Below are 112776 nucleotides of genomic sequence, written 5' to 3' on the forward strand. Positions count from 1 at the left end.
CTCCTGCCTCTGTCTCTGTTTCTGCCTTTGCCTCCGCCTCCTCCTGTCAAAGCTCCACCAACATCCGGCTCCGAAGCGGACGCACGGAGGGAGGGAGGGACGAAGGGCCGCCGGCCCCCTCCCTCCCTCCCATTCTTCCCCTCCGCTGGCGCACTCTCCCAGACCCACACCCACTCCGGCGCCACCGTCCCGACACTTCCGCCCATCCGCACGACCACTTCCGGTTTCTTGCCAGAAACAAACATGGCCACCCCCGGGAGCGCCGAGCCAACACTTCCGTTTCGTGCCCTCCCCTGTTCCCCATCCTTTCCCATTATCTTCCGGTTCCTCTCCCGCGGGGTCCTGGTGTGGAGAGGAACTGGTTGTGAGTGCGTCAAGAATTCTGAAAAAGGAATGGCGAAGTGTCTTTTGCATTTAATTGAGGAAAAATTAAATATTAATATTTTTAAAGAAAAAAAGTTAGGAAATAGAGGTTCGTCGGCCGATCAACAAGCACATATTTGTTAGCGTCAGAGTGTTCCGAGCTCCCGGTCTGGACTCAGAAGAACCTGAGTTCAAATGCTACCTCCGCTGTGTGACCCTGGACAAGTCACTTCCCCGTTTGCCTCAGTTTTCAGTGGAACCAGAACAATGAATGTTTAGTGATGAATGAAAGAACCAAAGGAAACACTTAGCATTGCGTCGCCATCATCATGAAGGGAACTCCCACTGGGAGCACTCCCTCTCTCCCTTGCTACCTGCCCCCTCCTCCTCCAGCCTGACCCTTGATGGGGACCGCCTGCATCTTCCCAGAGGCGGGCATCAATAGCGCGGCCTAAACGCCTGCTGCAAAGCTACCGGGGCTCCTGAGGAGCCTCTACCCGAAAAGGGGCGGGGCAAACCCAGGGAATCCCCTCAGTTTCCCCTCTTGTTAAATGAAAGAGCGGGCTGACTTCGGACGCCCAGCCTCTCGCCAGCTGCGTCTCGCAGTAAGGATAAGAATTCTATTAGAAATACAGTTGGCCGGGAGGTGCGGCAGTAAGAGCACCGGAAACCTGCCCACCCCAACCTCAGACACTTAACAGCGGGGTGACCCTGGGCAAGTCACGTTAAAGGCGGAGGAGGGCCCCCAGGCGGAACCCCAGGAGGGGCCGCGCGTTTCCGGGGGGAGCCGCGTGGCAGCGCTCACTTCCGGTTGCCCCGGAAGTGGATCTGCTGGGCCTCGGTGGCCCGTGAGCGGCGGCGTTGGCGGCGGAAGTGAACGCGGGGTGGGGGGCGGGGCTCTCCGAGCGCCCCTCCCGGCCGCCGGCACCCTGTCCCTGCGCAGCTTTCCCAGCGGCCTGGCACAGAGACCCTCGGACGCCCGCGGGCGGCGCCTGGGGTTGCACTGCGTCCCGGACTGCTTTAGGAACTGCTGGAGGAGCGGAGGAGCCCGCCCGGGCCTGCCGTGGCCGCATTCCTTCCCATGGGAAGACCTGGGTTCAAATCCCGGCCGTGCGACCCTGGGCTAGTCACTTGTCCGCCTCGGTCCCCTTATTTCCCCCTTCTCCCGACTCGTGAACGTGACCCTTAGAATGGCCACAGCCTCTAAAAACTCGAGAGTCCCCGAGCTAGAACCCTCACTATAGACTTCCCAACCTAGAATTCTCCCTGTGGACTTCTCGAGCTAGAACCCTCCCTATGAACTTCTCGAGCTAGAACCCTCCCTATGGACTTCTCAAGCTAGAACCCTCCCTATGGACTTCCCGAGCTAGAACTCTCCCTATGGACGTCCCGAGCTAGAACCCTCCCTATGGACGTCCCGAGCTAGAACTCTCCCTATGGATTTCCCAAGCTGAAGTAATCGGATCCTTTGGTCCCCTGATAAAACACTGGACCAGGGCTGTTAAGAATGTAATTCTTAAAGTCTTGTACATCAAATCTAAAGGGCTTTAAATTGAAAAGGCCTGGGGAGGGACAAAATTGTGTGTGGGGACAATATACGCTCAGATTGGCTAAGGTGCCAGGAAAAGATAATGCGGAATGTTGGGAGGGATGTGGGAAAACTGGGACACTGACGCATTGTTGGTGGAGTTGTGAATGGAACCAACCATTCTGGAGAGCAATCTGGAATTATGCCCAAAAAGTTATCAAACTTTGACCCAGCAGTGCTACTACTGGGCTTATACCCCAAAGAGATCTTAAAGAAGGGAAAGGGACCCACATGTGCAAGAATGTTTGTGGCAGCCCTGTTTGTAGTGGCCAGAAACTGGGAACTGAGTGGATGCCCATCAGCTGGAGAATGGCTGAATAAATTGTGGTATATGAATGTTATGGAATATTACTGTTCTGTAAGAAATGACCAGCAGGAGGATTTCAGAAAGGCCTGGAGAGACTTACACGAACTGATGCTGAGTGAAATGCATCTTTCCCAAGCTGGACCCCTAAGCTAGAACTTTGAGATGGAGCATCTCCCAAGCTAGAACACCCCACAGGCCCCCTCCCAGGCTGAGCCCCTAAGTTAGAAACTCCCAGATCGAGCTCCTCCCAAGCTAGAACATCTTCTCAGATAGACCTGCCCCACTCTCCCTCTCTGTCTGTGGGGATGACCATCTCAGGGCCCAGTTCTCAGGGTGTTTGAGAGCTCTAGCCTCAAGATGGTCCCCAAAGGACCCACATTTTCCCTCCCCCATCTTCCTCCACAATAAACTAGGACCAGAAACATCAAACTAGACAAAGAGGGATTAGGTCCTGTTTTGGACCCTCTCTGGGCAGGTCATTTCTCAGGGACAGCTGACTAGACCTATAAGCCTGAGGGCAGGGATTTGTTTTTATTTCACTCTTTTGCCCCATGAATTTCCAGCAAAACCTAAGGTGTCTAATGGGTACATTTTTTTTGGAGGAAATCAGGATTGAGTGACTTGCCTAGGGTCACACAGCCAGTAAAGGTCTGGGGCCAAATCAGAGGTCCTGACAGGGCCAGCCCCAACCCCTGCGCCACCCAGCTGCCCCAGTGAGAAAATTCTGCTTGATCGACGGTCATTTTTCCCATAGTGCTCTCCTACCTCCAACATACTCATCCCACCATGTCCAGGGAACGCCATGGAGGCCACTTCCAGACTCGTGTTTCTTCTTGACACAAAGGAGGTGCTCGGTAAATGTTGCCGACCCAAGAAGCTGGGGAGCTGCTCCGAGGGGAGCCAGGTACCCCCCACGAGAGGACACTGTCCAAATTCTCTGAAAGCATCCGGCGGCGTCTGGAATCCATGCGAACCCAAGGCGGCCCAAAGATGCTGCCAGCAACGGGGGAAAGGGAAGAGATCGCTTCTGGCCAGAGGGAGCCCAGCATGGCCTGGACAGGCCCTTGGACAAGGGCAAATGGTCAGATTTAAAAAAAAAAATAGGAGAAAAGGGAACTCACAAATTAATCGTCAATGAACAAACGTTTGTGCAGTGCCTGCTGTGTGCCTGCTCGTATTTACGAAGCAATTTATATCTAGGACCTGATCTGAACTTTGTCATCGTCTTTATTTGCAGCCGGTAAATGTCCGAGGCAGGCGTAGAAATGGGGTCTTCTGAAACAGTCCTTGCCCTCCAGAGTTTACATTCTTCTTTGGGGACACCCCATTGGGATCAATAGTAATGAATCAATTCACGTGCCAAGTGGGCAGCTAGATGGCACAACGGGTAGGGCATCAGGCTTGGAGTCAGAGGGCCCAAGTTCACAGGTGGCCTCAGAAGCTAGCTGTGTGACCCTGGACAAATCATTCAATCCTATTTACCTCAGTTTCCTCATCTGTAAAATGAGCTGGAGAAAAAAGTGGCCAACCATCTCAGACCTTTGCCAGGAAGACCCCAAGTTGGGGTCACAGAGTCAGATGCAACTGGACAACAAAATATGCCAAGTAGCTGCCAAGCCCCGAATACAGGAATAGTGAATCCCCAGCCTCAAAGAGCTCGAGCTGTGCTGGAGAAAGAGAACGCGTTGGAGAGACGACCAAGACCGCAGCCCTCCCTCCTCCTTAAAAGTGAGTCGAGTGGTCATTCCTTAGTTTTGTCATCTGTGAAATGGGTAGAGTCCCACTTGCCCAGCTCTTACACTGAGTGATTCATTGGCTTAGTAAACATTTGTTTTGTGAGAATTGAATGAGATGCTGTGGAGGCGGCTGTGAAGATCAAATGAGATGGTGACTATAATAGTTTATAAACTGTGAAGCGGTGTACGAGTTGAAGGTCGGGCTATTTCTTTCAGATGTTGGGCCTGCGGAGGGATGTGAACAGAGCTCGGGCTGGGCCAGGTGAGCAGGCAGGGACTGAGGCAGCAGTCCCGAGTGGAAGCCTTCTGAGGGCAGGCCTTGACGCTTGGACGGGGCTGGGTTCTAACTGGCAGCAGCCTTTGAGACTAACATGGAGACGGGTGGAGCTGAGGGCTTCAGGAGGGCGTCCTCTCTAGCCCCGGGCCTTCCTCAGAGTTTGGGGCAGCGGGTCGGCAGGAGAATCTGAGAGGTTTGAGGTGGTACCTAAGAGTTGTCTTAATTTGCATTTCTCTGGTCAATAGTGATTTAGAGCATTTTTTCATATGTCTAGAAATGGCTTGAATTTCTCCATCTGAAAATTGTTCATATCCTTTGACCACTTATCTCTTGGAGAATGGTTTGTATTTTTATAAATTTGAGTCAGATCTCTCTATATTTTAGAAACGAGATCTTTATCAGAAACACGCTGTTAAAATATTAAATTTAAACGTTAATATCAAAATTGTCCATTTTTCATTTCATAATGTCCTCTAGTTCTTCTCTGGCCTTCTTCCTAGATCTGAGAATTAGACTATCCCTTGTTTTCTTGATTTGCTGATAGTGTCACCCTTTATGTCTAAATCATGAACCCATTTCTCCCTTACCTTGATATAGGATGTGAGATATTGGCCAATGCTTCGTTTCTGCCATAGTCTTTTCTAGTTTTTTCAGCAATTTTTGTCAAATAGTGAGTTCTTATCCCAGAAGCTGGAATCTTTGGGGATCCCATTCTTTAGATTCTCTGCCTTATTGGGTGGTTGTGAGGAAAGTCCCTTCTAAACTTTAAACCTTTTTTTTAAAGAGCTTCCCCCTGCTAATTACATGTAAAGACAATTTTTAACATTTGTTTCTTTAAAATTTGAATTCCACATTTTCTCTGCCCCTTACCTCCTTCCTCCCTAAGATGGTGACCAATTTGATCTGGGTCGTATATGTGTAGTCATGGAAACCATTTCTGTATCAGCCATGTTTAAGTGAAGGGCTCAGTCTGAAGGTTGCGACTCCCTCAGAGGGAGCATCTTCTCATCAGTCCGTTCCCCAGGAGAGATGCCCATCATCACCCCCTCATCTTGTTTGGTACCAGCCCTGCTCGCCTCCCCTTCCCTTTCAGTCCTCTCTCCCCAGTGGGACTCTGCCCCTGGAGAAGCAGCTAAACAGAGCCCCCAGCTTGGATCTGGCCCCCCGGGAGAGATTCCCATGGGCCCTGGGGCCCCTTCCCTCCCCCACGCACAGAGGAGGGCCTTGAGGAGGAGAGTGAATGGAAAGCAGTCCCTCTCCCAGACAGCCCCACAGCAAGCCATCTGGAGGGCAGGAGGTAGGAGGACCGACTGGGGGAGCTCTCACTGGTGCCTCCTGGTGGGGATCCCTGACTCAGCCCCCCACTTGGCTAGCAAGTCTTGTAAGCTCTTTGGCCCTGGCAGTCAGGGCTTCCCAGTAGTCCCGAGCCTATCTCCCCAACACCACCAGGATGGAGCAGCAGAGCCTCCTGGGGAGGAGGAGCCCAAAGGCTGCTGCCCAGCCCCTGTCCAGGTGCTATCGTTGGCCGTGAGGGACAAGGCCCTGCTGCTGCTCTGCCACCTGAAGAAGTTTGTGCACACCGGCACAAGCCACTCCTGTGCACAGAATGTGGCAAGAGCCACAGCCCTGAGGAGAGCCCATGTCCTGGCCCACCAGGAGGCCGGCCCTTCCCCTACCCCCAGTGGGACAAAGGTACCCCGCAGAGATTTATGGGAGCACCAGGTGGTGCCCTCGGGTGCCCACCCTTTCACTTGTGACCAGTGTGGGAAGCCCTTCACCCAATGGCCTTCCTTACGTCTCCACAGCAAGATGCACCAAGTGCCCGCAGCCCCTGCCCCATCTGCGGGTGCCCCTGGCTCCTTGCAGAACCCCCTGCGCCTCCATGCTCAAGAAGTCCTTTCTGTGCCCCCACTGGGGCGTGGCCTTCCGCCCTCGGAGCAGCCTGCGGGGCCATCTGCACCTTCTCACCCGCCAGCACCCGCCGGCTGCCCGCACTGCCTGCCGGCAGCCCTCTCCCGGCACCCCTCTCCCGGCACCCGGAGCCGCGGCGCCATCGCGTCTGTCACACGGGGAAGCCCATCCCTGCCCGGTGTGCCGCAAAGCCCTGCGCGCCCCCGGCTGAGAGCGCTCCGGCCCCCAGTGCGCCCTGGACCACCAAGCCGCGGCGCTTGGCCCATAACCTTTCCGCTGGCCCGCCTGTGGCTGCGGAAGCACCAGCTCGGCCAGCAGACGGAGAACCCCACCAGGCTAGGCCCCCGGGGCACCGCTGCAGCCAGTGGAGGAGCCGCCGGTCACCCCCGAGCCCCTCCCAGCGGCGCTCACTGAGGTCACCATTTCAGAGAGGGAGGCGAGTACAGGGTGATTGGGCCAGAGCCCGGCGGGGCCCTGCCTGGTCCTCGTTCAGAAGTGGGATGGGGTCAGTGCGTGGCTGAGGTGGTGGAGATAGGCCCCTGACGCCCCCCTCCCAGCCGACCCCCCTGCAGAATCCGTCCCAGAAGGAAGATCCCGGCCAGCCCTGGGAAAGCTGCCGGGGTCATGGCCGCCATCTGCTCAGAGGCCTTTCTCTGGCTGTCAGCTGGGCCGCGGAGCCCCGGGCCAGAGGCTGCCCATCAGGAAGGGGGGTCACGTGGTGTCCTCGCGCAATAAGCCAGCAGCAGGCACGCCCCTGGCCACGCAGAACACGGACTGAACAGCAGCCCTGAGGGAAATGGAGGGAGGAGAGCCCCTGTGGCCCTGGACAGGTCACTGACCACACTTTCCTCAGCAGCAGGATGGGGACAGTGACCTACTAGGAGCAAGTGGGGGGGCGGCTGACAAGCGCTGTCTCAATCTGAGCTGCTGCTCTTCCTGGGACCCTGGGAAGGGGCCGGGTAATCTCGGCTGGTGTTTGTCCGAAGGCTAATCTTACATTCGCTGTCACTTACTGCAAGTAGCCCTGGGTGAAATTGTTCCCATTCTCCAAATGAGTAAGCGGAGGCTCCCAGTCAGAGCTTAGGGGACTGGATCAGAGGCCAAGGGGAGGGTCAGAGATTTTGCGCTTTACCAGGCACAGAGAATATGCGCTGGGGTCTCCCGGAGCCGCAGTGGAGGGCGCAGCACCTGCCGGGGCTCGCCTTGGGCCTGGCCCTTCCTTGTGTAGGAGATTTAAAACTAGAAGGCGCAGTCCTTCCTTCCGAGGAATTTCGAATCCATTGGACAAAACAGCACAAGGAAACGGGCGCGTTTGGCAGAGGGGAAGCGGCCGGAAGGCCGACGAGATCGGTGCCCACTGGGCACCGACGCACTCAGTCAGGGCGCAGACACCGGCACCCGCTCTGGCTTCCGGCCACGCACTCCGGTGCCTTTCTTGGTGCTCCTGCTCAGAGGAAGGAAGGAAACGTAGAGGAGGAGGGTGGATTCCAACCCTGACACCCGGCCTTGGAAACGGAACCAGGCTTCTGAGCCGATCTCATCCAAGCTCCTCGGTGCCCAGAGAAGGAAGAACTAAAGTGGGGGGGAGCATCCGCCGGCCAATAGCAGCCTCTGGCCGGGCTCCCCTTCACTAACGGAAGAGACAATGGTCAGGGAAGCAACGGAGCCTTTGGATTGTTGACACCGGTGCAGTTCATCAAGAGGAAGAGCATCCGTTCCCTTCTCCCTCCACGGCGTTTTGTAGTCTACAAAAATCCAAACTCAAAGGAGAGCAAAATGATTCAGTTTAAGATTTGTTGGGTTTTGAACAAAGTCATCATAAGGTTGTATTTTGTGTTGGACACAAAATGTCGCACTGTGGGACCCAAATTACAACGCACAAAATACTTACTGGAGCGCACAGAGCCCTTACTTGAAGTCACAAGAGCTGGCTTTGCATCGCGGCTCTCCATCAGACAAAGAGCACGCGGGACACGTTGGCTTCTAAGGCCCCTCCCAGCCCAAATGTTCTGTGTTAATGGCTGGCAATCATTCAGTGATGTGAGATCTACCTAGGGCTTTATATCCACTATCTCATTTGCTGAGGAGCAGCTTGCCATCAGAAAGCCATGCTTTCCAGTCCTGCTGATGCCGCGGGATAAGCTGCATGACCATGGTCAGGTCATTACTTAGTGTCCTTGGCAAAAAGCTACTAAATAATAATAATAATAATAATTTTTAAAAAGCTATTTAGAAGATCTCTATTGGGATCTAATGTAAAGTTTTTGTAATAGTCTATTTTATATTTGATCTATCAAATAATTTTTTCTTTCATTTAATAAAGACCAGTTTTATTTTTTTAAAAAATTGTTGATGGAAAACCCAAAAAAGGTTCCCAAACAAACTGAGATCCAGAACAAAATAAAGAACCTTGTCCCACAGGTAGCATTCGTATTCTCATACTCATTTCACAGAGCAATGACCTAAAGCTCAAAAAATTCTAAGATTATTGGGTTTTTAGAATTGAAAAGGACCTACCTTTAAAATCATTTAGATTTTCCTAATGTGGTTGAGCGCCCTCAGAGATTTCTGAGACCCTTTCAATGGATCTGTGAGAAAAAACCTTTTCACATTCAAATTTTCAGTACAATAAATATCAGCAGGTAAAACCCACATAAAATCTTAGGGAGGGGGAATCCTTAGTTTTTAAGTTTATAAAGGGATCTTGAGACTGAAAAGTTTGAGAACCGCTGCACACTAGTTCAATCTCAATTAAGAGAGAAGGAAGTTCAGGATCTCCAAGAAAGTAACTTATCCAGGGTCCCACAACTATTGAGTCATGAAATTACACAAGATTGGACAGTTGGAAGGGGTGTTTATGGCCATTTAGTTTAGCCTTTCCCCAAAAGGATTCCTTAGCGTAATATAGTTATCAAGGGATTATCTAATATTTACTTAAAGACCTTATCAAGGGGAAGCTAAGCACTTCTCAATGCACCCCATTCTGGTTTTTTGGACTGGACTACATTTTTTCGAGGCTTTCCTAACACTAAATCCAACTTAAATTTGTTTCTTTGCCAGCCAATTGTCTGTCTGTCCATCTGTCTCTCTCTCTGTCTCTCTCTCTCTCTCTCTCTCTGTCTCTCCCTTTGTCTCTGTCTCTCTCCTCTCTCTCTCTGTCTCTCTCTTTCTCTCTCTCCTCTCTCTCTCTGTCTCCCTCTCTGTCTCTGTCTCTCTCTTTGTCTCTGTCTCTCTCTTTCTCTCTCTGTCTCTCTCCTCTCTCTCTCTGTCTCCTCTCTGTCTCTCTGTCTCTCTGTCTCTGTCTCTCTCTCTTGTTCTGCCCCCCAGGTCTAAATAGAACCAGCCTAATTTTGTCTCCTCCTCGTGATGGTTTTTCAAATACTTAACAGTTGTTGTGTCCTCTCTGACTCATTTCTTTAGGGCAGCATTTCCATTTCCATTTCCTTCAACCCATCCTTATGTAACAGACTTCTCCGTCCTGCCAATTTGTCAGTGTTTTTCTTTAACTCTGGTTCCCAGAACTGGACACTATTCCAAATGAGTTTAGAAGAAAGGAAAGAACAGAGGGACTATCACCTTCATGTTCGTGCAAGTTGTGTCTCTCCACGCAGCCCAGGATCATGTTAGTTTCCTTGGCAACTCCATCCCATTAGTGACTTTTGTGATTTTGCAGGCTGCCAAAACTCCCAAGCTCTTTGCGTCTAACCATGTCTACCTCCCATTGATCTGGGCCCCACTGTAAGACTTTACAAATTCACCCTGATAATGTCACCTGATTAGATTGATCCTGGCTGTAAATCTCTCTGGGGATCCTGATTATCATTTATTTTTTTACGGTTTTGTGTCATACGCAAGCATCTGATGGTAGCTTTATCTTCATTTAAGTCAGTGATAAAAACATTAAACAATACAGGGCCAAGCATAGATCCCTGGGACACGATTCCCTCTGCTGATTCTCTTGCTGTCTTACTCAAATTCCTTCATCTCTAGCTTTCCATTCTGTTTTCTGCAGTTGTTTCCAGCTTTTATGTGCCTGAATATAGTGTAGCTTTTGATTATAGCATCGCTTGTTTTACAACATATTTTTGGTCACATTTATGAGTTTACTTGCCTAATTGAACCATTTCACTATTGACATTCTCAGTATAAAACCCCAGAAGAAAAATATATTGCAGTTAATTGGAAGAATGGCTCCTGCATCTTCAAGAACAAAGTAAAAGTGAGTGAAGTTGATCTCATTATGTACCCAAAGACAGCAGTATTTTGCTGGACAATGTGTTATCTTGCCTCTCAGTACTATCTATGAATATAAAACAAAAGGATTGTCATGAATATATCTCTAGCTTTCATTAATATCTATTGAAAAGTATGAAGAAAAAGAAAGAAATTCTACCCAAAACTTCATCAGATCCTCCAAACCAAGTCAATTATCCTTTGTATAGAGTGGCTACAATGCAAGTGGGCAAAAGAAAGGTAGGTCGAAAATATGTTGGAAAAGATGATTCTATAAGTTATGATATATGAATGTTATGGAATATTATTGTTCTGTAAGAAATGATCAGAAGGATGATTTTAGAGAGTCCAGGAGAGACTCACACTAACTGATGCTAAGTGAAATGAGCAGAAGCAGGAGATCATTATACACGTCAACAAGACTATATGATGATCAGTTCTGATGCACGTGGCTCTCTTCAACAATGAGATGATTCAAACTAGTTCCAATGATCTTGTGATGAAGAGAGCCATCTACACTAGAGAGAGGACTGTGGGAACTGAGTGTGGAATACAACATAACATTCTCACTCTTTCCATTGATGTTCACTTGCATTTTGTTTTCTTACTCATTTACTTTTCCTTTTTGATCTGATTTTTCTTGTTCAGCAAGAGAATTGTATAAATATGTTTACATACATTGGATTTTAATATGTATAATATACATGTTAAATATAAATAATATATAATGGATTGCTTACCATCTAGGGGAGGGGGTGGGGGGAAGGAGGGGAAAATATGAAACACAAGGCTGTGCAAGGATCAGTGCTGAAAAATTATCCGTGCATATGTTTTGAAAATAAAAAACTTTAAAAAAGAAAAAAAAGAAAAGATGATTCTAGAATAAGAAATGAAAAAAGTCAAAGGCTTGTTGACTATTGGCAAGCATCATATCTCTGTATCATGAATACTTTTGTAAGTCAGGAATGTTAAGAAAAATTTCACATATAATTGGGCAATATTTGACAAAATGAATTTTTAAAAAAATTTAAATATGTCAGGAGACAGAGGATATGGAAAAAGCATAAAAAAAATGCTGAATTAATGCTAAGTCTAGAATATAGTCATGTGGAACTCATTCGAGAACCAGCGGTTTGTGTGCCACTAAAAGAATGACGAAGTCATAGCAAAAGAACTGGACTGAATCAGAAGTATAAATATGAGGCCTGGCCTGATTATAGACGTTTCATCCTGACCTATTCAGATCACCTGTTCTAAATGAAAATCAGAAGAGGATAAAAGAAAAGACATTGAAGCAAATTCCCTATGTTTCCTTATAGGAGTTGAATAACGATTAAAAAGTTATCACCTCAATTAGGAGATAAAGAATCCAAAAAGTGCCTTATCCTGAAAATACTTGATGTTGCCAACCACAGACCTATGTTGGTAAATAAAAATTCATTTGGAAAACTATGGAGAAAAAAGAATGGAAGATTAAGAATTCTGTTGCTTCATAAAATGGAAAGAAAAAATAAGTCTGTAGAAAAGTTGGCATGAGACCCAAGCAGCCAGATCTTTGCAAGAGTATTTATAGACAGAAATGAGGACAAGAGACAAAAAATAGAATATATCTCTTTCAGCATTTCCATAAAATTGTTTAATTGATGACGGGAAAACTGCATATTTGGACGCTAACACTTTATTCTCCAATGTGCCACATGAGCAAGGGACATAGCTGACCATGTACACGCAGAAGGGATCTGTGTTTGCAGCAGTACGGTTTTGAAAACTTCAAAGGACTGATTTTCAAGACACTGGAAAGAGGGGAAGATATTAAACAATAAAGAAGAGTCATACATGGTGTTGCCAGAAAGGACGGTCGAGACACCGTTGATAGTCCTACTTTTTATCTTTATAAAATTCTGAAGAATGATCTGTATATCACAATGATCCTTGATGAAAATGGGAGAAGGGAATAAGCAGTCTTTCCCAATAGTTTTCTACAGTATGCTTCGAAGGCCAGCACTCTGTAGCCTTGTAAGAAAGGTTTATTTGAATTGAATCTTTACAAAAATGTGAAAGTGGAATGAATACAAGATTTCCTGGTATTAACTATTGATTACAAAACCAACAAAGCAAAATGAAACTTCACTGGATCTCTTTCAATAATTGTCTCCCATGCATATATTAATCCCCCCCCCCCAATGAATCCCTCCCTTTGTTTTCACCTCCACCCATCCCTCCCTCCTAATTTCTTTGTAGATTTTGGAGGGTGCTATAACCTTCCTAGTATCCATATAATGTTGCCTATTTAACCCCTTCCCAATATGAGTAGGTTTTCAGAACTATGAGCTCTCCTCCCACTTTAATGCCTTTGGGTCTATTCTTTTTCTGCACCTGATTTGCATAACAAAATGCTATTTTTATCTTTTTTTTTTAGGCAATTTTGTTTAGAGTCAGATCATACTCAACTCTGCCCCAATCTTTCTTTTGAGGTACCCAATTGCTGATGCCAATCTTAAATAAATGCTATGCATTTCATGTAAAAATCATAAACAATTTGTCCATGTTAAGTTCCTTGAAATTCATCTTTGATAACGATTCTTTTTGGTTAAATTTTCGATTGAGTTTAGGTTGATTGATTAGGTCCTAAAAATCTGCAAGTTTGTTAAGTCTCCATTTTTTTCCATTCAGTATTATGAATAATTTTGCTGGATATGATATTTTTGGCTGCAGGCCTAGTTCTTTCAATTGCCAGTATATATGATTCCAGGACCTGTGATCTTTTATTGTAACTGTTGATAAGTCCTGTAAAATTCTAACTGTAGCTCAAGCCTATTTGAATTGTTTTTGTTTTTGTTGTTGTTGTTGTTGTTGTTCCTTGCAAAATTTTCTCTTTGATCTAGGGGTTTCAAAATTTGTCAATAATATTCCTATGTGTTTCCCACAAAGTATCTCTTTGAGGTGGTGATTGGTGGTTTTTTTTTGTTCATTTCTACTTTCCCCTCATGTTCTATCACTGCAGGACAATTTTCTTGGATTATTTCTTGCATCATTATATCAAGGTTCTTTTTTGGTCACAGCTTTCAGGTAGTCCAATCATTATATTTTCTCTTTTTGATCTTGTTGTTTATCTTATGATACATTTCACATTCTGATCTGTTTTTTCATTCTTTAGATTCTGTTTTGTTATTTCTTGGTCTCTTTTAGCTTCACTGGCTTACCCTTGCCTGATTTTAATTTTCAAAATGTTATTTTCATCCTTAAGACTCCCTTTCTTGTTGGTTAACCTTTTTTTTTTCATAATTTCCTTGTCTTTCTGGGATTTTTTAAAAAAAATTTTCCTCTCATTTGATCTTTAAATTCTTTTTTGAGTTCTTCTATAAATTCTTTCTGGGCAGGGAGCCATTTAACATTACTGTTTGAGGTAAAAGACGCTTTTTAAAAATTTCACTGTCTCCTTTATAGATGAATCCCAGACTTCCCTATTCTACTGTAAGTTTTTATGGTCAGGGTTTTTCTTTGTTGGTTCATTTTTATTTAAAGGAGAAGTATTAGTGTAAACACCTCTAATGGTGGGATGGTGGGTGGTATCTCTAGCTTCACTTCAAGTCTCCCCTCTGATCTGGAACCCCAAACCAAGAGCTCCCCCCTCCTGCAAATGTCTGCAGCCAGCAGCGTCCCTGCCTCCCTATTTCTGCACTCCCGGTGTGCTGGTTCCTTCTCCCTCAGAGCCGAGGTTCCCTCAGTCTTCCCAGACTCAGACCCTTGACTCCCTATGCTGTCAAACCAACTAGCCTCAGAGGTCCCCACTTGATGTTTCTGCAGAGCTAGCTGGAAGGTCTCTGTACCTCCCACCCCAGCCTGGGGTCTTTATTGGGGTCTCCCAGTTGTGTCCCAAGTATTCTTTGTTTTTCATCTATCTATGTTCCCTCTGAGGTTCAAATTTGTTATTTAAAAGGGGAAATCTGGAGAGCTTGAAATTTATCAACCTACCCCTCCATCTTCCCAGAATTCTCCCCAATTCCAAAGTTCTTAGGAGAGACCTTAAAGAGTATCCTTGTATTCCTTTATTTGACCGTCTTTGTGAGCCTTGGGTGAATTCTCCATAAAATAATCTCTTTGGTAGGCATAAATTTTATATATGATGTATATGTAAATATATATGTATGTATATAAAATCCCCCAATACTAGAGCTTCCTCAATGGATATACAAAATACAAACTATTTTGGACTAACAACACACAGTAGTCCCAACCGAAGATTGAATAGATTTCCTTAGTTCATCAAGATGCATATTGATGGGAGCTGGGGAGGGGGGAGACGCCTCCGAACCTCAAGTCCAGGGAGCCAAGAACACGACGTTCCGACGAGCCCCAAGTGCGGGATGGGAGAGAAGGAGGAGTACCTAGTGGTATAGGGGACAGAATGCCAAACCTGGGATCAGGAAGATCTGAGTTCAGATGTGATCTCAGACAGACACGGATTAGCTGTGTGATCCTGGACAAGTTACTTAACCCGGTTCGCCTCATCTGTAAAATGATCTAGAGAAGGAAACGGCAAACCATTCCAGGAACAATGACACAAAAAAATCCCCAAATGGATCATGAAGAGTCTGAATAACAATATGTGTGTATACACATATATGTACATGTAGATAAATATATATATATGTGTGTGTGTGTGTGTGTGTGTGTGTGTGTGTGTGTATGGAGCTCGAGATGAGTGTATATGAGGTGGCAAACAGTAAGCAACACGGCTTATTGAACCGAGATCAAGAGAGTAGGTTAGAATGCCTCTGGGAAGTTGGTCAGCACATGCTCAAAGACACACAAAAATGAGCTGACTTTGGAGCTCTATTTCAGGAAAAGCGTGGCCATGTTCACTCACTACCAGCCCTCCTCATTAACCTCACTGCCTTCACACAAACATTTTCCTGGCCCTGTCAAGGATACTTTGGGCTCTTCTCCTTTTTCTAGGATCAGATTAATTGGTCCATTTTTAACGGAGGGGTCCTGCCAGTCTAGTCCGGCCATCCTCGTATGTCCCAGAGCCAAAGGGTCCCTTCAATATTCCGGTGATGCTGTGTAGCTGCAAGTCCTAGAAAGCCACAGTCTCCTAAAAATACAAATGCTGGATCACCCAAATGTTGGCGTAAGTGGGCCGTAGCTTATTTCCCGCAATGACAAACACAGAAAACATACATTTTCCCCAGCAAATGCCCACTCAGAAAAGAAGATGAATTGTGTACAAGGGATAACAGTCAATGTGAGCCACAGAAACTTAGAGAAAGGAGGGAGGGAGGAGGAAAGGAAGAAGAAGGAGGCCTCCAGCTCATTGGTCAGCAAAAGACTGTTGAGTGGGCTGGGGGCCCCGGACTTTGTCCAATCTGATTCCCCTCCTTTACAGCTGAAGCTTAGAGGCCAAGAGGGGAAGTCATTCACTTGTCCCCAGGTCACACGGACCCCAAAATGGGAACCCAGATTCTTTGCCAGTTCAGCACCCTTTCCTCAAGTCTGCGCTGGACTTTCCAGACCGCCACCAAACTTTCTAGTATTTTATGGGAAGTAAGGTCTCAGCTCAGCTGGCAGAAGCCCCACGGACCATGAGCCTTGCAAGCCTGGCTGCCCCACCTTCCCCTGGCTTGGGGAGCTCATCTCCAGACTGAGGTTGAGGTAGCAGGGGCTGGGTCAGCCAGGGTGGACACAGTCGGTCTCCCCTCCTCTCTTTCATTCCCCCTCTTCTTTTATTCCCCCTCTTCTTTCATTCCCCCTCCTCTTTCATTCCCCCCCTCTTCTTTCATTCTCTTCTTCTCTTTCATTCCCCCTCCTCTTTCATTCCCCCTCCTCTTTCATTCCCCCTCCTCTTTCATTCCCCCTTCTTCTTTTATTCCCCCTCCTCTTTCATTCCCCCTCCTCTTTCATTCCCCCTCCTCTTTCATTCCCCCTCCTCTTTCATTCCCTTGTGCCCACTCGTCGCCCTCAGTCCTATCATCTGCCCTCCCCAGATGGCACGTGCCTCTGGGCCAGACCCCAGCACCAGGAGGGACAGAAGGGAACTTTTGATTCCTCTGGACCTGCTCTTTGTCCCTCAGTCCTCAGGCTCAGGACTAATATTTACTCTTCCACCCTCTACCTACGGCAAACAGGAAGCGGGAGAGGGAGGGTGGAGGGAGAACAAGGACTGGACAGCCGTCCCAGGAAAAAAGAGACGCCTCCGAACTTCAAGTCCAGGGGGCCAAGAACACGACGTTCCGACAAGCCCTAAGTGCGGGGAGCTGGTGGGCGAAGGACCCGGGATGGGGGGACTCTCCCAGCGGGAGCCAGCTGACTCCGGGGCTCTCTAGCCCATTCTCCTTTATTTGTGTTTATTCCCCTCCAATATGGGCAGTGTCTTTTTTTCTTAAGAAGCGCAAACTATTATTGATCATGTTATAGAATGTTCCAAGTCATCAACAACAAGCAAAATGCAGTAAAAATCAATCATCGGTTGGGCCCCAAATCCAAGATGTTGGCAATGACTTGGAACTGGAAGAGTCATGTTGGCGTGTGGAAATACGGCCGTGAATATGTGTTTGGGGCGGGAGGTGGGCAGTTTGGGCGCTGATCATCATGGTCTCCACCAGCCTCTGAGGGAACCCCCCAATATTATGGGACTCAACCTTCTGGTTATCAATAGGAATTTTTATGGTTGCCCTTAGTTTTTTAAGCATCTTGCAAGCTCGCCCAATACCTGCCTTTCTTCCCCCAGATAATCAAAGCCAACCAGAGTGGACAGTTCTGAGCCTGTCACGTGGGGCCAGTTCTTGGGAGGCTTTCCTGGGCTTCCGTTTCCTCCTCCTCTTCCTCTGACTCAGCCCCTGTGGTCCCCCACCTCTCAACGTAGCCGGGGGCAGTCATTCCTTGGGTGCCAAGAATGCCCATTTCCCTGATCCGAGCCCCCTGGCTCTTACTGTTGTCCCCTTTATACCATCACTTTGTACAAATCCTCCCATGTTTCCTATTTAGTAACTTTTCCCCCTTTTTTTCTGCTGAGGCAATTGGGGTCAAGTGACTTGCCCAGAGTCACACAGTTAAGTGTCTGAGGTCAGATTTGAACTCGGGTCCTCCTGACTTCAAGGCTTTGCGCCAGCTAGCTGCCCCATTTTTTTCTTTTTATGGCCCTTTCCAGTTTTTTATCTCTAGGTCTGAAGTCAGGAGGCAGATTCAAATCTGTATTCATCATCCCCATCAATGAGCATTTAAGTGCTCACTGTTTGCTGGGCACTGGGAATAAAAACCAAAACCAGAAAAGGCCCTACCTGTATAACCCTTAACCCTTTGGGGCCTTCCAGTGTGTAAGACCAGGGCGCAATTAGCTTATCTCCAGGGTCCTTTCCAGCCCCAGTCCCCGGGCTCTTTGATCCCTGAGAGCGAGGCAGGAGAGGCCCTAATCTCCAGCCTTTTAGATACAGGAGCCGGCACCTAAGCCAGAGACCCCGGCCCCCGGGAGCCGACCTCGGCGGGCGGAGGAAAGCCGGGGCCAGATGGCAGTGCCAGGGCGACGTGCCCCCGAGCACGTCCCTCATGGGCTTTTCCTGGCCAAGACCAGAAGCCAAAAGTGGGGGCGGGCAGGAGCTGCGCCTGTCCTTCCAGCCCTGACCCGCTGACCCCGTCTTTCGGATTTCTTCATGTTGGTTCAATATTAACCCGGAGGGGCCACATCGGCCTGCCCGGGATCCCTCCATGCACAGCTCCTCCACCAGCACCAGGATGGGTATTCTGGGCCTGACCCCACAGAGCTGCCTGGCCCTGGGATTCCTGCTCTCTGTCGCCCACTGTGAACATGGTAAGGACCAAGACGATGACCCCGGGATGGGGGAACGGGGTCAGGAACATCAGGGAAAGGTGACAGCCCTCAGGGAGAGGACCCTCGGTAAACAGGTCCCGAGGACGGGTGGTTCCCTCGGAGGGAGAGAGAAAGGAAAGTGGGCAAGGGCGGGTTGGGCGGCTGTGACGGAAGGGGACAGGCAGTTTGTCTTCGTGGCCCCCAGAGCTGTGGGACAGAGTGGGGAGCAGGAGGAGGAGCCCCCGTTCTTTGGCCCGGGCTCTTCCCGGGATCTGATCCTAGCTCTGTGCCTTCCTTGTCCGGGTAAAAGCCAGAGGAGTGGGCGGGGACCCTCCGTCCGGCCTTGGACCTTTGTGGGGGCCCTCCCGACAGGGGGGCTTGAGCCTGGGCCCCTCTCCCCCGGCCCTGCCCTGTTAGGGGCCGCAGGCTCACCCCCTCCTCACCTCCCATCCAGTGTTCCTGGACCAGCGGCGGGCGCTGGCTGTGCTCCAGAGGGTCCGGCGGGCCAACAGGGGCCTCCTGGAAGAAATGCGACCCGGAAACCTGGAGCGCGAGTGCTTGGAGGAGCAGTGCAGCTACGAAGAGGCCTTCGAGGCCCTGGAGTCGACCACAGCCACGGTAAGAAGGGGCCGGGGGCCGTGGGGAGTGCCCGGCGGGCGGGGCCCGGAGACTGGGTGGGGGCAGCGGCTGCAGGCGGCCCAGCCCTTCACCTCCGGCCTTCTCCTTACAGGCTGCCTTCTGGTCCAAGTACCAGCGTGAGTAAAGTGGTCGGGCTGGGAGGGGGGCGCCGAGCCTGGGGCCTTCCCACTGGGACCTTTCACCTCTCCTTTATCTCCCCGGGAGAACCTGGGCCAGCCCCGCCCGAGGTCCCAGCCCCGGGGCCAGCGGGTGACCTCCCCAAGCCCCCCGGCCGCCAGCCCCTCCGCCCTTGCTCCCATGGATGCTTCCGGCTTTTTCCTAGTTTGTCAGTCTGTGAGGACGACCTCAAGAGCCATTTTTGACGCCTGCCTGGAAGGTGAGAAGAAATAGAACACCCTTGTGCCATGAGGGGGTGGGCCAGGGGATGAAGTCAGCTCCGGAGTGGGCAGGGCCGGGCCGGGGGCCGGGGCTGTGAGAGGGGCCGGGGCTGTGAGAGGGGCCGGGGCTGTGAGAGGGGCGGGGGCCGGGGCTGTGAGAGGGGCTGGGGCTGTGAGAGGGGCCGGGGGCGGGCCGGGGGCCAGGGCTGTGAGAGGGGCCGGGGGCCGGGGCTGTGAGAGGGGCTGGGGCTGTGAGAGGGGCCGGGGCCGGGCCGGGGGCCGGGGCTGTGAGAGGGGCCGGGGCCGGGGGCCGGGGCTGTGAGAGGGGCTGGGGCCGGGCCGGGGGCCAGGGCTGGGCCATGAGAGGGGCTGGACCGTGCTGGGGACCCAGGGCTGGGCTGGCAGGGGCAGGGCTGTGCCCGGGGCCTAGCATTGTGCCAGCTGGACAGCAGGGAGAGCCAAACCCAAGGCCTGGGGCTGTGCCAGGAGCAAGCGACGGGAGAACCGGGCCAGTAAGGTGGGGCCGTGACCCGAGGCTGAGACGGCAGCCCGGGTGTCCCAGTGGGCAGAGCTTCGGCTCAGAGCCAGGGAGACCTGACTTGCGATGCAGCCGTGTGACTCTGGGCGAGCCGGGTCTCCCCCTCTGTAAGACGGGGGTGCTGTGGCCCCTGCCTCCCAGGTTGTTGGGAGCATCCAGGAGGTCCCAGGGTGCGGCGTCTCCAACGGCGCGTGACAAATGCCAGGGGGTGAATTTGGGGCAGGGCCGCGGGGTGCCGGGGGGCCCCAAGAGGGCCTGGTGGGGGCAGGGCAGACTGAGAACGAGGCTCAGGGACGCTGATTTGGGCCTGGTCCTTGGCAGGAAATTGTGCAGAGGGTCTAGGGTCAAACTACCGGGGAAACATCTCGGTCACCAAGTCTGGGATCCCGTGCCAGCTGTGGAGGAGTCGCTACCCGCACAGGCCGGAGTGAGTGTCTCCTGCCCGCTGCCCATTCCCTCCAGGCCCTCCCCCAGTCCCCCGGCCCAGCCCCCGCCTCTCTCTGGGCCCTCTCTGTTTAGCGCCTTCTTGTTTCAGCTTCAACTCCTCCACGCACCCTGACCTCCAGGAGGACTTCTGCCGGAACCCCGACGGCAACCCCAGCGGCCCCTGGTGCTACACCAGCGACCCCACCGTGCGCCGGGAGGAGTGCAGCGTGCCCGTCTGTGGTGAGCCCGGGGGGCCGAGGGGAAGGGGTGGGAGCAAGAAGGGGGGAGCAGGTGGAGACTCTGACCCCTGCCCAGCTCGGGTGCTCCCCAGGCGGGCACGGGCTCAGGGGGCGTCTCTGGCTTGCCTCCCGTTGCTCCAGGAAAGGACAGCTTCACGGTGCCTCTGACCCCCAGGAGCCCCAAGGCGGGGGGCCCGAGCGCGTCCCAGCCTTGCGTCCCCGGCGAAGGCCGCTCCTACCGAGGCCAGCTGGCGGTCAGCGCATCCGGGGCCCCCTGCCTGCCCTGGGCCTCGGAGCAGCTGAAGCCCCTCCTCAAGGAGGTCAGCATCGACCCCGCCGTGGCCCTGGAGGAGAACTACTGCCGAAACCCCGACGCCGACGAGGAGGGCCTCTGGTGCTTCGTGGCCGGGCCCCCCGTGGGCCAGGAGTACTGCCCCGTCAGCTACTGCGGTGAGTGGGGGGCAAGGGGGCCCGAGGCCATGGCCCCCCTGGGCTGGGACGTGGGGGGGAGGGGGAAGGCTCAGAATGAGGCTGAGGGGGGCCTTACAGGGTCCCAGAAGGGGCTGGGGAACGCCGTTGCCGGGTAGTGAGCGGCCCAGCCAGGCCCGCTCCCTCCAGCTCTCACGCTTCTCGGATCGCCATGTCGCTGCCCATCCCGGGCTTCCCTTGGGCCGGCTGGGTGGGGGCTTGGCTAGTGCCCGCTCCTCCAGCAATAACCGCTGGGCAGCAAGGTCTGAGCCCTGCGGGAAACCCAAGTCAGGAAGCCTGGAGGGCTGGGGGGGCTCATGGTCTCCCCGCACTGTCTGTCCTGCCCCCCAGACAGCCCCGTGGATGAGGTGGACGGAGACCTGGAGCCAGAACCGGAGACCATCATGGGCCGGAGCAGCGCTCAGGAGTACCAGGTGTTCTTCAATGAGAAGACCTTTGGTTCCGGAGAAGCAGGTGAGACGGAGCAGCCAGAGTGGGCCGGGCACGGGGTGGGCCCAGGTAGAGGGGGCCGGTGGGCAGAGGGGGCCGGCTGCCTCACACACCAGGGCCCCCTCGGGCTTTGCAGACTGTGGGCTCCGGCCCCTGTTTGAGAAGAAGGAGCTGAAGGACAACAGCGAGCAGGAGCTGCTGGACTCTTACATGGGCGGGCGCATCGTGCACGGGGATGACGCTGAGCTGGGCACCGCTCCCTGGTAAGGCGGGCGCCCGGAGGCCCCACGCCCATGGACCCTTCCCCCACGACTCCCCAACTCTTGGGCCCCGCCGGGCTCCCGCGAGCTGCCGGGGGCAGCAGGAATGTTCCGCCAGGGTCCCGGCAGCCCTGGATTGCTGTCCTTGCCCCCCAGCCTCCATCTCCCACCCCGGTCTGCTTGCTTTCTGGGGCTCCTCTTTGGGGAAATTAGATTTCCCTTCCACAAATTCTACGGCCTTTGCAAATCCTCCCCGGGACCTTCCAAGAACAGCCTAAGCGAGCCCTCCTGCAGAGGAGGCCCTGCTGGACCCAGAGCACTCGGCCCACTGGCTAACATGCAGTAGGTGCTCAATAAATGCTGAGTCGGAGACTGAAGACCTGCCAGGAGCCGGAGCAGCTCTGCGTCTTGGCTCCCCATCGCGCCGTGATCTTCATTGTGACTGAGCCCCTCCTGGGCCCTTAACGCCGACTGCCCGGGCTCTGCCAGGCCGTGGCCCCGGGGCTCAGCCTTCTCTGTCTCTGCCCTAAATCTCCGTGTCTCTTCTCTGCCGCAACATGTCTCTGTCTCTAGCTTTGTCTCTGAATCTGTCTCTCTCTGTGTCTGACTGTCTGTCTCTTCTCTTTTCTGCCCTGACATGTCTCTTTCTCTGTCTTTATCTCTGAATCTGTGTCGCTCTTTCTCTCTGTGTCTGTTTCTGTCTTCTCTGCCCCAGCATCTTTGTCTCTGTCTCTGAATCTGTTTCTTTGTCTCTTTCTCTCTCTCCTCTGCCCCTTCTTGGCTCTCTGTCTCTGACCCATCTCTCCCCCTCCCCACCTTCTCCCTTGCTTGGAACGTGACCTCTCCGGCTCCCTTGACCCTCCTGGCCCTTGGCCCCCCAGGCCCGTCTCCCCCCTCCCCGCTCCCCCTCAGCTCCTGTCTGCAGCCCCTGCCCACGCCCTGGACTTTTCCCTGCTCACTCTTGTAGACTTGAGAACTATTCAGTCCAAACCTCTCATTTGACAGATGTGGAAACTGAGGCCCACAGAAAGGACTGGCTTAGCGGCACAGAAATTATTTTTTTAAATCTAGATCCTTAATTTATTCTTGATTTAAGCACTTTTTTTTCAACGTTGAGCCCCAAATTCCCTCCCTCCCTCCCGCCTCCTCCCCCTCCACTCTGAGATCACACGAGGGTAAGCCACGATTAGAACCCAGATCCAGGCTCCCTTCCGCCCCCATGGGTCATCATAGCCGCCTCTGGGGCGCCCACAGCTGGGGACACCCCGGGAGTGGCCCCGTGGCTCTGGCCCCGGGAAGGGGGCGTGGGCTGGTGGTCGCTGGGTCCCTGCGTGGGGCGCCCTGGCTGCTGAGGGGCTTAGATGGGCGCTGGTGCTTCCAGGGAGGATCCCCGGGGTGGGGAGTGACCGGCGGCCCTCTCCAGGCAGGTGATGCTTTTCCGGAAGACGCCGCAGGAGCTGCTGTGCGGGGCCAGCCTCCTGAGTGACCGCTGGGTCCTCACCGCCGCCCACTGCCTCTACTACCCGCCCTGGGACAAGAACTTCACGGTGGACGACCTGCTAGTGCGCATCGGGAAGCACCAGCGCTCCAAGTATGGGGGGCGGGGATCAGGCTTGAGGGGGGGGTGGCCTTCCTGGTGGGGGGGGCCCCTGGCGGGGGGCGGACCCGAGTCTGCGAGAGCTGGGTTCAGACATCTCCTCCCCTGCTTCCCAGTCGTGCTTGTGAGCTGCTTGGCCGTTCTGAGGCCGGTTCTCAACTGTGAAATGGGGCAATAACACTGGTGCTGTTCCCCCAAAGTCTGGTAGAGAGCGGGGTTACACTATTGCTCCAGAGACGCCGGGGACTGTCCCTCCGGGGAGGGCTTGGAGCTCCAGGGTCTCTCACAGCCCCAAGTCTGGGATCCCTGACCAGCCACGGCCTCCGGCCTTCCCGATCTCCCACAATTCCACCCTGCGCCCGCGTGGTCCCTCCCGGGTCCGTAAGATCTCCCGAGGGCCCAGCGGTCCTTGGGGGTGACGGGCAGCAAGCTGAGACGCCCTTTAAAATCGAGTCCACACTTAAAAGTCAAAGAGAAGTTCGTTTGGGACGGCGCCCTGACTTCTGGGGGGCATCGTCCCTGCCGACAAAGCGGTTGGGTCAGCACAAGCGGCCGCCCTCGGCCCGTCCCCTCGGGGGCCCGGGTGTCTCTGCCCGCGGAGTCCGCCCCCCTTCCCCACCGGCCCTTGGAGGTTCCAGCTCCCACTTTGGGGGAGCCGGGCCCGGAAAGAGGCTCTAAGAAGCCCCTTCCCCCGCCCCGGGGCTCTGCCCAGGTACGAGCGGTCCATGGAGAAGATCTCCAAGCTGGAGAAGATCATCATCCACCCCAAGTACAACTGGAGAGACAACCTGGACCGCGACATCGCGCTGCTCAAGCTCAAGCAGCCCATCGCCTTCTCCGACTACATCCGCCCCGTCTGCTTGCCGTCCAAGGACGTCGTGCAGAAGTACAGCCGGGACTGGAGGAGAGACGGGCCGGGGGGAGACGCGGCGGGGGTGGGGGGGAGGGGAGGAGGGAGCGGGACGAGGCGACCAGAACAGGGGCAGCCGCCCGGCCGGAGACGGCCGGGCTCCACCTTCCCGCTCCCCCTCAGGCTCTTCCTGTCCGGGCACAAAGGGAGGGTGACGGGCTGGGGCAACCTGCGGGAGACGTGGACTTCGTCCAGAGACACCCTGCCCACCGTCATGCAGAAGATCAACCTCCCCCTGGTGGACCAGGCCACTTGCCGCGCCTCCACCCGCATCAAAATCACCGACAACATGTTCTGTGCCGGCAAGTCTGGGGGCGGGGAGGGCCGGAGGGGAAGCCCGAGGGCCGCCGGTCGGGTGGAGGGGGAGGGGGGACGTGGCCGCTGCCCAGGCCCGGCCGGGTGGGCGTCCGGGGGGAGGCGGAGGAGGCGAGGGTCCGGTTTCTGAGGCGAGCGACTCTCGTAGGCTACAAACCCGATGAGGAGAAGCGGGGAGATGCTTGCGAAGGGGACAGCGGGGGGCCCTTTGTCATGAAGGTGAGTGTCCCGGTCCCGCGCGGGCCCACAACTAGGCCAGTGTGCCCGGAGTTTTGGCCCAGGCTCCTAGCATTTAGGAGGAGCTGAGGGCATCATTAGGGTTGTGCTCGACCCCCCTTCCTCCGGGCCTCGGGGGCCACAGCCACCCCGTGTGCCTCCTCCCGGGATGGGGCGGGGCTGGCGGTGGAAAGAGGCGGCGGGCGGGCAGACGGAGCCGTCCCGGGACCTCCCAAACCCTGTCTTCTCCAAGAGTCCCTTCGACAACCGCTGGTACCAAATGGGCATCGTGTCGTGGGGCGAAGGCTGCGACCGGGACGGCAAATACGGCTTCTACACTCACGTTTTCCGTCTGAAGAAGTGGATTCAGAAAACCGTCGATCGTTTTGGACTTTAGGGAGCCGGGCCCTGCCCCTGAGCCAGGAGCATGAACTGGAGAGGCCCCCCTGCAAAAGAAGGCGGGAGGGGCGTCCCCTCCCCACCAAAGGAAGGCGGGAGGCTTTGGTTTGTTTTTTATTTCTAAAATATCTATTTCTCAATAAAAGTCTTTCCTTCTATGAGCGTGGGCTCCTCCCCCGCGGCACCTCCTGGGTCCACGAGGCCCCCAGAGGGGCTGCCCCGACGTGGGGAGTCTTCCAGGGGACCAAACTGAACCCACTCGGGAAAGGCGATCTCCACAGAAGGCGGGGCTCGGGGCTCCTGGCCCCGCTCGCGGTCTGGGGGAGGCTAGAATTAGGCTTTTCAAAAATTCGGGAAAACGCCGGCGCTCCGGGCAGAGGAGTGAAAACGAGGACCCGAGCGGGCGGCCCCCCCAAGAGCTGCTCCGAGGACCCCATTGAAGGGACCCTGGCGGGAGGAGGGCCAGGCTTGAAGAAGAGAGGGGGGGGGGTGAGGAGGGGGGCGAAAGGGACGGGGAAGGGGAGAAAAGAGGGAGATCAGCTCTGAGCTCCAGTCCGTCCTAAGCCAGGAAGACTCTCCAAGGAAACTTCCCCAACCCTTGCTCTTTTTTTTTTTTAAAATAATATTTTATTTTATTTTATTTAATAATAACATAATTGACAGAATCCATGCCAGGGTAATTTCCCAACCCTTGCTCTTGCCGGGATAGTGGAGGCCGCTGGGACTGGCCTCCCAGGGCCTCGACTCCTCTGCGAGCTGGTCCCAGGCGCCGCTGCCTGGGGGCCTTTTCCCCAGCTGGGGGAAGCCCGGTCCTCCCTTCCTTCCCCGTCACCGCCCCTCCCCTCCCCACTCCGTACACCTGGTACCTGAGGAGCATCTGAACTCGCCCTCTGCATCCCGGCATGACTTTACTTACTCCGCCCGCCTAGCGCCTGTTTATGAAGCTGGAACTGGAGCCCGGTTTGTTTTTTAAAGGACAGTTAAGGGATGTGGCCTTGAAGGCCGCCAGAAAGGGCAGGAGGGCCTTCCCACAGCGCCCCTCGGGCCAACTGTTGGCAATTGGGCTCCGAGCCGGGGCTGAGCTCTACGGGTGAAGGAGTGAATGAAAAAAAGGCCAGATAAGGGCGTGTAGGGCTTGGTACCAGCTCCCCCGGTCTCTCTGGGGGCTCGGCCTTGTGCCAATGGCCATTTCTGCAAAACCGGTGTCTCAGTGGCGTCTGACTCCGCGCGGCCCCCTGGGGATTTCTTGCAGAGATCCAGGCGCGTGGCCATTCCCTTCTCCGGCTCATTTTGTAGATGAGGAAACCCCAGGGCCACCCAGGCAGGAAGGGTCCGAGGCTGGACTTGAGCTCGTGGAGTCTGGCGGACTCCAGGCTCGGTGCTCCATCCAGGGCCTCCCAGCTGCCCCTGGACCTGAGGCACAGCCGCCATGCCGGGCTGGCTAGTAAATGACAGGGGCCGAATCTGACCCAGGGGTCCCTGGAGTCCTCCCTGGAGTCCTTCCGCTTTACCAGCTTCAGCAGAAATGCTGCACTGCACACACACCCTCACACACACGCACACACACACATGCTCGCACATGCACATGCACACGCTCACACACACACACACACTCGCACACACACATACACATGCTCGCACATGCACACGCACACACACACCACCGTTTCTCTCTGAGTTTTGTGAATCGTGACTTTCCGTGCCCCGCTCCCCCCAGGCCCCAACCCGTTCTTCACCCGCGGGGGTCACAAAGTCCCGGGGGAGCAGCGGATTAAATTCCCCCGTTCACAAGGAGTTGCTGCTGAACTTTACTGGGACCCTCTAGCACCGAGATGTTTTAGCTCCCGAACCTTCAGACGAGGGTTTGGTGGCCGTGGCAGCTGGGCGGCTCAGTGGGTGGTGCTGGGCCTGGCGGTTAGGAAGACCTGGATCCCAGTGTGACGTTGGACACCTCCGAGCTGCTGGCTCTGGATGAGCCATTCCCCACCCGCCTGCCTCAGTTTCTTTAACCGAAATGGGTCCCGCAGCACCTGCTCCCAGAACTGCCGAGAAAGCCCAGGGCGCGGCGGGCACTTGCCCTCCCTCTCTAGACCAAATCTATAGTTTTGTTAAAGCTAAAAACTGTGCCGAGCCTTTTGGAGCTCCTGGATCTAACGACTGGAGAAAGCGAGCCGAGGGCCGGTGGCCGGGCGGGAGGAGCCGCCGTGGTGGGGCGAAGGCCGGGGGGCTCTCAGGCCCTCCCCCCGCGGCCCTCCTCACAGCAGGAGCGATGTCCAGGAGCTCGGGCTGTGCCACACGCACGCTGACTGAAGGAAGCCCCTGGGAGGGCCTGGAGCTCTCCTGGAAGAGGGAATCAGAGCCTCGGGGACTGGGAGCAACGGGCAAAGCTGCAGCCAGGCAAACTGAGGTTTATGATGTAAGAAAGCTTCTAGACAATCAGAGGGAGAAACGGCTAGCATCTGCACGGTGCCCTCTCTGGGCCAGTCCTGCGTCCAGCGCTTAACGATCCCCTCTCAGGAGCCTGGGCAAGCAGGTGTTGTTACCCCCACTTTACAGAGGAGAACACGGAGGCACAGAGCTCAGGGTCTGAGACGGCTCAAGCCCCGGGCTGCCTGACTCTACATTGTGCCCCATTGCCTCCCGAGCGCACGGGCCCGAGGTGCTGGTTCTGCTCTGATGCTTCCACTATAGCAGCCCCGTGTCCTAAGCCACCCGACAACTCCTGGGCCATCCCTGACGACATCATCTGGCCTGCTGACTCCCCATTCACTCCTCCTCGGGGTGTCAGCGTGCTGCGCGCTGGATCCAGGACATCTGGCCGTGTGCTGCTGGCAAGCCACTGTACCCCGTTTGCCTCAGTTTCCCCACCTGTCACATGAGCTGGAAGCCACACACCAGCATTTCCACAACTTCCCAGCCCCTGCCAAGGCCGGTGGGCTGAAAGGGAAGGGTCAGGAATGGGTGGGGGGCTCTTCCACACCTCCCCTGGCCCCTCCTCCTTCTCACAGGTCTTGGAGCTGGAGGAGTCCTTGGGCCCAAACAAAGGCCAAGCTTCCCAGTTCACAAGTAAAGAACTGGAGGCCCCTCAGCGCCTTGGCTCGGCCACGGTTCTAACGGTTGCCAGTCTCGAGGGAGGGTCAGGTCATCGGCCGCGGGGCCGTCGCTCTTCCCGTGCTGCCTTCCAGGCGTCATCACGGGAAATCCCCTCTAACATAAAAGTCCAGCTCGAGACACCAGAGGGAACCGGAATCTAGCAGCAGTCCGGTTTGGAGTGCAAGCCAGAGGTGAGCATGGGAGCCCCTCACCAGAACACAAGGGGCTGGCTGACCCCCACTCCTTTCCCCCACAACGGTGGGGCAGCAGGAAGGTTCCCGCTGAACGAGGGGAGCCGAGTGCAGGGAGGGGACGGGGAACACCCCCGGAACACATGGCCAGCAACCTCCATACGACAAAGAGAAGCTAGGACCCAGCAAGGGGCAACAGTTGGAAGGTCCAATGTGGGGACTCATGCCAGAGCACACATCCCGCTCTGGTTCAAACGCCAGGACCAGGTCTGCAGTCCCATTTATTATGACTTAGGAAAGAACGGAGAAGGTCCCATTGCCACCTGCCCCACTGAGCCACAGCCATCCTCAAGCCACAGGGCTCCTGGGCGGTGACTGGCCAAGGTGACCGAGGGCCTGAGACCCCCAAGAAGCAGCCACCCAAGCTGCACAGGCCCGCGTGCCCTGGGTCACACCTCAAGGATCCTCAGGCCGATGGGGTGCCTCCATCACGGGAGAGGCTCCTCTCAATTCGCAGCAAAGGGCGAGCCGTGCCTGGAACTCCGACAAGCTCCATCAGTGCAGAGCCTGAGAAGGTGCCCCTTGCAGAAGGGGCTGGCGGGCACCTCCGGGAGAGTCGGGTGGATGGGCCGCGGGTCCTCTGTCCGGAAGCTCCAGCCGCCTCTGGCTGCCCAGGCACCGGGAGCTCTACCTTCCCAACTCTGGGGTCGGTTCTCCGTAGCCGGTTAGAGTTAATGCAAACTTTATTTACAAAAGACACTTAAATTAGCTTTATCATGCCATGCGTCCATACAGAATAGCCCGACCCTTTAGGGTTACAGAGGAGAGCTCACAACTCAAAGGAAAACCACTAAAGAGTTTCTAATAGTCAAGAGCTAGGAAATATTAAGTCAACTTTACAAATAATAGCAATTAAAAAAAGATGAGAACACAGTCTGAGCAAGGGAGGCTGTTTACAGGTCTGTACACTAAACTAATACACAGACAGTCTTCTAGGGGCAGGATGCTCACGGAGAGAAGCAGAGTATGTACAGGGACTTGTGCCACGGTGACTCCGTCCTCCCCCACAGCCCACGGTGTCGGAGGGCGCGCCGGTCGGTGGCCTCCGACTACGAAGACTTCTAGCTGAGCAAACTGAGCGGGGAGCGTGTGGGGGCTTCATTTGCGACTGCTTTTTATTCTCTCCAGTCTTTTTTTCAAGTCATCAATGTTAGCAGCTGTGGAAGAGGAGGAGGAGGAGGAGGTGGTGGCGGCCGAGTGCATCTGGTTGGAGTCCAGGTCCAGGTGGTGGTGCTGTTCCCGGGACTCCCGGATCTGAGAGAGCTTACTGTGGAGCATGTCCGTGGAGGAGACCACGGCGGGCACCGAGGGCTTGGAGAGCAGGGTCAGCGCGGGCCTGTCATCCTGCTGACGGGACAAGATCGTACTCTCAGGGGCTGCTCCAGCCCGGTCGGGCGCCCCCTCCCAGGCCAGGACAAAGGCCCTTCTTACCTTAGTGTTCTCTAGACCGCAGCGCTGCCGCAGGATCTTCAGCCGCTCCAGGTACACGGAGGGGCCGACTTCCTCTCCGTTCGTATTTCCCATTGAGGATACCGTGCTGGTGGGAGTGGGGACGCATGACACCTCCATCTGGGGAGAAATCCCTAAGAGGGAGCAAAGCCTCCAGTCAGGCAGCAAGATCTATCTGGAGGCCGGCTGGGGCAAGCAGCTCTGGGATCCCCCTCCTGCCCGACCCCCTCTCCCTCATCCCCCTCCCTGGTTATCCAGCCCCCCAGGGCACAGCTCAGAGAGTCAAAAGCCCCTCTTTTCAGGAGGAACTTATTTCTAAAAAGGGCAGCCTAGATCGGACACCCCAGCAATAAGACCTTCGCATCAACACAGACCAGTCTGTCCTAAGAACATAGGAACTATGGCTTCTCAGAATTTGGAGCAAACTGTGGGAAGCCTCGGTCTTTCAGGATTGGGACAGAACCGTGGCTATTTGGAGGAGTGGAGGACTTAGAGAGGAATTTGCCTGAAAATTTATAAAAGGCACCCAAAGGCCCAAGGAGAAGGTGCTTTTGGGAAAGAAGCTAGAATGCTCCATGATGATCTGAAAAAGAGGCAGAAAATGCCCAGGGGGCTACACTATTTGATGGGCAGCCCTACTTCTGAAAGGGGCAGGCCATTCCAAGTTCTCTCTTCTAAGAGGAAGCTAAGAAACAAAGCTTTGAGGGCGTGGCAGAGAAACTCGGGCCTGCCAGTCCCATATTATGTTATGGGGATCCTGATGCTAACATTTAAAACAGATGGGGGCAGGGAGAGGAGGAGGGGAACCTCAAAGTGCCCCCTGGCACCATTCTGGGCGAGTCCTGAGGGGGGTCAATGGACAGTGAGGTGAACACTGCAATTGATGGAATTCCATTTCATCAATTATTCAATTAAATTCAAAAAGTATGCCCAACCCTCTGCAGGGGGGGGAGGGGGAGAGCGGGAGAGCGGGACTCAGGTGTGTGCCAAACTGAATGACTAACTCCATAGCCCGACGTTTGCCAGTAGTGGGGATGAGAGATCGGGCCCCGGCTAGTTTAGGGAACCCAGCCAAGTTGCTTTGCTGGACAAACCCCTCCACCCTCAAATTTTAGCCTTTCATTCAATTATCAGTCTTTTCTGCCTGACTCCTACAAGCAACGAATCCCACGTTTGTCTCCTTTCTGGAAAAGCCGAAACACGACCGGTGTCTACAACTCCCGGGCTGGGGAGGAACTTCTACCTGTTGAAGAGGGGATGCGTCCTTTGCCCTCCCTCTCCATTTCTATCACCCGGAGGCCTCGTTCTACGTAGCTCTGAAAGAACTGAGAGGAGTTTTTCAGGAAGGGCTCGATGTCGGCATCTGAGTATTTCTTCTTGTATTCATACAATTCTGCTAGGCCCTGATGAATTAAAAGGGGAGCGAAAGCAGAAGAGGATCCCGAGTTAGCAGCAGAACAGAGACTTAGGGTTGTTTTCCACAAAGAAGATTCCCATCTGGACCACCTTCTTTTCTCTTACCTCCTTAGTGTTCTCTTTGGAGCCAATCTTTTTAAAGATTTCAGCTAAGAAGTCATTCACTTTGGCCTTCGACGCTTTTTCATCCTAAAGAAACAAAGTTAAGACCAAGGTTCCCAATGGCCCTCTGGTTTTGCATGTAAACTGAAAGGGGCCAGATCCGTATTGGGTGCAGGGATGCGAATAAGCCCATTTTTCTAAAACACAATAATAATCAGCTTATTTATTTGGTCTCGATGTCTGGGTAAGAAATCTCTCTTGAGGTCTAAGAAAAACACTCGTATGCAGCCGTGGTCCACACATACGAAGCAGAGATGTGATCACAGCAGAAACTTGGGCAATACCAAGTCCCATAGAAGGGATCCACTAACGCTGGTGGGGCAATCAAGTGTAGCTAGTGCAACCAGTCTTAGAGATGGGAGGCAGATGATGCCGGCTGGGCCAAACCACCTCCACAGACTCCTCCTTTTGGAAGGAATCAATCTGAGTCCCGGGACACCAGTGCGCACTCCCCTTCACTTTTCCTCCCTCCCCTACCCCCTTCCCCCTGCAACGGCTCTGCTTCCAGTCTGGTGGTCAAAACCACAGTCCACTAAAACCTTTATGGACACGCAGCCTGGGAACTTCCCTTGCAGGCCCTGCCTCCTCAGCAGTTACAAACCGGGTGACTCAGAAAGGAAAAGTTCTAAATATCAGGGTCCTTGGCCACGGCTGGGTGGCCTCTAGCACCGTTGAATGGTTAGGCATCGAAAACCAGTGTGGTTTTATTAATGACCGGCCAGCTGAAATGCCCCAGATGTGTTTTGTGTCCTTAGGATGTGAGCTCCCTGACGAGCGGGGCTGACTTACTCTTTTTGTAGCCCCAGTGCTTAGTACACAGCCCCCCAATCAGAACCATCATCTCTCTGGCTCTGTCACTCACTATCCGAGACGCTCCTTTTTCGGTTTCCTTATCGGACTTGCTTCCCATTTGGTCCAGACTGTGCTTCATCATCCTGCACAAGTGAGCTTCCAGTTCAGACTCATTTTTGTTGTCAATCATTGTGAGGTGGTCCAGGATCTGGGGGAGACAAGCAGGGTCCCACTAGTAGTGATGCCATTCCCAGGCTCTTTTCTGGGCTGATCTGCAGGTATACTAGGGATCTCTTTGGCTCACCTTGGGCCCCTTTAGCTTGCAGAGGGTATGCAGCAGAGTTTTTAGGGTCCGAATGGGGAATTCACTCTTACATTGCTTCAGTTTCTCCTTAGGGAAAACTTTCATGAAGATGTGGATATCCAGGAGAATCCTGTCCAGATTAATGCTGTTGATAGTATCGGGGAGAAGCCGAACCATTCTCCAGAGACACTGTTAGAAACAAAGGGGAAAAATGAAACCAACAAAAATCAAAACTCGAAGGAAACAGAGGTTCAGAGAAGCATAATGACTTGACCAAAGCCACAAAGAGTGCGAGTCTGAGCCGAGAAAGACCCAAGTCCCTGTAGCTGGGCTGCTAATAACGTGCCTTGGAGCTGGTTCAAGCCAGTGAGGTCACAAGACCTCCACCTGAACCCCTCAGACTAGAAACCAGGCCCAGATGTGGACATGTTCTAGAGGGCATCCAGCCTGTCAGAATTCAGGGCTAGGCCTGGCTCCAGAAAGTCTCTTGCTAATAGAATCATCTCCTTCAGACAAGAATTCATGTCAAATATTTAACAGACATTCAAACTTGAAGCTACAGCCAAATTCTACCAATGTAAAAAGAAAGCAGGAAAGTACTGAGCATGCAGAGCCTTCTCTAAAGTGGGCACCGCATCACGGCCTTTCTATCAGCCGGGCATGGCTTGGCGCATCCTCCATTTGGGGAGTTGGGGACTCGTGCCAGAGTGGACATACAGGCAGACACGGTCATTGAGGGGATGGCTCTGTTGACGTGTTTTTGGTCTACATATATTTCCATTATGAGACAAGGCTTAAGGGATGCAGAGGCCAGAGGGTGTACTGAAGACAAGTGTGTAAGAGCTCTTTTGGTAGCTTAGCATGCCTGAATCAGGATGGGGAAGAGATATCTCCACTCTGTGGAGAAAGATTTCTTATTTTCTTTTCACTCATGAGGGAGTATAGCAGATACTATAATGCAAACAATCTCAGGCACTTCCTAAACGTGTGACTGTGGACAAATGACTTTAATCATCTCCTGCCTCAGTTTCTCCAACTGTAAAGTAGGGATTTTCAAAGCATCTACCTCCCAGGGCTGTTGTGAGGACCCAACAACATCTGTAAGAAGTGCTCAGCACTGTGTGGAGCACTCCGTGAGGATGGACTACATCGATGTGTGCTCCCTCCTTCCTCCCTCCACCCCAATGTCTCTTTACACCTCGCCAAACGGAAAGCATTTTTGAATAGAACCAGCCTGAATCTGGACTTCACCTTCATGACAAGCTCAGAGAACTTGGGAGAACCGGCTGTTGCTAGAAGGCTGTCCTGGAGCAGAACGAGCAGTGCACTAAGGAGAAGAAGAACAGCAGCATTAAAAAAACCAAAAGATAACAACCTGAAATTCAGATGAAGCAAGTCGGCTGCTGAGAGCTGGCTACCTCCTGCCGGGCCCTCTCTGCCAAGCTCAGAGTGATAAGCCTGCTGAGCTCGCTACGAGCACACCACCTGTACCTGAAGAGAATAAAGGCCGCGGATCTCCGCCTGGTCGGCAGGACCTTCTTGGGCCAATGGTTTCTCCCCTTTTTTCCCCAGCCTCTAGGCCGTCCAAGAGCCTATCCAGGATGCCAGAGAAGGCAAGAACAATCCTCCCAGTGCGTGCCCCTCTCCCGCCCAGGCTCTCCCAATACCAGTTGGAACTTGAAGGGTCGCTGCATGGAGGATCAGCAGGCCCCATGGCTGATCCCCAAGCCCTCTGACCTCCCCATTAACCCTGCAGTCCGGCAGGACTGTCACCTCAGGACCTCTGGGCTTGCCAACAACTGCTTTTTATGTAGTGTCTCCCCGATTAGTGCAAGGGCTCCTGGAGAGCAGGAGCAGTCTATGCTTGGCACAGAGTAGGGTCTTAATAAGTGCTGTTTCTTTTTTGTTCCCTAGTAAATTTATTTATTTTTAATACATATTACTTTATGAGTCCTGATAAGTCATCCATACTGTCCCCTACAAAGCAAGGAAGGACCGCGAGTCAGATGGCCCCTGTGCACTTGGTTTGTCACCAGACTGCTACTGAGTGCAGCCCACATCACCCGATGCCGTGGCCACACCAACGTGCAACTCATCACTCTCGCGGGCAGGGACTATGGCTTCGACTCAAATACACAACAGGAGGCAGAGATCAGAGCAAAAGGGAAAAACCATGGGAGTGAGGAAACAAAAAAGAAGTGAACAGATTTGCACGTAAGTGTTGTTTCACTCATCAAAGAACTGGCTCGACCAACACACCTTGGGTAGAATAAACTCATTCTGAGACTCCCACCATGGGTCCCTGCCACAAGAAGCATGAATGGAAATGCTTCCAACTGAGCCCTCTGTCCAGTTCTAAAGCAGCTGGGTATGTATGAAATGACTGATGGAGCTTTCATGAGCAATCAGCAAAAATGAATATGTAATTACTAATGACCCATTACTTTTGTCAGCAGGAGGAGGAATTTGTTGGGCCAACCCCCGCAGAACCAGTGGCCTCCTTTCCATGTAGAGGTCTCTATCCTAGGACTAGGCCTTCTGGGGAAGAATTTGTTTCAGGTTAGGCATGGAGGGTCAAGTTGTACCTTAGGATATTGGTCTGGTCTGACTTCTCTAGCACCTTCACTACCAAGAGATTGACAGAACGGAAGACCTGTTGTCCTTCCTCAAGATCTTCAATCCGAGAGTCCAGCATTAAGGTAATGAGCCCGTGCATCAGGTCCTTCAGGACGCCAGTGGAGGCTTCTCGAGCGAGGTTTTCCATCTGAAAGAGCTAGCATTCACAACAGGAGGAATGTTCAGACTTCTGCCCCTAGCAGTGTAGAGAAGCAGAGGCTGATGGAAAGAGTTCAAAGATTAGAGACAAGTCAAGTATCTGACAAATCATTGCCTGGACACATCCCCATGAGCACAACCCTCCTGGGTATGGAAAATCCATTAGTTTTCCAGAAGCCTTCCTAATAACCAGAATTACGGTACAGATCCCCTATGGCAAACAGCGCTCTCTAAATGTGCCTCATTCTCCCAAATTCCATGGGATACAATGGGAGAACCTTTATGCCTTGACCAAAGAGAGGAGAAGAAATGGAAGAGGACAGAGCTTTTTGCCAGAGTTCAAGTCTTACTGAAATCATGTTTCCAATGATGCAGCTATATAACTTGATGATCTCATCCTTATCGAGTTTCTCGTCCGCCATGTGCGTGTTGTAGATGAGTCGTAACTGCATGAAGGTGGCAATCAGGAACTGGTCGATGTGACCTGACATAGCTTCGGATTTGTCTTCTTGTCTCAGGACCTCATCAATCTAAAGACAAAATCCCAAGATGTGCTGTTCCAATTATATTCTTCTAAGATGAAAGATGAAACTCTGAATGGACTATCTGGCACTGATTAAGACGGTGCCTCCTGCAGATCTGGGGTTCATGTGAAAACTAGCCAAGGTAGACACACGAAGACGCGCACCTTCTGGGTTTTCTCCATTGGCCAAGTCTAGGATTTTCTTTAAAACCAGGTTCTATACAAACAATACTGTTACTTTCACTGAACTATCTGCTACTGCGAAACAAAAAGTTGTATAAAATCCACACTGTCCCCTACAAAGCAAGGAAGGACCACGAGTCAGATGGCCCCTGTGCACTTGGTTTGTCACCAGACTGCTACTGAGTGCAGCCCACATCACCTGATGCCGTGGCCACACCAACGTGCAACTCATCACTCTCGCGGGCAGAGACTATGACTCTGACTCAAATACATGACGGGCGCCTCTTACCTGCGTTAGGGCCTGCACGCTGGTGTTGATGTCACCACTGGCAACTTGGGAGATGATGAAGTTGATTGTGGATGCCGTGTTACTATGCATGTCATCAAAATGGGGAGAAACAGCCCGAATCCTAGGAGGCAGCAGGGAAAAGGTTATAAGTTCAATCATCTACCCCAGGCACCGATGGTAAGAGGGAAAATGTCACTTTCTGTAAGCCTAAGCCTTCTTAACTGAAAACTTAGTATGCAGGTCAAATCAGCAATGACCAGATAATGTCTCATGTTGCTTAGCCTCCACCCCCTACCCTACTGAGGGTGATCTAAAGGAGAATCTTCTGAAGGGAAGAGTTTGGACTTACTTGGGTTCAGGGATAAGGACTGGCTCAAAAATATCATCCAATTTGTGCTGAACCAGGGCTGGCATCTCACATCGGACGGTACCATTATCATTTTCTATTTCATCTAGGTCTAGCTGGAATTCACGAGGCACCGTGTGGGTCGCCTCCGAGTGTCCACTTAAGCTGCGAGCTTGGCTAAAAGGAAGAAAAAAGGAGTTTATTGCACAACTGTAGGATTATCTCATCAAGCGGCATGAGCAGGTCTCCACCAGGGGCCAAAAAGCTTCCAAGCAAATGTTTAACTTCTGGTTTCACTCAACCCCCCTGATTGGCTTGAGTCCTTGTTCAGGGCTTTTAACCATTAAATGTCCTGACTCACAGATATTCTGTAAGGGGAGCTATTAGTTAATTTATACTTGAAGATTAATACAATTTTACTTGGAGAAAAACCAAGACTGAGTCTATATACACAAATGGCACCACAAACTGGCTCAGAGCCTACCTCTTTGCGACTAAAAGTCAAAGAGATCGCTTTCCCCTCCCCTTCATGTCGCCACCAAATTCACTGGTATTAAGGATCTCTCCATTACGAGAATCAGTTCAGGCAGTGTTCAGAATATAGCTCCCAGAGATGAAGTTTTTCTCAAGGGAATATTTTGTGGAATGAAAGCCAGCTCATTTGAACTATGGATGTTAACACTATAGAACTGACAGGAGTTAACATTATCCTTGTGGCGTGACTCCTGGCAGTGTACCCCATGTGTTCTCAGTCACTGAGCCAGTTCCGGGCTGTGTGCTTATTAGCTATCACCCCCAGAGTCCATTATTGAGTGTAAAACACAAAAGAAGAATGGGCTAATAATTTGATGCTTCTAGCACTGAATTGCCACATTTATCAGCGGTCAGGCTACTGGTGCCTGTGAGCAGAAAGAGGACTCTGATCTATCTATACTTATGGCAGACACCCCCACCACCCTGTTCATCAACTCTAAGCCAGTCATCCTACAGAGGGGATGAATCCAAGTCAGAAGTTACAAAGATATAAGAGCCCTGCTAACAAGGAGTTAGCAGGCAGTACTTACATCCTGTAAGTGCGATACATAATTCTGTCCACGGAGAAGCAGTGAAAGAAGGCACAATACCATTTAGAAGAGGTTTTGAGACAAAGACAAAGACAATGAAGACGGAAGGATCAAACATTGTTACATAATATATGTCCGGACACTCTGTCATGCAAGACAATGGTTACAAGAACTCCAGATCCCGTTATGGGACAAGCTGTGAGTATAAGGGCAGAGACCACAAAGAAGATCTCAGATGGGCACTTCCTGATACATACTTGAGTCGGGATGACATGTCCTCAGCTGGCCCCTTGCGTAACATGTTGGCATTGGAGTTCAAGTTTTGAGTTCGCTGAGGTCTCTCTTCTACCTGTTTTATTGGGGCAGCCGCCGGTCTCTTTGCTGACCGCTTAATCCTCTCCTCGAGCATACTCATGTCCTTTTCAGAAAGCTGTGTAACACATCAGAATTGAATTCAAAGCATCTTTACCCTTTGTGAGTTTAGAATACTGATGTATTCTCCCTATTAAATTTTAAAAACCATAGATCAAAAACCAGAGGAAACAGAAATAACACCCACATCTAGAGACAGTTTGTGCTTTATGTCAATCTGCATTAGGCAAATTCCTCTGTGAGGCTGTGTTGGCCTGCAGCCAGACTTTGGCTCCTGGTCCAGCTGGGGGCCCGCAGAGCCTCAACAGGGGTAGGGCCACGTGCAGCCCTGCAAGGGTAAGAGGAGATCCACGGAAATGAGAAGGGTCGTATATGTAGATTAAAAACTAGTATGGTGTTAAAGCAGAGAAAGCTGAAGTCTCTTTAATCACAATCAACAACTACTTAGTTAGTGTCGTGACAGAAGAGAATAGCTCCAAGAAAAAAAGACCACTCACATTTCCGATGAGTTTGAACACCTGATCCCCATGTACATTGTAGACCGTCACAATGGTGTTGAGGGCGGCATTGCGAACAGTATTGTCGCGATCGCCAATGTGGATAGCCATCTCCTTTAAGGCTTTTCCTGGGGTTGGCTGACACACATTCATGCCATAGGATTCTACCAGACAACCCAGCTCTTCCAGGCACTCTAAGGAGACCAAAGAGAAAAACCCAATGAGTCATCTTCAAGTCATTCATATCCCAGAAAGATTGACGCGACCAAGAGATACTTGGTACACACTTGGCTTAGCTTTGCTAGACAGCTTCTCTTTTGGGACATGCTGAACCCTCCACCTTCTCTAGCCCTGCTGGCCTTTCCCCTATAAGACCCGTGGGACTTCAGGGAAGAAGGCTGTGGGGCAGCTGGCCCCAGGACACTGAAGATGGTCCCCAGGGGGTTACTGAGCAATTCTTGTACCTTTTGACCCCACAGGTTCATGAAGGTGCAATTCACCTACAGTTTCTTAGTTTAAGTTAAAAGGTGTGTGACCTTGCTGTGGGTAACTTTAATTAGGATCAACAACCAGAATATTCTTGTGACCTGCTTTTTATCCTCGGTGCTCGATACACAGCAGGCACATCTACTCAGTAGTTACTGTACAAATGTTGCTTGCTCAGTCAATTAGAGAACTCAACGATCTCTTGCCCCAAACTAAGTCACATACTCTACCTGCTCGCTGCTTGGAATTCTTGGACTTGGTTCCTTCCATGATAAAAGGGAACATTTTGCTGGCTGGGTAGACAAGGCACATCCGGTTTAGGATGGCACGAACATCTTTGCGAATAACATCTTTTGGCTCCCCAACCTGATTAACAAGAAAAATCCAATAAAGCAAAATATTTTGTGTGTCTTTTTCATGTTTCTTCATAAAGGAAAAAAAAGGTTGTCATTGTGTAACCAATCTAAGAGTAAAAGGGAAAAAAGAATAATCCCTCCCGGAAAAGGGCTCAATTTTTCTGAGAAAGAATGCCAGAATTACCTTAAGGATGAGATAGGGGATGAAGGAAGAGGCCTCATTCTCAGTCAGGTGATACTCTTCATCACTCAGCAGAGTAAAGAGTAATTTCAGATATTCCAGGGCTTTCATGAGGACACTTGTATTGGTATCAAAGAACCTCAGGGTAAGCCATTTCAGGATAAGATCCAGGCAACTAATAACACCTTCTTTTTCACTTTCCAAGTGCTTGAAGACAAGAAAAAAGTACAACTCCAATTGTATAAAAGATACACTTCCATTGAACAAATATCTACTACTTAATCATACTATAGCTTAATAATGTAAACAATGGGCATTTGATTTTCGGCTTTGTCCTTCCCAATTTATAACATAATTATCAACAAAAACAAATACTCTGAGTACACAAAATGAATTAAATATGTTAAAAGGCCACAGATTTTAAGAAAATGGAATCAAATCAATGAAGAGACAACCAAAAATGCTTCTGCTCTATACCCTCAAAATCCCCCTGAAATTCTGCTCCTTTTATGAGAATGTACAAGACCTAGGATTCAAACCCAGGGATTTCCAAATTCCATCCCCCAAAAAGATCAAAAAACTACTCTATCTCTTCACACTTCTCTTCTTCCACATATATTACAATGTTCCATTCCTCTGAAAGGGTCCTATCCCTTTGTTTCATTATGGCACAGATGAGACCCGGGCTTCTCAGAGGCAATCCCAGCACCAGGCCCTGAAACGTGACCATGCTAGAGAGGATTTTGAGTATGGTCCAATTTGTTCCCCAAGGACAAATGCAATTGCCACTGAGATTATATTCATTGCTTGTTGCTTTTGCTACAGAAACACATGAAACAAAGATCTAAAATAATCTACATTTTTCCTCTTTTGCCCCCTTTTATTTCTACAGTGATGGTGGCAGAATGGTGGCAAAAAGTACAAGGCAGGAGGTATGTTTTAGAAGTCAGTTTTTTAGACTGTTTGTGAATATCAACTTAGCTGATGGCCCCTTAAAGATGAGATCCTTGCCTGAAAACCACATCATGGAGCATCTTGAATACTAGGTGGAGAGAGCTGTTTAGACTTCGTTAAAATAAAACAACAATAGAGGTTTTTAACAGAGGAATGACATAATGAAAGGGGTGTCCTGGGACTACTACCTACGTAGGGCGATTCACATGGACACAAGTGATGATGCAGAAGGAATCCATAAATCACTGCTAAGGTTTATGAAAATCTTGGGCAAGAATCTGAAGACCTTAGGGTTTCTCCTCAAAAGGCACAGAATTCACACAAGAAATTCATACAACAAATAAACAGCGGATGAAAACAGTTTATGAGAAAGAGTTTTGAATTTTTAGAATAAGGCTTAAATTAAAGCAGAATGAAAGGCTGGGGGCCTTTGGATGGAGTATGTCCAATAATGACAGGCAAAAATATATCTGTCTTGAGTCTTGCAGTCTACCTGGGTCACTGCAAAGTTAAATGGCCTGTTCAGGTTATTATCAAGCTAATGGGACTGGCTTAAAAAAGCTCTTCTGTAATCACCGACCAGATTTATACCTACTACACCACAATACTCTTCATCATCCCTCCCCCCACTCCCCCTAAGGCAATTGGGGTTAAGTGATTTGCCCAGAGTCACATAGCTAGGAAATGTTATGGGTCTAAGACCAGATTTGAACTCAGGTTCTCCTGTCTTCAGGGTTGGTGCTCTATCCACTGTACCACCTCCCCTCATACCACAATACTCTTTAAAATGCTGATGAATTGGAAAAAAGTGAAACCTTAGTCTGGAACTCAAACCATCAACTTTACAAGTGAATATGGATGAGGCTTATCTAGAAAGCATAAAGTTGTCCACAGAAAAGGAGTTGGGGATACCGACCCAGGGAAGCTCATGGGACCTGTATCACCGAGACCTTGTGAGATGAGACTTGCTACAGGAACATATCTCTGGATAAGTACTTTCTCCAAAAAAATAATAAGGGTAAAATGTTGGTGGAAGAGGGAAGTAGGGAAAAGTTTATACTGATAAAAGGTACTCAAGTCAGAAAATCCAGAAATGAAAGTAGGGCAGTATCGTAGAGAAGATGGACTGAAGATGAGAAGAAACAGAGAGAAATAATATCAACAATGCCATGAAAGGCAATAGCATCTGAAAATGCATAGATGGCAATTCTTCTGAGACTGGGCAGGTCTTCTTATTTCATGTTGCTGTTTTGATGTTTGTTTTTTGTGTACACTTGATCAATATAAGACCAAATCCCAGCTGGGAATAACTTCTTTCCTTAATCTGGACTCTAAATGTTCAGTCTCTCCACAAAACAAGCATATTTACATTCTATTCCAAACTTACATCAACCATAACAGCCAGAGCTTTGTTGTGATGCTGAAAGTCTGAGTGAAACATCTCATCTTGTAACCATCTGGCCACACAGCTGGACATTTGCAACTTTAACTGCTCAATATACTCGTCTCGGGGAGTGGTGAAATTCCATTTCAGCACCTACAAGGGGTCACAGATAACACAGGAGAACGGCTCAGCTGAAAAACCCAATGTTTGTGCAAAGTAATTACAGAGAGAACGATTGCTTATGTTGTGGCATCCCGGGTGGTCAAAACCCTAGATGGCAAAGGTTAACAAGATCTGCATTCATAGGATGAATTTACAGGTATATAAGGAAAAAAGTCAGACAAGCATTTAACTCTGTTTAGCCTAAACAATCTTATCTTTCTTCCTTCATGTCTCAGTCAAATGTTGTCACCCTCCTCCCCCACAAAGCCTTCGCCAATCCATTGTTTTTAAGGGTTTTCTTGGTCCTTAAAATGACCTTGAACACAAACATCTGAACATATATTATATTCTCCCAAACTCCAGCAGAATGTCAGCTGAAGGGCAGCATCAGTCTTGCTTTTGCCTCTTTATCACTAATGCCTAGCTTGCTTTTCATATATTAGGGACTTATAAAAGACTTATTTATTTTTTTACTTACTCATTTTGAGTCAATTGGGGTTAAGTGACTTGCCAAGAATCACACAGCTAGGATGTGCTAAATATCTGAGGCTAGATTTGAATTTGGGCCCTCCTGAATTCAGTTCAGTTCAGTATTCACTATACCAACTAGCTGCACCAAAATGTTTGCCGAATGAACTTGCGAGAACCTTCAGGTGCAGATATAAGGAAGAATCCTAGTCAAGCCTCAATTATTGATGTTCAGACATAAGTTTAGCCCACCACATATGCAGTATATAAATCAAGCCTAATAATCATGGAAGTTCAAAAGGGATTTTGATGAAATAAATCATTTTGTGCCAACAAGGAATCAAGGAATCTTTCCTATTTTATAGAGCCTATCTATAAGAAGCTCAATGAAGAGTTCTCTGATGAAATGAGATACATGGGAGATCTCTTCTATAAGTCTTTTGTAAGAACTATGGCTTCTTGAAAGAGCTTTGCATTGGCTCCTATAACACAGTAAGATTTAGTTCTGAAATAAGGCAGCACAAAACACAGCAGAGATTCCAGACCATACTTAGGATTTACCTTTAACGCCTTTTCATCCCTCATCCTTTGCTCCTTTCCATTCGGTACAACAATGAAAATAGGACCAGATTTATCATCGTCTTCCTTTAAGCTAGCTTTACTTGGCATCTTCTTTCCTTGTACACTCTGGAAACATGGTAGGGAGAATGATAAGCAAAGGAAACACAGAAAGACACATGATCATCAACCCTGCAAACCAAGACTCTCCTCGGGGAAGGAATGGGGCTGTCCAAGCAAAGTGCAGATTCATCACACTGACCCAAGGTAGCATTCCAGAGCTTTGTTCCACAGGAAAGAGAAACAGACGACAGAATCTCATAGGGAATATCCCACACCCTCTTGGTGTGTGCTCCGGTAACAACCAAACAATGTCCCTCCACCACAGCTGATCGAGGATCCCCCACCAGAACCATACCCGTGCTTATGGCCTTTTCCTGGGTACCTGTGTGACTGGCTGTTTCTTGCTCAGGCTAGTATTGCAGTCAGAAAAACTATCATTATCATTAGACAGCTGCAATAAGCCAAAAAATATTTGTGTTCAGACAAATCAAAGTAATGAGCTACATGAAGTTCTCAACATTATTTGTGCTAAAAGAACTCTTAAAAGAGGCCACATTTCATCTTCCTTTGGTCAAAAAGCTTTAATCTATCCTTCAGCAGGGAACAATTCAATTATTACCCTTTTGTAGCTTGCTGTCACAGAATGTGAAAATGATGAAAATATTTACATAGCACCTACTATATGCCAGGCAGAGTACTAAGTGCTTTGCAATTATTATTTCATTTCAACCTCACAACTCTGAGAGGTTGATGTTATAATATCTCCATTTTACAGTAAAAGAAACTTGAGGCAGACAGAGATTATGTGATGTGCCCAGGCTCATAGTAAGTCTGGGAAGCCAAATTTGAACTTAGGTCTTCTTGACTTCAAGCCCAGTGTTCCATCTAACTGCCTTCTGACTCACTTGAATATAAAGTGTGAAATGTGAAATATGACCTAATACTTAGTATTTTGAACTATACAATTATAGAATTATAGAATACAAGTTAGAAAATGTTTATATTAGCAAAAGGAATGTATGGAGCAGTTAATGTAAGCTCATGCAGACTAAATTTAAATGTGCAATATTAATACAATAAATATTACTCAATTTAAGTAGCTCAAAAGTTTCTAGTCCAAATACTTTCTAGCTAAAACACATTTTACATGGTAAAAACCAGCCTGGGCCCATTTGTAAGACACTATCAAAAAAGTAAATAAATTCACTCCCTCCCCACAAAGAAAAAGAAATTTGGATGAGAGAGGAGAGGAAGAGGAAGCAATAGCTAGCATAAAAAAGGGTCTCATCCTCCCAGCTTAATTTAGGGAATTAATTAAGCAGACTCACTAGATCCTGAACATGGCAAAAGAAGAAAAGAGCGATAGGATAAACAGCAGAGGGCAGACCTGCTGCCCTGGCAGGTATAATGAATTTGCTGAGTATCCACTTAGCTTCTGGGGTCTTAGCTCCCCCTATGAGCTCCCATATTTAATACCATCTCCCCGCTCCCTTTCTATTCTGAATAATCTCATATTTGGGGTCTGTAATCCCCATCACTACTGCTGAACTTCTCTTTTTTCCTTTTATTGTACGGTCTATAAGATGTGTTTGGTCATTTTAAATTCTGAATTTAACACCAAATAAAATGTGCATTTCCATGGACAGAACATACAGAAAAACAGAATCGCACATTAAAACCTAAGTCTATCACAGACAGTTTGCTTTTCCATTTAAGCATACAGTGAAATGCACATGTTAATTTAAAGCTGTGCTGCTTGTCTGGTTCTTCTGTGCAGTTTAAAAATGTTTCATTGAGCTTCATTTCTCTTTTTCTCCCCTACTGCCAGATAAAACTCGATTGCTACTCTTTTTTCTTTTTCAATAGGAGAATGGAAGGGTAGGAAAAAGAAAAGAATGGTATGACTCTGTGTTGGAAAAAACAGGTCTACTATAGAGCTTTTAAATAGAATTAAATGGGAATAGTAATAACATCTAGAAAACTGGATCTGTCCCCAAAGGCAGCCTCTATCACTTCAGTTTTTAAAAATCTCCCAGGATGACTTTTATTTACAAATACTTTACATGTAGATACATATAAAGAGCAATGCTAACAATGTTGCTTCAGGCTCACATATTTATAAACAAACCTTGCTACCCCCAACACTTCCATCCCTTCTGAAATCAAATGGATAAAAGTTATTCCAAAATAAAGACTTCTCTAACCTTGGCTTTTGAAACTCCTCCACCTCTGGTTTTTTTAGGGTCAGGCTTGGACTCCACAGAGCTGGACATGGAATCTTCCACAGGTGCTTTTTAGGTGGAATAAAGAAGTTATTTCAATTTATTTTCAAAAAATGACTACAAATTCATCGTTAATCACTAGCATAACTGACAAAACTTACTTTGAAACTACTTGCATGGACACAATAAATAAATTTTAAAGCATAATCTCTTCAATCCCTCTTAAATATTTGGGCTATTCATTCCTACTCATCCTCCCCCCCCCCCCATTTTAATTTTAAATTTAATATTTTTGTTTACATTTAAAATAACTTTTTTACACATTTCTTTTCAAGATTTTTTTTTGAGTTCAAGGTTTTCTCCCTTATCTTCACCCACAATTAAGAAATCACATGTGAAGTTATGCAAAACATTTCTATAAAAGTCAAGTTGTAAAAACAGATCTCCCACCCTAATGAAAATAAAAACCACAGAAAAAATTGAGTTAAAAAGAGTAAGAGAGAGAGAAATAGAGAATGATTCAATCTGTATTCAGACACAGTCAGTTCCTTCTCTGGATATGGATAGGATTCCTCATCATAAGTCCTTCAGAGTAGTCATGGATAATTACAGTACTGAGAATAACAAAGTCATTTGCAGCTGGTAATCCCAGAACATTGCTATTACTTTGTATACAGTACGTTTCACTTTGTTCATGGAAAATTTTTTCTCAGTTTCCCTTTTACATGGTCAGTTTGTTTTTCTGTCCTGAATCTGCTTTTTTCACTTTGCATTATTTCATAAACATCTTTCCTGAACTTCTTTATATTCCTTATACCTTTTGACTTTAATTATAATGCTTCTCTTAAAATCTTAGCATGCATAGTTTTATTTTTCTTCCCTTCTGCTAAGTCTCAAGGTCCATTACCAACAATTGAATCTTTGAATCAAAGAATAAAATTACTTTTGTAACAGCCAGTTTGTTTTCCAAACTATCATACCAAGTTGTAATCCTGTCAGCCGCAAACATGCAAAATTGTTTCTTTTTGACTCTGAGCACTGAGTTTCACTGCTTTTTATTGTTTTTGTCAATTTGAATGGTGGGAGGTGGCAGTTTAAAGTCTGTCTCTTTGATCATTTGGAAGGTTGAATTTTTTCCAAATGATCTATAAATCTTCTGCAAAACGTTCCTATCTTTTGACTATTGTTCATTAGTCTTTATAATTTCTTAATAGTTTCATATTCTGTATATCTGCCTTTTTTTAATCTGTCATATTTGCCAGCAACACGTAACTTTGATGGTACATTTCAATGAACATTTCAATACAATTTCAATGAACAGAAATTATTTTAGTGTAATCAGGAATCTATCTTGGAATTCTCCCCTCCAAAAATAATACCTTCCCTATAACTGAAATAAGCATATTGTTATATTTTCTTTCTTTCCATTTTTTTTTTGAAGGGGTAAATCCCATCAGTCTGCTGGAATTCACTGAGAGATGTAATAGATCATGTTCAAAGCTGTCACTCAAGTAGACCATATAGTGTGATATACAAGTCTAAATCCCATTTTGGTCAAATAGCCTATTCTTTCTTGTAACACATCTGTCACATATCAAACCTTTTCTCTAGTTTTAATTTCCCATACACTTATCCACCATTCATAATTTGTATGTATTTCCACTGGCAGTATCAGATCTAGATCCCACTGACACTAGTTTTGGTCTAGAATCAGATAGATTTGATAACTACACTCTATTTTTTAAGTATAAGCTCTTCCTTAATATAATCCTTAATGTTCTTGCCACTTTTCTCATATAATTTTTATCAGATTTTCCCATTGTATAAAGAAATTATTTGTCTACTAATTCTTTTCATTTTTATTATATTGATTAGTCCTAATCATGGACTCTGAATATCACTCAAGTTATTTAGGCTTTATTTTAGTCAATACAGTTTTCCTGTTATTCTCTTACAAGTTATAGCTATATCAAGAAAGATTAATAACCGTATTTGATTTTGTTTTTTTTTTTTTTTTTGCAAATGGGGTTCTTTTTTATGTAATCTTGATTTTTAGTACTACAAAAAAGAAATAATTTGTGGGTTAGTCTTACATGTTGTGATCTTGCTAACTAATTTTTTGAGAAAGATGGATTAATTATCAAATTAACTATAAAGATTCCAGATTTAGAACAAGAAGAAAATTAATTTTGACCTCTTCAATTTCAAATAATCTGATTTCCTTTTCCTGTCATTAGACTTGCTGCAATTTCCAACATGGTATCAGAGAGAAGTGGTCAAAGATTCACAAATTTAGAGAAGGAAAAAATAAAATTTTAATACTTTTATTTTATAATGGAAGAAATTAAAGGTCAGAAGGGTTTAAGTACCTTATTCAAGGTCACATTGTAAGCAACAGACCTGGGCTTCAAATGGGCCAGAATCTTAACTCTCAAATCCACCTCATGGTCACTGTTCAATGCCAGGGAAAGTCCACATGCTTGTTTTGATTTTTTAGTTAAACTATTTCTAATACCTCTTTATTGCACATTATGTGGGCTCTTGTCTTCAGATATATTTTGTTGTGTGGAAAAACCCTCTATTTCTATTCCTTTTAGTGTTTTTTGAAAAACACTACTAGGTTGTGATTCTCCTAGTCTTCTCTTAGTCATGAATGATCATTTTTCTTTCTTTTCATATTTCCCCCCCTTATTCTGAACTTAAAGACAAAATAAAACGAGCATTTTTATATATAAAGTAGAATGGAAAAGAGGACTGTATGTGAAACTAAAACTATTATGTATCATCTAACTTTTGAAGCCATTTTGCTATGAATAAAGCTTTTTTAATATAAAATTTTATTTCATAATTTTCAATCCACAATCATTTAAAAATCAGCATATATAACTTTTTAAAGAGTTATCTGTCATCTATTAAGAACAACAAGTTCATTTTCTTTAGGAAAAGTACTGGCTAGTGTTCTATCGTTTATTGAACTTATGAATAAACTGTACCTTGTTTTTGAAATGTCTGAAAAAATGTATCAGTGAATATCTGATGCATGGTATGTACAAGGCTTGTACATGTATGTGTATGTACAGGGTGGTGGAATGGAAGGCAGAGTAGAAGATTAACTGGTAGTCTGTTTTATTCCTGCTTGATTATCAGTAACTTTTTACTATCTAAATTTAGGTAATTTTTGGTTTTGTAAATAACTTTTTTACTCTAAGAAATTATCATCTATTATTTTTAAAATGTAGTTGTGTCTAATGTTCCCTGCTTATGATATTTTTACTTTCTTTTTGTGATCACTACAATCTCACCTTTTCCATTTGTAATTGCGTTCTCTCTCCTTTTTTTTTTTTTTTTTTTTTTTTTGATTAAATTTGCTAATAGTTTGTCAATTTTACTGGTGTTTTCAAAGAACTAGATCCTGGTTTTACTTATCAATTCAATTTTCTTTCATTTTTCTAAAAAGTTAAGAGCATAAATTAGTAAAATAATCTTAAAAAAAAAACAACCTGGTTGGAAAATGGGGAAAGTGGGAGACGGGAGACTTAGGCATAGGCCTGAGCAAGCCTGATCTAGGCCAGTGTCTGGGAAGGAGATGAGCTGGAGGAAATTCTAAACAATTGTGGAGATTGAAAGCAGACAATAGAAATCCACAAGAAGCCCTGCAGGAGGGGCTTGAGATGGCAGCCCAAGTTCCAAGCTGTAGGACTCCTGGGCAGCAGAACAGCATTTCATAGATAGAAAGTCAGGTCATTTTTTTTTTTTTTGGGGGGGGGGGGGAGGGAAGATGGAGGGCGGGAAGGAGTGCTAGAAGGGTGGGAGAGAAAGAACATTTATATCTTGCTGAGATCTAGGTAGACCTGGCTCCCATGTAGTCTTCCTACACTGCTACCTTACAGGAAGTCTCATTTTAAAAAAAGGTATAAACTAGAAATATTACTTTGCTGAAGAGAAAAATAGCAGCTTCATTATACCAACATGATAAGAAAACTTCTTATTCTAAACCAATGGTTAATAGCAGGTTTTTTATAGCTTCCCTGATCACGACAACTCCTTGGTTCTACAGACAAAAAATAGAGATGGTACCTTCTTCACAACAACAATCATTCTCTTTTTATTTTATCTTCACTTGTGTGAATATCTGTTCTTTCCATCCATAAAATGGACTCTCCATGTGGGTAAGGAGTTTTTATTTTTGTCTCTAAGAACTGTTTTGTCAGTGCCTTAAAGATTTTAATATGTAGAAATAACTTGTTCATGTAAAAACAACTGCAACAAAAATAGTGCTATTTTAAGTTAACTGTGCCCAGGGATATTCTGATGTTTAGCTCAATCCCAATAAGACTGCAATTGTAGCAGTAACAGCTTCTGGTTAGAGCCATGTTTTTGCAGCCCAGAATTCAAAGTCCTTAAGTCCACTTACTAAGCTAGGCTGTATACCCTGTTGTTCTAAAGTGAGTAAAAGAAGGAAACTCACGTGGACAAATGGTCAAGATGACCCGTATTCAGAGACAGCGCAGAAAGACCTAAAAAGACTTGGGCATAGGTGGCTAAGATGTATGGAATGGAACAAGTCACTGCCAAACCAATCTAGGCCCCAGTTTCTCTCTTTCTGATGTAAAACGGGCAGATCTGGACAAAATAGTCCCAAAGGTCTCCTCCAGTTCTAAGTCTCTCTGTCAATTTACAGGGGGTTGGGGTGCAGGTGACTGGTGGATGTAGGCTTGAAAATATAATGAATCGCTACTGTCTGTGGCTATATGACATACAGTAGTTCAAGCTGGGCACTGTGCTTTTATCTGAAGAATGTGGCCAAGTAGGACAGAGACAAAACTGAAGCATCTCTGTTCTTAAGAAGTTTACATTCTAATAGGAGAGACAATTCATGGACAAAACTGATGCAAAACCAACACAAGATAATGGGACAGGAGAGGGAGCCACCAGAAGATGGGCTTGAGTCACAGTTGGCGACATCAGGGAGGTGGGAGAGCAGCCCATCATTGGAGGTGATGAGTGCCCAGCAAGGCAGCCAAGGTGACCAGACCAGGGAGGGAGAGGTGTGGAACAGCCTGAAAAGAAACTAAAGCCCCTTACAATCCATAAAGAGGAATGGGCCACCTCTCATGGGTGGGACCAGAAGGCCAGGTGTTTTTTGGAGCCCTAAGGAGAGACCTGAGGCAAAGGGGGTGGGGAGGGATCCTTGGGCAAAGATAAGCGGGCCTCAGCTAAGCAAGGCAGTGGCTGAAAGGAGAGGAGGGGCGGATCCCAGGGACTGTGCATATAAAGGAGCCAGCCTCTGGGGCCATGGCCCTTCCTGCCCGTCTAATCATTAGGAGACATTTACCTGACACAGGCTGGAATTTGGCCGGACCTGCCCCTCCTGCAGGTTTGGAGGAGGCCTTCACGGGCGCAGCGGGCTTGGCTGGCATGTTGGCTTTGGCTTTCTCTAGCATGGCCAGGACCTGGTCCTTGGAAGTTGGCTAGGGAGAGAGAGCCCATAAACCAAAGTCACCATTCACGATATGTCTTATACACTTGTTAGCAGACATGTTCTCAACCAAATGACTTCAACTGCTGAGCTCCCAGTTCTGGAGCAGTACCCAGCAAGGACAAACAAATGCAATCTTTAAGAACAAAAGTTTCTGGGAGAAGCTGAAATCCAGAAAGATTTTTTTTGGAAAGCTATTATACTACCAAAGAGGCGGTTTCTCCTCACACAAGTAGTTTAAGCCTCGTCTCAGAAGAAATAAGAGAATAGTACTTCTCACCCTCTAAACTTTCCTAAAGATTTACCTTGAGTTTCCCAGTAGCCTTGGCCATCTTCTCGTAGCCCAGATGCATCATGAAGAATGGCAAGGCATCTTGGGCCTTCTTCCTTACGTCTCCATTCCGATCCTCCAAGCATGAATACAAATGAGGGACACACAGGATGAGGTCTGTGGGAGTAGAGCGGAGAGCAGGAAGCTTTTCAGCCAGCCAACCCAGAAGCTGTCAAAAAAAGAAAAAAAAAATCAGCAGGGCACCCGAAGAGACAATTCCAGTGGTTTATGGTTCCTGACGAGGCTTGACAAATTCCTGACAATGAACCAATTTTTGCATGTAATAAACTGATTTTCCTTGTGTATATTCCAGTGTTCACTGAAGCTCCATCACACTTTCTCATCCTACTCAATTCTTGCTGAATTATTTCTGTAATAAAGGTCCCACCAGCACTTGTCATTCATGGTAAAAAAGGGAGTAGCATGCAGATTTAGCAAGAATGACAGACATGTAATTGAGAATATCTTATATGCTATATTCTTGCATGCAACTTGTCATCAATGACATGCTGCAGAAAAAAAAGGTGAAAAACTTGGGTTTGAAGCCTGCTACTACCAGTGGTCAGGTGCCTGCCATGTTCCTCATCTGTCTATTGGGGACAGCAGCTGTACTGATGTGGCAAAATCATGAGCACATGAGGACAAATCTTAGAGTGCAATACAGACACATCAACTACCAAAGCTTTTTCTTTTGCTTTGTGGCTTTAAAAAATCCAATTCCATGCACTGTAGCTCCAAATCACAGAACTACACAATCCTTTAAATGAGATCCAACCCGAGCTCTTCCAATCTGCTGGCTCGGGTTGCTGTTTACTTGCATTCCCCATCCATGGCGTGCACAAAAGAATGATGATTCCTTTTGTTTTCCTGTGGCAATCTGAGTAATATACCATTTTCACTGTTTTTCTTACATAGACAGTGATCAAAATCCATAGACATCCAAGAGAAACTGATTAAAGCCTCTCACTAGAGTGTTTCAAAGCTTGTCATGCTCAGTGCAATCTTATGTACTAATGAGCTTGAGGACCAATATGGAATCCTTTTTTTTGTCTAGGATATTTTACACAAACACAAACAAGAAAAGTAGCTACTAGATACCAAACTATTTGCTAAGGGTTATAAGAAGGCAAAAGAAACCACCTCTATGCTCGGAAATCCTATTTTTGCTTACATTTTGTTTGATGTCAGTACTGAGGTCACAGAAGAAAATTATGTCAACTATAGAAGATGACAGTCAGGTAACTTGTGGGAGATGTATTGTTTGACAAGAACCTTCAAGACTATGTTTATAATAATACAAATGATTGAAAAATTAGGATGTTACATGATGTAGGAATGCTTGGAAATTTGTGCAACACTAAAACCATGGTCACCTGGTTCAGATCATGGTGTAAAGGAGTTTGGAGCTAAGGTCATTTAGGTTCAAATTCTGGTTTTATCCTCTGCTTGATTTTTTGCAAGTCACTTAACTTAAGCCTCAGTTTCCTATGTGTAAGGGGAGCAGATTGAAGTAAGAGAACTGTTAAGGTTCCTTTTAAGTTGAGAACTATGATCCAATGATCCCTTCTATTTTTTTCATCAAGGATGTCCCCTAGGCTTGCCTTCTCATTTGGCTAAAAGAAAAAAAGCAGGAAATAGACTGGCAGTTGCTATGTCTTCTAGGCCTCCTTTTTTGGGCAAAATTTTATATTCTTGTGCAATCTTCCTTTGCTTGAGATAATTTAAACATTCATTTGTTTGTCTAACTGTACTTCACTTTGTGGTCTCAGACTCCATTAGGAAAAGATCTCTCTCCTCTGGGAAATGAAGGGAAAAGAGTATGACGGGATCAATACTAGTTTTTCATGGTAAACCTTAAATACCACAGAGATGACCTTAATATTTTAGTGACATAAGCTAGCATGCTAAAATGGATTTGTCTGAGCAAAGATTTGGAGTTTCTTCTAAGGATACAAGCTGTAACTTATCCATTCTTCCAGGCAACACTTGTCCACAATACTCCACAAGTTTACCATGGAAATCCACCCAAGCACTTGGCACCTTCTCTGATTTCTCCTGACATTTTGAGGATACATCAGTGGAACGTTCACTCGGGCTGTCCATGAACTATCCTTTATTCTCACCATATGACCAGACCATCTGTTTCACTCATACATTTTCCTGACTGTATTTACTCCAGTTCTTCTTCCAAGATCTTTTATCTGTTATATGTTGCAGCCTACTCACACCTACCATGCACTTTTTCATTTCCCTCTATGTGAAAATAATTTTTAATTCCTTGGAAACTAATGTTTCATGATTAATCTCTTAGTATAAATTCAACAAATGTCAAGTTAATTACTCTGAAAACATTCTATGTTTGTTTTTAAATGATTTTGAAAAAAGAGTTACTGAAAAATTATGGAAAGTATTTTATATAAGTCAAATGTGTAGATTATGTGATTACTAAGCCATAGGAATAATTTATGCCTTCTAGAAAAACTGATACCATGGGGAAAAGTAAGAAGTGGGAGAGAAACCCCCTCCAAGACTAATTTACTCTGTATTTATTTGACACAGAGACAGTCCTTCCAAACTTTGTCATGTGCACCGCTGTTCTTCATGCAGGGCACTCCATCTGCTACCTTCATGACATTGTGCTGGCCAGCTTCCATCCCTAGAATGTTCTTGTTTTTCACCTCCACCTCATAAAATCCCTTATCTCCTTTGCAACTCAGACATAATGCCTTTCTAGATTTGCCCAGCTGTTATTACTCTCTTCTACCCCAATACCTACTTAGGTATGATCCCTCTTAGCTGGATGTAAGCTTGAAAGACAAGATAATCTAATTATTATTATTATTTTTTTACCTTCAACACCCAGCCCAGTGCCTGACACATGGTGGGTATGTAATAAATGCTCGTTGATAGATTTTGTGAGTATAGTATAATGAAGTACTAAGTGATACGCTCAAAACTGAGTGCTTTTGTAATTGCCATCAATGAAAATAGAACCATATAAAAATTCTGGCCAAATGGATCTGCTTCCTGTCTGTTGTTTTTCTTTCAGTTTCATCAGCAAATACCAGGGGAAATGATCTAGCTTGCTGTGCCAAGTTTTCTGTTGGCTTACTTTTTCCTCTTACCATTTAGTTCTACATATGAAAGGCAATGATAAGTTCGTTAATGTAACATTCTGTCCTAGAACATGGATGCTAAGCTGGGGTCTTCTCTTCCCATTTGATAAGGAAACAAAATGTCTACTTTGTGAGGTGATTTTTATGCTTTTTTGACATCTCTTATATTAACTGTTTCGCAATGGCTAAATGTGATAAAATACTAATAATCAACAGCTTAGTTTCTGTTCACTTTCCATTTTTTGGAGTACATATCTTGTTTAAAATGATCTAGACAGAGCCGCTGCAACTGCATGCAGTACCCATCTGTATCATTATCCCTTCTAATAAGTATTTACTTTAACACCACAGTCCATTATCTGACCATATAAAAGCTGCCTCTAAAAATGACTTCCATTTCAAAACCAGTAATTTAATGTCCATTTTGTCTAATATCATTTGATGCTTGCCTTTTAGTCCTACATTGTTTCTCTTCTTCATTGTATACAGGTCTGGATCTTTTGAATAGCATATTCAAACCATACTTCTTGATGTAAAGAGGGGAATGACTATGTGCTTATTGCTCATAAACTAAAGAAAGTGTCATATTTACATAAAATTAAATACAAAGTTGTAACATTACACATTAATAAAAATATCTTATCAGTTGGCATAGGTTAAAGCAATTTCTAAAAAAGACAGGTGGGCCTTTCCCCACTTCTTTACTTTTCAATAAACAGCTTTAAAGTATCCTAAGTATTTACATAGTTAGCAGCCAAAAGGTAACAAGGATGATGGCAACTTATTAGCTTGTGAGAATTTATCTTTACCCATGACAAAGAATTCATCTTTGCACTACAATTTAAAGCTACACTTCTCAGATACAGAAGCATGATAGGTAAGGTCCTAACATCAAAAATCACCACATAGTTAAGTACTATTTGCTTGTAGAAACAAGTCAATTCTTTCTGGTGGAAAAGTATTCTTTAAGTTTCCATTTTGAATATGTTTTGACTAAACATACAATAAATTACTGATGTCTTCAGCATTTAAAAAAACAAACCAATCACTACAGAGGACCACTCCTCTAGAAACTTTACATATATCCAGGTACAGCAATCTTCCTTTTCTTATTAAGTGAACACTAAAATATGTCTCTCGGGGCAGGTCCACACCTCCTCTCTCTAAAACAAAGGCTGGCTAAGAACACAGGAATATCTTGGTTATAGTACAAACCTCCTGCCTTAAAAAAGGATTTTCCTTTTTGAGCTCCTCAGAGAGATCCTCTCCCTCTAGCCATTCCTTCATGCCGGTCTGTTCTGCCCAGGCATTCACAGTTGCTAGAGCAGCAGCTCGAACGTTGTTCTGCAGAAACAAAAATTCACAAAGATTCACAATCCACAGGACCAATGGGAGGAGGGAATGAAGAATCTATTCTCTTACAAAGACAAATAAAAATCAGAATCTCTATAATTGGGGCTTTTCTTTTCCTGGAGGACACAACATAGAAACAAGTGAAATGATACAAAATGTGAGGTTGAAGAAAATATTGATCAACAGGTTATCAATAGGAAACAAAAGGAGCTAGCACTTGGAACAGTCTTGAAGGAAACCACATTGTTCAAAGAATCATAGGTAATCAGAGGTTAGGCAGAGTCTCACCTGCTTTGAAAAATTTTAGAGATTTTTGCTGTTACTTCCTAATAATACGCTCACTCTAACACTACCAACAGAAACTCTCCTTATCATGAAGAAAACTATTTAAGCAAAACAAAACTTTGTAGGGGAATCACACCTTTCCAAATGTAGAAACTACAGATGTAAAGGAAAGTAAAGGTAACCCTATTATATCATTTTCAGCCTGACCTCATTAGGGGATTACATTTTCAGAAAATCTGTTTCTTGACTCTTTAGTGACCAACTGCAAAGAACTTCATGTAGTTCCACATTAGACAGTGAGATACTAAATTACATGGCCACCACTTCTTTTTGACTAGCTATCTATGTAACAGCTTTCCCTCTCCACCAAATTTACAGATCCCAAAGGGGAGGTACTACTCCAGGGTAGCACTTGGCTTCTGCTATTCAATGGAAGTGGAAAACATTAAGCAGTCCAATCCCACAGAGTAAATCTGTAGCAAGTTAGAGGGTCAGTCAGTCAGCATTTATTAATACTTACTGTGTACCAAGCACCAAAGAAAGGTAACAACAATTTCTGCCTTTGAAAAGATTACATTCTCATAGGGGAGATAGCACATAAATCACCAACAACATATATAATATACATGAAGCAAAAAGAAGGGAATGGAGAAAGGATTATTTCCCCCTCTGCTTGTCCTTGCACAAAGTCTGCAGAGGAGAGGAGTTACTTAATAATTACTGACCCAATTAAGAATCAAGAGTAGGGGAAGATAAGACCCACAAAGGTGGACTTGGGATGAATCTTGAAAGAAGCCAAGAAAGCCAAGAGAAAGAGGGAAGAGAAAAAAGAACTTGCAGGCCTGGAGACAACCGGCCAGCGCAAAGGCACGAAAATAGGGTTGTATTATTTTGAGGAACTATAAGCAAGTTGGCAGTGTAGATGGATCACAGAATACAAATGGAGAGGCTCTAAATGCCAAACAGAGAATTCTGTGGGATCCTAGAGGAAAGGAGGAGGTACTGAAGCCCACCAAGCTGGAGCATGACAGGGGCACCTTGGCAATGGAAGGAAGGACAGACTAGATTAGGGAAGTGTGAGCAAAGGAGGTTATCACAATACTACAGACAAGAGGTGATGAGAGGCTGTGAGTTGAGAGAAGGGAAATAGTTCTATGAGAGGCTGAAGAGGAATCAAAGACAAGATTGGGCAATAAATGAGCTACACTAGGCAAGCATGAAGAAAAGAGCCCCCGGTGACACTGAGGTTTTGAGCCTGGGTCATCTGGAGGATGGTGGCCCCTCCAATAGAAATAGACTAGCCAAGAGGAAGGCTTTTAGGGAAAAATCACATTGGGCCAAAATGTTACAGAATATCTAGTTCAAATTTGCCGAGAGGCAGCTGTTAATGTGGGACTGGAGGTCGGAAGAGACCCCAGGCTGGATACATACATCTGCCAATTACCCGCAGAAAGAAGGGAAAGTTCTGCCTCCCTCAAATTCAATTCACTGGTAAGTCAAGGTATCGTCCTCCTGTAAGCCAGTTCCCTAAGAACGAAGGACAACAAGCATAGAGAGAGCAGCTAAAGTCACAGGAGTGGATAAGATCTTGAACCCAGGACAGTACCTTGGGGGACAACCATGATGAAGGGATCGCAGGGGATAAAGAAGAAACAAAGGAGACCGAATGTTCACACCGGGAGAGCAATGCCATGAAATGTCAGAAAGGAGGGAGTATTCAGAAACAGTAAAGAGGGAAGGAGTGTCTGGACTGAAAAAAAGCCAATGTGTCTGGCAACTAAGAGATGATTTGGTAAATAGAGAGAGGCCATTTCCAGTTGATGATGAGGTTAGAAGTCAGGCCGTATGCTGAAAGTTTAGCAGTGTGTGTGTGGAGAGGAAGAAACAACATCAGATGAAGACAGACTTCTCAAGGAATTTAGCCAAAAAAAGGAGAAGCGATACAGGACAAGAGCCAGTTAGGATGGGAAGGTCAAATAAGGACTGTCTGAAGATGGGGAGACATGGGCGTGTTTGTAGGCAGTGAGGAAGGACTCCATAGATAGGAAGAGATTGAAGTTAAAAGACAGTATGGAGGATAACTAGAGAATTTATTTTGCAAAATTAGGAAGGATAGGATCAATAGATTATTTCTTCACTTAAGACTCAAGTAAAAGAAGTGAAGGCAAGGTAAAAGTCGGAGTGAAACAAGAGAAAGGAAGAGAAGAAAGCAAAAGCTCTTGGCAAACAATCTAATTTGTGTGTGTGTACGCGTGCGCTATGGGAGACTGAAGAGAAATGTTTGGAACAGATAAGAAGAAAGGAGAAGACAACAAGAAAGGGGTTGGTGATGGCCAAAGAACAGAAGGATGGTAGGAATGGAGATTACAGTGAATTTGAAGAAGAGGGTTAGGGAGTTAAAAGGTACAGAAAAAGATAGTATGACAAAAGATTGTAATAAAATAAAGTTATCTCAGAGTTCACACAAAAGGAAGAGCAACTCTTACTGGTGAGAGCAAAACCAAGGGAACTACAATTTCACTATGGAGCTGAAGGGCTATAGCACAGAGCTTCTTAAATTTTCTCAAAATTTAATTTCAAAAGTGTCTTAGAGGCAAGAATTCTTTTTCTTTAACAATGTTCACAAATTGGCATAAATTCTGAAAAAGAAAACTACTGGGCTAAAAATATTGGCAGTTATTGCTGGGGAAGCATGAGTTTACCTTACTGTCTCCAAGAACTGTGATGATTGGGATGCCTAAGTTCTTCACATGCTGCTTGACGTTTGGGCCCATCGCTACTGCCAACTGTTGCAGGATGCTCAATGTTTGCTGCACCTGGACAGAAATAACACGTTCACTTACATCAAATCCAAACACTTGAGTGAACCATGCTCAAAGCCCTTCAATAACTAAGGCAGTAACATGTCTTCTTATACGCAATCATTAGAATGGACGGTTTCCTTCTTTGGGCAGTGACTCATCTCAGCTGATTTATAGCTTTATGCTGACTTTAAGAATCAGGGTTAGGGTTAGCACTTTAATGGTCACTGCAAATCCTAATTTACCTCAACAGCCAAGTGGGTTCTTCTTTAGGAAAACCCTAAGTTACAAACCTCAATTTTAAAGTAACAGAAGGAGTCATGTTTCATCATCACTAGATTTCTTTAAATAAACAGGAGTTAACTAAACTGAGTACAATTTTAATTTATACATAGTCTTTCAGAAATGTGTTTAATGCATAAGGATATCTACACAATAGTAAAATATTAAGGATTAAGCGTTTCACTATACACCATTAATATAAACAAGGCAGCAATGGAAATACAACCCACAATTGAAGAATGCATGACATACCAAGATTTTATTTGAATCATTGAGTCGACCCTTCAAAGCAGCTGGAAGTTCACCAATGTTAGGCTGTATAAACTTTGCTTCATTAATGATACTTGACACTTCATCCAAGCCTTCCTTCCGAATTTTCCAGTTCTTGTCCCCAATCTTAGCTATCAGCTCCATAGTGATTTTATCACTGAGAAAGAGAAGCAAAAATTCACACCTTTAGTAAGATGACCAGAGAAATATCATGATCAAAGTTTAGAAAGAGGTTCCTGGCCCTGTAGCACTTCTCTGTCAGTCTTGGGGACATTGGTTAATCCAAATTATGGTACAAAAAATAATGTATCTTTGGATTCTCAGAAATTCAGCTAGCTCAGCCCTAGATCACTAAATGCCTTTAGGCTCCTCCTGCTGGATCCTGACCTGGGGCCACACCTTCCTGAACCAGAAACGGGATCTTTTGATGTAATTCACTATAGGGAGTGGATGCCAATTTGATGTCACCTATTTCTCCCCTGTGCCTGCAGGGGACCCTTTGGACTGAAGTACAGCTCCCTCAAAATCTTCTGGTACATCTTGCTTCTGCTTTCTACTCCTGAATCCTTCCATGGAGTGCCCCTCCTTATTTTGGAAGTCTCTGCCCTTCTCTTCCTTGGATGCCAGATTCCAGCAACTCTAGATTAGCTCAGGTGAGGCTAAAGAGCTGGCCAGAGATACCCAGCCATTCATTGCATCTTTCAGCTGAAGAACTGCCAGGGGACCTCCATGCTTGCAGGCAGTTTCTCCTGTTCCGTTGTTCTTTATAGAGAAGTCTAGGAGCTCCAGGATGACTGTGTCCTCCTTGCCTAACCTTTAGGCTTTAAGAGGACTAATAGAAACTCCCTGCAATCAGATGCTGTCATTCAGGGCCCTCCATAAACTCCATCAGCTCCTGGGCCCCTGGGAGCAGCAGGCAAGCTTGGACACAACAGTAATACCATTGCCATGATTCCAGGAGGACAACAGAATACCAGGTAATACTTCTGCTGTGATACAGGAGGACAGAGGAGATCAATTGCTTACATACAAAAGGGTGTCAGATAAAGAAGTTCACAAAGGAGACATCTGAGAAGGCCCTGTTCTGCTTAACTGGGAGGCATTAATGCCATGGCATATACCTGGGTCCCTCATGGGAAGTCCAAGCTGCCTGAGCCCTACTTTTTCCTCTGGGGAAAAGGAGATCAACTGTTTGGCCATATTTTTTAAAGTGTTTGGAGGAAGTAGGAGGCATTGAAGCAGTGACAGTCAACAATGGGATCTGCCCAGTAGCTAGTCTGGTAGCATTTCTGATCAAATAAACCTTTATTTCTTATATCAGAACATACCTGATTTCTACCCTTGGCAAGAGATCTACAACATCACTGCCACCTTCATCAGGCTCATCGCCATCTTCTCCTTCATCTGTACCGCCCCCAACGTTTTTAGAAGTTCCTCTTGTTGGGGCAGGAGGGGTTTGTCCCTGCATCTGCAAAATGATTAAATAACAATAGTTATCACCTCTTCTGGCTTAACAGGTATCATGTCACCGGATGCTCCTAACAATCCTGCAGATGGATGGAATTTCCCCTCGTTTTACAGAAGAGGACACTGAAGCACAGTGAGTAACATGCCCAGGACTGCACAACCAGCATGTGTCTAAGGTCAGACCTGAATGCAAGTCTTCCTGACTTGAGATGCAGTGCTCTTTCCCCTGGGCTACTTTGTTCTCTTTCTCTTTCCTAGGACCTCTCTAAGCCCCATAAACACAGGGGGGTGCGGTGGGGGAAGAGAGAGAAGAGGCGAAGGAGCGGGCCCTAAAGCTGTCCCAGGCTCTCTCCTCCCTCTCAGTTGCTCCTATGGATTGTGTATAGGTGAGTCTCAGATCAGTTTGTCCAGCCCTAATCTTTCTCTGGACCACTCATCTTATATTTCCAATGGTTTACTAGGCCATTAAACTTAGCATGTCCCTGACAGCTCCCCTCTTCTACACTTTATTTTCTGCAATCTGCCTTTCCCAGATAATCACCAATTCCTCTGTACACAGTTGGTGACAGGCTGTTTCTCTCATTAGCTTGTGGGCCTCTTTAAAGTTTAAGGCAGGGTCCTGCCTCTCTCTGCATCCCTACTGCTTAGTAGTGTGATTGACATAAACAGAATGTGTGAGATGGGAAATCAGGATGCTGAGATTCTTGTCCTCTTTTTTTAAGCAACTCACTCTTTTGTAAAGTAAAAGAGTAAGAAATGATCCCAAATTCTGATTTTATTCTATAAGACTCAGTAATGCAGGAGATAGAGACTTGGCTAGAAATCAGAAAGCTTTGAGTCAAATTCAGCCTTGGCCACGTAGTAGTTGTATGACACTGAACAAATCACTTAACCTGTTTGCCTCAGTTTGCTCAGCTGTAAAATAAGGATAACAGTACCCACCTCCTGGAGTTGTGAAGGTCGAATGAAATAATAATTATAAAAGTGCTTAAGAGTCTGGTCCACAGCAGATACTATATAAGAATGCTGGCTGGTCTTATAATTATTACCATTTTTATCATTATTATCTTTTTATTTAAATGATGAAGTTGGAAGACAAACTGCAAAACGTCAAGAGAGTGAAAGGAAAGGAAGTGGAAGCCCCCATTGTGGACAGTCTTCTTGGTGACTAGAACCATAAAAAGGGGGGAACTACAGGGTAGCAACTTGCAGAAACAGATGATCAAATTAGGCTGTGTTTGAAGACTAGAGGGACCAATCAGGAGGCAGGCAAGAACTAAAGACCAGCGAGAGTGAGCATGATTGAAGCGCCAATCTCCTGGCAAGATGGAATGAGCCCTTTTGTGGGCAGATGGGTTTATCTTCAAGAAGAGATGGACTAAGTTAAGGCAGAAAACTGCAGAAAGGAAGGAATCAGTACACGTGTCAAACTTCAATAGACACACAGAAATTTTAATCTCCCTGAAAAAAGGGAACTGGTAGACTATTTCGGAAAGCATATTGCTATTCCATTGCCATCTGACATGGTCCTTATATTCTGCAGTTGTCTCATTTTTCAATTCTTTCTGGCTGTATCAGTGATTCCCTGAGGAAGGTCACAGACTAAGCCAAATAATCCCACATGAGTAATGCCATTCTTTTTTTGAGGTCAAAAAAATTTGCAGCACTGAAAAAGCCAGAGAAAGGAAAGGACTTGGTGCTTCATTAGTGAAAATGATGAAAGAAATAGATAGACTCTGACTAATATCAAGCAACTTTAATTAAGACGCAGTACTGTTAAAGTTAGTAACCTAAAACCATTTCAAGTAACATTTCTTTTTTTTTTTAAATAGCCTTTTATTTTCAAAATACATGTAAAGTTTTCAACATTCACCCTTGCAAAACCCTGTTTCAAATTTTTCTCCCTTCCTTCCCCTACCCCCTCCCTTAGACAGCTACTAATCCAATATATAGGTTCAACACGTGCAATTCTTTTATACATCTTTCCCCATTTGAAATAATATTTCTAAGCCCATCAGTTGGAGAAACATACAGCTTATAGAATTCTTACCTTTTCAAACTCTGCATCTATCTGAGAGAGGAGGGCTGTTTTCTCATCCTCAAAGAACATTCGCAAAGGAGGGCCCACATACAGGTACATTACCCCAAGTAGGGTGATGGCAGACGTCCTCACAGCCTGCAAGGCAAGGCAGAAAGGACATATTTAGTGCAGAAGAGACACCAAGAGCCCCTACTTGGTGGCCTACTGACATTTTCTATTAGATACTCACTGGATTTGTAGCAGCGAGAGCTGTTTTCACATTGCTGATGAAAGCTTTGACATTCAACCTAGAAAAAAGAATAGTGAACATTCAAGATCGCCCATAAGATTTTGGGGGAATAGAAGATCATCATCTATTATACCATGACAGTTATAAAGAGTGGTAACACTCTTTGCAACACAGAGACAAGAGAGACTCTCATGGGGGGAGGGGGAGAAGAGAGTAAATGTTAAGACTTTCTGTGAACATTTAACACCACCCCACTAGCAGAAGGAGAAGACACAGTGAAATAATAGGGTTACTGCAACGTCAGGACATAGTTTCTGGAAGTTCATACTCAAATTCAAGGGCGAGCTGTGAGGATGGGCTTTTTGAATTCAAAGAAGTTAGTTTTGTTATAGTGAGCAGGACTGCTACATATAAATATTCAAGCATAGGCAGTAATATTAAGATAGAGACAAAACTCATTATCTTCCAGTTTATTTATCTTCTTAGACTTACCCAGAAAAACCAAATTCCTTTATTGCATTGGATAGCCAATTCAATGTTTCTGACTGATTTTTGGGATTTTTCTGTGAGAAAGCCATGGACATGACCTGAAAGAGAAAAACACTAATCTCTATTTTTTTCTCCACTATATAGTATATAGTATATAGACTATATTTCAGTTACTGATAAAGCATAAAAGGAGTTACATGCAACAGATTCCTACTCCCATATCTCAAAAAATTACTACTAAATCCCCAGTACCCTTTTCTTCCTCACTGGAATCAAAAGGAACCAGAGAGTCAGAGCTTGAGAGAATGATGGCAATCATTTAGCTCAACTTCCTCAACTGCCCAGAAGGTGACTGAGCCTCAGGTACCCAGGGAGACAGCTAGCAAGATAACCAACACTGAAGTTTTGCATCTTTGCATCCAAATCCCAGCTTATTATCCTTGCGTCATGCATAGCCTAGACAGAATTCCGGAGAGCAGATAAAACACTCCCATTTGCCTATGCATTCTTGGTGACTGTATCAGTGCCTCCCTGAGGAACTTTCTCAGGAAGGTCACAGACTATGCCACGTAACCCCGGATGGCCTTTTGAGGTCAATAGAATCTACAGCACTGATAGAGGGTTTTTGCCAGAGAAGGGAAAGAGCCTGGAGCTGCATCAGTGAAAATGATGAAAGAAACAGAGAGAAACTAGTGTCACAGACCTGTTCAGCTGTCCAGGGAAGAAGACATGCTTCCGCAATTGCTGTCAGAGCTTCCTTTGCATTATTGCCACATTTCACATCTCCAATTTTATCTACAAGACCATCCAGGACAACCTGAGCTGAAGTTTTGGAAAAGTTTCCCTTCTGAGCAATCAAAGCAACAATGTGAAGCTTCATTTGCATCACCTGAAGAGAGAGAAACACCATGGAGGCAAAGCTGAGTCAAAAGATCTTGGACCTGGACATGTCAACTTGGAAGGGATGAAACCAAAGCCAAATCAGGGGCACTGACTTTTACCAGTGAGAGGGGTCTTAGTGATGGCAACCCTATTGGAGACTAAAGAGAAAAAAGCACCAAAGCACCTCAGAATATCAACTTGTAATATTACAACCCACATAGTCTCTAAATTAAAACGTGCCTTCTTTGAGTACTTTATTTAGACTTGGCAGTACAGGCACTCCCTAAACACTGAATGGCTGTGCTATTTGGCCCCACTCCTCCCTCCTACCAGGATCATCCCTTGATTATAATGAAAGCTACTAGGAAAAAGTAGGGAACTTTTTGATACTGATTTCAGATTTTATGAGAAGATGGGGACATAAAGATAAATGTTAAACAGTCCTTGAGTTTAAAAACCAAGGAGTTTATTTGGATTGGAGGGATTTGGGGTGGGGAAAGCAGCAGTATACACAATACACACACAGACAAGTAAATATAAATTAAATGCAGGGGCTAAAGAGAGCACTAGCTCGTAAATAGGGGGGGATCAGAAAAGCCTTCTTATAGGAGGAGGACCTTGAAGGGAAGAAAAGCCAAGAAATCAAAAAGAAGACAATTTGTTAAGCTGACCTGGAAACAAACTAGATGATATTCCCTTCATCAGAAAATCTTTCCTCATACTAGCTACATTTTAAAAGTTTATTTATACTACTGGTCACTCTGATCATTAGAGTCTCACTTAAGTTAATAAGCATAAAAATGCAGCTCCCTCTGAGAAGGCTAATGAACTCACTTCCCAGTGAATGAGTTCCCATTTGAATCACTCTGATTGTCTTCCTCACCCCAAGTTAATACTGACAGATGTGAAGGAATAAGAATTTGGGCAGGGCAGGCAAGGCCACCTTTTCAGAGGACAGAGCAAGGAGCAGGATTGGGAGGTGCAGGGGTGCAGCCTCTGCAGGGGACCCAGGAGGCCGAGCAGGAGGAATAGGTTTGGTGTCAAAGGAAGACAGGAGTCATGGGGTAGTTTGAGTAAAGAACTGAGGGAAGTGATGCTCCCACTTCTCTCAGGCTTCTTCAGGCTTTATTTTTATACTATATCATATACTTCAGATATGTGTCTGACTTATTGACCTTTATATGTTACTACATTTGACATTTAATATTTGAGTAAGTTTTTTATGGTTAAGTGTTAATTATTGATTACATTATGCGAAGCCAATAATGAAAGGTAAATGTTATGCAAAGTTAAATGTCAGTGAATTTTGTTAATTTACTTATGTCTTCTTTGTCAATTCTATGGATTGATTCCTCTGACTTGAAACCATATACATAATAGGCATTTAGGGCAATTCCTAGTTATACTTTAACCATCTTTTGGTTCCTAGATATACTGCTCTTTTCTGAGTCTAAGGTGGTAAACACCATTATTTCTTGGACCTTTGGATTCTCTCCAATAGTGACAATGTTTCCGTGGTGTTCTCTTCTTTATCATTTGTCTCAGTGTGAGATTAGTTTTATTAGGACAGAATATGTTATGTGGAATCACTTCTAGTTAACTTGCCCAAATTCCCCTTGTCACCAGATTTTTTTAGATAATGTTTAGTGCTGTAATCAAGCCAATTATAAATAATGTAGGAAATAGTAGTCCACTAATGAGAATCATAGAAGGAAATGTTGTTCCTGCATGAGTGTTGTGCACATTTGATCTCAATGCTGGGCTTTGCCAAACAGCTTAGAGACTATGGCTCCCAACAGGGAGAGAACTGCACAGGGGAGTTGGAGGAAGCATAATGGCACTTAGAATCTGGAGGCCTGGGAAAGAGGCAGAAGGAGGTGGAGCAAAGTACAAGAATGTGTGGGTTTGTAGGGAGGATGGCTGGATAACAAGGCTTCCTGCACCTAAGACGTAGAGAGGAGGCAACCTTAGCACTGCTAGTACTGCATTTTTGCTACATTATGGGTTAAATGATTTTTTATTATGGTATCTGCTCAGCAATCATAAGATTTTCTATGGGAAAATATGTTTCAATTCCCTAATAAGAGACTTATAAATAAACATTTATAATACAAATTGGATGCTACTCAAATTTCTCTCATTGGTTTACTTTAACAAAGTAAAGAAACTTATTTCCTGATTCTCATGTAATTCATTATAGATGAAAATTATAGACTTCTCCAGGTTATATAACTCTCCAAGTTAGTATTTTCTAAAAGGAAAAATTTATATTTGCCCAAAGTCAGCAGATCAAACTCTATATAACAAAATCTATTTCCTGAGTGGGAATCAACAAAACACCCATTCCTACTCTACATTTTAAAGTGAAGATGAAACACTGCTGAGGGATAGAAAGTAGTCTGAGATGAATGCATGACAAGGGAAAAACTGGAAGGAAGAAGTGCCTCTTTCCTTTACTTCAGCAACAGGCAAGCAAATCAATGAAAACATACTGTTCTCCATTAAAAAAAGGAAAATTCAAGATACCTGAAAGTTGGTTTCTTTCCATCCTGGCTTCTTAGCCAGCATCCTCACCAATGCCTGACATGGCATTTCAGTTCGGTCCATTAGCTCAACAGCCTTAAAAGTTAAAACAAAACCAAGATTCAGAAGCTGGCAATTAGTCATGAGAAGTTATATTTTTCAACTTTAAAATGCTTTCTACAAGGCACAATCCCAGGCAATCTTGTGATGATTATACAAACCTTATGAAATAGGAAAGGCTGACATTCTATTTTGCAGATAAGCAAACTGAGGCCCAGAAAATGAGTGTCATTTTCCTAAGACTCCTAAATTCTAGTTTCTTCCCACCTCATATTTTAAATTAAGATTTGGTAGTTACCAAACATGATAAATAATAAAACTAGCTAAACTATGTCTCTTCTTTAATATGAGAAAACCAATTCTTTTAGAATCTCTTCAAAAATTTTCTGCTCTTTCAATAAATCAGAATGACACAAAAAAGGCAAATAGGAACAGGGAGGGAATGTTTATTTAAACAGTTCTCAAAAGAATTAAAAATCAACAATCCTAGGAAAGAGTGCCCAAACCTGTAATTACAACCAAAATGTTAATCAAAACAACCCTGATGTCCTCCTTTACACCCAGCAAATCAGCCAACACGAGCATAGGAGATGCTGGCAGGGCACAAGAAGTCAGGCATCCTAGCTGGTTGGTGGAGCGGTGAACTGACCTAACCATCCTGAAAAGCCACTTACCATTAAAAAGTGGCAGAAATGTCCACAGCCTGTGACCCAGAAATCACCTTGCAAATATATAAAATCATAAATATATGTCAAAAACAGAAAAAAAAAAAAGCTCCACATATGCCATAAGGTTCATAGCAACACTTTGTACGGTAGCAAAGAACCAGAGAATGGCTACCCAAACTGTGGTATGTGAATATAGAACAATATCATCGTGTCATTAAGAAACAATGAAAATGAATTCAGAAAAGCAGGAAAATAGAGTGAAGCAGCAGAACAAGGAAAATAAAATACACAGTGATTACAACAATGTAAGTGAAAAAGAACCACAAATACACCTAAGCTCCCAACCCCCATGTCTAGTTGTAGAATTAGAATGACCAAGTGGGGCCCTCAGAAGAATCTGTCACTTCTTCACTGCAGATATGGAGAACCAAGATTATGCTCATAGTCACAAACAGCCAATATATGATGGTCATTTTTGCTGAATTACTTTTTTTTTCTTTTTGAAAAAAAAGTTAGGAGGGATGATTCTCTGGGTGACAGATTAGGAAATGAATGGACTCAATAAAAATTGTATAAAGAAGAGGAAGTTTGTTCCACTTCACTTGAATGAAGAAGCATCTTTAGATGAAAGAAAGCTTTTGGAAGGGAAGGGTCTGGAGGAATATCATGCTCCAATCAATACAAACAATTTAAGGCAGAAGTTGATTTTTACAAAAAGGCACTACCCACAAGGGCAGGAGGCCAAAGTGCACTGGGTATCTCTAACCCCCAGAAGCAGAAGGTGGCAGTAGTGAGTCGCTGACTGGTGGTAAAGCCGAACCTGGCAGGTCCGTCCTGCCTCTCCGGCAAGGCTGTCTCTTTCACAATTACTTCTTGTTACTCACCTTCTGGAATTCCTCCATGCAGGCTAGCCGTTCCTTCCAATTACTGCTGTCAAGGAGCTGGAGGCAGGTAGGTGGAAGGACCACTGAAGCTTTCTCCTCACATACTTCTACCTGAAAGACCAAACCCAATAGGATTACAAGGTACCAAAGGCAGCCAGAGGCAAGGCCATTAAATAAGAGAGCGGTCACACAGGCTTTAGTGGACTGGGATGCTGTTGGATTGCCATCACCGACCCATTCCCAATAAGCCAAAAGATGCAGGCTTCCTGAACCAAGAGAAGAAGGATTCCAGGCTCCATTCTGAAGTCTCAATTCTCTAAAGGGTACTACCTACCGAAAGCTCAGGTTCCACTATCTCTTTGACATCTGGGCCTTTCTTGTTCTTAGATCCAGAACCCCCAGAAGCTCCAGATACAGCTGGTTTTCCCTTCTTAGGTGGCCCACTAGCCTGAGGAGGAAAAAAAAAAAAAACAAGGAAAAACTTTCAGAAGGTTCGTAAAAGTTGAAATTTAGACTCACAGTTCAATAATCACTCACTGGTCACATTTTCCTACTTTAGATAAATGTATTCACTCCATGTTGATGAATCTCCAAACGCAGATATTACCATTAAGTCAAAATACTAAAAACTCAGAAAAGTTAGAATTCCCTATCTGCCTACAGTCCACTTGTGGAAAACAGACATTTAATTCAAGCCAACACTAATTAGTTACAAGCTACGGATAGGATACTAAATTTAGGTCTTTGCTTACAAAGAAAAATCTGATACCAGAGGTGGAAAAAACGAGTATACAAACATAGAATAGCAACATGAATAACATGAAATAGCTATATAAAGAATAGCAACATGAAATAATTATATAAAGGAGAAGTCCTCATAAAATGCTAGGAAAAAATCTGAGAAGAACAGTTTCATCTAAGAATGAGAGGAAGGTATCAAAGAAAACTTCCTAGAAGATGCTTCAGACCTGGGCTTAGGAAAAAGACAAAGACACGGATACTGGGGGTAAGAGAGTAGGATGAGACTGGGGAATGGATAGTGAAGCATCTTTAATAGCGAACACAATACTTTGGTAAGTGATAAGATATCACTTGAAATTTTTGAGAAAGAAAGGATATGGTTATGGCCATCTATTAAGAAGATGGATTGGAGAAGGAACAGACTTAGATGAGTTCCTGTGAAATAGGACTACAATAGCTTAGACAAGAAGAGAAAATTCAGGATTTGATTTCTCACTGGAGATATGGAGTCAAGGAAAAGAGAATAATCAAAATTGACTCAAGATATAAGACTGACATCTATAGAAAGGTAAAACATCTACAAGTGGGTCTTATTTTGGAAAGACCATTTCAAGACTGATTAAAATGGTGACATGCTTTGATGAGTCAAATTCACTCTGGCAAGGAGCTTGCTGAAGGTAGGACCAATATTGCTTAGGTCTGAAGGGTGCCAGATACTGCTCATACTTCAGTGGGTTAGGTTCCCTAATGTGAATGTGACCACAGAGAAAGCATGTCTCAGTGTCAAGGACACTTCTGACACTGACTGCAATATGAGTGACTTTGGGAAGCTGTCTAATATTTGTATACCCCAGGGAATTCTAAGACAATATGTTCAATGGTCTCTGTAGGTTTCCATCCCTCAGTCACTTCTAATCCTACAAAATCTACTTCCTCCAAACCTTCTATCCATCCAAATTTCAGTGACTGTGTTCTACCCAAGGAAACCTACATCCCATCCCTTCTACCTTTGTATTTTCTCAGGGCATAATCTCTGCTCTGGTTCCACTTTTCTCTGTTCCCAATCCGGATACTCAAGTTTGCCATTCTAAGTATCTTGCTATCCTCACCTTTTGGATTTCTTAGCCTCCTGTCCTCAGCTTCACAATACCCCAACCCTGGGAGCTATTCACAGGTTGCTGAACAGAGCTTAGAAGCTTTTGTATCAGTCTAACAATCATGCCAAATGGACATGTGAATTCATGGCAGACTAATCTCAATTGAGCCCTAAGGTAGTTCTTATATTCATAACTCCCTCACTCTTCAGAGAAATCATTCCAAATCTTCTCCTCCCTCCTCAAGCCACCCAATTATGCCTTTCCCCCAACTTTTTGCCGTATCTTCTAATCTCCTCCTTATTCAGCTAAGACCACTATCTGTTAATGGAGTTTATATCCCACTTTTGAATAGCTCTAATTGTTAGTGAGTTTTCCCCTAATTTTGCCTTCCTGTAAATTCTGACTATTGATCCTAGTTTTCGCTTGGGGCCCAACAGAATGGATCTAAACCCGATTCCAAATGACAGTCCCCAAATCTTAAAGAGAGTCTTCTTAGCTCCCTTTCTTCCATCCCTTACCCTCAGAATCTTCTCTTTTTCAAGTTAACTATCCCTAGTTTTTTTAAGCCTATTCTAAGGATAGGATCCCAATTATGGTTCTCTGAAACCTCTTCAGCCTTTTAATATCCTTCTCCATTCATGACGTCCAGAATGAACATGACACTCCAGATGTGGCCTACTTTTGAATCACAAGAGAGGGAACACCCAAGTAAGACAGTTTGAAGCAGCCACATATCAGGAGCTACTGTTGGACAGCTCTCTCATGATTTCTGCCATGTTTGTCGATAGTGAACATCTTCTTTAGAGACGATGCAGGAACTGCACCCCCAAGGGATAAGGCCTAGACCTGTGATGCCATTTGTCTAAGGTTCTCAGATGAGGGACTCTACCAATGCAAGACAGTCCTTTCCCTGTGACTTCTAATGGCTTATCTAGGGGCACTGAGCCAGGATGGATCAGAGGTCTTCCTGTCATTTAGGAGGGCATGCGATCTCCCAGAACATCCCATCACTCAAATGGTCCCCCAAGAGAAGACTAGCAGGAAGCTGCCTGTTTACTTACCTTAGTGGCAGGGGCCTTTTTCAGGGGCCCTGATTTGGGTGCTGCAGCTTCTTTCACATCCTTATCTCCCGCAGCTCCTGATGCAGCAGTCTTCCCGGGAAGTGCTTTGGACTCTCGTTTATCAGCTGTGGCTCCTGCTTTTTTGCCATACACCAACTCCACCTTCTCTGAACATTCTTTTATCTGAGTAGTGATATTGACCCCAAAGTCATTAGACTCAATTTTAGGAGATAAGCCACAGAACTTTATTTGATAAGTCAGCTCTGAACACTGATTATTTAAGGATTCCAACAGAAGACTGCTCCCTTTCAAACTGAAACTACAAAAGTAACAACAAATGCATATCAACAAGTATGTATACTGAATTTGTCTATAAATCTCATCTTAATGTACTTTCAAGCTCCAGTACTAAAGGAAGACAAATCTATTAAGAGATTTTTCAGTCAAGTTCTAGACGTTGTTAAAAAAAAAAAATTCAACACGTTTCAGTCACATGTTACTTTATGGTCCACTGAAGATCCAGGCCACACAACGTTCTTCCTAAGAGCCATATTTAGAAGGGTGAGCTGACTGGAAAAGTAAATGCCCTCCTTCATCCCTTTTTCCCCCTCTAGAAACACTTAGGTTCTTAGAATCAAGTCATTACATATTTATTAAGTACTAAGTGCTAAGTACTTGGAATTTAAAAAAAAAAAAAAGAAAGGAAAAAATCTACTGGCCCCAAGGACCTCACATTCTAACAGGGAAGACAATATATAAAACGATGCTGAAAAAGAGGTTGGCAAAGTATCCATAGGCACATGGCACTAAACTTACAGAAAAATGAGAGATTCCAGAAGGAGCTTACAGGTGGAAGAAAAAGACTGATAGGGAGTGTGGAGAGAAAGCAGCGGAAGCTGAAGTAGGGGAAGACTAACTCAAATGATGCTTTCAGTGTGCCCCAAGTGTTAATATATAACCACCAATTCCATGAATTACTTTGTAAACACCATACATGTTGTTTCTCACAGTAAAATGAAATTCCTTGAGGCAGGGATAATTTTTATTTTGGTTTTTGTATCCTCAGGGTCATGCATATAGAAGGCACATAAGCATGCTGAAAAATAACTAGCATTCAGACTAAGTATAGCACTTTACGAATATCTCACTCTGTCCTCACAACTGCCCCTGGTAGGTAGGTGCTATTATAAATCATTCTGCATACAAGGAAATGAAGGTGTCCAGCAATCAAATGACTTGGCCAAGGTCACCCAGCTCATACATATCTGAGATCTGCACTCAGCTTTTCCCAACTCCCACTCCAGTGCTCTGGCCACCCCCACCATCTAGCTCCTCTCCAGGAAGGAATGTGACTAAGACTTGAAGTTTGAATCCCAATGCGTATTTCCTTGGAGCAGGTTCCCCACCCATGCTCTCTTCCTTCAAACACAGATTTTCCAATTCAGAGAAAGAAGGCAAGAAGTCCAAAAGGGTTTTGCTTCCTTGTCACCCAGTCCATGTTACTGACTCACCCTGTCCAGCTTGAGTTTGTCCACATCCGCTAGAAAAGGGTTTACTGCTTTCTCTCCAACCACTTTCAAAGCCGTGCCCAAAGCTTCAAAGGCAGCATCTCTAACCTCAGGGGCAGAATCATTTATGTGCTACAGCCCAAAAAGGAAAGAAATAAGTTTTTTTAAAAAAAAAGTTATTACTGATCTCAATCCAGATTAATGAAGGCAAGTCAATACATATGAAGGTAACATGGGAGCCCGTTCCACTGATACACAGCATGCCTTTCAAAAAAGTATAATGAATCTCGAGTATTTCATGATTCCAATTCCATCATCTATCACTATCAAATGAGCTTAAAAATTTCAACAATTTTGATAATCTCTTGTCCTGTCCAAGTCAAACAGCAGGGACATGGAGTAGGAGAGACAAATTAAACCATTAGAAGCTTCACTGATCACAATCATCCCATGTCTTTTCCTACAAAGTAATTACATTAAAGAGATAGTTGAGGGACATCACTGCATAATGAGAGGCTATAAATATTGCTAACACAAACACCCCCCACTCCCAAGTCCCAGCCTAAGCCCATACCTTTAGGAGAGCAGCACAGAAGGGCTTGAGCAGACTCTTAGGCAGTGTGGAAGAAGTACAGTGACGAAAACTTCTTGCAATAAAAAGGGACGTTTGCTGTTTGATGGTTGGATTTTTGTTGTCCATCACAGCTAAAATATCCTCACTGATACTCTGCAGAGTGGTCTTCAAAAGAAGTTAGGAAAGAACAAGTTAGGGTCAGCCAATGGACACTAATCAATTCTGAATCACATCAACCACAATATTGAATGTGACTAACTCACAGTTAAAAAGATTGCATCAATGGCTTCCTGGAGGGCCTGCACTACTTGAGGCTTCTTCTCTTTAAACTTTTCCAGGATGGTCGGCACTACCTGTGAAAAGGGGCAGCTCAAGTTGAATGAAACTATTTCACAATTCCTGAAGGAAAAAGAATTATGATGTACAAGCTAATTTAAAATGATCCATCCTGTCCCACTAGAGGGGAAAAATGAAAAAACAAACAAAAAACAACAACCTAGCTGGGGAATTATTAATTAAAGAGAGATCGTGGCTAGATCAGCTTATTCAAACTCAACAATTAAAAATCTGTCAAGGCTACTATTCCTTTTCCTATGTTTCTAATACCTAGAACACCAGATGGAACACCTTTTCAAAGGCCAAAAGTTCCATTCAAAATTGATACATAAAGGAAATTCATTTTATATGAATGCTTCATGAAATAAGGAGATAAGTACCAATTGACAACAACCATTAAAATGAAGATCATAAGATTCATTTTTTTTTTTTTTGGTAAAAAAACTACAAACTTGAAATCCAAACCAAAATTGTTAAAATTCATCATAGAACTGCCTAGACCAATTTACAAAATATTTGTATGCTGAGACAGGTTACTGTTATCTCTTTATATCCTTTTAGAAAAAAAAAAAAAAAACTAAAAACACCTGCCAATAATTCTTTAGTTTTATTAAAACAAATTCTTATTTTGTGACAGTTGTTATAAAAGTTATCATCAGATTTCAGACTAAAAAGAAATGTAACGCCCTCAGCTTAATTATAAAATCTCTGGGGAAAAAAAAAATTGTTCCTGATAGAAAAAGTTACACAAAAATTTTTATCATTCTCTAAACGAATGTAAACTGAGAAAAACTGGGTCCTGATGCTTATATTTAATCCATGATGTTGTCAATCAAGTTGGTGTTATACAAGAAGAATCTTTGAAATTATTTTTAATATAGTAAGTAAAGTCTAAATACTGTAAGCATGATGCCAAATATTATAACCACATGCAATGAAATATATCCATAATAAGGATTCAGTTCAGTATTTATTATAATGTTAACCTAGGTAATAAAATGATCAATTTGACTAAGAATCTGAATCCATTCAAAACTAAGGCTTCCAATAACGAAATGCCATTTTCAAATCTCCCATGAACCCCATAGTTAACTAAGAGACATAACTGCACAGAATTGTTTCAGTTTGCTAAAAATTACTTATGTCTATAAATTATTAAACTTTACTGAACTCAATGGTTTAGTTAACAGAGATTTCATATCCAAATAATTCATTTGCAAGTGTGCAGATTTAACATGAAAGGCATCAATTAGCTTAAATCTCTAATTTTTAAATAACAAAATAGAACTGAACTATTTTGATTTAGTATTTAATTCAATATCAACACTGTCAATTTACTTATCATAATTGACTTAAAAAAATTTTTTTTTCCTTTTGTGAGGTAACTGGGATTAAGTGAGTTGCTCAAGTATTACATAGCTAGGAAGTATTAAATGTCTGAGGTTGGATTTTAACTCAGATCCTCCTGACTCCAAGGCTGGTGCTCTCTGAATTGTGCCACCTAGCTACCCCTAAAATTGGCTTTTCATTAGAATGCTCTGTATACATCAATATGATAGTTGAGGAGAATACAATAAATATAAAACAATGTTTAGAAGTAATTCTTTTATTAATAAAGTAATTTGTCTTTTGAAACATAGGATGTGGTATTTGTCAGGTATAAGATTTTTTTTTTTTTAAATACAGAAAACAAAATAAACAATCATTTCCCCTGCTGGTTCCAAGATGCCCCACATCCAATGGGTTACTACTTACATGGCCTGCATATTGACCAAACTTCTTCCTGAGCCCAACAGCAAGCCCAGTAAGACATTTTGCTGCCAAAGCCACCAACATAACATTAGTATCCTTTCCAACAACCTGAAAACAAAACACAACAGTATTAGTCTAGTACAAAAAAATTTAAAAAATCAAAAAAGTCATTGTATGGAGTCATTACATATTTTCCCTGGCATATTTACTCTTTGGTAGATAAAGGAGTTTTGAGGATCCTCCCACAATTTATGTCAAATATATATTTTTTTCCTGTCCTTTTCCTAAAGACCAAAAGACACATAAAAGCTTAACTTTATATATTGGCAACTTGCTCCCTTTTGGAGATGGTAGAGAGGCTAGAAAGGAGGCAACCAGTGCTACCCTGTGGGTGACAAATATGAAAACTTCCCTTAAAACATGATATGCAAAATAACATGGACTTAAAGGGAGATAGTAATTTCGAAGGAAACTCCTTAAAGAATCCCTTATTGACAATCTTTTGGTTTTAATTCCTGAGACCTGAAGACAGCCAATGTTAGGTCCTTTCTGATGTCTGTTGGGGGAATCTAGATGTTTCCAATAATACTGTAGCATGTCCTTGAAAGAGTAAGGGGGTTTGGGAGCCTCAGGTTGAAAAGCCTCTTTTGTGAGTCCCCTTGAGTCAATTTCTCCATTATATAAACTCATTTGTGTCAAGTAGCTGTTAAAGCATAATTGGATTTAATATAATGGTAATGAAATTCTACAAGTCACATAAGGATGGAAAAAATACTAGTGGGGAAAATGAAAAATAAAGAAATATATCATAATGAATATTGAAATTTTTTTTTAGGAAAAGGAACAATAACAAAGACCAGATTTGAACGCAGGTCCTCCTGACTTCAGGTCTGGTGCTCTATTCACTGTGCTACCTAGCTGCCCCCTAAATATTATTTTTAAGGAATTTTCCATTTTTTATTATGAATTTAAGACTTATCAACAAACACAAATGTTGCTCTTTTATAAAAAAGTGCAGAAAGAGAACTGTATGTGAAACCATCAATCCATACTATATAAAACTTGCTTTTAATGGAAGAAGATGCATTTTAAAATGGTAGTCCAACACTGCCTTACTTGTCTGTGTTCCTTTTAAAATTCCATTCTATTCTCTTTCTGTTTATTTTTTTTTGGGAAAAAAAAAGGAACGCCAGCAAAATTTGACAAGTAAAGGAGATTATGGCAATGAAAAAAGTACATTTCAATTAAAGAGAGCAAAATCAAAAGGAAAAAAAAGGTAACCCAGGTAATACTATACTTGTAGTACAAACCAGAAATCTGGCAGGACAAAAATATCATTTGAAAAGTATTCCTTAAAAGACTCAAAAAAACAAAACAAAACAACAAAACAAAATTCACACACGTTAAGTGAGAAAAAAAGTGACAGGGATTCATGTTCCTAGTACCAAGGGTATCTTTAGACACAAAAAAATGAGGAAAGAGGAGGATGGAAAAAACTTTTCTTTCAGGTTTTCTTCTTCTTTCAATTTATTCCTTGTCTTTTTGATGTTTCTTTCTCACCATTTTTCCTTTTCATTGACCATAAGAGAATTGAGGGAATCAAGGGGCTGTAATATATAGTAATGGAATCATATTTTTAAAAAAATTTGTAATCAAATATTACAACCTTTAGTCTTAAAGAGGAGATGAAATAAATCTTTTACTTTTCCTCTCTCTGAAAAGACAAAATAAAAAACACCTGAAAGGATTGATTTTTCTTCCCCTGTAGGCCCCAGGAGGAGTGAAACAATCAAATCATTAGAACTGGGAAGGTTCCACAAAGTACCTAGTGCTCTCTGTTCACCAAACAGAAGTACAGTTCAAGTGAAAGTCCAGCTGAACATGGCTAATTAGCACCAGAGCCAAATCTAGATCCCTGGCCTCCAGGTTCCTAGCCCGGTGCACTTCTTCCTGTAGTAGCAATATGGTCTATAAAAGGAATGGTCTTTCCTGTGTTCTCTCAACACATTCTACTACCTATGGAGAACTATAAGATTTGTGCTGTGAAGCTAAATTCAGATTCACAAACCCAAAGCCTGGTATATTCTCATATCAGAAGAAGAAACCCTGGAAGATATCAGATCCAACTTCTTGCCTTACTTGAAGCCCTCCAATGAGGAAGAACCTCCTAAATCTGGAGGCACAGGTTTGTTTGCTCAGATCGTCTTCAAAGTCTGTACTCTTTTTTTTTTTTTTTTTTGCTGAGGCAAGTGGGGTAAAGTGACAAGTCACTTTACCTTGCCCAGGGTCACACAGATAGGAAATGTTAAAGTGTCTGAGATCAGATTTGAACTCAGGTCCTTCTGACTTCAGGACTGGTGCTCTATCCACTGCACCACCTAGCTGCCCCCAAAATCTGTACTCTTATCCCTATAAGGTAGAGTTGTATTTTCCATTTTCTAGAAAGCCATTAAATATAAAGATCTATAACCATATTCAACTTGGGCCTCAGTAATCTGAAATCAGAGCCACATTTTCTTGCCCATCTGACATCCACAACAAAAGCACTGTTCTTATACTGAACTTCATTCTGTTAAATGGAACCTATTTTAAATGGGCTATTCTGCAGATTTACAGAAGTGAAAAACCCTCTTCATAAAGTTGTCTCATAGCCTATTAAATGCAAGCACTCTAAAAATAGATGATAATGGTCACTGCTTCAGATAACTGAAAAGAAAAATCAACACCCCAAACTTACCCAAGAGGATACACAATCAACTCTAGGAGAGAAACATTCATAGCTTACTTATTCAAGAAGTATTTGGAATCATACTTTTACTGAGACAAAATAGTAAGGGTTTAAAAGCTAAGCATGATGGTAATCTCTATTTTGAAGACATCATACTAATGCTCCAACAGCTAAGATTTTACCTTTTTCAGTGCTTTTACTAAGTCTGAATAATCTCCAGCTTCCAGTTTGGGGTTTTTAACCAGCACTTCTACAGCTTCCAGAGCTTCTTTTCTCTCTTGCCATTTTTTAGCCTCCTGCAGGAGACACAATAAGAGTCACCTATATAGCTTATACATTATTGACAAGTATAAAAGCTCGGTCCCTATGTCCAATAGGAACAAGCTGAACAAGTGTGAACATGTTGGTTACAAAGAGCAGGGTAAAGTGAAGTGTTAAGATTGAAACTGAAGCATTGCAGCTTATTAATACCATGACCCTGTTCAAGGATATTTTTTCCTTCACAAATTATTTTCCTAACGAAGTCTGGGAATCCTATGTTTTACAGTGAGTAAACACCAGAATAAGAATTGCTATACAGTATAAGATCTGCTTATTTAAGAAAACGACACTAACCAAAAGTCTCAAACAGTCAAGAAATATCACTAAGAATCACTATCACAGAAATTCCTTATTACAGCTGCAGAAATTATGTGATCTGGATTTTCAAAGCTTTAGCATGACTACAAATTAGTAATCACAGACCAATCTAAATTTTTATTTAGTGGCCAGTTCCTTACATTATGGACACATCTTAACTATTTTCTCACACTATGGACACATCTTAACTATTTTCTCCCATGATTGTAAGATGGGAAATGCTTTAGTAAGTGTTTATAATTCAACAGTTGATTATTTTGAAACCATCTTTAAAAAACAAGTGGTAACTTACAATTTTGTCATAAAAGTCTTTGGGAAGTTTAGAAAGTATCTCCACAGCTTCTAACAGTTCGTAAGCGTCTATCTGAGGTACTTCATCACCATCATCACCTCCTGCAAAAAGAAGAAAATTCAGAAAATAAAATGGAGTAAGTTTCAATACTTTGCTATATTTCCTCTGGATCTTGTGGGACAGAAGGGGAACAGCCACATAGACAGCATCCATCAAACCCTTTCTTAATCCACAGCAGCCTTCCGTGTCTTTGCTGGCCTCTATAAATTTCAAGGTCAAAAAGTCAGCTTCATAATTCAAAACCAAAGGACTTATTAAATGTCTATATATACTGTATTGTGCTAATACGGTATTAGCTGAACTAATACTGTGCTAAGTACAAGAGGAGAAACAAGACACTACCTACCCCGAAGGAGCTTTCATTCTAATAAAAAGGCCCTAATCCAGACAGCTGTGTGCATGGGTATGTGTGTATGTATTATCACCCCATGGAGCAAAGGGGACTGAAAGTAAGGATTCCTAAAGATAGCATCTCAATTGAGTTTAAAAGATAGAAAATCGGTAGGTAGAGGAAAAAAAAAAAGAGGATGCAGGTCAGTTAGTCAAAAAGCATTTATTAAGTTCCCAATATGTTAACAGGCACTCTACTAAGCACTGGAGATACAAAAAAGAGGCAAAAGTCTCAAGGAAGCCGTTTGGTCATCTCAGTGCAGTGAATAGAATGCACAGAGTTTGGAATCAGGAAGTTCAAATCTGGCCTCCAGCATGATCTGTGTGATCCTGGAAACAATCACTTCACCCTGTCTGCCTCAGTTTCTCTTTTGTAAAATGAATTGGAAAAATGGCAAACCTCTCCAGTATTTTGGATGGATGGGCAAGATAGACAGGAAGGAGAAAGATGAGGACTAGGGTTAGGCCTTAAAGGAAACCAGGGTGCCAGTAAGCAGCTAAGGATGAAAAGGGAGACCATGGGAGGCGTGGGGCTTTGATGAGGTTGTTCACACATCAGGCATGTGAGTGCAGAGCTTACCTCCCTCAGCATCTCCTCCAGCAGACTGCTGTTGTTCCAACTTTGCTTCTAACTCTTGCTGGGAGCGTAGGAACCGCGTAGGCTTAGGAGCTCCTGTGGGCAGTTTCAACCATTCTTCTTCTAGTTCCTTCAACTACAAAACCATAATTTATTTTAGAATTTATTTCCAAATCTTCATCACTAGACAATGTTAACATAAGATATGATTATTCCATACAGACCCAACAAAGCAAAAAGAGAAAAATCTAAATTGCATCCAATGTGCTACAGGGAATTAGTCTTCAAACTGCCCACAAAGAAGAGCCTGAACTTTTAATATTCGCTGTGTTTATTATGAACCAATCAGAGAGAGACAAAGTCTTTCCTAACTTGATGAGGTTATAAAAACGAAAACAAGATATTCATACAGGAAACCTGTTATTTCAAAGCATCACTTAGGATTCATATTATGTCCTTCAAAAGTGTCACATGACATATAGGGACATAAGGACGTTCTATCCCATTAGTTACCAGAGTGACAGTAAACTGACAGGGATGAGCACCAGTAGAAGAAAAGAACAAATGATGCTCCAAGGATATCACAAAGACAAAGAAAATGTGAGAATGAACTCATTCATGACACAGCCCTCTCTTCTGAACTAGAAGATGTCTATTCATGTGGCCAAATGATAAAGAGGAGATGGGGCCTCACCTGGACAGAGTTTATATTTTGTAACGGAGCTTTCAGAGCATCCCGAATCCATCTGTAAATCTCCACCGCAATTAATTTGGCCTCATCTCGAATGGCCTTCTCTCGTGACTCAAAGAGTTTTGGCAACACTTTGATAATTGGCTTAAGTAAGATAATTTTTGAACCAAATTCACTAGAAGGAAAAGGTTGAAAAACAGAAATAAGTTTGTAATTGTTAGCCATCTACATACCTTCCTAGTGTGTATTTATATACTTTATATTTTTTTCTGCACATATATAAATGTACATGGTTTTTGAGTATAAACTCCTTGAGAGCAGGAACTGTTTCATTTCTATTTTTGTATTCCTAGAACTTAGTCCATAAGCATTTAATAAATGCCTGCTCTTTAATACTCACAATTAAGTAGCCACAACCTTGACAGACTTGGAAGACAAAGAGGCATAAGACAAAGAAGAACACAGATATCCAGGCCTATCTTCACAAACATTCAGAAGCAAAATCTTCCAAAGATATTGTTCTCTACTGCCTTTGGTCTCAACATTCCTCCCTCTGGCTGCTACTGTCCTCACAATGAAGCTAATCTAGATCAGTAGCTTTTCTTTCTTTCTTTCTTTCTTTCTTTTTTAAATAACTTTTTATTGATAGAACTCATGCCAGGGTAATTTTTTACAGCATTATCCCTTGCATTCACTTCTTTTTTTTTTTTTAATTTTTATTTAATAATTACTTTATATTGACACTCGTTTCTGTTCCGATTTTTTTTTTCCCTCCCTCCCTCCACCCCCTCCCCTAGATGGCAAGCAGTCCTTTATATGTTGGATATGTTGCAGTATATCCTAGATACAATATATGTTTGCAGAACCGAACAGTTCTCTTGTCTTGCATTCACTTCTGTTTCGATTTTTCCCCTCCCTCCCTTCACCCCCTCCCCCAGATGGCAAGCAATCCTTTACATGTTGAATAGGTTACAATATATCCTGGATACAATATATGTGTGCAGAACTGAACAGTTTTCTTGTTGCACAGGGAGAATTGAATTCAGAAGGTATAAATAATCTGGGAAGAAAAACAAAAATGCAAGCAGTTTATATTCATCTCCCAGTGTTCTTTCTTTGGGTGTAGCTGCTTCTGCCCATCTTTGATCAATTGAAACTAAATTAGCTCTCTTTATCGAAGAGATCCACTTCCATCAGAATACATCCTCATACAGTATCATTGTTGAGGTATATAATGATCTCCTGGTTCTGCTCATTTCACTTAGCATCTGTTCATGTAAGTCTCGCCAGTCCTCTCTGTATTGATCCTGCTGGTCATTTCTTACAGAACAATAATATTCCATAACGTTCATATACCACAATTTACTCAACCATTCTCCAATTGATGGGCATCCATTCATTTTCCAGTTTCTAGCCACTACAAACAGGGCTGCCACAAACATTTTGGCACATACAGGTCCCTTTCCCTTCTGTAGTATCTCTTTGGGGTATAAGCCCAGTAGAGACAGATCAGTAGCTTTTCAAGAGGTTTCATTTAGTAAATGTAATTATCTTAGGTATCATTTTAAATTTTACAAAGACCAGTGTTTTGGCAGCACATATTCTAAAAAGAAAAACAAACTGCTGCTTTAGGGTTTAGTGAGGTGAGGAATATGCCAAATAATTTACTTGTCTGGGAGAAGGGCAAGATGTTTCTGTAACAATCCATGTATACAGTTCTATAATATAAATAAATAAAATTTCTGGTTTAGCAAATCAAAACACTAAACTTTAACATAGTAGACATATAATCTGATTTTTTAAACTCCAATTCAATTTCTGAGGGATGAGGAAGGGCGTGCGCGCACGCACACGCGCGCATACACACACACTCCCAAGGACACGCTGCTGAATTTTTTAAAAAAAATCTTCAATGTGTCATTATATTATTAATTTTCCATCAGGCTGTTTGTAGCTTTTTCAGTTGCTTATGATGTTTTTGTAAAGAGCTGATCTGGATCAGAGGCACAAGAAAAATCGGAGAAGAGCACCTAAAAATAAGAGTCTGATACTCAGTAAAGAGCAGAGAAACGGGGCACGGGTTAAATCTTGTCTCCATAGCTCATTAATTCCCAGGGGCACAGTTTCCTCATCTGTTAATAGGAGTGGACTAGACAGTCTCTGAGGTTCCTAGACTGTTTATTTCACACCAGCACTTCACAACTGCCCCTCCCATAGTAAGTCCTTAAAATGTTACTGTTGACACTGTGACTGTCCCACCAGCTGCTTCCAGCAGTGACTACTAAAAATAATACAATAGGATAAGGATGGAATCTACCAGTTCAGGGCTTCTTAACTTTTTTGTGTCATAGACCCCCCTTCGGTAGTCTGAAAACATGAGAAGGAAGATATTGATTTCATCAAACACCTAAGATGGAATTAATCCAAAGTTAGGGCTTGGAGGCCACTTACAAGATGAAGTAGGTAAGGCACTGGAAAGACAAAAGTGCAGTGTTCACCTAGGCAAACACATCATTTAGACATCATTATTTAGTATTCTCAACATTAGTTATCCAGAATAAAATGCATAAAGTTTATTATAGCCCTGGATCATAGGGGCAATGAAGATCACTTAGTAAAAGTGTTGCTGATGATACTTCAAGGGTCGGCTTCCAGTGCATGCCAGGACCCTGGCAGCATGAAGTTTTAAGCTACATCTTCTCAAACAAGTTACTTCTGCTCCTCTTAAAGTGAAGGTGTGTTTTCCCAAACATTTCACACATCTGACTATCATGGATAAGGGATCAGAAAAATCAGATAACAGGACCCAAACAGAATAGATTTGTTTTGTTACTTGGGGGTAAAAAACAGTGAACAAACAACTAAAAGACACTGGTCACATAAAAATATGTAGGCTTACTCCAAAACATAAGATTAGAGATGTTTCTGGAACCACCGTCAACCAAGAGGCTAGAACAGAATAACTTGGAGAGAGATGTCCTTCAAGATCTAGATTTGTCCAAAGAGTTTTGAAGGATACTCAAGAGAGAAGGAAGGGTTGATTTTCAGGCCTAACTGTGAGTTTTAAATCACTTTAGAGGTGCAGGAGGCCCACACTAAATTGGGATAGTCCTAGATATTAGGACACCATGAATGACATATAGCTGCTTTTCTCATCCCCATCCAAACCCTAAAAGAAGATACAGAAGGATGGGGAGATTCTAGCATCTCTCCTGGACCCAGAATAGGAATTGGGACTCTGCCTCTAAACTGTGTCCATTCTACTACTGCTGTAAAATGTGATAAATGGGAGGTCTCTTATGGATAGGAAAAAAAGGCAGGGGACACAGTGGAAAGGAATAAGAGGAGCTAGATTCCATAGGTTGTTTTAAAGTTTAAAGCTCATTTAAAAAAAAAAAATTCATGTTTTCACCTTAAACACTGTTTATACAAAATGGTAGAGAAAACTAGAAGTTACAAGTACTTAAACTCCAAGGATGTTACAAATAGAAGAGCATATCATACTATACATACATACTGACACATACACACACACACACACACACACACACAAGAATTTTACTGCAAGAACAGAAACCAAATAGCCAGTCAGTTCTTTTCCTAATGTTAGCTAAAGATTTACTAATGACTATTTCCAAAGACAACATATATTTTATTTTTCAAGACCCACAGTAATGAATGGTACAAGGAAAATATCTACTGTATGTTAAAATATCTCACCAAAGTGAAGTTGTAAGAAGGTTTTAAAAGTCCTTTAAAAATAAATAATTGGCTAGGATTTAATGAAGTCTGAGCTTATTATTTTCACATAGTACAAACTCTCATGACAGTAACTTTTTTAAAAGATTAAGAGTATTTGCCAGATCACAAAGATGACCATTATCGCCCCCCATCCAGCATTTCACCAAAGTTACTCAGATATGGAAATTACTGAGGACATGGCATCAGATTAGCCAAAGGAGAACAAATTCTTGGTTTGTCTAATTCAGATTTCCACAGCACATTACAGCTGCTTGTTCCCAAAAAAGATGCCATTCACAGAAGAGTTCATTTAAAGCCAGTGAGAAATAACCTATTGCACAACAGCCTAAGTTATTTTCTGTTTTGCAGTGGTATGCTCCTATGAAAGATATATAACAGAAGTGTCAAACTGAAAGCCAAGTCCCCAGTATGGAGCCCAGATTAAAATGAAATTGGGAAATGTTTAATTTGTAATTTTCTTAGTCAATGTGCTACCCTTTCACTGAATTTGTCACAGCATTTGTTTTAAGAGGGCACCGAATTAAGTTACTGCTTTAGCAAAACAATCCAAACCTAGAACAAAAGACTGTTGTCTCAACCCAATCATATAGCTTTTAGCCAACACTTCAACCCTTTGAAATCAACAACTGCTGAGGTGGGAAGTGGGAAAAATGGTTTACGTACTTTATCTAAACAAAGTAATCTATTCCCACACATAAAAAATGAGGTCAATTTTTAAACTAAGGTCAGTAATAACCTAGTCTAATCAGGAAATGATTTAGTCAAGATAGTGAGACAAACAATAAATAAAATTCCTCATTCACTACACAAAACTCTCATATTCTCCCATACTACTTTGAGCAAGATAAGTCCCAATGGTTACCATTTCTGTGTAAGTCTTGATAACAGACTGACTTTAACCAAAGCTTGGCTGCTCATCAAAGCTCATACCCAAGAGCCTGTAAGATTTGCCAAAGGCTCTTCTCTTGCCAGCCAAGAGCTCACCTGAGAGCTTTCCTCAGCGTCTCTATGCAGGCGACTGTGATTTTGGGGTTCTTACTGTCCAAGCCCTTCAGAAGTTCTTCTTGCACAGCTTCCCCCTTTTCAATCTCTATGTACATCAGACAGATCTCTGTGCCAAGCTCCTTTGCTTTGGCTTTTGGCTGGTTGAACACTTTACTTACGACTCCTGACACAACTTCTCCTGTAGTCCTGAAATACACAGTGAAAAACAGATTCATTTTAGTTTACAGAAGAAAAGCTTCAAAGAAAGACACAAAGAAACAAAGAAAAATATATCTGTTTATGTATCAGAATTAATCCAAATGTATATATGGGTATATGTGTGGGTGTGTGTCCAAACTTAATTATAGTATTCTTGGGGGGAAAGGGAAGAAAACACAAAAAGGCAAGAAGAGAAAAAAGTAAAAAATGCACAGCAGAAAGCAACAGAAAACTTACAAGGAAGCAAAGATGGACAGCTCTGAATAGAATGTGTAGTATTTATTATACACAAGCTTTCTTGAAATGGAAACTGATTGATATTTTGAATCTTTTTATGTTGTAACATGGCAATGTTTTTTTCCCCCCTTTACTACTATGCTCCTATTTTGTTCTTATTTTAAGTTTAAAATTTAAAAAAAAAATTAATTTAAATGAGCCCCAAATCTTGTCAGGTTTTCCTTTAACTTCAAGTATATTTTCTATTTGTGAAACATAAGGTGAACATAAGCTCTTTGAATAAAACCTAGCCTACATTTTATCTATCAAACCATATATAATTACTCCGAATCACTCCAGTATTTTTAATTTCAAGAAAATGAAAATTCCAGTAAAATACTGTAAAATCTTAATAATTGAGGACAAGATATAAGGTGTCCCAGAGGTCTCAGGGAATTGTTTATTTGCTTAAAACTGTCCTGAGATCTTTGAGACACTGTGTATAAAAAGAAGCCACCTAGACTCAGAACAAATGGAAAGAAACTACTTACTTTCCAGCCACGTGAGCATTTTCGACATAGACAAGCGCAGCTTCTAATCCCTTGAGTTGAACCACCGCATTGGAATCGGTCACAAATTTTTTGATCAATCCTAAGTATTTGGACCATTCTGGACTCTTTTCATCCTTTATTTTCTGGAAAATCTTCAGGGCTTCTTCATATCCACTTAATCTTGCTTTCCACAGCTAAAAAAGTTAAGTTTTATTTATAGATATACAGATTTTAAATAAGTTTATTTAATACCTTTTTCCTGCTTACTGTGAACTTTTTCTGGTAAAGTAACTGTGATCACATTATATTCTATTCTAGATGCAAAAAGGAAATGTAATAAATTTAGACTAAGATATAAAAGAGAAGATACTAAGTAATTTGCAAAAATTCTTCCAAATTCAAATTTGTTGCTATTAATGTAACAGAGCAAAACCAAACTTGAAACAATCTCAAGTTCCAGGCCATGATATCTGAACACTAAAGTCATGCTTATGCACCTTTTATTTTTTTTTTCTCTTGATATTCAAGCTATTAGAGCTAAGAAGTCATGCTGCTGAGGCTGCCTGATGTAGAAGGTTGTTTCAAAAACCTGCTTGTATAACTGCCAAGAAACTTGATATCATCACACATTTTAATTTTTAATCAGAAATTTGCAAACTGTAGCCAATAAGTTTCAAGCGCATCTAGGGAGCTACCAGTGATTTGTCACTCAATCAACAGATAGCTACAGAATTTCTATTGAGTACAAGGTAATCTTCTTGGAGCTCTGGGGAATATAAAGATGGGGGAGGGGAAAGGAAAAACAAAAAGGAACAGATTTTCTCCACCTAAGTTCAGACAGTCAAGGAAAGAATGTTCATTAGCAGTAAGACCTTTACTGAAGAGAAAAGGAATTACCACATTAAGATTTTATTTAAATGGGAGAAATGGCTTAAAAATTTGTACATTATTCATTCTAACTAAATAAATTAGTTGGCGATAAATTGAAAAGAAAAAATTCATCTTAAGGAAAAAAAGTTCTTGACTCATTATTTGCTTCAATAGGACAAGGCCTAAATTTGTGAATTCACTGGTACAGGGTATGCACCATCTGTCTATTGATGCAGGTCAGCACCTTCTCTATAACTGAGAGTCTTAGAAAATTGTCTAGAGCACAAAGAGTTTTAATCAGGATCATACAGGTAGGTGGTGTAAGAGTGTGTCAGGGACAGAACACTAACCAAGGTCTTTTTGAGTCTGAACTGCTCTGCTACCTCTTATAATACCTCAGAAAAATTTCAAAAGTGTTGTATCACCAAAATAAGGAATACAAATTCATTTCAAATGATGCCCCAGACATCATGATATACATTCAGATTCTATTGAACATTTCCATTCTTTAAATGTGTCGTGTATTAAGCACACATAACAAATACAAATAAAAGAGGACATTAAGTTACAGGAGATTTTTAAAAAATCAAGTGAAAAAAAAAAGGAATAAAATACCTACTATAATAGCAAATGACTTTTGGGTCTTGTTTCTACCCTGACACAAGAATTCATAGACTCCCAGAACTGAAAATGACCTAAGGGATCATCTCATTTACAGCTGAGAACATTTAGGCACAATAAGTTGAAATAAGTGGCCTTACTCTAGGCACACAGAGACCAGGGCTAGGTTCAATGATGCAACATTCTGGAGTGTTACTAACGACCATCCAGAATGGTTTCCTAAGTATATTTTTCAAGGCCTTCAAAAAGAGTTTCTCATTCCTTGCAATAAGCAATAATTTTTATAATTTTTAGAAAGTTCTATAATCTATCTAAGCTAAATTAAATTTGCTTCAATTTAAAAGTTAATATATGCCAACAATTTTTATACAACTTGAAATCAAAATGCAATATGTCATATCAGACCAGGCCTTATCAAATATAATAACACTCCAGTTATATCCAGCATAGGAGACAAACAGGATGTCTGGGTTTAGGTAAGTGAATTTTCAAATTTAATATTTTTTGCACTGGAAACTGATGAGTTAATATTCATAATAACCTGGCCCTCAGAATTTTATTTCAAGTCTATAAAACTGCTTGGGTTGCTTAATCAACTACAAATCTAAGTGTAAAAATGTTTTTTTCTCAACAATGAAGCAAGGTAAAATTATTAGCATTAACTGACATGCTTTAATAGTAGTAAGGAAAACCTTCCTAATAATTTATGCTAATCAAAAGATATACTTTATATTGCCTCTCAATATCTTAGCTACAAATTAAATGTAATCTGAAGAAATTACACACAGATGGGTTTTTAGCAATATTCTTATAATACTGAAACTGGGTCTTGTTTTATATAAATTAAGAAAGTAAAATTAGAATTTTCTTGAGCTGAACAGTGTTTATAAAAATAACCAAAGCCAGGCATTCAGTTTATACTGGGATATAACAAGAGGGCAATAAGGTGGGCTTGTTTCTCTATTTTCTAGACATCTCCACTAGGTTTCTTGTCATTTGTCTTCCTGCTGCCTAGCACCCACCTTTCCACCTCTGGCTGGGAGAATAGTAACCCAATCAATACTCCTAGAGAATTGACTGCCATGCCCTCCCCTCCAGGGTTGGATGCTTGGCCAAATCTCTATCTGTCACACCTTGATGCCCTTAAGCCAGCCCCAAACTACCTTCTCTAGTCACTACTCTTCTACTAGCATCTAAGTTCTCAGAAGGCAAGGATTTCCTCACTTTGTATTTGTATACTCAATATATATATACACACACATATAATATACTCAATACTCAACAATACCTGATGCATAATCAGAGGATTTAAATTCTTTTTTTACTTTCTTTTTGTTTTAAATCCCTATGGGCAACTTCCTGTGTAGAAGCTCCCTCTACTGATACAAACTGGCAATTTAATACTCATGTCACTATTTCCAAATTAACAAACCACTAAATGCTGGTAAACCAATGACAGAAAATAGAGGGAAAGTTTAGGAGAAAAGAACCTCACCTTATGTTCACATTTTTGATCAACAGATAGTTTCATCCACTCACTGTCGTCTCCCATTGTGTGTCCAGTTTTTTCTTAGAATGAAGAAGAATTCCTGGTCAGGTAAAAATAGGTACTTGTTAACCTCAATCAGGCAATTTCTTAAAAGTGCTTTTTTTAAATGAGCACATTGTCATACAACACATGCACAAAGAATATAACTTAGGGTTAAATATTCACTTCATTATGTTAGCATTGTACAACAAGATGGACATCAAGATCTAAAGTGAAAGGAAGTATTTTTAAACTATTACAGACGAGTGCATAGATCTATAATTTATAGCTTTCTGAAATGCAGCCTAAAATCACCGATGAACTCAAGCAACAAGGTTTTAGAAAAGAACTCAGTGTTTTTGTTCAGTCATGTCCAGTTCTGTGATCCCATGGACCATTGCATGTCAGATCCTTCTATTCTCCATTATCTCTCAAAGTCTATTCAAGTTCATGTTCATAAACTCAGAAAAAGTGATCAAATACAGGGCTTTGTTGATGTACCAACAATCTAATATGTGCATATCCCATCCCAAATCTATAACCTATAAACTCCTGAAGGGCAAGACTTTCTTGCTTTTGTTCTTGTAACTCTAGGGCTTCGCACTCTGGTGGGCACAGAGCAGACACTTAATAAACATTTGTTGATAGATCCCATGAATTATCCAATACTGGTTTATGTTCAATTGGCATAATTTCTGTAATTATTTTCCCACAAATCAACTAACATTTATTAAGCACTTATTATTATGGATACAAAGATTAAAAAAAATAGTCCTAGATCTCAAAAAGTTTAAATTATACATATTCTAAATGTAAAATATAGTTAAAGGAAAAATACAAGGCAATTTCAGGCAAAAGGCACTATTAGTATCTGGGAGAGTGTAGAGCAAGACCATGAAAGAGGTGGCATCTAAGTGGAGTTTTGAAGGAGATTTTGAAGGGGAATGTTTGTTCTAAGAGTAGCTTGGTCAAAGACATGGTGTGAAGAAGAGCAATGAGGTTAGTTTGACTGGCCTGATGAGTGCCAGAAGGGAAGAATGTAGAATATAATCTTGACATTCTACCTCCACAATAGATGTCATTTCCAGCTTCTCCCGACTCCCACAGGTATTACTTTTATTTAGGCCCTTATCACCTCAGCTTACATTAACCCAAGAGCCTCTTCATTGCCGTTCAATGTGCCAGTACAAGCCACAAATCTTTCCCAATTCCAATCTTTTTTCCACAAAGTGATTGTCTTAAGCAAAGACCTGACTATGTCAAAAACTCACATGGCTTTCTATTGTCTCTAGGATCAAATACATAACATCCCCTCAACAACCTGTACCCAACCTCTTTCTAGACTCACTAGACATCTTGAACAGATACCAATTGAGAAGATGGTGACTATAGGATAAAATACTCATCTTTAGTTCACTGTAGGACGATTAAGCATAGAGGAAATTTAGTCGGTGCTAAATGAGGCTATACATGTGAAGTTCACTTTGTCTGCTTAGTTTAGCTAGGAAGTGTTAAGTGAGATCAAATTTGAACTCAGGTCCTCCTGACTTCAGGGCTGGTACTCTACTACGCCACCTAGCTGCCCTCAAAATACTTTCTTTTGATTAAATATTTCATTTTCTTTAAACTTCAAGGGGTTCTCCTTAGTTGTGGGTTTTAGAATCTGGTGAACAAACTTATCGTTCACCCTATCCTTGTTTTTGTTTTAAGTTTAGACTAAAAAACAAACAAAACCCCAACAATTTGACTGTAGGAAATTAGAGATGAGCCTTGTCCTGGGCAATCATTATAAAATAACCTTACTCTATAAAATAACCTTATTCTGCCACTTGGGTAAGTTAGTTTGGACTTTCAATTAGTATATTTAATAAACCATGCCAGTCTAAGTTTACAAAAGACAAGAATAATTTCAGTACAAATAAGATAAAAATCCAAAAGAATCCATAGGATTTTACAAACATCTGAAAACAAAATTCTAAGAATTGTTCATGAAAGTCAAATTTCCTAGTTAACCTACTAAGTTTTTCCCTAAATCTTATATTTCCTTTTTCCAAAAAGAATTGTAAGTATGAAAAATCAAGGACACAAATTATCAGTTACTATTGGAGAATTATGTGATTATATTCCAGTAAATACAATTTTAGGACAAAAAGAGACCTTTGCAAATCATTTCATTCAACAGCCTCCTTTTATAGATAAGGAAACGGATGCCCAGAGAGAATGACTTGCTCATGGTTGCACTGATAACAAATGTTAGAGCCAAGATGCAAACCCAATTCTTTCCTCAAAATTCTGCACTTTTGAAATGTGAAAGAAATATACTAAGTCAACAGAGAAAATTTATTTTCTTAAAGTGAAGAAGTTAGATTATATGACCTCTAAGGTCCCTCTTGAACTTAAATCAATGGGGTCTTTTTAGCTGTTGTTCAGTCATTTCAAATCTGACTCCTTGTAAACTTGTTTTGAGTTTTTCTTGGTAAAGGTCCTGGAGTGAAAGGCCACTTCCTTCTCCAGCTCATTTTATAAATGAGGTAACCGAGACAAACAGAGTGAAATAACTTGCCCAGGGTCACACAGGTAGTCAGTGACTGATGCCAGATTTGAAGTCATGAAGATGAGTCCTGACTCCAGGCCTAGCACTGTGTGCTTCCTCCTAAATCTATGATCCTTCTATAAATGCTCCACAGAGGACACACCCAACATGATTCCTTCTATTACGTTTTTTAACAGTTGGTGGGTACTCTTTCCAGCAGTCTATTACAGAACTTGCCTATATCTTGTTCCAAGAGCTGTCCGTGATTAATTAATCCATTAGTACCTATAACCTAGATAGACACTAAAGATGAGCAGTGAGTCAGGCCTAGAATGACTTAGGAAGAAGAGGGCAGTTTGGATTTTATACCTGGGAAAACAGAGAGCACTTTGGGGATTTTTGATTCCAAGAAGCATCTTTTAAAAACGAATATTATTTCAGCAATAGTCTGTGGCCAGCGATCAAAGAATGCTACATTTATTGCAGATTTTAAATTGCAGGTAGCCAAAAAGGAAATTGAGAAGTATGAAGGATATAAGTGAAAATTCCCACCTAATACAGTAACTCTTAAAATATATCAGGTTTTACGCTCAATTATGGTGAGAGATTTTATTTTAAAGCAACTTTTTAATAGAACGATTTCTTTTTAATTACAAGTGTAACCCATGAAGATAAGTTTTGGAGAGTTGTCTAAATTTCACAAGAGGTGAAATCACTTGTCTGGGGATATATAGTCAGTGTTAAAGGTAGGAGTTCAGCTCAGATTGTCTGGAATTGAAGATCGGCAGCTTTCTATCTGCTATGCCAACAACACTCTTTCTTTAAATAGGGGAGGATGGAGGTTGTTTAAGTAAACATGATGTTGATTACCCAATTGCATCATAACATAAAAGAATACCCTAGAGAAAATAAAAAGATTTTCAGAGTACCAAGATAAACAAGTACGTGTGATATAGTCAACATCTAATACCAGCTAGTTTGTATATATTATACCTACCCATACACGTATATATGCATGCACACACCTCTCCAAGAGAAGTTAGTTGTTCATATATAAACTACCAGACTCAGCACAGTTCATCTGAGTGAGACTTTCATTAAGCCTTGTAGTCAAAAATCCCTGGATTTTTATGAACAGGATTATGGTCTGGAGTCAAAACCTAGCAACTGACAGTAGACACTTTCATTCCTTTTAATCATGATAAGGCCTTGCCTTGGGACATCAGATCCTGAAAGAAGAAAACATAATAAAAAGTAGACAAAATAGAATTCCCAAGGTCACAGATATAAACCAATACTACACACATTATTTCAAAAGTCCCCCCACCCCCACCCCGGGTTAGAGGTATATAAAAAATCCCAGATAACAAGTCAATAAACATAGTTGAATATAACATATCTTGGAAATAAAACCACTCAGATTTTGGGACTTTCTTTTAATCATATGACACATGCCTTAAGTCTTTAGACTTTGGAAATAGGTCCTCTAGTCACCAATTTCTGATTTGAAAGTATTTTAGAAGTTATTTTTTTTTAATGCCATAATATAATTAAGAGAAACATTCTAACTATAATGACACTTAAAAAAAAAAAAAAGATGCTCCTAATTGTAAGACAATTCTATCTAAAAATCTCCCCTTCTAGAGTCAGTCAAGAGAAAAAAATTAAAAAAAAAAAAAAAAGGCTTCAAGGGGAACAGGGGTCAAAGGTGGAAAAGGAGGGTTAGAAATCCTTGACAGTTGGTGAAACTTATGGAATCTTTCACAAAATGAGGTTTTTAAATGCATGAAATAAAAATACACAGGAAGAATCAAAAAGGAAATCAATTATGCCAATATAGTTTTAAAAAGATTTTTTAAAAGCAACCTAGTTTGTAGCCTCCAATTTAAGATCTTTTGTTTTGTTTTCTTTTTTTTTTTTTTTTTTTTTTTGTATTTGTGAGTTAATTGGGGTTAAGGGACTTGCCCAGGATCACACAGTTAATTAAGTATTAAATGTCTGATGTTGAATTTGAACCCAGGTCCTCCTGACTCCTAGGAGGGTGCTCTATCTACTGCACCATCCAGCTGCCCCAAGATCCTGCTTTCATCCCTATAGGTATTCCATATATAAACAAAAGACATTTCCTTGCCCCTAATCCTCCATCAGGTCTCTACAGAGGGATTTAGGCATGATGGAGGCTTTCTTCTGATTTTTCTGTCTCTTGAGGGTAATGATTTGAACTAAGGAAAGGTCATTCTAAGTTCAAGTTTAAATGTATATTTTAAAAGAAATTAAAAGTATCCCTTCCAATTATATACTTAGAAGTAGATAAACAAAATGCTGCTCAGGAAAAAGCCTCAGAATATCTTTAGTAAGGCAATAAGGATTTCTGTTTGTAAAAATATTAAAGTGCATCTACAATGACCTCTTCTGAACCAACCTGAGGAGGTCAATCAGGTAGCATTATTCATCCCTAGTTTGTACATGAGGGAACAATTTTTGAAAGGCCTAGAAATGGCCACGAAGTTAGAGATAACGTGGCAGTCCCGGCAGGACCTACGGCTTCCTCCAACTATAGAGAGGTAATTACCACGTGAAATGAAACATGACCAGCTATGTATAGGAGGGCTGGAGAAGTCAGCAAAAGGGTTGTTCTCTTCTGTAACTTAAGATATTCCACCCCAATTTTCATTCATTCAACAAATACTTAGGAGAACATCTAATAGATAGGAATACAAAGATGGCTAAGAGCTCACTGGAGTCAAAGAGCTTACACACTTACAGATGGGGGGAAACCAAAGTCAAAGAAGAAAGATCTTTCCCTATTAACTGAAAGATAAAATACAATCCCTTTGCTCTGCCATTTAAGGCTTCTATAATCTAGTTCCAATCTAACTTTTCCAATCTTATTTCCCATTCCCCTTTGAACTCTCTTTCTAAGGATGTTTTCTTCTCCCCAAGGCCCTCCCTCAAGTACCACCTCTAAAACATCTCCCCTGACTCCCTCCAGCTGTTGGTTGGGATCGAAACCCCCATCACTGCCTACACAGTTTTATCTTTATCTGTGTTCATGTATTTTCCCAGCAGGCAAGAAATAAGCTGCCTAAGGGCAGACTGTGTGTCCTCTGATAAATCTTTGTATCTATATTCAGCACAGGCCTTGGCATATAACTGGTGACTAATAAGCATTTAGTTAGCTTAGATTTCTTCAACATAATATAAAGCAACATGTGGTATTCACTGTAAGAGTTGTACATCAAGGACTACAAAAATTCAGAGGGAAAAGATCACTTTGAGGTATGGTCAGTGTAAGATTTATGAAAGAGAAAACTCTTTGAGCTAGATCTTTTGAAAAGCACAGGGGGAGTTAAAAATACAACAGAAAAAAATTAAGGACCTGAAAAACTAAGGAACTGTTTAAACAATAGTTAATTGTCCAGTTTTACCATAGTACAAATTATGGAGAGATCAGAAAAAATATAACCCAGTCTTGGAACATATAGAAAGACTCTGGATATCAGATACATTAGTTGTGTATACTGACAGACAGGCCATTATCAAAGTGCAAGATCCTGCTCATTTAGATGCCAGGAACTGTGCTAGCTCCTGGAGATACAACAGAAGCAAGTAAGACAGTTCCAAACTTTAAAGAGCTAACCTGCTAATGGAAGAATAAAACAATTTTATAAAAGAGATTTTGGAAAGTGGGGGGTGAATGAGGTAGGCTGGATGCTATATCCCTCAATTCTAGCGCCTATTCTTTGATTATCTAATTTATCCTGTCTATATCTTATATAGAGAGTTATTTGAATATCTTCCCCATTGCACTGTGAGCTCTCTGCCGGTAAAGACTCTTTTTGTTTTTCTCTGTAATTCCAGCACTTTGCAACATTAAGTAGAGTGACTCAGAGAGTAGTTGTTTAATAAATATTTATTGACCACCAACCAATAAGGAAGTGGTCAAGAGGTCTAGGTCTCAACAAGGTAAGGCAAACACCTATTAGAGCTGGAGGATTCAGGGGAGTGGAATCTTAGGTTCCAATGGGAGGGAAATGAGGATACTGGCTAGAGAGCAAGGACATGGTATACGGATGGCCAGGAAGTAGTAGGGAGGCCAGAGTCTTCAATAAGGCAAAAATTTAGGGAAGATACTGTGACAGCCCTTCATGTTATAGATAAGAATGGGTCTATGAAGTCAGATAAATTAATAAGATGCTGTTGCAGCAATATAGTTTCAAGTATGAAGTAATAAGGATGAGAAGAGAGTAGCAGTGAAGATGGAAAAGGAGACAAATGCAAGAGGTATTTTGGAATTAGAAATAGTAGATCTTGGCAATGGATTGAATTTCTGAAAAAAACTATTTAAGAACAATGTTGACAAACTAGAGAGTGTATAGAAGAGATCAACCATGTTCAGCCCAGACAAAAGAAAAGGACGTGCATAGATAATAATTATACCTGAGAGACCAGAGTAGCGGAAAGAGAGTAAGTAGCATTGTTCTAGTTGATGAGGAGAAAGGGAGTCCAAGAACCAAGAGCTACAGGTTGAACTTGCAAAGAGGCTTATTTCAGCTTGATGTCAGTACAATGATTGGCTTTAAGAAGTCATGGAGGCCGTCAGCAGAAGTTGAACAATCACTTGTGAGTTATAGTGTAGATAACTTTGGGGTATAGTTTGGACAAGAAAGGCCCAAGGTGACTTTCAACCATGAAAATCAAGAATCAAAAATGAGGTTTCAGCATAATTAACCCTGACAAAAATAGTCAAGTTTTGAACATTCTAAGTTTGAAGTATTAATGGGAGACACAGGAGATGTTTAACAGAGAGAAATGTAGAACAGAACTGGAAAAAGAAGTTAGGGCTAGAGATAAATTAGAGACTACATGGAGATGAAATTTTAAGGTCTGGAGGTGATAAGGAGGAACTAAGGAGAATTTATATAGCATCTACTATGTGCCAGACACTATGTTTATAGCATTTTTTACAAATATTTTCTTACTGGATCCTTACAAAAATCCTGCAAACTAGTTGCATTTATCAGTTCCATTTTACAGTTGAGGAAACTGAGGCAAAGAGAGAAGATAAGTGACTCAGTACTCTATATACTGTGTTATGAGCTATCTCTAAGAGGATGCAGAGAAGTTCCCATTGCTGATATGCACCATATATGAATAATTTTCTAAACAAAGGTAATCATCTTAAAACTACTATCAATTCTAACTTAATTCAAGGTCCTAATTAGTGACATTTAAACTACAGCTTGAAACAATATTAAATAGCATGCTAAAACAGGTATCTTAATTTTTTTTTATAATGCTCATATAAATGTCTTGAAAAGAATTAAAAACAATTCTCAAAACACTTCCAGGGAAGAACTTGTTAATTATAACTAATTGCAGAGAAATTTAGAACTTTGCCCAAAGTTATATAATAAAATTCCCAAATGATCCAATTTTCATTATAATGTTTAGGCAACCAACAAGGATTCAGTGACACTATGATCACAGAGTCTAAAAAGAGTGACTATATATAATCCAATCTTCTGATCTCTCATGAAAGGAAAGTTAATTTCCCAAGGTTATAAAGCTGGTTAGAATCAGAATGGCATATACAACTCAGATCTTTTGATTTCCCAGTCTATCTAGTAGTGTTCTACTATTCCATGAGCCAAGGCAGAATCCTTTAAGTTTAACTCTTCATATTCTAACTGTAATATTCTGTTTTCAGGCTGTTAAAAGGTAAAACCAGCAAAGAGGAAACTATCACAAATAGATGGGGAATGAAAATGACTGTTCAGGGAGAAAGTTGGGAATAGCATTAAGACTTTTAAAATTTCTAATTCACAAGCTCCTGACCTACAAAAGCTCTTCACTACACAATACAAGAGATCTGGATTTGATTAACAGTCCTGGGCCCTTGTTTCCTGCCAAGGAGGCACTACTGCAAAGGCAGAATGAGTTTAATGAAACTGGAGAAGTTAACTTTTGCCCACTTCAAAACACCAGGTCTGAATTACAAATTGTATATAAATGAAGCAAGTTCAACTCAGAAAGGTTGAGGTTGGTGGCTGCAAAAACAAGACAAAAATGAAAAAAACTAGGAGACTCAGTTATAACTGCTTTGAGGAAGGACACTTGACCTGAAGGAGCAGCACAATTATGTAACTATAGCAGAAAACTTGGGATTTTTCTGGCTTGACCAAGGGCAGACCTCCCCTTCTCCCTTCCAAATGCTGATGATAAAGTGAAAATTCTTTGTAATTTTCCAAACTTCTCACCCACCGAATAAGTATTCTCTATTATCAAGGACTAGCGTTATCCTCTTCACTGGAGTGGTCTGCAAATCAGGGAGCCCCCTTAGAGCTCCACATCGAAGCCAGTCCTTAAGGTAGTTCCCCTCCATCCCAGCCCTAGCCTGGGGTGTTTACCTCCATCATCCTATAGAGAAGGGGCAGGGTGGGACAGGATGACAGCCGGCTTACCCCAGCTCTCCCTCATCTCTTGAGGAGAGGGCTGCCAACCAGGGAGGGCCACAGAAGCCAGGCCTCTGGAGGGAAACAGAAGCTAAACCTGGGCAATGAAGGAGGTCAACTTGGGGAGCCTCCGCAGGCACTTGGGGAGCCGCCACCCGAATGCTTACTCATCCCCAGCCTCCCAAGGCACTAAACGGAGGGGCCCCAGGGCCCGAAGGCAGCAGCTCCCCCCGCCCAACAGCAGCACAGCTGGGCTCCACTCCGGGAAAGGCAGTCCCCTTCCCGGGAGGGGGAGGCCCCGGCAGGCAGCTAGCACGGCTTGGCCCCGAGGATGCCGGCAGGATGGCCGCGGCCCAAGGCCCCGGACCGGGCATCTCTTGGCCCGGAAGCTACGGCTCGCTGCAGCCGGCATTGTTTACCGCTTTCACCGCCTTCCTCTTCGTCAGGCCGGGGACCCCCCCTCTCCTCTCCGCCGAGACTCGTGGGTCTAGCGCCGGGTTCCGGCCCCCCATCCGTCGCCGGCGCTCAGGCTCCTCCGGGGGCCGCAGGGCGCGGGCCGGGGCAGCTGCAGCGGCGGAGGCGGCGGCGGCGAGAAGCCCGGGCGGGCGGCATGGGGGCTGCGGGCCGCTGGGAAACGCCTCCTTCGAGGGCGGGGCTCCGAGCGCGGCAGGCGGTCCCGGCACCCAAGATCGCCCCCACCCACTCCGCGCTCGCAGCCGGCACTTAAAGGGGCCGCCGGGGGGCGGGACCCCAGGACCCCACGGAGCGGGCGGGCCAAGCCGCAGCAACACCGGGAGAGGGGCCGGCCGCGCTACACCGCCCTGAGGGCGACCGCTATTCCGATCGCGTCCAGGTAACGCGCGAGAGACAAAGGGGCGGCCATCCCGCCTCTAAGGGAAGTGCCGGGGACAGAGGCTGGGAGCCATCGGAGCCCACTCCTCCCAGATCCCACAGGCCGCCGAGCCGGGCTGGGCCGTCCGGACCCGCCTACCCCAGTAGCCCTCCCCGGCCGCTCGCCCCCCCCGGTCCGCTCACTTTGGGTATGTGGAGAACCAGAGACAGCGAGAGACCCGTGGGGATGCTCTGGAGTCCGAGCAGGTCTCCGCACACACAGAGTTCAGTTTCTACAGGGAAGTGAGTTCACCCGTAGGAGGGGCCGGTTCCCACACGGGTCATTATTGACTTTTAATCCCTTCTTAGGAGGCATGTCTCTAGATGTTTCTGAGGCCTTCCCATTGTATTTTTATGTCTCAACCACACTAAGAAAATGTATCCCAAGCAATTCTTCGCGAGGCTGGTATAGCAAATCCACTAACTGAGCGCTTTAGAGAAGCAGCCGAGAAAGGCAGTCCCTGGCTTAGGGGGCTCACAGCCTAAGCTGGAAGGCAAGGTGCAAACAGCTCCCCACAAACTAGGTGTCTAGTGTGAATGAAGGTAAAGTCAGAGAGAAAGGAAGATGAGCTTTGAGCAGAATCTTGCGGGAAGCCTGGGCAACCAGCAACGGGATAGGGAAGCAAAAGCAATCCAGGCATGTGGAGTCCGGAGGCAGAAGAATCCCGTGTGAGTGATGTCCCAAGGAGGTCAGAGTGACTGGATCACAGAGATCGTGGGGGGCATCATCTGTTAGATGAGCGAATTGGCCTAAATGATTTCTGAAGTTCTGCCCAGCTTTAGAGCTTTGAACTTAATAGTTAACCTAATAGTTCAATTTGACCTGGCATCGAAGTATGACTTATCTATATGGAAATGCCCAAGGCAGGCAAATACAGCAATTCTTCTCTAATTTATAGTATGACTTGGGGTCAGATGCAGAACCTGAACCCAAAACTTAATGATTCCAAGGTAAACCCCTGCATCTACTACAACTCCTATCTCTCAAAAATTCAATATGCTGTAGCAGATCTTAACCCGGTGGATCAGGATGGAAGTTACCTTCCTAAATGCCAACCTGGAACATTATCAAGTCTAAAAGACTTGTCAAATTTAACTTAGATCTAGGACCATCAGAGTGTTTTGTTCACTCTTGTCCTGCCCAGCTCTTTTTGATTCCATTTGGGGTTTTCTTTTCCATCTTCCATATTGGAGAGGTTTGCCATTTCCTTCTCCAATTTGGGTTCTACGAAGAGGTAAAAGCATCCTCTGCTAGGCTGGAGCCTAAGACCTGAGTCCTAAATTGGTTTGCAGTCTTATTTTAGAATGGTCTCAAACCCCAGGGTGCTCTGGTCTTCAATGGTCATTTAAATTAAGGAAGAGCAAGTCTGATGTCCATATAATGACAATGGTACTATACTGGTCCCTGGGAGGCAAGTGATGAGGTGCCAGCCAAATGGCAGTTTGGGCCACAGGAAGAGACCCAATTAAATATCTATTAAATAGTTTCCCAGTGACACAGTAGGAACCCTGACAGAATGCAATGAAATCAGGATAAGACAAAGAACAAGAAATGACTAATAACACTCTGTTGGCCTAGATAAATTAGCTGAAATTAAAGATGGAAAAAGTCCATTGATTTTACAGTTCTAAGCCAGTCTAATATATTAGAACACAATTTTCTTTCTTTATAGAGTGTTCATTTGTGTTTAGTTTGGTTTCAACTTGTTCTAATAATAAAGTCTTGCTACCTCCTCACCACTGGAGGGTAAAGGAATTATCATCATGAGTGTTAACAACTTGTCAATTTAACTGACAATATAATACCACTTCAAGTCAAATAAACTAACTGAATACGAGCCAAAAGTGCTCTATAACTTGTATCATCAAATTCATGATTATTTGACATTATGTTTACTGTATCATCATTTTAAATGTAGTCCAACATGATTTTAGTTACTATCATAGAATTCCTATGTTTTAGACTTTTAAAGGTCCCTAATAATTATCTAATACCCTTATTTTACAAAAAAGCTGGAACCCAGAAAAAAACAACTTACATAAATTCATATAACCTGTGGCATGGCCAAGCCTAAAAACAAAGCAAATAATGTTTCACATACATAACTAGTTACATTTGAGTATCATGAAACAAAAATGAACCATATTTTACAAATGAGGAAACAGAATCTGCGGCTATCCATGGTCACAGAGCCACCAGCAAGTGTCCAAGAACAGTTCTCTCACTAATCCCTCTGCCTTTTCCCTTCCCCTTCCCCTTTCAGTTCAAAGGCCATCCCATCCCTTTCAAGAGGCCTTTTCCGATTTCTCCAGTTGTTAGCCCCATCCTTTCCCTCCTCCACAATAACTGTATTTATTTTGTCTACGCCTTATACATGCCCACACATCTTCATATGTAAGCAACTTGAAGGCAGGAGAATAAATTCTGTCTTTATATCCCAAACCAGGAACATAATAATTCATGCTTACTAAGTGCTTAGATGCTTGACTATTTTTGCATCATTTCTCTCCAAGCTCCATTCTCTCCTCTGACACTGCCACATCTTGCTGAAGGTCTTCATCACCTCAAGTCTTTCAGCGAGTTCCCTCCTGTTCCACTCATTCTGATCCTATCTGTGATCCTTTTTTGGACAAAGACACTGGAGTACTTGCCATTTCCATGCCACCTCATTTTACAGATCAGGAAACTGAGGCTAAGAGTTCAGTGACTTGCTCAGAGTCACACAAGTAGCTGAGGCTGGACTTAAACTCAAGAATATGAGTCTTCCTGATGTCAGGTCTGATGCTCTATCGACTTCCCACCTAGACTATTGCAATATCAGCTAGTAAGTCTCCTTTCCCTTCCACTCCATTTCCCACTAAGCTGTCAAATTGATCTTCCTAAAGATAAAGAAAGAGCAGTTCTGAGCATTTCACTTCCAATTACCTTGGCTCCTAGGATCAAATATAACATTCTGCTTGGCCCTTAAACTCTCTTTCCAGTTTTCTTCCTTTCTTTCTTTGATAAAACCAATTGGGGTTAAGGGACTTGCCCAGAATCACACAGCTAGGCAATGTTAAATGTGTCTGAGTCCATATTTGAAGTCAGGTCTTCCTGATTTCAGGACTGGGGTCTAGACACAGCCCATCTGGCTACCACTCGTTCCACTTTCCTTCCCACACATCCTCTTTCATCTGGTGACCCTGACCTCCTGGCTGTTCCTGTACAACATACTCTCCCTCATTTTGGGAATGTTGCTTGGCTATCTTCCAGACCTGGAAAAAGCTCTCCCTCCTCACTTCTACCTTTTCCCCAGCTTCCTTCAAGTCCAAGCTAACAAAATCTCACTTTCTCTAAGGGCCTTTTCCCACATCCCTTCAATACCATAACTGCTTTCTGTTGAGTATTACCATTTGATCCTGTCTAGATCTTGTTTATATATTTGTTTGCATGCTGCGCCTTCCCTTTCTTTTAAGTTGTCTATTTCTTCTAATTTTATAAAATCATCTGATATGATCTGACACTACCTTCATAACTTACTGCTGCTATTATATCTGAGCAAGAGATATGGATAAACATATAATTCATTTGCTCAGGAAACTAAATTATTTGTCCTTTGTGCTTCAAGTTGAAAAAAAATGATCTCATGACAGGATCAATGAACATTGTGTCTAGCTGTGACTGATCTTACCAATATGAGCTCAGAAAGCTCTAGCTCAGAGGCAGAACTTGAACCAAGTTCTTCCTGACTTTCAGGTTGGTTCTCTATCCATTACATGTTTCTCTCAATGGAAAGTGTTTATATTTATTTATACACTTAATGGGTCAGGCATAATTGCATAAATAGGAAATTTGTATATAAGCAGAATTTTAGAATAAAATTTTATCCAATGATGGATTTGGTTACTTTTTCATAACATTCTGATAACTGTATTTCAACGGAATTGATTTCCTTCATAATTCTATGTATCTTACTTTATGCACCAGAGTGCCAAAGAGGTTCATACCACAAAAAAGATTAAGAATCCCCAAATTAAGAGGTTTTACCAATTTTAAAAATACTTATTGATTTTCAAAAACTTACTTTACTGTATGTGTTAAATATCCAAGAGACATGTATTAGTTAAAGATTAATGATAGAAATCAACATTTATATATATTTTATAACCATTCAAATTAGATCTTTTCACAATTAGAGGCGATTTTGTAAAATTTATGCTTCTACCCAGAAAGTAAGCATTGGTACAATCTTTGAAGTTAATCTTCAAAGTATCTTTTAAAGGAGAAAAAACTAAGTTCTTGTCAGGAGTAGTTACATTACTTAGTAATTTTGTCTCTTGATAGAATTAGAGGCAACAAAAAGTCCATCCCAATAGCAACAAGTTAAACAAAATGAAAATACCATTGCATAGTCCTTGGTCAGAATGTGTTTCTTAGATTCAGATGAGTTTTTTAACCACCTAAATATAAAGTCCTTATTCTTTTATGTAACTAATTCATGTTTGCATCTTCTTGGTAACATATTATGTTACCAAGTTTGATAGTTCTTTATGTGGAAAGGAAGAGATCTACAGGTGACAAAAGCCACAAGTATTTACTGAGGATATCTTAGAGTAAAGATGGTATACAAAATGTATGCTAACAGACAAATCCTGCCCATTGGAAGTTTACAATCTGAAACTGTAGACAATGGAGGAAAAGTTGATGGAGGAGAAAGCACAATTTATTTGATATGGAAGATGATCTGGAACAAGTAACTACTTCTTTACACTTCTCTTTAAAGTCTCTTCCAACTCTAAAATTCTAGAATTTTGAGAAAGAGAATTCTATTCCACAGATGACCTATAATCAGTCATTTGTGTGCCCACAATAACAATGGTTTGTTCCTCTTAACTAAATTACCTTATAAAATGACAACTTAGAGAGAAAAGGACCCCTATTTGCAAAAATGTTTGTAGCAGCTCTTTTTTATGATGGCAAAGAATTGGAAAATGAGAAGATGCCCATCAATTGGGGAATGGCTGAGTAAGATATAGTATATGAAAATAATGGAATATTATTATATAAAAAAATGATGAACAGGCTGATTTTAGAAAGACCTAGAAAGATTTATATGAACTGATGCTGAGTGAAAGAAGCAGAAATACATGAAAAACAGCAATAGCATAATTATGCAATGATCAACTCTGACAGACTTGGTTCTTCTCAGCAGTTCAGTGATCTAAGGCAATCCCAAAAAACTTTGAATGGAAAATGCCATTCACTTCCAGAAAGAGAACTATGGAGATTGAATGTAAATCAATACATGCTATGTTCACTCCCCACCCCCCTTCTTGTTTTTTTTTTTTTGTTGTTGTTTGTGTGTTTCTCATTTTTTTTATTTTTGATCTTATTTTTCTCTTCCAACATGATTCATAAGAAAATACGTTTAAAAAATGTAATGTATAACCCAAAAAAAGTTTTTACATGTACCTACCCAAGTAAAAACTTAAAAAAAAAATAATAATTGATTTTAAAAAGTGAGAGACAGAAAGAGAAAAGACAACCTGTCTTGTCTGGGACTAGTGACATAGAAAACGACTCAAATTAGTCTAAGAAAAAATGTGTGCTCCCAAATCATCCTCTCTTTTATCAGGCACTGACTATTCTGAAGGGCAGTTACTTATGTGAAGTTTTTTTTTCCAAGAGCCATTCTGTCTCTACTGCTCAAGTAATGATTTTTAGGACATTTTGCTCCAAATTCAGAAGCAAATTTCCAAGGACTAAAACAATGGTTTAAAAGTCAAGAATCAGTGATCTACCAAGAAAAAATTCTAAGTAAGTCTTTGAGAAGGAACCATTAGTCAAAAGAACACCAGCACTATGAATTTTTTAAAAAATTCTAGAATGTCTTTCACCTTAAAATTCTATCACCAAAGATTCCTATATGCATTAAATTTATTTGTAAATAGTTGCTTGAATCAATTCTAATTGCTCTAGGAAAGTGTTATTTAGAGGAATAGAGGCAATCCTTTTGTAATGTAAATATTTCAAAAGACCAAAAATTTGATTTCTTGATTACTCCCACTACTTTCAGAGATCACAAATTCTCCAGCACTCAACAGATAACAATTTATTAATTAAATCACATTTATATATCACTTAAAAGTTTGAATTTCACCAAGTTTGCAAAATGCTTTCCTTGCAACAATGCAGTGAAATAGGTATATCCATATCAAATTGAGGCTCAAAAAGACTGACTTGTTGAAGTCCTACAGCTGCTGTTGGAGTTTGGAACTCCAAGACAAATATCTTTGTGTTTCTGACTACCTCTACCATTTCCTTCCAAAATAATAATAATTTTCATGGTATGCTGAAAACGGTATTGACTCTATCAGAGGACCAGGGTTGAAATGTTCCCTCATATACTTATTAGCTGTGTGACCTTGGGGAATTAGTCACAACCTCCTTAGGCATCAGTGAACCTATGACCAATTTTTTTGAAGAGACTTTCTTCCCTCAGCAAGGCTGACCTAGAATACAGAAACACACAGTTCACAGCCAGACTACCCTAAAATCTCTCCCAGCTTGACAAAACCGAAGAGAATTAGGGCTCTGCTGACATGGCCTTCCAATACACAGAATGAGGATCTTTTAGGCTAAGATGAGCACTGAAGAACAATTTTTGGTGGACACAGCCAAAATCAGAAGAGGATGGTGTTCATTGCACCTAGAAGCAGACAAGTGTAGGTTCTGATACTGACAAGATATATCAGTTTCCTCATCTATAATATGGTTATTGATGATAATATACACACTGACTATCCCACGAGGGCTAATTCCTCAAAAACTATATATTGTTTCTAGACATGTGTAACTGAAAACTAGTTAGTCTTCAAAAGCTAAGCTAGGACACAAGCTTGGAAAAATTTCATGTACATCAAGTCCCATCAACAGCCCTGTATTATTGTCTATACTGAGGTACCAAAGCTAGCCAAATCACCCCAGACCAAATCTTGGCCTAATAATGACCTAAGAGCCCGAGCAGTAGTAAGTAACCTATTACACAACATAAAAAACTCACAGTTAGATAGGTTAAGTCTCATTATAGCAAACAGGGAAGAGATTCAGAAGGATATATCCATGATTTTGGAAAAATTGTGCTGCTTAGGACATTGTTCAAAATAAGTGGTCTATCTCCCATGGTATGCAGAGTTTTTTGATACATGATTTGGCTCGTATTTCCAATTGAAGGATGAGTACTGGATGCTAGACTACAAAGCTTTCTTATACTAAAAAAGAAAAAAAAAAGGGAACCAATCACATAGAATTTAATATAAAATTATGGGGCTGCTACCACACTGAAAAAGTACACTGCAATACCGAAGACAAAGAAAAAAGATCTAGTGTAATCGCAAACACTATAGAGGGTACAAAACACTGCTAGTACCCTCAAAGAAAGAAACACAGCTAGTGTCTTCAAAGAACACACAATCTAGAAGTGGAGCTAAATGTAAAAATAAACACACCATAAAGCCAAATGTATTCGAAGTACATTTTGTATGAAAAGTTTTTAAAGCACAGATATGAAACCAGTCAGCTAGGTGATGAGATAGAACACTGGGGCTGAAGTTATGAAGACCCGAATTCAAATGCCATCGCTGACACTACTAATTGGATAACCCTCTGGCAAATCATTTAACCCTGTTTGTTTCCAGTTCCTCATCTGTAAAATGAGTTGGAGAAGGACATGGCAAACCCTGATAAACTACAACAAAATGGTACCAAAAACTTTTATGTTCTTCTCTTATTCTTTAGTGTACATATACACTAAAAGGGGCAAGAAAGCACGGAACTATAATTTTATTATCTATGAGTTCATCCAGGTTGGAAACTCCTTGTTGTGGAAACTCCCGCCCTGAAGTGATGGCAACTCTTCTATAAACGTAGGGGATCTGCATTAGAATTGAAAAGGCCCACAAAGGTCAAATGAGTCTTGGAGGAGTGAGGTGCCTAAAGTCACATGGGTAAAAGGAAAGGGATATACTTTTGAGTCCAGGCTCTGTCCCACGCTGCTTTTGAGCTATCCCATAATCACACCGAGATAGTACATGTCCTAAACTGGAATCATTTTACTACTATCTACAGTTCAAAGTTTATATTCCAAGTCCCAAGCAGTACAACACCACATATTCTAACACACAATTACAGAAAGCTTTAGTGTGAGATTGATAAAAGATGAACAGCACCTTGCATCCCAATATATATGAAACAGTCATCTGGGTAGCCATGCATGCTAGTTTTAGCAAAGAATCAAAACAAAGTCCATGGAAGTCTCTGCTCTTCACATTCATTACAAATTTCATCAGGTAACAAGTTTTATGAAGCACCACCTATTGGCCAGGCACTGTGGGATTTAAAGACAGAAGCATAATGGCCTTTGCTCTGAAGGAGCAAATCAGAAGAACATACATAAGCACATACAAACATAATCAATAGAGATGATAATGAGAGGGAGGATAAGGGGATAAGGAAAGGTTTCACTGAACTGACACTTCAAAGGAACCAGGGATTTCTAGAGGTACAAATAAGGAAGAAAGATGTAATGGACATAGAGAACCAGCAGTATGCAAAGGTACAAAAACCAGAACTGCAGCATAGTCACAAGTACAAATAAGTCATGAAGGCTGAAAAGCAGAGTTCAGGGGAGGTACTGTGAAAGGTTTTAAATGCCAGAGTTTATATCCAATTCTGGAAATAATAGGGAGCTCCTGAAATTGAGGGGAGGGGAGGGGCTGATAGGCAAGATTGTCATTTCAGGAAAATTATTTTGGTGGCTGTATGGAAGATGGAACAGAAATTTGCAGGAGGGAGCCTAAATAGGAAGTTGTTGCAATAGTCCAGGTAAAAGGTGATGACGTTTGAACTGAGTAGTAATTATGTGAGTAGAGAGAAGGGGACAAATAAAGAGATGTGGAGATAGAAATGGCAAGATTTGACCACCACATGGATACATGGGATGATAAGTGGCACACCAAGATTTCGAACCTGTGTGCCTAGAAGTATGGTAGAACCTCAGAAGAGAGGGAAGTCTGGAGATAGGATGGGGAGATGGGTTTTGTTTTGAACAAATTAAGTTTTAGATGCCTCCAGGACAGCCAATTTAAAATGAATGGTGATGACACAAAGATACAAGAGTGGAGAGTTAAAAATGGCTGGGAGCTGGATATAGAAATCTGGGAATCATATGCATAGGGATCATAACTGAATCCATGAAAGTCCCCGAGTTTAGCAAGTGAGAAAGTATAGAGAAAAGAGTAGTAGGCCTAGAGCAGAGATTTGGGAAACACTCCCAGATGGAGTGCCACAGATAATGAATGCACAAGGGGTTGAAAGATGAAGTCAGAAAACAGATTTAGGAGTAAAGGGCTAAGAAGAGATTTCAAGGGGAAGGAGTTTGGCTAGAAAACAAAAAAGTGGGATGTGGGAGCTAGTGAACAATGTTTAAGGGGAGAGGAGGGACTTGAACATGTTTGCAGGGAGCAGAAGAGGGAACGATTAGAGATGAGATAATAGCCCAATTTTTTTTTTTCCCCCCAGAGGAGGGTTGATACTGTAAGCTTGTAGAAAGAAACTCTGGCACATCCTCTGTAGTGAGAAACTGAATTAGGGAAAAATGGAAGCAATTCCCTGCTGCAGTAAGAATTCAGTAGAGATTACAGATTTGTAGTAAACCATTCAGCAAGCTTGTGAGAGTTCCTCTATTTCTGTTCAGCAGTATGGTTTAAGAAATGAGAGGGGCAGAGGACTAGGGCTATTATTTGGCAAGTCACAAGCTATGATAGGACAAGTGATCAAAGAAATAAAAAATACGGAAAAGAGTGGAAATGTCTGAAAGGGTTGAAGTGAGGGAGGAGGGACATATATAGGCGAAATACTGACCAACTACAATGAAGTAGAAAGATTAGATCGTGAAAAGCATAGGAAAAGATGGAATGATGGGAGAAGGTAACTGGATAAAAGAATTTCAGGTATTGATTATGGAATGGAGTACTTGTGGGTGACAGAAAAATGAAGGGTGTGGCCATTTTTGCATAAAGCTCAAGTCAGGCAATAGGTAATAGAGAGGGAAAAAAATGGGAATTTGGTAGATTGAGGAATTGTGGAACATTTGAAAGAACACTGAAGTCCCCATGAATGAGGGCAGGAGTGGAACGTGGGGTCATCACATTTTAATGTGTCACCAAAGAACTCAGATTCACTGATGATTCATGAAAAAGTTATAAGATGGGTGTAAGTATCAATGGCAGTTTCCCACATTAAAGGTCAATTTGTTTTCTAAAGCAGGGAGAAAAAAAGCCAGTTTTTAAGAAAAGGGATATTTTAAAAGATCATGGAAATAAATGAGGATCATTGGGGTTAGGGGTGGGATGCTGATTTTGGTACCTTCAATTAAAGCAAGCAGACAAGCACAAATCTGGGGCAAGTTCAGTAAAACAAACCCTCTCCTGCTGGTGAATTGCAAACTCCTTAAGGTGTAGCAAAGTGGCTCCCAGAGAGCTGTAATTTTCCACCCAGAAACTAGTAACCTCGTTTCCCGAAACAAAAGATGCGCTTCAGTCCTGGGTGACAATGACCACGGATGCCCAACCTCACACCATTGTCCAGATGGTCTGGACCCCCCACCTTCCTTGACGAACCAGACCCGCCGAGGCCTGAGGAAGTACAGGAAGAGGGCCACACGCCGCCCACCTGGGCAGGCCAAGGACACACACCTGTCCGCCCGACCTGCTTCGGCCGCTTAGGCCAGAAGCGCCGGAGCATCCTTACAAGCTCCCCTTCACTGGGGCGAGGATAAGCCCCGCGAGGGCAGCGGAGGTCTCAAGAGTACCTTTGTTAGCCCAGGGCCTGGCATGCAGCAGGAGCTCAATAAGTGCACCCCGGATAGAAGCGGCTGGAGCCCTTCCTAGGAGCCGCGCTAGAGAAGCTGGGCTTTAACTCCCCACCTTACTCCCCCAAGGGGCAGGGCCGAGATCGAGCCGGACTGCGACCCCTCCCCAGCCCAGCGCCCGCGCGTGTCCGCCTCCCGGAGGCCCGCGCCTCCCTCGGACACGGGCGGGCGCGCGCGCGGCCCCGAGCAGCCATCCCCCTCCCCCCCGCCCCGCGGCCTCCGCCCCACCCGGGCCCGGCTCCCGCCCCGGCCCGACCCGGCCGCGCCGCCTCAGCCTGAGCTTGGGCCCGGCTCGCGCGCCCGCGCGCCCGGCCCCGGGCCCGGATCCCTTCCCCCCACTCCCCGCGCAGGAGGGCCCCGGGAACGGGGGAGGCCTCCGCAGCTCGCTCGCTTGTTCGGTCGCTCGCTCACCTTCGGCGGCGCCAGAACCGACAGGGCCTTCTTCCACACCGTTTGAAACCGCTCAGGCCACCGCACCCCGCAGTGTCCTTATTGCCTATTGGCTCCCGGAGGGCCGCCCACCGAGCTCCTATTGGCCAGTTTGAAAGAGCTCCCGGCACGCGCTCGCCGTGCTCTTAAAGGGGCCGCAGAGGCCAGACTCTTCTCCGCTCCCAGCTCCGGGGCTTATTCGCCCGCTCGGAGGTCCACCCACCTCCGGACGTTTCCTCCGGGCCCTGTCATCTCCCTCGGATGGGAAGCCCCTAGGGGACCGGGTCTGCTTTCTGCCTTTCTGGATAGTCACAGCACTCAGCGGGGCGCCGGCCTTCATAGTGCTTCTGGTCTTGAATGCACGGCCCCTGCAATAAGCCGGGGATGCAGTTCAATGTCTGGGGAAGGAAAGGGAGAGAAAGAAGGGACAGCCTGGCCTAGTGCGAGCTAAAGGAGGGGAGGGGGCAGGCCAGCCTGGATTGTGCTAAGGGGGGGGAGGGGGCAGGGCAAACCAGCCTGGATTGTGCTAAGGGGGGGAGGGGGCAAACCAGCCTGGATTGTGCTAAGGGGGGGAGGGGGCAAACCAGCCTGGATTGGGGAAGGGACCCAGCCTGGAACGTGTGCTAAGGGATGAGAGAGCAGATCAGCCTGGAACATGAAGAAGGGGAGGGGGGAGGCGACGAGAGCCCCATCTCGTGAGAATGTCTGCAGTAGACAGACTGTTGACACGTCACTGCCTCTCCATCGAGTCCAGTGGCTCCCTATTGTCCTCAGGACCAAGTGGCGAGTTCTCGTAGCGCTCTTAGAGCCCTTCACGAATGTGAGCCAGCAGTCTCCGCAGTTTCCTCACCCACCCACGACTGCCCCTCCTGCACTGCACGGTCAGGTCAAACAGGCTTTCTCCGCGTCCCTCGCCTCTCCCAGGAGCCTTCCGGGCTTCCCCGCTCACTGCTCCATCCTACCACTCGTGTGTATCGGGTTGTCCTAGCGCTGGATGCGCTTGGCTCCGGTGATCTCCCCCTACGGAACCGAAGGAAGAACTAGTAACAATTGGCCATCGGGTCTCAGATCCGGTCTGACCCCGTCTGCCTCAGTTAACTTCTCTGTGAACTGAGCAGGAGAAGGAAATAAACCGCTATCTTTGCCAAGAAAAACCCAAACGGGGGTCAGTCAGGCCCGAAATGATTTGTGGGAGAGACCTCTCTCTCGGAGGTCTTGGGCAGTGGCTAGATCATCGGGAACGTTATAGTGAGGGTTGCTTTTGAATAGGAGTTAAACTGGGTGTCCACTAAGGTCCCTTCCAGCTCTCAAATTTTGAGATTCTAGAATCTTTCTGAGCATCAATTAAGGCCGATGACTCTTGATGACTTCATTTGAGGTTTTCTTAGCAGAGATGCTGGAATGGGCGATCATTTCTTCTCCAGCTCATTTTACAGTTGAGGAAACTGAGGCAAATAGAGTGAAGTGACTGGCCAGGGTCACAAAGCTAGGAAGTGTCTGAAATCAGATTTGAACCCAAGAAAATGAATCTTCTTGATTCCAGGCCCAGCTCTCTATCCCTCATCTTTAAAATAGTTATGATGTCAGCTACTGCAAGGAAAACCTCCACTCATCTTCCATCTAACCTTTTATCTACTTTGTATGTTTCTGGCCTCCATTATCTGTGTATCCATCCATCCATTCATCTATAATATATATTGTCTCCTCTGTAGAATATGACCTGGGTTAAGGATGGAGGAGGGTTCAGACCGTTTACTTTTTCTTTATATCTCCACTGCCTAACACACTACTTACT

General features: G+C 43.7%; 3 protein-coding genes and 2 non-coding genes across 8 annotated transcripts in view; 1 reads left to right on the plus strand and 4 right to left on the minus strand.

Moving 5' to 3' along the window:
* The window catches only part of ARHGAP1 (Rho GTPase activating protein 1), a 16705-nt gene extending 16559 nt beyond the window's left edge, over nt 1-146 (minus strand). Inside the window, exon 1 of the mRNA XM_051964143.1 lies at nt 1-146. This exon is cut by the window's left edge and continues 32 nt beyond it. The gene's annotated coding sequence lies outside the window, so the exon portion shown is untranslated.
* Nucleotides 147-18104: 17958 nt separating this feature from the next.
* F2 (coagulation factor II, thrombin) lies at nt 18105-25214 on the plus strand. The gene is made up of 14 exons (XM_051965130.1): nt 18105-18222; nt 18677-18840; nt 18953-18977; nt 19184-19237; nt 20098-20203; nt 20312-20442; nt 20583-20891; nt 21261-21383; nt 21496-21622; nt 23043-23210; nt 23929-24102; nt 24250-24428; nt 24590-24660; nt 24911-25214. The coding sequence occupies exons 1-14, from the start codon at nt 18120-18122 to the stop codon at nt 25052-25054; spliced, it is 1878 nt and encodes a 625-aa protein (XP_051821090.1). The 5' UTR covers nt 18105-18119; the 3' UTR covers nt 25055-25214.
* A 3851-nt stretch (nt 25215-29065) lies between these two features.
* Nucleotides 29066-110980, minus strand: CKAP5 (cytoskeleton associated protein 5). 4 transcript variants are annotated; one of them, XM_051966471.1, is made up of 44 exons: nt 110964-110980; nt 89731-89824; nt 86745-86938; nt 85759-85965; nt 81016-81187; nt 80325-80457; nt 79295-79395; nt 78546-78659; nt 75639-75743; nt 73811-73900; nt 73548-73712; nt 72977-73105; nt 71466-71648; nt 68897-69014; nt 68567-68673; nt 66958-67050; nt 64253-64438; nt 63553-63647; nt 63061-63118; nt 62841-62966; nt 60652-60791; nt 59306-59480; nt 58673-58786; nt 55548-55676; nt 51191-51385; nt 50742-50877; nt 45389-45474; nt 43125-43250; nt 41937-42086; nt 39599-39802; nt 39289-39424; nt 38573-38766; nt 37961-38133; nt 36643-36816; nt 36294-36414; nt 35649-35828; nt 35109-35296; nt 33775-33850; nt 32524-32712; nt 32290-32427; nt 31371-31454; nt 31093-31252; nt 29832-29983; nt 29066-29747 (listed from the first exon to the last, which is right to left on the minus strand). In XM_051966471.1, exons 2-44 carry the CDS (start codon nt 89785-89787, stop codon nt 29499-29501), a joined length of 6102 nt encoding a protein of 2033 aa, XP_051822431.1. In that variant the 5' UTR covers nt 89788-89824; nt 110964-110980; the 3' UTR covers nt 29066-29498. The 4 variants fall into 4 exon arrangements, with proteins under 4 accessions (XP_051822431.1, XP_051822430.1, XP_051822432.1 ...); XM_051966470.1 differs by lacking the exon at nt 110964-110980 and adding an exon at nt 93322-93525; XM_051966472.1 differs by lacking the exon at nt 110964-110980 and adding an exon at nt 93294-93525 and having other exon boundaries at nt 29066-29744.
* LOC127542173 (small nucleolar RNA SNORD67) lies at nt 34520-34629 on the minus strand. Its single transcript, XR_007948568.1, has one exon. It is a non-coding gene; the product is annotated as a small nucleolar RNA SNORD67 (small nucleolar RNA).
* Nucleotides 36137-36246, minus strand: LOC127542174 (small nucleolar RNA SNORD67). Its single transcript, XR_007948569.1, has one exon. It is a non-coding gene; the product is annotated as a small nucleolar RNA SNORD67 (small nucleolar RNA).
* Nucleotides 110981-112776: the final 1796 nt, after the last annotated feature.

The sequence above is a fragment of the Antechinus flavipes genome, chromosome 6, assembly GCF_016432865.1.
Source record: "Antechinus flavipes isolate AdamAnt ecotype Samford, QLD, Australia chromosome 6, AdamAnt_v2, whole genome shotgun sequence".
NCBI classification, from domain to species: Eukaryota; Metazoa; Chordata; class Mammalia; order Dasyuromorphia; family Dasyuridae; genus Antechinus; species Antechinus flavipes.

Bases quoted from the DNA above. Each gene is read 5' to 3' on its own strand.
- F2 (XM_051965130.1), top strand. From the start codon at position 18,120: ATGCACAGCTCCTCCACCAGCACCAGGATGGGTATTCTGGGCCTGACC. The intron at 18,978-19,183 runs GTGAGTAAAGTG...GCTTTTTCCTAG, and splicing joins CTTCTGGTCCAAGTACCAGC to TTTGTCAGTCTGTGAGGACG. The intron at 20,204-20,311 runs GTGAGTGTCTCC...TTCTTGTTTCAG, and splicing joins CGCTACCCGCACAGGCCGGA to CTTCAACTCCTCCACGCACC.
- CKAP5 (XM_051966471.1), bottom strand. From the start codon at position 89,787: ATGGGAGACGACAGTGAGTGGATGAAACTATCTGTTGATCAAAAATGT. The intron at 81,188-85,758 runs GTGAGCTCTTGG...TTTTCCTTCTAG, and splicing joins ACGCTGAGGAAAGCTCTCAG to TGAATTTGGTTCAAAAATTA. The intron at 73,713-73,810 runs GTGAGTTAGTCA...CTTCTTTTGAAG, and splicing joins TTGATGCAATCTTTTTAACT to ACCACTCTGCAGAGTATCAG.